Raw genomic sequence first — 137155 nt, 5'->3', positions numbered from 1 at the left:
TCAGTCAGATCTTTGCCTGAAGCTACGCACAAAGATTTCTGGCAACCCCTCGTCAGTGGGAGGACTGCACAACATCCGGCCACACTAAGTAAAGAGGGTCTTTTCCTCTGAGATGAATGTGTGTTAAAAATATCAAGTATTAATCACTGGCAACATTCATTTATAATAATGCTTGTCTCCCTTTCAGCTTCCAAGTCGACACCTGGCATGACTGCTTTGAAACTGACACCCGTTCCATCCTGGGAATTATAAATAGCCCGAGTTAGAATTTTCATTTTGAACTGAATAGACTGACTCCATGTGATGGTTTATGGAATGAAGGGACTACATTGGGCACTAAAGTCCTGGGTGGGTCTATTTGAGGTGGTGTTTAAAATGTTAAAAAAAAAAAAAAGAAAGACAGAAATGGTAGACTGGGAGGGAGGGTCCTAGAGTAGCTCTGACCTGCTTCCTCCCTGTGGGAGGTCAGCCTCCCTCCCACCTGGCCCATTTCATGATGGGCCAGAGGAGGGAGGGGACATAGGCTGTCTCATCCCATCTTGACTAAGTTCACAGTCCAGTTTCTATACTTGCTCTTGGTGACTGATTGGTACAGACACCATTCTCTATTGAAGGGGCACAAAACCCACTTTATATGAACAGAAGGAAAATCCCTCTATCGGCCTACAGAGCACTGTCAGTGCACGAGCTCACTGTGCCCAAGGTTTGCACCATCTCATTCTGGGCCCACAAAAACCCTGCGAGGGAAGTCCCAGTGGGAATGCCATTTCACAGAGGAGGAAACTGAGGTTAAAAATTAGCTGCTTCAAAAAAAAAAAAAAAAATTAGCTGCTTCCCTGAGGTCCTCCAGGTAGCAAGTGGTGGGCAGAGTCAGGATCTGACCAAGAAGAGGGAGTCGCTGGGGTCTCCTTGCTTAATCCCTTTCCATTGTTTTTCAAGCAGCTAAAACCCCAGGCCCCCCTTCCAGGAATTTGGATCCAGCAGCTCTGGGACAGAGCACAGGACTCTGGGAACCTAACAAGCACCCTCAAGTGATGTCCACCACCAAGGAGGGTTGGGCAGCATTGCTGTGGGGTCCACCTCATTACAACCCGGTGAGGTGGCAGAAGTCACTGTCCCCAAGGAGCAGAGGTGCAAACAGACTCTGAGAACCACTGACCCCTCAGGGAGCTGAGTTGAGAATCTGAACCTTTGGTCCCAGTGCCACCAGGAAGGACTGGACAACCAGACAGAAGGGGAGGAGAGGGACAGAGCACCCCGTGGAGAGGAGAAGACAGGTAGGACTTGGGGAAAGCAGCGTCTGGGAAGGAGGGCGGGAGATGCTGGGGGCAGCATATGGCCCCATTTCTGATTGTCCCCAGCTCCCCAGGAGCTCAGGGCATCCCTGGGGCAACCAGTGAAGGCCTTCCTGGCCCACAGACTGCAGTCTCCATGGGTCTCCCCTGGTCCAGGGCTCCTAGGAGGGTGCAGGCTGTCCAGGGGCGTGGTGGCCACAGGAGGCCTTTCCCACGATCAGAGGTGCCCACAGGCCCTAAGGAAAGGAAGGACCAAATACCCCGGGAGCAGACTACTGACAGACCACCACTAAGTGACCTCGCAGCTGCCCGTTGACAGTTAGGGCCCTGGGGCCATCTTGTCCACCGGAGGCTCTTCAGGGAGCCCAGCTGGGGCTCAGTGCCCTGCTGGGGCCAAATCCTCCCAAGAGCGTAGTCTCCCCATCCCCTACCCCCTGAGACGATCCTACCTCTGCCCCTCCCCATGAGGCCTCCCCCAGGCGCCTTCTCAGTGTCCCTCCCTGGAGGCTAGTGAGGCCAGATAAGGCATCCTGACCTGCGCTCTCAGATGTGTGATTCCCCTCGCCTCACCTGGGAGTGAGCTGTGGGCTACCTCTGCCCCTGGGGCTCCTTACGGAGATTCCCGTCCCCAGCAGGCTCCTGGGGCGGGACAACCCCAAGCCAAGGGGCCTGGACCTTATTTTCTGCTGCCCTGATTCCCCAACACCCCCAGCTGACACCGAGCGTCCGTTTGGCAGCTCAGATGCGGGTCTCTTGCAGCTGGGCCCCAGATGGGGGCCTGGGAGCATATGTAGGACACGTGTTCGCCTCCTAGCGGGGGCCTTGGGGCACCAGTGCTGCCACCTCACCTGCAGGTCTTCCTAGCAAACAGGTGGGGCCCCAGCAGTCCGCCTTCAAGTGATGGAAAATTATAGCCTCTTGGGGGTCCCCTCTCTTTGTGGTCCTCTTCCCCCTTTGCCACTTGGGTGACTAAGGTTTTCCCAGGGACAGTCACACCCACTTTGAAATCTAATTCTGGATGGACACAGACCCAGGCCCAGCCTCTACCCTCTTCTCCCTGTCTTCTCTCCTGTCTTGCCCATCCTTGTTTTAATATAAAGGCCACACTCTAGATTGACTGGAGCTTTTCCTAATGGAAAGTAGTCTCTCAGTCCCTTGGGGGGAAAAGTAGCATTTTCATTATATGTTTATTTCCTCCAAAGGTCGGGGTGACAGACAGGGTAGGGCAACGTTTCTCGGGGGGTGGAGGTGCAGGGACCACCTGCATCAGTCACAGCTGGAGGGGGCTTGTTAAAGGCTCCACTGAATCTGGGTCTCTGGAGGTAACCCAGGAACCAGCATTTAACATCATGCTTTGGGCTTCTGTGTACACTGAGGCTTGGGCACTACAGGTCTATGGAGTGAATGACATTTCCTAGTTACTGGGGCCACCAGCCACCGAGATGCCTATCTCAGGGGACACACATGCTTTGGCAGGTTTAATTTGAACACAATCTGGGAAGAGCCAGAATAAAATTCAGAGCCCACTCTCCTTATGCTTTTTCTAGAAAGAAAAAATTGAATAACGCAGTATTAAGATCATAGCCCATATTGAGCAAACATTCCTTTGTACTTGGAAACAGTGACTCATGTGTATAAGCAGGGTATTAAGAAGCTCTTAGATAAGATTTGTGTATCTATGTTCCCAAATGGAGTGTTATTGAGCTTTTCCCACATAAGCCTGTCCTTTTATTTTTTTAATTTTTTTAATATTTATTTATTTATTTTGGCCGCACCAGGTCTTAGTTGCATCACGCGGGATCTTCGTTGTGGCATGCGGAATCATTTTTAGTTGTGGCATGCAAACTCTGAGCTGCGGCATGCAAACTCTGATTTGTGACATGCGTGCGGGATCTAGTTCCCCGACCAGGGTTGAACCTGGGCCCCTTGCACTGGGAGCACAGGGTCTTACCCACTGGACCACAAGGGAAGTCCCAAACCTGTGCTTTTAAACGACATAATAATAATGGAGCGTGATCCGGACAAACCAGGATTTCTTCCTACCGTGTTCAAATGCTGGGGAAGGAAAATGCATCCAAGAGCAGGTTTTTGTTTCTTCCTGGCAGTTTTATGAGTTTACCTCACTGAGGAGATGCCCCAGGTAACACTGCCTTAGTGTGTCAGGCAGAGAGAGATCCCAGTACTGACTGTCTGAGACGTCTTCATAAATAAACAAAAAAATGTATAAAACATTCCCACAATGCTTCCAAGGGCCAGGGCTATCCTAAGCACTTTGCGTGCACTGACATTTAATCCTCACAGCACCCCTAAGAGGTAGGTAGTATTGTTACGTAACCAAACTTGGGTCTCCTTGCCTGCGCTCAGTAAAGCCAGTCTACCGACACCAGTCTACTTCACCAGGTTGTGGTGAAGGAAAGTGCAGTGTTTATTGCAGGGAGTCCGGGCAGTTAAGACTCAAAGGATGCAAACTCCCCAGTGGCTTTCAGGGAAAGGTTTGTAAAGACAGAGTGAGGGAGAGGGTCGTGGGGTGTGTGATCAGCTCATGGACATTCTTCTGATTGGTTGGTGGTGAGGTAAAGGGGGGTCAGCATCATCAGGCTTCCGGTTCCAACCGGTCTGGGGTCTACGTGCTTGTGGGCAGCACACAGTTAACTTCTCCCACCTGCTGGGGGTTTCAGTGTCTGCAGAACTGCTCAGAGAACATGGCTCAGGCTATTATCTCCAGTCCTTGACTTTGTTTAATGGCTAAACTATTATTATTTTGTCTTGCTTGACTGTTTTCCTTTCTGCATTTTCTCACTTCTCTGATTACATTTATTCTCTGGAACTCAGGGAAGGCCTAGGAGGCTAAAGTTTTTGTACAAACAAGAAGCAGGCAGAGGACATGGGGAGATTTGTCCCGGGAAGGCCCCATAGGGTGCTGCTCAGTTACACTATTATTAGTATTGGCATTTTACAGACAGGGAAACTGAGGCAGGGAAGCTTAGTAAATTGCCCACAGTCCCTATCTAATTAGCAGCCTGACCAGGGTTCAACGTCACACAGTCTTGTGCTGTTAACCACTGTGTCACCCCAGTAGCAAGGCAACTCTGCTGCTAATTCCGTGAGATCCGCCAACAGAGCAAAATGCAAAATGACAAGAAAATGTCAAGCTGCCGTTTGACAGAGTTGTTTACTTGGTCCTCGGGACTTAGTTTCGTGACAGAATCTCACAGGCTCCTCTATGCCTTGTCTCTTGTCAGAACTGTGCCCGCGCCTTCGTACTCATCAGCGTTTCTCTCTGCTTAGGCCCTTCCCACTAATCCTTCTCGCTGATCTTCAGCCCCCAGATAGAGGCCCCTCTGTCCTCACTAGGTCGGGAGCTTTTTCCTGCTCAGGATAAGGCAAGGCTCTCTGGGGGCTCTGATCCCTTTTAAGAACCACACCTATGTTTTTCCTCCAAGTTGCACTAATATTTAAATGAAACGAAAGTCCCTATGATCCATGGGCAGCGGAGCCTTCCAAGTAGGGGGCTGAGACAAGAAAGAATCTTCTGGATGGAGGACCTCCTGTGGCCTGGGCCCAGTGGTCCTCCTGAGGCCCACACACTCTTCTCTCAGGCTCATGGCTGGCTGCAGGCTCCCATGGGGCCCTTTCTTTATAAACTTTGAGTGGAAGTCTTCAGTGGCAACTTGCAGAGGTCGAGAGGGGCCTCAGGGGGCCAAGGGGGAAGCCGAGTCTTTGCCCACCTAAAAGTTGTTCTCCGCAGTGACTCTACGGCTTTGAGCTTCTGAGGCTAGGGATGGCCCCCGACCAGGGTTGGAACAAGGAGTGGGTCATATTTCACCCTTATTCCTACCCAGGATCAGCTGTCCGGAGCCTCTGTCCTCTGGCTGTGCAGCTGCTCCAGCCCGGGGCCTCCACCGTTCAACCCTGAGGACACAAACAGGACTCAGACACTGCCCTTCCTTCTCCCGCGGTGGAGGCTGACCTAGACTGGATGCTTTCTAAGAGTGAGTGCCAACTCGCCGTCTGCAGTGTGTCCTTCGTGTTGATGGATGCGGTGGAGGTGGGGGATGCATTTGAGTTGACCTGCAGGATACGTGGAAGTCACCAGACATCAGAGGAAAGCAGAGCATTCCCCACAGAGGGAGCAGCCTGGGCAAAGACACACGTGGCATCCTCCACAAACTGAGACAGTCCTGAGGCCGGGAAGCCTGGTGGGGAGGGTGGGAGAGACAGAGAGAGGGTGACAGGGCTGGACCACAAGGGACTTTTCGCTCCCTGAGTAGACTGGGCTTTCTCCTTTGTTGCTGAGAAGCCATTGGGGGAATTTTTCATGGGGAAAGAACTGGGGAAATGCGCTGCCTAGAAGGATGACTGGTGGACACGCAGGGGTGGAAGTTAAGGGGAACCTGGAGGCAGAGAGAATAGGTGGAAGCAGTTGCCCCAGACCACACCAGGCAGGATGAGGGCTCAGACACAGCAACGGCTGGAAGGAGAAGGGGTAGGGTCGAGAGACCTTTTAGAGGTAATAGAAACAGAATTTGGTGGCCAGTTGACAAGGAGCTCAGGAAGAAGGGACAGTAGGAGACAGAAAAGTCTAGACTTCTCTTGAGCTTCAGACTTGATACTAGGGGGCAGTGGAAGCACTAACCATCATGACCAGCAGAGAAAACGAAGATTTGGGGAGAGAGGCAGCTCTTCCTGTGCCGTGCCCTGGTGCACACAGACAGGCCAGTGGGGCATCCAGTCATCTTCCTCTGACCCCCATCCACCTCCACTTTCCTAATCCTGGAGAAGCCGTGAGAGGAGATGTCTTACAGGAAGATGACAGAGGCTTCCAGGAAAGAAGTTTGTAAGGTGGGACCAGACCCAAAGGGGCAATTAAGCATTTATCATGCGCTCCTTACTGTAGAAGCCCTCTTTACAGAGGTGGAAATGTTGTCCCTCTAAACCTCTGATTGAATCTAACACTTGGAATGTCTGGGGAGTGGTTCCCATCTGCTTTGAGAGGTTTCATCGTTCTGATGCTTCCATCTTTCCCACCTCAGCTCTTCTGTGCCATCCCCACTTTAGCCAATAGATGGCACAAGACTCCACCAGTTGGGAAGGAAGGGTTGCAGCAAATAAGGGGAAGTCAGGCTGTCACTAAAGGGACCCACATCTTGAAGGGCTGCCCATTTACTTCACCTAATTCTAACTCTTAATTCGTCTAGAATATATTCTTATTATGGATATATTATTCTTATAATTTGATTCTTTTTATAACTATGTTTATGAAGAATATATCCTTGAATATAAAGAATTCTCACAAATATACTTTTCTTAGCCTCCCCAGCCTCCCCTGTGTTCTCTCCAGTCTTCAGGAAAAATAACAGGGAACTGGAGCAGAGACCAATTATCCATTCCTTGAAATTCTGATACAGAAAGTGAGAATCGGTCCAGTTAATGTAAAGGGAAGGTTCGGCCCATCCATGGGTCTGCAGATCAGCCAGCTCCCTGTGGGGATGGAGAGGGGTGCCCCTCGTGCCTGCAGCCACCCCGCCCCTCCGCTCCCTGCACTGAAGCCTGCAGCGGTGCCCCACCCAGGCTGGCTCTGCTTGCAGAGGGTGGCAGGACTGGGAAAGGCCTCACACACAGCATGACCTGGCAGCAGCCAGCGGTTCCTGGAGATCCAAAGGACAGGATGGGCAAACTGGATTCCTGGACGTGGAAAGGAACTCTGTAGCCAGTACCTGAGCCTGAAAGTCAGGGGCAAGGAGACTCACGGGCTGGAAGAAGGGGACAAGTCCGCAGAGCAGGAGTCAGTATCTGTCAACAGAGCCAAACTGAAGAACACGCCCTGTGTGGGGCACAGGCCCGGGCTGGGTGGGTCCTGCAGTAAAGCCTGTCCTGAGTACACCCTGGGCAGAGCTGTGACAGGGTCAAGGGCAAATAAGGGAAGCCAGGAGCCCCTAGACCTCAGAAACCAGTTTTCACAGAGGCTTCTGAGAAACACAAGGACACAACATGTTTTCATCTTTTTTTTTTAACATCTTTATTGGAGTATAATTGCTTTACAACGGTGTGTTAGTTTCTGCTTTATAACAAAGTGAATCAGTTATACATATACATATGTTCCCACATCTCTTCCCTCTTACGTCTCCCTCCCTCCCACCATCCCTATCCCATCCCTCTAGGTGGTCCCAAAGCACCGAGCTGATCTCCCTGTGCTATGGGCTGCTTCCCACTAGCTATCTATTTTACGTTTGGTAGTGTATATATGTCCATGCCTCTCTCTCACTTTGTCACAGCTTACCCTTCCCCCTCCTCATATCCTCAAGTCCATTCTCTAGTAGATCTGTGTCTTTATTCCCATCTTGCCCCTAGGTTCTTCATGACCATTTTTTTTTCTTAGATTCCATATATATGTGTTAGCATACGGTATTTGTTTTCCTCTTTCTGACTTACTTCACTCTGTATGACAGACTAGGTCCATCCACCTCACTACAAATAACTCAATTTTGTTTCTTTTTATGGCTGAGTAATATTTCATTGTATATGTGTGCCACATCTTCTTTACCCATTCATCTGTCGATGGACACTTAGGTTGCTTCCATGTCCTGGCTGTTGTAAATAGAGCTGCAATGAACATTTTGGTACATGTCTCTTTTTGAATTATCGTTTTCTCAGAGTATATGCCCAGTAGTGGGATTGCTGGGTCGTATGGTAGTTTTATTTTTAGTTTTTTAAGGAAGCTCCATACTGTTCTCCATAGTGGCTGTATCAATTTACATTCCCACCAACAGTGCAAGAGGGTTCCCTTTTCTCCACACCCTCTCCAGCATTTACTGTTTGTAGATTTTTTGGTGATGGCCATTCTGACCAGTGTGAGATGATATCTCATTGTAGTTTTGATTTGCATTTCTCTAATGATTAATGATGTTGAGCATTCTTTCATATGTTTGTTGGCAATCTGTATATCTTCTTTGGAGAAATGTCTATTTAGGTCTTCTGCCCATTTTTGGATTGGGTTGTTTGTTTTTTTGATATTGAGCTGCATGAGCTGCTTGTAAATTTTGGAGATTAATCCTTTGTCAGTTGCTTTATTTGCAAATATTTTCTCCCATTCTGAGGGCTGTCTTTTCGTCTTGCTTATGGTTTCCTTTGTTGTGCAAAAGCTTTTAAGTTTCATTAGGTCCCATTTGTTTATTTTTGTTTTGATTTCCATTTCTCTAGGAGGTGGGTCAGAAAGGATGTTGCTGTGATTTATGTCATAGAGTGTTCTGCCTATGTTTTCCTCTAAGAGTTTGATAGTGTCTGGCCTTACATTTAGGTCTTTAATCTATTTTGAGTTTATTTTTGTGTATGGTGTTAAGGAGTGTTCCAATTTTATACTTTTACATGTAACTGTCCAGTTTTCCCAGCACCACTTATTGAAGAGGCTGTCTTTTCTCCACTGTATATTCTTGCCTCCTTTATCAAAGATAAGGTGGTCATATGTGCATGGGTTTATCTCTGGGCTTTCTATCCTGTTCCACTGATCTATATTTCTGTTTTTGTGCCAGTACCATACTGTCTTGATTACTGTAGTTTTGTAGTATAGTCTGAAGTCAGGGAGCCTGATTCCTCCAGCTCTGTTTTTCTTTCTGAAGATTGCTTTGGCTATTTGGAGTCTTTTGTGTTTCCATACAAATTGTGAAATTTTTTGTTCTAGTTCTGTGAAAAATGCCAGTGGTAGTTTGATAGGGATTGCATTGAATCTGTAGATTGCTTTGGGTAGTAGAGTCATTTTCACAATGTTGATTCTTCCAATCCAAGAACATGGCATATCTCTCCATCTATTTGTGTCATCTTTAATATTTTTCATCAGTGTCTTATAATTTTCTGCATACAGGTTTTTTGTCTCCTTAGGTAGGTTTATTCCTAGATATTTTATTCGTGTTTTCATCTTATGTTTTGCATTTTCCTAGACTAGGGATTGAGGTGAGAAGGCACCATGGGGATAGTAGCCTGGCACTTAGGAGATATTCCCAGCCCCTGGTTCAGACACAGGCTCAGGGCCTCACCAGCCCATCCTTGATATGGACTTTCTCACCCACACACGGTGAACTGAGTGGCATCAAGTATTTGACACTAAACAAAAGGGACTAAATTTCAGAAAAGGGAGCTGCCACCGTCCTGAGCTCACTAGTGGTCTTCCCACCCAGATGCCAGCTCACGGCCCCCACCTGTATCCAATCCATCTGAACCACATCCTCTCCGCCCAGAGTCCACTGAGCTGCCTTGAACCCTTCATTAAAAGAGACCCTGAATCCACTTTCTCCAAAAAATTGCCCCAGCTGGGTGGAGGAACTCCAGTTGCATCTCTCTCCTACCTGGACACAGCCCAGTCCTGTCCCCTCCCCACGTCCCCACACCAGTGCAGCAGGAACACCATGGCCACTCGCCCCTTTTTCATGCTTTTATTCTGCAACTAGTGGTCAGTGTGCACAGCTTCCAGCATCAGCATGCTGACCTGGGCAAGCCTCGGGCAGGGGCCAGATGTGAGGTGCTGAGTGAGGCTGGTGTTTCAGACGAGATGGAGACCAGTGATATAACGCCCAGACAAACTGCTTTGAACTTCAGGCAGACCTCACTCTCTAGAGAAGATGACTTGTTTAGATGCGGGGCACATGCAGCCTGGCTGTGGTCCTGGATGGTAGTTGCCTCCTGTGTCCGAAATCAGTGATCGGCCTGCCCCACCCCCGCTCCTGACCCCTCCCCAAGCTGACCAGATGCCAGAGGCCTCCTCAAGGTCACAGACCTGCTCTTGACCCTTGGAAGGAGCTGTCGAAGGTAACTCCCTCATTGCCACCTAAAATGTCAACAGCTCGTTTAGACTGAACCACCACCGTCTGCGTTTCATGGGGAGGCGGTGGGACTGGGGGCATCGCTGGGTAACGTAACTTGCGCTACGAGGGGCCTTGGAGGCCCACAGTTCTGGCCCGGGGGGCAGGCCACAGGCTGGCCCCATAGAAGCCGTCTGGAGGGCGACTGACCTCCTGGCTCCCCACGCCTTCCTCGAGCTCACCGACTCAGGCAGAGGAGTACGTGCAGGACGGAGAGAGGCAGGGCAGGCAGACGGAGACATGAGGAAGGAATATGTTCCTGCTACTAGCAGCCCCGCAGGCAGCCTGAGCAGTGCACACAGACTACTCCCAGGACCACAGCCACCAGCCTGGACCCTGCAGGTCACCCTGTGGCGCGTGTCTCGTGGGTGCACCTGTGTGCGCTAGGGAGGAGGGGGGTAGGTAGGCAGTGCGGGGAGTGGGGATGCGACAGCAGTGGGTTGCAGGATTGGGCCACAGGGCAGAAATAAAAGTCCAAGAGAGACCACCCCAGCCTGTGCTCAGGAAGAGGCCCGGTGGGTGTCGGGAGACCAGACAAGCTCCTACAAGTTGACGTTCTTCAAGTCAGTGGAGCAGCGGTACCTGCCATCCCGACCTCTGGAGCACAGCAGGCTGGGCAGGCAGGGGCAGGTGTGGTGCTGGCGTTTTCTGAAGAAAGGGACCTGGGGAGAGAAGAGAAGAGGGTGGCACCTTCACCAAAGGGAGATGGGCCCCAGGGCAGGAGCCTCTGGCCGGCCCAGCCCTGGCCAATGTCTCACTGCCACCACCCCAGCACAACAAAAACAGTTTTACAGAGGAGGAAACTGAGGCACAGAGTGGCTAAGCACACAGCCAACGTGTGGAGGAGCCAGGATTTGAACGCAGGCAATCTGGCTGTGACACACTGTGAACAGCCACAGCCCTAAAACCCCACAGGCCCTCACATTGCCCACCCGGGGCCCCTCGCTGACCCCGCACACGTGATCACTCACAAACTCACACCTACATCCGTAACTGACTATCACTTATAGCTCACCCGTTATACTCTCCATCCCATGTTGGGTGCCGGGGATGCCGCTACACAGGACGTGGTCCCTGCCGGGTGATTCACACCCAGAGGAGGGCGAAACCACTGAGCTTTCCTCAAAGGGGATGAATAGGAGAGGTTCAGAGCATAGGCAGTCAGGCAGCCTGGGCTCCAGTCCTAGGTCTGCCACTTCCCAGCTGTGTGGCAACTGACAAGTTATTTAGCTTCTCTGTGCCTCAATTTATTGTCTGTAAAATGGATTAATAATAGAGGCGACCACCTATGGTTGTAAAGGGGTTTACACTGTAAACCTGAAGAGGTTTAAACTTGCAAAGAGCACTTAATACGAAGGGTGGCACATAGCAAGCACTCCGCATTAGCTTGTATCACCTCTGCTGCCTGCTTTGGGAATATAGATCTGCGGCTGAACCCCCTGACACACCCCAGGACCACGAGGACTGTACTCTGTCCCGTCTGTCTCCCCCCACCTCCTCACTCCCAGGCAGACCCTGCCAGGGAGGACCACAGCGGGAGGATGCCCCTGGGTGCAGGTGTGCTCCCCAGAGGGGCTTGAAGGCGTCCTGGAGCACAGGAAGCCCCGGGAAGGGTGTACAAGCCCACAGTTGCTGCTGCATCCACCTCACGTTCAGAAGCAAAGGCCTTGTGGCCTTTCTGTGCCCTCTCTGCTGGGAGCTCCTGAGGGAGCAAGGCAGGCGCTGGGCACCTGGGGCACAGAAGGGTGAACCTCCTTAAAGTGTGTGCACCAGGGGCCTGGCCAGCCTCACCCTGCCCCTCCCCCACCCCAGGCCCTGGCTGGGAGCCCATTTTACAGTCTTCCCACGTCGTGTTCTTGAGGGAAGGATGCCGTGCAGCAAAGGGCATTCAGGAGCCTCTCAGAGCTGGAATTCATCAGACCAGCAACAAACATCAGACGTGTCGTCTACTCCCCTCGTTGTATGCATGAGGTGACTGATGCCCAGGACCCTTCAGCAAATGAGGAGCTGGGGTCCCAGCCCCCAGGTCTAACAGGCTATGTGATTGGGACCCCACTGCACCCCAGGCCACCCCCAAAGCAAGGAGGCAGTGAGATATTCCTAGGCTGGAGTCAGAACACTGCGGTCCAGTGCCGGCTCTGGCTCGTGGCCTTGTGCCCTGAGCAAGTGTGAGCAGTACCTTGTGGCTGCCGGGGTAGCACTCCTCTCCTTCCCACCCCAGCGGGGTGCACACCCGCAGCCCACGCAGCCACAGGCTGACTGCGCAGCAGGTGCCCGCCCTGCACTGGACGTCCCGCTCGCAGGCCTGCAGGGTGGAAGACAAAGGGGTCGTTAGTGCCCATTAGGCCCAACCCAGAGAAACCAGAGGCAACGCACATCCAAAAGCCCTTGAGAGAGGTGCTGGGAACAGCACCCAGGCCGCGGCCTCCCGGGACACCTAGGGCACTGCTGCCCCCGCGCCTCTCTCGGCAGGGTGCTCGGGGCTCAGCTGGGCAGCAGACCTGGATGGGAGGAGCCCCCAACTCCTTCGAGGCCACTCGGCAGGGAGGCTGTCCTCTTCTGAGGGACTAGAGCTTAGGAGGTGGAGCTTTTCTAGCACAGGAGATGCTCTGTGGATGCTGGTGGGGTTGAATTAATTCAGATCCTCAGGCGGGGGAGGGCCCCAATGGCCTGCACCCCAGGGGGTCAGTGCTGAGTTTCTGTGGATGTGGACTCTCCAGCCCTCACCTGGCAGCACTCAGGGTTGGTGCCTCCCCTGCCCGTGGTGTCCCCCTCGGTCCTCACTAGAAGCCCAGCCTCATCTGAGGGTCCAGCACCCCTTGACAGGTGTTTCCCCTGGGGCTTCTCTGCTGGCCTGCCTGGCCCCCAGAGAGGGATGGACCCCTCTGGGCTGGGCTCCCAGAGCAGGGGCTAAGTGACCTGGAAGGTGCCGTCTGTAAAGCCACCCAAGCCCGCTTTAAACAAAAGCCTGGATCGGGAAAGACAGAACGGAACGGCTCCAGACTCACAGGAGGCCACACTGGAGAAGCACCCAGGCTTTCCACTTCCAGAGAAGCTTTGCGGCTTTTCTGAGCCAAAATTGGGAGCGGGGTTTGGGCTCTTATTTACCAACACAAGGCCATGGAGGGCCCTCTGGCTGCCTGTGGGCAAGGCAGGAACTGTAAGACCCACAATGTGCTCAGCCCCAGGAGGAAGGTGGGAGATGCCGGGGCTGCTCGTCACGCAGAGGAGGTGTAGGCGGCAGTCACCTCGCCACTCCGGTCTCCAGCCTAGTGAGGGTACCTCTCACACACCAGCCGGTCCCTGAAAGCTCAGGGTTAGGGCCGAGTAGACCCCACCTGACTCTTCCACCAGAGAGGTGGGGCATCGCTGTCGCCCTCTGGGAAGAGGGACCCCCCAGGCCTGCATTTGGGATGGTCACAGCCCTGGGAGCAGGGGAGTGCGGGGATGGTAGAACCCAGCCTCTTCCTGAGGGTCAGACTCAGGGCAGCAGCAAGGCCCGGAGCGCAGAGGGAACAGTTCTAACTACCTGTGGTCGGGTCTGTCATGTGTGTCCTCTTACCGCAGCTTCCTCTCCTTCTGTGCTTTGCAAAGTGTCAAACTGGAGCCTTTCCTAGGAAGATATTTCCTCATCTCTCAGACCTGCCTCCCACGCCCCTCTGCTTCCCCATCCCTGGCCAGACTCAGGGTCAACCCGCTGCACCCGTCCCTCTCGGCAGGGTAACCACGGCTTCTATCCTCTGCTCTTACCCTCCTGATCTCCAAGCTACACAATAGGAAGACAGCCTTTGGTGGTTTACATTCATTAGGTACAATTCTGCCCTGACAGTTGTATTTATGCTCTGGGTCTCCAAAGCTTTGGCTTGCCTTTGATACTTGTTCTCCTTTGAAACTCAGTCTTTTTCCTCTAAAAGAGAGAAGAAAGAAATTTCCTTTTCTGTGAACATTAAAATTAATTCAATTCCAGGAATGGTTTGGCCTTTCTCTACATTTCCATTCTCTGTGTAAAAAGTTAGAGGAAGTTGAAACAAAAGTGAATGTCCCTCTTTTCTTTTTTTTCTGGTGGCTTTTATCTGGAAAACTCTCGGGTAAGCCATTACTTTCTGTTTTGGTAAGAATTGTCCCACCACTGTCACACAACATGTGCCCATGTGAGGGTAGGTCCAGGTGAAGCCAAACTTCTGAGAGAGAACCACAGTTGGGGTGTCTCGAATACTATGACATGCCCGCCCGGGTGTGCCCACAGTGGGACCGGATTTCTACTTGTTATCCGACACTTGCTTCTGGGTCACTCAGCCAGGTGTTGGCGTCGCCCTTATTCTTATCAGACCTGGGCACCGAGTGAAAACACATAAACCATAAGGGAAAGAAAGAGTTTCAGGACAGGCTTTCTTTAAGAGTAGAGAAAGCAGAGATTAAACGTACCCAATAGAAGCTAAATAAGGTCACAGCCTTTAAGTCAACTTGCTATGTAAATTACACTTGACGTGTGGTCTAGACCATACATGAAAACCAAAGTTTACACAAAAGATAGATTAGGGGGTGCTAATCCACATTCTAAAAGAAGTCATTATTACACAATAGGAATCTTCTTTTGACCAAAGTTCCAAACTTCAGAATTTGCAATGCTCTCCTAATGCACTGAGAGCAGAATCTGATTTACACACAGTTTCTCAAAAGCAGATGCCCTTTAGCAGAGTGAGGTCTAACTAACGTGAAAATTCTGTGAAATGCCTCTCGGAAGTGCTGTCTGGTGGCTGGCTCCCCACGCCCTTGGTTTGCCTCCTGTTCGGTTCCTGGCTCCCAACCCACGCAGACCCTGACGTCTTCCCAAAACCCAGGGAGTAGAGAATATTGGACGACTTACCCCTGTGATCACGGCACAGTCGGACACAGTCACAAGGAGGAGCATGACTGAGACTCGCGTGGTACCTCTCATGGTCACTTTGGGGTGATGGCAAACACTGCCGGCCCCGCTCAGCCTCAAGCCCGCCAGCTGGGAAGGCCAGGCTCTCCCCAGAGATTTATACCGTCCGATCCAGGCTGCCCGTGGACGCCTGTCTCCTCTATTCTCTTCCTCTTCACACTGTTATTCAGATGATCTCAGAGATGGAGATGAGACCTGAATCCCTAATGACATCAAATCACCACGAAAACCAATAAATGAACCATCGGCGGCAGTGACAGTTGCTCTGACTCTCAGGACGCAGAGATCCAGTCGGCTCCGTGCATCGTACCCCGCAGTACTCTCTGCCTCTGGGACATCCTTCTATTCTGCTTGGGGCGGGGTGGGGAGGGCTTTGGCAATAAATCAAGGGATTTACAGCATCGCCATTTACCCTTCCCTGCGCCAAACCATGCGACAGACGCTCAGGATCATTCCCTCACACGCAAGCCAACAAGAACAATCTGGGCACTTAACTGTCCGCTCAGCACGAGCTGGGGGCTGAGAGGACACAGTGGGAAGGCAGTGTCCATGGTCCCCTAGAAGGTTAAAATTCCAGTGGGGAGACATGAGACAGTGAGAAAACAAGGCCAGGCTTGTGGGGTTGATGTTCCTGAAAAACTCACAAGGAATCGCCCTCTAAGAGGCTCAGGAACCAGAGGGCAGAAGATGAGCCAGGCCACAGGTCCCTGTGGAAAAGCGTGCTTGGGCTGGGCTGCAGCTAAAAGGTACCAGGAGCCACGCGCCCTCCTGTTTTATGCGTTGAGCATGAGAGTGGCCTTATCCAAGGGCGAACAAACACCGTGGATGCAGACACCAGTCCTGGGGAAGGTGACTCTGGGCACGGCCCCGCCTGCTGTGTGGGGAAGCACCTAGCCCAGATCTCCCCATGCCAGCCGACCCAGAGAGCTCCCAGGACCCTTTACCAGACAATCCCCGCTTCTCTCCACAGTGATAAAAGCCATTGGCACCCAAGTTACGTCCCCCAATATGCTAATAGGTGTTATGCACAGAAATACATAAACGTAAGATTTCCACAGGTGAAGCTCTGGGAAACACTGATTACACAGTTCAACTAGCTTTTTTACTGAAGGATTTTTCAGAGCCTTTCATAGGCTAACAAGCATTTGAAAAACCAAGCAGAGAAATGCAACTTGTAGTTATTTCCTAAACAGATTCATCCACCAAACACTTTTTTCTTGGAGTGTCTCAGGGGAATAGGGCTCCCACATAGACACGCTGACAGGTATCTGACAGTGCAAAGAGAGAGGACCCAGCACAGCAGCTCAGATAAGACCCCAGAGACAGACTGGGGCGTTGACTTCTTATTCCAGGGTCATTAGTTTTATGACCCTGAGAATAGCGAGAATCTCTCTAAGCCTCAGTTTTCTCATCTATAACACGGAGTTAAGAGTAGCACTTACATCATGGGGTTTTGTGAGTATTCGTCCATTATTTATTCGTTGACTATATATTTCTTCACAACTACTATATTGAAGGCACCGTTCTTGGTGCTGGAAATAGAGCAGTGAACAAAACAAGGTCCCTGCCCTCATGTGGGGGAGACAGGTAATAGACAAATAAACAAATAGATTTGTAATAACATGGCTAGGTTTGTGGAGTGCTATTAAAAAGGAAGGCAGGCTTTGTTATATAACAGAAACTAACACAACATTATAAAGCAATTATACTCCAATAAAGATGCTAAAAAAAAAGGGGGGGGCTTCCCTGGTGGCGCAGTGGTTGAGAGTCCGCCTGCTGATGCAGGGGACATGGGTTCGTGCCCCGGTCTGGGAAGATCCCACATGCCGTGGAGCGGCTGGGCCCGTGAGCCATGGCCGCTGAGCCTGCGCGTCCGGAGCCTGTGCTCCACAATGTGAGAGGCCTGCGTACCGCAAAAAAAAAAAAAAAAAGGAAGGCAGGGAAGACGACAGAGCGTGACACGGGTGGTGCTTTAGATGGCGTGAGGGTCTCTCCAAAGAGACACTTGAGAAGACTGATGAAGTGAAGAAGTGAGCTGGGCAGAGCCTGAGGGGAAGAAGCGGTGCAAAGGCCCTGTGGCAGGCCCTTCTTGGCCAGTTCCGGGAGCAGTAAGGAGTGTGGTGAACTGGAGAAGGGAGAGGAGGGGATGCTGTTGAAGCAGGAGCCAGGGGTCATGCCATACCAGCCTTGTAGGACATGGTAGGGGCCTGACAACAAGTGTGATGGGTGCCCTTGGAGTGTCTGGAGCAGAGGAGGGGCAGGATGTGATTTACACTTTGAAGGATCTCTCTGGCTGCTTTTGGAGAGTTAAGCGAGATGGTGCTTGTGAATTTCTCAGCACAACGCTTGGCACACAGCAGCATTTTCAACTATTGGCAATTTCTATTGTAAAAAGATGGGCCTGTCTGCCTTCATATGAAATTTTCCTGCAAGGTGAGAATCAAAATGACAAGTGTCTACAGCCCATCCGTACACCGTGGCACTGAGCCAGGCACACGACAGGAGAACCAAGACACCACCACCTGCCAGCAACTTACCGAGGGAGAAGGCAGCATGGTGCCGGGCGCTGGGAGGGGGCACAGAGGCAGCCCTGCACGCTCGGGACGCCCCACACAGACTGCCCGCCTCACACAGGTCGCATCCCAAGACACAACGTTAGATGACAGCGATTCTCAGGCTAGCACCCCCATTCCGCCCTCACCTCCCATTCTCACCCCCTCCCTCGCTCCCCACAACCCCCCCAAACTAATTATCCCACACAATGGCATGAAGAATGGTAACAAGAAATACCACTGCAAACAGGACCAATAACATTGATTGAAAGCACTTTATTTCTCTCGAATACTGTTGCTTGAGGAAAAGCCAGTTTAATTAGAGGAAGGCGAGGGATAGGCAGTGACTTGGTGGAAACCCCAGAGGAGACTCCAGGGAGCTTTGGAGTTTGGGGCCCAATAACTCATGTAAGCAGACTTTCACAGAGAGCTTTCCACAAGTCAGGGCCAGGAGCTCACGGCCGTCAGGTCTAATTTCCCTCTGGAACTGAGAGCTCTCCTGTCCTCTGCCAGGTGGATTTCAACAGTATCCTTGACATGTGTTAGCCAGATGAGGGTTACTTTTTGGCTGACAGGTGGAGTGCAGAAAAGGAGAGTGGGAAGGAGAGAAGGGCCCTGAGCTAAGCCGGCAGGAACCGGAGACCGTAGCAGGAGGTCAGAAGTGAAGACAGTGGTGAAAGCGGGGAAATGGTGACAAGTGTTGACGCTGTACTTGCCTCCCTTGAGGGAGAGGAAAGCTGGGGAGAAGATGTGCTGGGCAAACCTTTCCCACCTCCTTCATGGCCAGAGGGAGTGAGGCGGGTGGGCATTTGTAGGAGAGAGCTGCCTCGTGTCTGGGCCGGGCCCCTGCTTCTCTGCATTAGTGCTGTGGTGCCAGTGTCACCATTTTGCAGGACTGTTTATACAACCGTGTGTGTGTGTGTGTGTGTGTGTGTGTGTGTGTGTGTGTGTGTGTGGTGAGCAAGGGCCGCTCACTCGCTCGGGCATAGGAAAAGCCCATGGCGTGGGAAAGCCCTGGGATGGAGGTGCAGGCCCAGGTAGCCCTGACCTGGCACAGTCCCTGAGGTCGCTCACCCTCCTACATGGGATAAGTTTGGCTCCTAGAGGGTCTGAGGCCCTTTCCAGCTCTACCATGAGGCCATGGCTCTGCAAACTAGAAAGCGAGTACATGTCCAGGGGCCATACTGCTCCTGCCTGAGAGTGACACATGTGATCACTTTATCAGTGGTTCGTTAGTAGTTAATGATTAAATAAGAGCTGACTCTGACTCACTGAAGAAAGAAAGAAGCAATCAGGGACTTCGCTGGTGGTCCAGTGGTTAGGACTCCATGCTTCCACGGCAGGGGGCACGGGTTCCATCCCTGGCTGGGGAACTAGGATCCCGCAAGCCACGCAGTGTGGCCAAAAAAAGAAATAAGCGATCAAACAATGGAAACTGGAGCATCCAGGCCAGAAGTTCTTAACCTGGGGTCACAGCTCCCCAAGCAGTTGATGAACAGAATTCAGAGGATCCATGAACTTGGGTAGAAAAAATAATTGCATCCTATTATCACTAACTGCTAACTGAATTGTAACACTTTCTTCTCTTCTAACCGTAGGCCACACACACAGAAGTATTCATAGTACCTGTGTTCTTGTCACCAAGAGAAATCACAGATCTTTTAATGCCATATGCTATTGTTGCACGTAGCTCAAAATATCTCTGCTCATCACGACATTGAAATCATGGTAGCTGTTAGTCTAGACTGTGTTATTCGATACGTTAATAAAGAAGCACATATATGACCACATCACAAATTTGTTTTTAATATAAATATTTATATATTCAATATAAATATATTTATATATAAATATATATAATATATAATATATATAAATATATATATTTAAATATATTTATATATTCAATGTAATTCTTTCTAATCCTACATATTTTATTTTATACATTTTAAAACACTATTCTAAGTGGGAGTCACGGGCTTCCAAGGTGTCCATAGTACAAAAATACCTAAAAACTCCTGAAGCAGCGTGAGGAGACTTAGAGAAGAGACTAGGTTCAGTGAGGTACAGGGTCATAAGTCCAGGCTAGCCAAACTTAGCTAGGACCTTAGGCTGGACACATTCGGGGGAAAAGTTGTCAAAAAGAAGCAGAAGCAGCTGAAGCGGCCAATTAGAGCAGGCAGAGTGCAGTGCCTGGGGTCACACAGAACAACAGGACTAATGCTGTTAGTGGCTGTTCCCACAAGAAGGGGTCACAAGGTGAACTGGCTCCTGATCCAGACCCAGGTAGATTCCATCCTAGGCCCCTGAGTCTCCCTAACCCACAGACAACTTGTACCCCATCTACCTCATCTTCAGAACTCGCTGGATTTTTAAAACCAAGGACCAGGTTCCCATCAGTCCTTGAATCTTGAGTCCCCACCAAGTTACTTCCATCCCAATTGTCTAACTGAGGTTCCAATGACTGATCACGAGACCTCTTTATTCTACAACTGGAAGACGTAGTTAAATAGAAGACATGATTACAATGTATCAGAGACTATCAAGTACCTAAGAAGAAACACCCCACAACCTGGACCCGTCACCCGTGGTCACCCTGACACTGTCCACGTCACAAGCTCTCGCTCACAGCCGCTGCCCTTGAACTTACCCTTGAACGCGGCCCTGCTCTCTCCTTCAGCTTGCACCTTGTTCCTCTCCTTCCCCACACAGTGAGCTTCTAGGTAGATAGACCACCTTCCTCTCCTCCTTTCCCCTCCTCAGCCCTCTCCAGCCTCACTTCTCTTCCTACCCCACCAGTGAAACCACTTCCTCTAAGCTGCCCTTGTCCTCTAAATGCCAAATACACAGCGGAAATTAACACCATATTGTTAAGTCAACTATACTTCAATAAAATTTTTTAATTAAAAGATAAAAAATAGGGAATTCCCTGGTGGTCCAGTGGTTAAGACTCCATGTTCACTGCCGAGGGCCCAGGTTCAATCCCTGGTTGGGGATCTAAGATCCCACAAGCCATGAGGTGTGGCCAAAATAAATTAATTAATTCAATAAAATATTGTTTTAAAAAAATAAACAGGGACTTCACCAGTGGTCCAGCGGTTAAGACTCTGCACTCCCAATCCAGGGGGTGCGGGTTTGATCCTTGGTCAGGGAACTAAGATCCTGCATACCACACGGCCAAAAAAAAAGAAAAGAAAGAAAAAAACTTAAATTAAAATAATAAAAAGCAAAAAAAAATGCCAAATACAAAGCGCCATTTTCAATCCACATCTGGCTCACTTGCAGGTGTTGACACAGGCACCTACTCTTTCTTTAAATCCTTCTCTTACTTTTCATGACATCGTTTTCTCCAGGTCCCCCCACCCTTCTCAATCTCCTCCAGAGATGCCCTGGGGCTGCACTCCCACTAGCCCCCTGTCCCTCCACCCGCACCCAAGGGAGCTTCACAGCAACCTACGTTCTGATGACCCCCGACTTTTCTCCACCCCGACCACCCCAGCTCCTGCCTGTCTAGCCAGCAGCCCATTGGATGTCACACGCTGATAGCCGGGCACCTCACTTTCACATGCCCCTTCCTCCAGCATCCTTTATCACTCTCACGCCTAAACCCACTCGTATTGCTCAGGGTTCTTAGTTGCAAATAACAGAATCAGTCCGCTGGCTTAAGCAAAAGGGAATTAATAAAGATTAGTAAGTAGTTCACTGAATGGCTTGGGGTCTGGAGAAACAGGATGGAGCTTCACATCCAGGAACAGTGCCCAGAACCACACCACAGAATCGGCTAACAAGGAAAGTGTCTCCCCCGGGGCAGATCGGCTGACATCCAGGCCCCACGCAGAGCCACTTTCTTCCTGCTGCTTCGTTCCTACAGAAGGGAAGGCACACGTGGGCTGGTTACAGGGCGCAGGTCCCACACGTGCCCTTCTGCAAGGACCCTGGGAAGTAATCAACTCATAACTGAACACAGGGAAGGTGTTCAAAGCTCTCGCGCAGCTACAAAGCATGGGTGCCCGCCGCCCCATCCTTCCTGTTGTGTTCCCTTCTCCAATAGTGACACCGCAACACACTCAGTGGCCCAACCTGGGAGTTTCCTAGATTCCTGAATTTCCCTGCTTTCATCAGTCATGTCATCCTGTCACTCAGCCCTCCCCTGGACCTCAGACTCTACCACCATTTCCGTCTTCACCACCAGCATCTCCTAACATCTTCCTGACTGGCCCCCTCCTTCCAGGCTTACCCATCTTCCATACAGCCCAGAGATCTGGTCTTCACTCAAAGTTCTCCAAGGAGTCCTCACCAACCTCAGGATCAAGCCCAAACTCCTCGGGCCGGCAGCCAAGGGTATGAATGGCCCAGCCCTTCTCCCCCTCCAGCTTCATCTCCATCACCCCCACCCTCACACATTCCCCTTTCCAGCAACACAAAACCGCTCACAGCTCCTCCTTGGGCCAATCTGCTTTGTTCCTCCATACCTTCCACATGCTGGTCTCCTTCCTTCTTGTCTGGGTGTATAAGCCCTAGGTTCCCATCCCAGTCCGGCCACTTACTGATGGGTATAAACTTGCAGAAGTTATCACACCTCTCTGAACCTCAGTTTTCTCTTCTGAAAAATGAGAATGATACCCTCCTCCCAGGTGCATTGTGAAAAGTACATGACACAACGGGGCAGAGTGCTTAGACACTATTGCAGGTTGAAAGGTGGCCCCCAAAAGACATGACCCCATCCCACTCCAACCTGTGAATGTGACCTTATTTGGAAAAAGGGTTTTTGCAAATGTAATTAAGTAGAGGATCTTGACATGAGATCATCCTGGGTTACCCAGTGAGTCCTAACTCCAATGGCACGTGTCCTTATTAGAGAGAAAAGAGAAGGCCATGTGAAGATGGAGTTACGCTATCACAAGCCAAGGAATGCTAAGAGCTACCAGCAGCTAGAAGAGGCAAGGGAAGATTCTCCCCCAGAGCCTAGGAGGGCAAATGGCCCTGCCAACACCTTGATTTCAGACTTCTGGCCTCCAGAACTGTGAGAGAATACATTCCTGTTGTTTTAAGCCATCAGGTTTGGGGCAACTTGTTAGGCAGCCGTAGGAAACTAGCACAGACACTCACGCAAAGGCTATCCATCTCTTTCTGTTCCTCATCTCTTCCAGCGGGGGTCCCATCAGGGATGCTCCTGGAATGGGGACCCACACGGCCAGGTTCTGGCCACCCGACAGCACATCAAAACACCCCATTTCCTCTACAAGCAATCGCCACAGAGATGGCCTCTCTGAAGAGCACGTTTGAATAGAGACATTGCTCTGCCCTCACCTTGGGAAGTGAACAGGCTTCTCAGACGGTCCAGAGCAAGTGAACCCAGGGGACCAGAAATAAACAGATAGTCCACCAGCTTCACCGCTCAGGGGTCAGGCAGGATGACTAGTTCTCATTTATCTTGGCTTCTTGAAGACGCCCCAGGAATTTACAGCTTATGTTTGTTTGTTTATTTCTTTTTCTTTTTTTAAAATTTATTTATTTATTTATTTTTGGCTGGGTTGGGTCTTCACTGCTGCAAGCGGGCTTTCTCCAGTTGCAGTGAGCAGGGGCTACTCTTCGTTGCAGTGTGCGGCCCTCTCATTGTGGTGGCTTCTCCTGTTGTGGAGCACGGGCTCCAGGCTCACAGGCTTCAGTAGTTGCTGCATGTGGGCTTCAGTAGTTGTGGCTCGCGGGCTCCAGAGCGCAGGCTCAGTAGTTGTGGCGCACAGGATTCACTGCTCCGCCGCATGTGGGATCTTCCCAGACCAGGGCTCGAACCCATGTCCCCTGCATTGGCAGGTGGATTCCTAACCACTGTGCCACCAGGGAAGCCCCTGTTGGTTTATTTCGTAACCTCTTCTAAGAAAAAGGAACACTTTTTTCCTCATGGAAATCTGAGGGCCCGGTGGCATCTGATTATTTTGACTAAACTCCTCCATCACGATTCCTCAGGGTCTACATAGGAGCTTAAAGTCCCAGGCATTGTAAGGACACTGGTGTCACTGCCCAGAGTTACGATAGGCCCAGGCTGGCCGACGGCGTCCGGGAGAAGCCAGCTATGGGAAGGAGAAGCCTTCGTTCCACTCTCGCCAGCATCCACTGTAGGTACCCCTTGGCATTTTCACTCTCAAGTCTGAGTCCCAAGGCAACTTAGTGTCTCCCTACCTCCTCACTCCACAGAGAAGGAGCTCAGCTCAGAAGGGTTATGGAATCTCCTGAAGCCACATCACAAGACAGCAGCAGAGTCCAAACTCTCCATCCAGCTATGGCAGAGGAAGAAGAGAAGGAGGTGTAGAACGAAGAAGCCTGGTTTTGGATCCTGGCTCTGCCACTTACATTAGCCAGGATTCCCTCACTCCTCCCCTCCCGTGTTTTTGAGACGCCCAAAGGGAGAGGGCGTGCCAACACACTTGCCAACTGTGATGTCTTTCCCGGAAGTGGGACATCGGTCCTCAGCCCAGAGGGAACCCCCATCATTTAGGTCTAAAGTCGAAAATGACAGTAACATGACCATCTTCTCAGGTCTTGGGGTTGGGACTCTTGTTAAAGAAAATCCGTGTTGGTTTGGCAGAAGCCTGGAAAGGAGGCGGCCATGCCCGCCCATCATAAGCCATGCTTGTACCACCTCAGTGCCTGGCCAGCATCAGACCCAGGATGCGGGCTCACTTGGGAACTGCCAGGCTGGCAGATCAGCCAGTAAGGACTGAAGAAGGGACACAGAGGAGATCAATAAGCTCCACTGTCTTCTCCCAGCCCCACCACATTATTCCATCCCATGACCCCTCCCCTGTCCCACTCTGGGTCTCTCCCACCCACCCACAAAGCCAGGTTTATTGCTGTCCAGTCCAGCCCTTTCCCTGCTCCATGGAGGTTCATATTCGAGGGACTCTGGGGCACAAGAGGGACAGGACAGCAAGGGGCCTTGAGCCCAGAGGCTTGCTCCACAGTCTGGACTTAGGGAGAATGTCTGGGGGCCCTTGTCTCTTAGACTGTGTTCCCAAACTGTGGGGATCCGAGTTGAGTTTGAAGGTTAGATGATGGGCAGGACAGTTTCCTACCCCACCTGCCTTACAGTCCTTGGGTCCCACCCAGAAGCGCTGCCTGCTAATCTCCTGACCACCTGTCTCCCCAGACAGCCCATGAGTTGTCCCTTCTCCCACCACCCTCACCCCTTAGCTTCCAGACCCTCTAGCCCTAGGTGGCAGAGTCCCAGAACCTGCGCTGCCTCCCCATCTCACCACAGGCCCATTTGTAGCCAGAGGGGGTATGTGGGCTGTTTTAGGGGAGGTCTTGAAATAGCAACCAAGCAACCAAGTGAGGGAGAGGCGAGGGGGCTTTAGGTGCTTAGCCTGGAAAAGCAGGCAGGAAGGTGACCTCAGTAGCACTCCATTACTGAGCTGTCTACAGTATCACCTGATTTAATGCTTACCACAGTACTGAGGAGGTATCATTACCCACTTCATAGCTGAGAAAATGGAAGCTTGGTAATTATCCAAGTCAAACAGATGGCAAGTCACAGGGCTGGAATCTGACCCCAAGTCTGACTTTAAACGCCTACTCCCGACCGCCATGCTACACGGCCTCTTACGTAGGAGAAAGGCTGCTAGAAGGAAGGTGGCTGAAGCTCGCTCTGCGTTGCTTCAGAGGGCGAAAAGCGGGATGACAGTGTGGAAGTTACTGGGAGAAGGTTTGAGCCCAGGACAAGGAAGACGATTCCAGCAGGTAGAGATATGAGATGCACAGAGGCAGGGAGCCTCTTGTTTCCAGATGTGTTCAGAACAGGAACACGGCTTACTGTCTGGGAGAGAGGCAGAGACAATTCTTGCCTTTGGTAGCTTTTAAGATCCTAAGAGACTGAATATACAAATGGGCAGTGGCCAGACCATATATAAAAAGAGAACTCTGACCCCCAATATCTGAAGCCACCAGCCCAGGAACTCACCCCTTAGCTAGAGTAACTGGCCCAGGAAGCCGGTTAGAAGTCAGGCTTGCAGGAAGCGTGCTTGCTGTCTCTAGCAATAGTCCAAGAAGCCCAACGATAACCTGCATGAACAATCAGCTCCAGATGCCCAGGACTGGATTAATAACGAACAGCTTCCCTAATTTTTGACCAACCAGAGAAAGTCAAATATACTCCCCTAGCCAATCACACAGGATGCCCCCTGTCGGCTCACCTACAGCTTCCCTCAGCCAGCGGTCTCCAAACAGGGCACACCTGAAGCCATCTTTTTCCCACTATAGAGCTTTCCCACTCTTCTGCCTGCCTTTGTGTCCCTGCCAAAACCCAAGGCTGGTGGCTGACTCCCTTGCAATAGTAAGCTCAGAATAAATAGTCTCTGCTTTCCTCCTTTGGTCTTTGTTCATTTCCACAGTCCTTGCGAATGCTAAGGGTCAAATGTCTGAGTGTGTGTATGAGACAGGGAGAGAGATGTGTCTGTGATTTTATGTCTGTGTCCGATGGTGCACAGTCAGTTACATACACAGAAACCTCCTGTTATTCTTGCTTGGTGAGCCCTGCTCCTAGGCCCAGCTCACTGATTTTCTGGACCTTGGACAAGTCCCTCATAGCAGGCTCTGTTGGGGCCTCATGACGGATGTCACATCCCCTGGGCTTGTCTCTGATTTCAGGGTCAGCTGAGATGGAAAGTTCCACACGAGCTCAGATTTACCTGTGCTGACAGGGTCGGTCTCCGGAAGACCACTTCTTCCCATCTGAGACCCCAACATCTTCTCTGCCCTGCAGGAGCTCAGCCTGCAAGTACAGGGAGTTAATTTCTACCCAGTCCCAGGAAGCCTTCAACCAGGAGGATGGGAGCCAGCCGATAAATGCTCCAACCAACCTAGAAGACCCTGGAAGAATCCAGGCTGTATCAGAGAGAACACATTTTTCATTAGCATTCCCTCCTTCCCTGCCTCCTTTCCCCTACTCCTCACTCCTGTTTGCTAGAATCACCTCCCAAATAAACCACCAGCAACCACATGTTTGTCTCAGCCTCTGCTTCTGGGGAAACCCAAGTCAGCTTGCCACTCACCATCTTCAGACTTCATCTACATCCTCCACAAAATAGGAGTTTGCAGACGCTGTGCCTCAGGGACTCTCCTGGGGGAGGGGGAGCTCCCACGGCTAGTGAGGTCCAGCCAAGGGCCCCTACCCTGTCCCGCAGAGCAGCTACCCTCAGCTGTCACATCCTGGGGTTCCATGTCAGTTCACTTTTTCAAAGGACTTGTGCTTTGACTTGTTAAAAGACCACTGGGCAACTGGTCTTGAATATTCCCTTAAAGCCCTAGAGGTAGTTCTAGAAAGGAGAGCCCAGTCCCCCAGGACACCTGCTGAGGTGGAGTCCCCTCATCTGAGTGGCATTACTGAGGCCTCCTCTCCATGGACATGCTCAGAGCCCTCTGCCTGTCTAGCCATGAGGTTACATCAGAAATACTGTATGCTAACACATATATATGGAATCTAAAAAAAAAAAAAAAAAAGGTTCTGAAGAACCTAGGGGCAGGACGGGAATAAAGATGCAGACGTAGAGAATGAACTTGAGGGGGAAGGGTAAGCTGGGACGAAGTGAGAGAGTGACATGGACATATATACACTACCAAATGTAAAATAGCTAGCTAGTGGGAAGCAGCTGCATAGCACAGGGAGATCAGCTTGGTGCTTTGTGTCCACCTAGAGGGGTGGGATAGGGAGGGTGGGAGGGAGATGCAAGAGGGAGGAGATATGGAGATATATGTATACATATAGCTGATTGACTTTGTTATACAGCAGAAACTAACACACCAATGTAAAGCAATTATACTCCAGTAAAGATGTTAAAAAAAAAAAAAAAAAGAAGCATGGGGTTAGTATGTGCCCTTGGCTGGATGTTTCCAACAAATTTCTGAACATTCCTATCTGGGATGGATTTCTTCTTCCCATAAGAGTATCTCCCAGGCACCAGAAATCTCTCTGGTTCATGAACTGGTTGGTTCCCCTATAAATGTCAAAGCCACCCATCTATGAGAGCCTAGCAATGTCTTTGAAGTGGCAGCAGCCATAAACAGGCTCGTGCTGCCTTGCTAACAGCAGGGCAGGGAGGTCTGGGAGACAGTTGGGCGACTTCAGCCTGCTTGCACTCTAATTACTCCCAGCTCAGCAAGAGGATGGCCCAGAGATGGAGGACAAGGAAGGCAATTGCTAACAGTCAGAGGCCCAGAAACAGGGAAACCTGTGGTGGGCCAGACCCCCTTTCCTGGGCAGCTGGAGAGATTTCCTCCCCTTTGTGCAGGTCAGAGCAGGGTCCTCTGGAGAGGAAAGCCCGGCGATCAGTACTCCCAGACAGTTCCCATCTGGTCCAGTCCACACAAGCAAATTCCTAGGTATAGATGGAGCTTGAGCCAAAGGAAACTCAGGGTCAGGAGGAAGGTTGGTAGAGAGCTCCTGAGTGGCTAGAGCCCCTAATCCTGCCCCTGAGTTCTCGGAGGGGGGTCTCCTCTGGTCCTTGGTTTTCCATCCATGGAATGAGGTGGACGTCCCTTTGAAAGTCACAGACTGTTAGCATAGCAGCAGCTCAGAGGTCTTCCTTCACTTTGACAAGAGGCAGGGGACTTGCTGGGCTGGGTTGTAGTGGAACCTACAGTGAGGGCCGGGACTCCTGCCCCAGCCCGGCATGCCTCCGCCTCCCAGCATGGACCCTCCTGAGTCTGACTCTGCCGGCCAGCTTTCTTCTTGCCAGACTCCTGCTCAGCCGGCACTCCCAGGTCACTACCAAAAACTGGTTTCATGGCCCCTCTTGTTAACTCAAGGCATCTGCCCTAGCCTCTCATCACCTAGCCTCTCAGGTAGGTAGGTGACACCCAAACCAAGGGACAGCACTATTACAAACCAACCTCCTTAAAAAGCTATTTTGGGCTTCCATGGTGGCGCAGTGGTTGAGAGTCCACCTGCCGATGCAGGGGACACGGGTTTGTGCCCCAGTCCGGGAGGATCCCACATGCCGCGGAGCGGCTGGGCCCGTGAGCCATGGCCGCTGAGCCTGCGCATCCGGAGCCTGTGCTCTGCAACGGGAGAGGCCACAACAGTGAGAGGCCCGCATACCGCAAAAAAAAAAAAAAAAAAAAAAAAAAAAGAAGCTATTTCTATGTGAAAAATGAATGGTGCTTTTATTTCACAATGTATACAAACATCAAATCATTACATGGTACAGAAACTAATATAATGTTATATGTCAATTATACCTTGAGAAAAAGAAGAAAGAAAGAAAAAAACAAAGACAGAAACAAGAAAGAAAGGAAGAAAGAAAGAAAGAAAGAAAAAAGGAAAATAATCAGTGCTCTAGAGCAGTTTTTCAAACTGTTTTACTATGATTTACCTTAAGAAATAAATTATAGCCCAGCACCCACAAGTATGGATGTATGTTTATATAAAATTGAAAGCTTTCATTCAGTAATACTCATTCTTGTCACATGCAATGCACTCTGATATTTTCTGATACTCTAGTCTGTTTCATCCTTTAATGCTTGTTGCAACTCTTTAGTCAGGGATCAGTAAACTTTTTCTGTAAAGGTCTAGTTAGTAACTCTTTAAGACTTTGAGGACCATATAATCTCTGCTGTAACTACTCAAGGTTTCCATTGTGGTGGGAAAGCTGCCATAGACGACAGGAAAGAAATGGGCCCTGCTGTGCTCCAATAAAACTTTATTTACAAAAATGGGTGGTGGGCTGAATTTGGCCTGTGGGCCATAATGTAACCTGATTTCATGACCACCAATGGGTTAAACCATAGTTTGAAAAACACTGCTCTAGGAGACCATTTCCCACATCTTTCCTCCTAACAGAAACCAAATTTCGTTCAGTGTGTACCTCTTCTCCACGTAGCACAACCCCCAGGGAGCTTACAAACTGTGACTCAGGAAAGTGACGGTTACTCCTCCTCGTACCAGCGCTGGGTATACATAGGTCATATCAGCCCATCACGTCGCTCACCCAGTAACCCCTGTGGCTCCAGGGTGGATGCAGGACTTAAGTTGGCCCAACCAGCCTAAAGAGAAGGACGTAAAGTCTGTGCTTGGAGAGTGTTTTGTTTCTCCCAGATGATACCCAGGAGCATGGTGCCTGTTTCTCCTGTCACTGGGATTGGAGGATTCGGTCTATCAAGGTAACCAGTTATACATATACATATGTTCCCATATCTCTTCCCTCTTGCGTCTCCCTCCCTCCCACCCTCCCTATCCCACCCCTCCAGGTGGTCACAAAGCACCAAGCTGATCTCCCCGTGCTATGCGGCTACTTCCCACTAGCTATCTCTTTTACGTTTGGTAGTGTATATATGTCCATGCCTCTCTCTGGCTTTGTCACAGCTTACCATATTTTAGATTCCACCTATAAGTGGTATCATATGCTATTTGTCTTTCTCTTTCTGACTTACTTTACTTAGTATGATAATCTCTAGGTCCAGCCATGTTGCTGCAAATGGTATTATTTCATTCTTTTTTATGACTGAGTAGTATTCCATTGTATATGCATACCACATCTTCTTTATCCAGGAGAAACAAGCTATTGGGAAATTACTGTCAGCAGGTGCCATGACAGGAAGGGCAGGGAGGATGGAGAGGACTAAGAAAAATGCCAGGCTCACCAAAGCCCTTGACTTGTTTCCACCTCTAACTTGCAGGTTCCTACTAGGGCCAGGAGGAGGGAAAGGAGGAAAAGGATGCTCAGGTCCCAGCCATCTGAGGCAGGGGCTCTCTGGTTTCACTCAGATACTGATGCTTGTGAAGGACATCAGAAAAAAGGCACGATCTCCCCTCACTCCACCCAACAGCCCACCTGGCAAATGCGGGTCTCTAAGGGGATGGGTTCTGGTGTGCGAGCAGCGAGGCTGAGCTCAGCAAGCAGCTCCTCTCTGTTCTTGGTATTTGGGAGGAGAGAGGAGATGAGGTTAATAGCAGTTATCCCTTTCATCAACTACATCCCCACTAAGCAGGAGAAGGAGCCCTGTAATTCCCTATGTCCCCATAATGACCGGCTATCTGCTCTTTCCCTCAGCTTCTACAGGCTGAACTGTAGCGGTTTCCCCTAAAAATGAAATTCCACCACATATAACAAAACATGGGAGGTGGTCGAGGTCTCTCAATGCTAGGCAAGTAGAGTCATGGAATTAAGGTGCCCTATTTCAGAAAGAAAGAAAAATAATTTTTCTGGTTCTGGGAAGGACCCATGTGGGATTTTCAAAGAAAGTAGGAATTTAGAGATAGAGTCGAGTGAGGCCAGCAGCTAGGCAAGACTGCTGGGGGGCAAGTTCCATCTTCCTACCCCGATGGATAGCACCTCCTCAGCACGTTGACGCAGACACACACACACACAAACACACACACACACACACACACACACACACAGAGACTCATCTGAAGTGCTGCCCATCACTAACATTTTCAATTTCAGACCTGACAAGCCAGGCTCCCTGACAGCTGGCCCAGTATCCAATCTTCCTGACGGAGCTTCATCTCTGACTAGAGCCTCAGCAGTTTGTCCAGAAACGTACTTTAAGTGTGGGAGGCAGGAGACCAGAAGGACCAGGAGATGCACAGAAAATAAGAGATGAGATAGGGGGACTCCCAGCCTGGTCTCTCATTCATAACAGTATGTATTGAGCTCCTGCTGTGTTTCAGGCATTATCCCCAATAACCCCATGAAGTAGCTATTCTTGTGGGGAGCAGGGTACAGGGTGGTGGAAGGGGCGTAAGCTTGGGAATCAGCTCTTGGATTCAACTCCTGCTCTGCCATACATCAGGTGGAGAAGCTGGTGAGCAAACAGACGATCCATTCCAGGAAACGGACAGGCTATCATCAAAGCACTAGGTTCAGCGGCGGCCAAAGGAACAGGCCCCTTGGAGGAGGGGGTGCTGGAGCCAGAGGCTGAGTGGAGTTCACTCAACAGACGTGGAGAGAAGAAGCTCCAGCCAGCACAAGTCATGTTTATGAAGGCAGAAAGACAGACAGAGCCCAGTGCATTTGGGGGCAGTGCACAGGGATACGGATTGGAAGTGACGAGCAGCAGGGATGAGACTGGAGCCTGGTCAGGCATGCTGATACAGGTAGATTTCTTCTTGTGGATGACGAAGAACTATTATATTTGAAGGAATCTTCAGGAAGGACGAGATGGATGAGCGGAGTCAAGTGTGGAGATGCTCTGTCAACCAGGAGGCTATGTCAATAGATGGGGTGAGAGTGGAGAAAGCCCAGCCTTAGGTGGCAGAGGTGGGGTGGGACCATGGGACAGACTTGAGAAACTTGTGGGTGTGAGAGTAGGGTGAAGGGGAAGGAAGAGTAGCAGATGATGGACGTTTGGAGAAATGTGTAGGAGTCGATGTAATTCACCAATTCAGGATGTGCAGGAGAAGGAACACGCATCGGTCAGGGTCCCCACAAGAAATGGGGAGGGACTCAAATTAGGACAGTGCAGGGAGAGTTTTCTCGTAAAAGTGTGTGTGGGCTTGGTGTAGGGGAAAGACAAGGGCTAGTGCAGCAACTTGGGGCTGGTAACGGCAGAGGGGAGGAGTTCCAGGCCAGAAGACAAGGGAGAAGACCGTTGCATAGACCAGAAGGAGAGAGCCACGTAGAGGAGTTCTCTTGAGAGGTTCTGCGACCTTCTGGCCAAGGGACTGCCAAACCAGGTGACCTCATCGGGAGCATGCCAGAGGAATAAATGCCTAGTTCCATTTTCTTCCTTTCCTCCAGTGGTGTGAGGGACCTACTAGCCAAAGCCAACTGGAGACCAGCCAGCACGGGAGCCCATGGTTGCCATTCCCCAGGTCAGCCTCCAGGAGGCAAAGCAAGGCAAAGAAGTGGGGGAGTGGACCTGAGGAGCAAAGAGCAGATTCGAGGGGTGCAGCACTCTGCCGTCTCTGCTGCTCGTCACTGTGTGGCCTCGGCCAAGTCACTGAACCTCTCTGATCCTCACAGAGAGGTTGGGCCTGAATACTTAGGAGTCATCGGTGGAAAGGTAGACACCTTGGCATGGCCGCCATTTCCTAGAGAATGTGTAGTAGGGGCAGAGAGACTGGGGACCTGGGGGAGGTTGAGGAAGGAGCCCAGGGAAGGACACTGGGAAGGAGCAACCAGAGAGTGGGCAGCGTCCTCCTCTGGCCTCCTCAGCACTTATCCCTCAACCTCTCTCACTGGATTTTGTTGTCACTGTTTCCACGTGGCTCCAGTCAAAGTGTGAGCACCTTTGTCCCCACCCCCCAGCCCAACTAGGCTGACACCTACTCAGTCCTCGTGGGTTGAGTGACTAAGTCAAAACACTGAAGAATCTGCTTCTGAGAACTGGGGGACTGGTCAGTGGGCTCCAGCAGAAGGTAGAAGACAACCTGGGGTTGGAGTCAGGATCTCAGGCTGAGGAATGACCCCAAGACCTTGCGTCCACTCGATGGACACCTACTAGGGATTGTGAAAAGGAAATCAAAATGGAGTCGGTTTTGGTAAGCGAGCTCTCTAAAACAGAGCCAGGAGGCCTCTGAGGAAGTGTGACTTATGCACGTCCCAGCCTGGGTGGAAGCTGACCTTTTGACCACTTAGTGTCCTGACAAAGTCATCCAGAACTTCTGCCAGAAACTCAAGATGCTTATCAGACCCTTACCCTAAAACAACCTGTGATGGTCTATCCCTGCAGGACAAATATTTCCTTTCTTGTGTCAGAAGGCAGCCTCATGGCTCTTGCCTTTATAAGCCCCTGATCGTTTTTATTTCCCCAGAACACTTTTTCAGTTTTACCCAAATCTTTCTCCCAAACTGCAATTCTTAAGACCCCAAATAAAGTTCTTTGTCCTTTGCAGCCTTGATATTGGTTATTGTGCAATAGGATTACCACGTGACCGGCACTGTGCTCAAGACTAGAGGCTCTGACCTGTGCTCAGAGAGATGGCCACCAGGGTAAGTGTGACAGTTCCCCACAACAGAGCCGTCCACATGGCCTCACTGAGCGCAGACCGTTGTTAGTGGGATGTGGGCCGGGGCCGGGGGGGGCGGGGTGTGGTATCAGGCAGGTTGGAAGGTGAGGGAAGTTGAAAAGTATCCTGGGAATGAGCAGAGCCTGATTTTGGAGGGAGGGGGGAGCATGCGGGGGAATGTGCAGAAATGAACTCAGTTTAGTGTTTAGTTTAAAGTTTTTTTTTAATTTAGTTAAAAATTCAATGCAAGAAGGAGTGAGAGACCAGATTCGGTGGGTAAGCAGGCAGGAGTTCATGAAGGAACTGAATGCCCAAACTTGGACTTTTAATCAAATTCAAGGCAATGGGGACCCCTGAAGGGTTTTGAGAGGAGAAGAACATAGTCAGGTGTGCTCTGAGTGGCCTGCTGCAGAGGGAAGGTTAGCAAGCATCACCCAGATGGTCATTATAACAATACGTACTGTGAAAACCTTCTTTGAGTACAGCTTTTGCACTTGCAGATGCTAGCAAGGTCCCAACCCCCCTGGCTGGGATGCAAAGTCCAGGTCCCTGGTGAGGGCGAAAACACGAGAAAGAAAAAATGAAACAGTTCGTCTTCTCCTACTAGGAACCCATCCACCTGGAAGAGCTAATATAAGCGCAAGACCCAACACAGCCCTCCTGCCCGTTCTGGGCTCTGCCATTAAAAACCCAAAAGGCTGTGGTCTGTGAGTTGCCGTGAGGAAGCAAATGGTTGTTTCCCAGTCCCCGGAAAAGAGTGAGCTCCACAGTCCCTCACACAGGATGAGCCATGGAAACACGTGGAAAGTAAAAACTCAGGGTGGTCCGAACACGGCGATGGTGGAGCATCAGAGCAGACAGCTGCAGGAGCCACCTGCCCGCGCAGCCCGTGAGGACACAGAGGCAGGGCCTCACAGAAAGGAAGCAGGTATCATTTCCAGCCGGTGCTGACTGAACAATACAATAAATGGAAGCTGCTCTATATTGGGTCATAAATCTGAGCTGGCCAATTGCCCACTGAAATAAGTCAGCTGCCTCCTCCTGGAGAGCCCCGGGGGGCCCCTGGCCCAGTTCAGGCCCTGCATTACTCTCTTCTTCTCATGAAAGAATAATCCTTCAATTTCTGAAGCCGCAGAGAGTATGTGGGTGATTGTTTTAGTATTATTCTTCAACCCATGTTGAAATATTTCATTAAATAAAAGCAGTTAAATTAAAAACAAATAATTCTCTTGGCGGCATATTGGGGACCCTCTTCAGCCGAGGGACATCTTCTACTTTCCTCTATTTTTTTTTCTCATGTAAGAGTTACCGACTGGGGCTCCCCTGGTGGCGCAGTGGTTGAGAGTCCGCCTGCCGATGCAGGGGACACGGGTTCGTGTCCCGGTCCGGGAGGATCCCACATGCCGCGGAGCGGCTGGGCCCGTGAGCCATGGCCGCTGAGCCTGCGCGTCCAGAGCCTGTGCTCTGCAATGGGAGAGGCCACAACAGTGAGAGGCCCGCGTACCGCAAAAAATTAATAATAATAATAAGAGTTAGCAAATGAACATAACTTTTCTTGAGAACATCTTGAGATCAGCAGGGTATGGAGTGGCACAGTTGAATCATTTAAAGTAGGGGGTCTTGGGAAGCACAGCCAGCCAGGGGTCACTACCCGACCCGAGGGCATGGGCCAGCTGCAAATCACCAGGGACAGAGCTCTGCCCCTTGCCTACCTTCAGGAAGAAGGAAACCCCAGCCCCGCTTCAAGCTGCCCTGCCTAGAGATGGAAAAAGTCCTAGGGCTGGATGAGGAACAGGCAGGAACAGAGGCTGCCTGTGGCAACGTGAGAAGAGTCATATCAAGTCTTAAATCAGAAAATGGTAAGAGCAGAAAAAGACGCGTGGCTCTCCTTAACCCAACTTCCTCCATCTCCCTCCACCTTTCTGGGTTAGTTTCTGATGTACAGCAAGGTGTATACATATTCTTTTTCATAGCCTTTTCCATTATGGTTTTTACTACAGGATAGTGAATATAGTTCCCTGTGCTATACAGTAGGACCCTGTTGTTTATAGTAGTGTGTATCTCTTAATCCCAAACTCCTAATTTATCCCTCCCCACTCTTTCCCCTTTGATAACTATAAATTTGTTTTCTATGTCTGTGCATCTGTTTCTGTTTTGTAAGTTCATTTGTATCATGTTTTAGATTCCACATATAAGTGATATCATGTGATATTTGTCTTTCTCTTTCTGATTTTCTTCACTTAGCATGATCATCTCTAGGTCCATTCATGTCACCTCAAATGGCATTTTTTCATTCTTTTTTTAATGGCTAATAGTCCATTGTATACATATCTAACATCTTCTTTAGCCATTCATCTGTTGATGGACATTTAGGTTTCTTCCATGTCCTGGCTATTGTAAATAGTGCTGTTATGAACATTGGGGTACATGTACCTTTTTGAATTAGACTTTTCTCCGGATACATACCCAGGAGCGGGATTGCTGTATCATATGGCAAATCTATCTTTAGTTTTTTAAGGAACCTCCATACTCTGCCCTCATTCTTATTGGGAAAAACAAACAGACAAACAAAAAAGGAAATCCTCCCTATGATTATAAACTAATTCAGGAAAGTCAAATGATTTCATTCCATACGCCAATGCTGATTGATTTTAATGGCTGCCTAGAAGAATGTGTTGAGACTGGGTCTGAAGTCATCTCTGGGCTCCGTGGGAGAGAGCGCCAGCACTGACTGGTGGTGTCTGTCATGCGTACAGCATGGGAAACTGTTGGCACACGTGCCATGTATTTTCTAATCACGGGACTCTGTTCAGAAATAATCCATTTATACTGGATTTATCCTTGAAAATATCAATGAGATAACAGCCGAAGGCTCAGGATCAAGGGAGTTTCAACTCCTAATAGGAGGCCCCAGTTATGTTTTTGTCTCTAATCACAGAAATGAATTCTAGCAGTGCATTTAGCCTCCTGGTTCAGGTCAACGAGTTGGAATTACAGTTCTTCCTTTGAGAGCTATAGATTGTTGGTGCTGGGAATGGGGTTATGACTCATCAACGTTTTCCCCAGCTCTAGTGGTTCATGAAATAAACTGCTTAAAACAAACAAACAGGGCTTCCCTGGTGGCGCAGTGGTTGAGAGTCTGCCTGCCAATGCAGGGGATGCGGGTTCGTGCCCCGGTCTGGGAAGATCCCACATGCCGCGGAGGGGCTGGGCCCATGAGCCATGGCCGCTGAGCCTGCGCGTCCGGAGCCTGTGCTCTGCAACGGGAGAGGCCACAACAGTGAGAGGCCCGCGTACCGCAAAAAAAAAAACACCCTTTGGCAAAGAGGTCAGGGCTGAACCTTGGAAAGGCTGCCCAGGAACCTTGCCTCCTGGACTGCCAATCCTTTCTAAGGACGTGGCCCCCCTGGACGGAGGCCAGGCGACACATAAACATGGGCCAAGATGATTCCCGTAGGCTCAAAGGATTCACCACAAAGTGAAATACTCTTCTTTTCCCTCAGTTAGTGGTTCATTTCAGCTGAAAATAAGACCTAGCATGTACAGGTCTCAAGGTCAACAGTTCCTACCATGTCCCTGCAACAGTCCTTTGAGAATTCTTTCCCCGAGACCAACAATTAATTCCCTTTAGGAAACAGGACTGGAGCAGCTGGAAGGGGGTCAGCCATCCTAACAGGGCTGGGCCCCATTCTCTGCTCTTGCTGTTCTGGTTCCAAATCCAGCATGGACAGAGGGGTGTGCACACAGCCTTGGAGCCTCCTTGTGGAAAAGGCGCTCTCTCTCTCTCTCTCTCTCTCTCTCTCATAGGATTTGAACAAGATGACAGGCCCATCCTGCATACAGTTCGATAGATTTACAGACAAAAGGAGTATGTGTCACTTGCAAAGCAAGCCCCTCAGTACCAACAAGCTCAGTCTGCTGGAAAAGGCTCTGTGTCCCCCTGGGGTGAAGCCCAGAGAGGAGGCATATGGCTGGACACAGAAGAAAACAAAGATGGGCAGAACATGCCTTGGATGAGTTAATGAGCCCGGGACTGAAGCTCCTTTATTGATGTGGGGAAATGTTAACATTATATGGCTAAGTGGAAAAAGCTGGAAACAAAAAAGAATCTACAATGTAATCCCCACTTTACACGTGTGTGTGTGTGTGTGTGTGTGTGTGTGTGTGTGTGTGTGAAGGCATGGACACACACAAAGAACAAGACGGAAAAGAGAGGAACTAAAATGTTCACATTTTATCTTGGCAAGGAGGAACTGCTAATGACCCTGGGTTTGGTTTATTTGTCTTGGTGGTTCTTTTGTCTTCATACATTTCTACATTTTCTGTTTTCTATTTGCGCACACGTTCTTTCGGTAATAGAAAATGAAGTAAATGTTACTTTAGAATAATTAGAAAGGAGTGGGAAAGGGAATAATAAAAAAGAACATGAGTATTGGAATTATTTAGAACTAATAATAATCCTCATTCTGTCCCATCTTAGCTGGTGTCCTCCCTGGCCTCTGGGGCTCTCCCTAAAGCACCTACACAGTACATGCTTAGACAGAGAAGGCAGACCTACTGTTTTTATGGTGGTTGGTTATTGTTTTCAGAGCAAGGGTGCTTAGCAGCCAGCAAAAGATGATTGTGGTGCTAGGGAGAGATTTTTGGTTTCCCCTGCTGAGACCGAGGGTCTAGAGTAGACGTGAGGCAGCCTGGTGGTTGCCAGGAAATGGTGCAGCTGGGAGGCGCCCACACTCACCATCCAAACCCTCCGCAGTGCCTCCAACCCAAGCATGGGGAGTACAGACCAGCAGAGACCTTGGGGACCTGGTCAGCAAGATTCCAGCCGCATCCGTGGCCGTGACTAATGCGAGCTAACATTCAAGAGTCTGGGACACAGCCAGCAGACATTTTCTTTGTGAAATACTGTGTAAGTGCTTATGAGTAGGGGGCCAAGCCAGGCTGGGAGGGGGGATAGATGGATTCCCCTGCAAGTTGATGAGACCCACAGCCAAGTAAAGCGGTTGGACCTCCATGGCAGAGGCACGAGGGACACGGGGGATACCAGGATGGGGCTGAGCATGGCTCCAAGGGCTCTGGGGACATCGTGCAATGTGGGAAGGACCATCCACAGTGGCCCAGCAGCTTCTGCCACCAGGAGCAGTCCCAGGTCCATTCTGCCTTGTAAATCTGGCTCCAGAACGCTCAATTCAGCAAGAGCTCCCCAGAGTTCCCAACCGGGCACATAATTTCACCTTCTTAATAAATCACCGGGAGTCCTCCTGTCCTAAGAAAAACAAGAAGAGGAACAGCCAGAATCTGTCAAGAAATTAATTGAAAACAGCAAAATAAGACAATATAATTCCTTTCTCAAGGGCAGCCTTGGAGGTCGGGTACTGTCCCTCTGAGGCCTGCTGACCCAGGGCCCCCCAGCTGCTGGGAGGAGGTACTCCTGCCTCCAGCAAACTGTAGCTCTTCCCTCTCTAGCAAAGCTATAAACAGCACATCTTTGTGCACCTCCCAACCCAGGAGCCAGGGCCACAGACGTCACGTGGCATCAAGAATGGCTCTTCTAAGAAAAGCTAGAAAAAAATGCCTCTGTGTATTATGTGCACCTGAAAAAGGCACTTGTGTGTGTTCATTATATGTTTCATTTATGTGTTTGCATCCTTTCTTGTGTGATGATGACCAAACTAGGATCCGAGCATCTTAGAGCTGGACGGAAACCCTGAGATTAGACAGCACCCCCAGTGCCCAGCATTGCACCCAGGACTCGGGTGCCATGTCCTCATTTGATGGGTGAGACTATGGTCATGGTCACAGACACAGTTAAATGCAGGTCTTCTGCTCCCAAGTGGCTCTATCCCATTGGTCCTTTTTCAGGTCCATTCAGCAAACCAGAGCACACAGTGAGAAGGCAAAGCTGAATAAGACAGAGCCCCTACCCTCGAGGGACTGGTGGGAAAAGCAAGGATGTACAGGACTGTGATGTTAAGAAATAATACTAATAATTCAAAACCTGGAAATATGGCCACAAGAGGACAGTAAGTCCTTCCAATGTCATTTGGTCATTGTTTCGCAAGTCCACCCAAGGATTATTTAATCACCCAGGGGAAGGTATCTTTGTTTAATGGCTATTTACCATTAATTAAGGGCTCAGACTCTGTGAAGTTACATGTTAACTTGTAGACCATGTCCAGTAAAGATATAAATAATGTCTATTCAATAGAAAGCATAACATTAAAGACTGATTTTTTTAACTGCCTTGTAAGACATTAACCAGCTGTTTTGTTTTTAATTGGGATAAAATACACATAACATAAAGTTTTACCATCTTAACCATTTTTAAGTGTACAGCTGTGTCATTAACTATATTCACATTGTGCAACCATCACCGCCATCCATCTCAAGGACTCTTTTCATCCTGCAACACTGACACTCTACACCCATTAAACATAACTCCCCATTCTCCCCTCCCACCAGCACCTGGCAACCAAAGTCTACTTTCGGTCTCTATGAATTTGACTACGCTACATATCTCATATTAGTGGAATCGTGCAGTACTTGTCCATGAGACTGGTTTATTTCACTTAGTATAATGTCCTTAAGTTTCATTCCTATTGTAGCATGTGTCAGAGTTTCTTTCCTTTTTAAGGCTGAATCATATTTCATTGTATATATACACCACATTTTGCTCATCCATTCGTCTGTCCATGGACACTTGGGCTGCTTCCACCTTTTGGCTATTGTGAATAATACTCCTATAAACTTGGGTGTTCAAACATCTGTTGAGACTCTGCTTTCCGTTCTTGTGGATATATATCCAGAAGTGGAACTGATGGATCATATAATAACTCTACGTCTAATTTTTTGTGGAACTACCATACTGTTTTCCACAGTGGCTGTCCTGTTGTACATTCCCACCAACAGTGCACAAAGGTTCCAATTTCTCCGGATCCTTCCCAACACTTGCTACTTTTTGGTTTTTTTATTCTAATGGGTATAAGGTATCTCATTGTGGTTTTGATTTGTACTTCCCCAGTGATTAGTGATGTTGAGTATCTTTTCATGTGCTTATTGGTCATTTGTATATCTTCTTTGGAGAAATGTCTATTCAAGTCCTATGCCCATTTTTTAAACCAGGTTGTTTGGGGTTTTTTGTTGTTGAGTTGCAGGAGTTCTTTTATATATTCTGGATATTAACCCCTTATCTGATACACGATTTGCAAATGTTTTCTCCCATTCCATGGGCTGTCTTTTCACTCTGTTGATAGTTTGCTTCCATGCACAAAAGTTTTTAATTTTGATATAGTCCAACTTATCTATTTTTTTCTTTTGCTTCCTGTGCTTTTGGTGTCATATCCAAGAAATCATTGCCAAATCCAACGTCATGAAGTTTTTCCCTTATGTTTTCTTCTGAGTTTGATAGCTTTAGCTTTTCCATTTAGGTCTTTTGATCTGCTTAGAGTTAACTTTAGTACATGGTATAAGGTAAGAATTCAACTTCATTCTTTTACACATGGGTGTTCCACTTTCCCAGCACCAGTTGTTAAAAAAGACCATCTTTTCCCCATTGAATGGTCTTGGCATGCTTGCCAAAAATCATTTGACCATACATGTGAGGGCAACCAGTTTTGTTCTTAACCTAGATATTGTACTTGAACATTTCCTTTTAAGTGCTTGTAAATACCCATTTCCTCAAAATGCTCTTTGAACCAGCTTTGCCAACTTATTGGTTCCCTCATTCATGAATTACTAAATCTTTGACACCTGCCCATTCCATATTTTATGAGAGCCATGTTTTTAAATGTGTGAACATTATGCTTTGACAGTAACATACAAAGTGCTGTGGGTGTCGGGGTGAAGATCATCTCTAATCGAGGGATTCAAACACCTTTTCACTTTTGAAATCAGCCTTATGATTAACGGGTAGACTTTTGGCAGATAGACATGGTGGTTTGGAGCGAACATTAAAGACCGCGGAAACAGCAGGAAGAGTGTTTTCCTTCCTGTTTGCTTCCTTTCTTGTGTGTCTTAGCCAGCAAAGTCTACTGGCCAACACAGATGTGACACTTTCCATGAGAAAGCCTTAGGGAAAAAAAAGCCTCTTGCCTCTTTCATATGTCATTTCTCTTCAGGACAGGTCCCTGCTACAGCTCCAGGTCCTCTCAAGCCTCCACCTCCACCGCACCCCCTTCCCCTACCTGACAAGAGGCTAGAAAGGGCCTAGGCCTTTCCATCCATACTTTAGATTCATCTCTGATTCTGCCTTAACTAGGGAATTGCATTTCCTGGCTGTCTCCATCCCACCACATGGGGCCTCCATGAAATATCTCCCTGACAGACTCTAAAGGTTACCAGCATCAATCACAGGGATAAACAGCAAACAAGCCCGGGACAGAGCAGCCACCTCTGTCTGATCCAAAGTGGTATTAATTAGAAACCCTAACTTCTGGCCACAGAGGATAAGAACTGCCACCCTCAAGTGACCTTTGCCTTGGCGGAGTGTCCCCAGCCACGGCTGGCGGCAAAGCCCCTCTCTTTGGGGATCTTTACTCTGCAGGGTGCTTCTGTCCCGCTTGAATTTAACGCTGAGACTTGTGTTCCCTGAGGATCTCAGGTGTGCACATTCCTCCTTGGGTTTTTTTTTTTTTGCGTTACGCGGGCCTCTCACTGTTGTGGCCTCTCCCGTTGCGGAGCACAGGCTCCGGACATGCAGGCTCAGCGGCCATGGCTCACGGGCCCAGCTGCTCCGCGGTATGTGGGATCTTCCTGGACCGGGGCACGAACCCGCGTCCCCTGCATCGGCAGGCGGACTCCCAACCACTGCACCACCAGGGAAGCCCCTTCCTTGGGTTTTTGAGATCACATTGTTGTGGCCCCCAGGCCATTCCCACCTGAGCTTCCTAGCCCATGGCCGTGGCATTTCCTCAGGCTCTCGGCGGCCACAGCAGCCTGTATGGTGGCTTGACACTGGATGTCCCAGCTTCTGGCTTGCTGAGAGGCTGTCGCTGACCTCCCCCTCCTCCATGGGAACCCATGCACAGCGGTAACCCAGAGGAGCCTCAGCAGAGCCTGTGCCTTGCGTGCTACTGAGACCCATGGCCTTGGGCCTGCCCACTCCTCTACCGCTCCCAGAGCCTCAGCTGTCCAGACACCCTGAGGCCTCCAGGCATCCCAGCCCCTCAGACTTGGCTCAGTCTCTACCACTGGTAAAGACACCTCCCCGCTGGGGTCAGCAGGGCTCCCTAAGGGGCTGACCAAGGAAGGAGTGAGTGAAGACTCAGTGATCTCGAAGCAGGGCTGCTGGGCTACTTTCCTGGCTGGGTAACCAGTGTGTTCTCTGAGTGGTTGAGGGCAGACTCAGGGTGAGCCAGCCTCCACCCTTTCACCTTTCACTAGCTCAGCAACCTTGGGCAACTCACTCAACCTCTCTGAGCTTCAGTTTCCACATCCGTAAAATGGTGCTCATAATAACACCTCAGAAAGCTGCTCGATAGTAAATATAAAACACTTAGTACAGCACCTGGCAATAATCAATCCTCAACAAATGTTAACTATTTCTTGGGGGTCAGGGGTGGGTTTTGTCCCACTTGTGCAGTTGTGTGTACACAAAGAACACGAAGTCCTAGGGGAAGGACAAGTGGAACAAAGGCCAGAGATCGTGCCACTCATTTCTCCAGGCCTTCTCTTTGCTGACCAATGTTTCTACCAACTCATAGAGAAGGCTGTCCTACTTTCATATTTGCTTGTCCAGAGAGTGATAAACTGTTATCTCCTTAAAGTCATCCAGCCTGCGTTCAGACGGGCCCTTCTCCACCTTGACAGATGGGATTACATTCATCTCCCTTCCCCTTTGGCAACTGGAAAGATCAATGAGACATTAGTCTCCCTGACTCTGACTTTCTCCTGGGGGAAATGCTGACAGCCCAGAATTAATGTGTCAATTGATTTACTCCTGGTGTCTAAAGGAGTAGACAAGACAAGTCCTCCCACTGCTGGGAGGGGAGATGGGGAGAGAGCAGCCTCTGGCCACTTTCTGGGTCCGGCTCACAGGCCTGTGCTGTCTGGACTGGTTGAGGAGACAGTTGCAGAGAGACGGATTCACCTGGGATCTACATCCTGGAGACTGGCCGGCCCTAGCTCTGGAGTCCCAAAGCCGTGGTCACTCTCAAGTTCTACGGCCTTGACAAGCTATAGACCCCTCCAGATCTCAGTTACTTCATCCACAAAATGAGGATGGAGATCCCTGATGGGATGACTGTGGAATTAACAAGAGATAATGTATGTGAAGAGATGTGCTTTGTAAATGTTAATTTTTTATCTTTAAGTACAAGAGTAAATGCAATGTTCTTGAGTGAGAAACCAACCAAGTTTACAGATATTAAAACTGAGGCCTAGAGAGATGAAATCCATTTTTTTTTTTGCGATACGCGGGCCTCTCACTGCTGTGGCCTCTCCCGTTGTGGAGCACAGGCTCCGGACACGCAGGCTCATCAGCCATGGCTCACGGGCCCAGCTGCTCCGCGGCATGTGGGATCTTCCCAGACCGGGGCACGAACCCGTGTCCCCTGAATTAGCAGGCAGACTCTCAACCACTCCGCCACCAGGGAAGCCCTGAAATCCATTTTCAGTCAGGTAAGTTATGAAGACTGTCCACTGCCTTCACTGCTTTTGACACTGTGATTGCGTCCCTGCCCCCACTTTCTACTGGCTCCTTGGGAGCTAGAATAATGGACAGATGAAGGGTTGGAGAGGGTCACTTTCCTGAGATTTTCAAAGGGATTCCCCGCCTAACAGAACATTTGCTGGACACTTTCTGTGTGCTAGATGCTTTCCTAGGGACCATGGAGGGCAAAGACAACACACTCAAGTTCTGATAAGCCCTTGACCTTGAGGGTTTGGTGTTTCTCTTTTCATCCTTCTCTCTCTCACTCACTCGTTCGTGTGTCTTCTCCCTCCCAGAAGCAGCTCTGCCTGCCCCACTGAGTCCTTTCCTTACAATGTGGCCCCAGACTCGGGTCTGGGCCAAACACTCAGGTTGTTGTTGGTAATGATCATTGGTTCAAACAGCTTCTCTTACCCAAAATAAAACTTGGGTTTTGTTTTGTTTTTTCCATGATCTCTAGCTTATTTACTGTATAGAACATAAACTCCTTGAGTGAGGAAGCTCTGCCTGATTTATTACTACTACCCACATAGAATTTGGCAAACTAGGAGTGAGAAATCAATTTTAAAAAATGAAACTACAGTGAGGACACGGCACGAAGCTGGCGGACATACATACTCTGAGATGCATTTCATGGCCCTTATCTCTAGAAGCACAAAGCAAAATGACCAACCTCTCGAATTTCATATTCTTATACTCAAGCAGAAGAAAGGGCAGATAGCTCTCCCCTCCCCTTGCCAGGGCGTGGAACTTTGCCTGGTAAAGTTGCTCTCTGAGGTATGGAAGGAGCTGTGCGTGCCTCACCTAAGAGCTCTCCCTCACGCAAAGAAGGAAGCCCCCTCCCTGTAGGAGACACTTGAAATGCTCTCTTGCTGCCCGGCCCCAGGTGAATACCTTTGCTTTGCTCAGGCACTTGCAGAACAGATATAGAAAGCAGACATTTCCTCTTCAGCCTCCTTTGCAACTAAAGCCAGGGATGTGATCCAGGCTGCATTGCTTAAACTTACCCACACAAGACTTCAATTCAGAGGCTCTGGGAAAATTCCACTTTGCTGGCAAGGGCAGCAGCAGAGGGGGTCTGGCTTCGGGGCGTAGCAAGCATAAGGTTAGGTTCTTGCCACAGTAACGGCCTTGGTGCCGCACGCTGTTGTGGGCTGCCACAAGACCAGTGGCAGGGGTGGCATGGTGGGCTTGGAGCTTTGTCACTGGAAGCTTAGACTGAGCTCTCCAGCCCTCCCAACAACTGGGTAACCGTGAGCTACCAGTGTCATTTTAAAATTTCCTTTCCTACTCTATAAGCCAAAGTCAGCTTCTGTTGCTTGCAACTAAGAGCCCTGAACGACAGTCTAGTTCAACTTTGCCTCAGCTATCATTTCCTGAGGTCCTGGCAACGATAGCAGCTCTCACCTGTTCACTGTCTGCGGTGGCCCCAGAGACTGTGTGAGGGGCTTCACATGCATCGTCTCATGGAGTTCCCACACCACTGCTATGAGGTGGATACTATTCTTATCTTCAGGGAGAATTGAAAAAAATCTGAGACATCAAGGCATTAGAGGACTTGTCCAAGGTCTTACAAGAGGGTAATTCAGTGTTGTAACAATAGGTAAGCTCCCGAAGCTAAATTCAGATTCCAAGAGAGACGGTGGCAGCCGAAAAAAATCTTCTCGCTCCGCTCTTCATGGCAGGGTGTGCAGAACTAGACGGGTCATCTTGTCTTCACAACATTCTCTACTCTGAAGTAAGGACCAGTAACACTTCACTAAGTTCGTAGACGCTGAAATAAAGACACGAAGATATTTCACTGCCCAAGAAGGATTTTTCCAGGACAGTGGCAGCCATGATTGACAAGGGGACACATTATTACCCCACAAGCATGTTTTCTGAAACTCCCCAGGGGCTGAGGGAGTCCATGCTGGGTAGACAGTGAGGGGTAGCCAAAGAAGCTGAAAGCCTGCATTTAACTAAAAGCCTCAGTGTGCAGGTCGGCACTGCAAATACATTTTAATACAGGTAATTCCTTTCCCATTCATTTTCGAGCACTTATTTCATTTACACAATCCCAAGGGCCAATAAATCTTGGCATTAAGGCTGATTTGATGTGTGATGCAGACAGTCTGATTAAGGATAGGGTATTTTATCAGCTCCTCTAAATTTCCTTTTCTCTAGTCTACAATTTTTTATACTGGGCTGATCTTTTTTTTATTCATAAGGGCTTCATTCCCATTTGTCATGGCTGCATCAACCGGGCATCTAATGAAGACTTGGATATGGAAGTCTGCATCTCATCTATCCTCAGCAGCAAAATTAATAAAGCAGCAGGAAAACAGCTTCCTGAACTGAAATGTCCTTGGCCCACCCTGAGTCATCTAAAATATATTTTGCTTGTGTCTTCCAAAATTGGGGCTTAGCTATAAACTTTAGGAGGCAGTGCTCAATTTCAACTTCCATCCACTGATAGCCTGTACCCTACTCCCCTGCCCAACCCATTGCTTGGAGAGGCTTGGACCAGGGTGGCCAGAAGCCTATTTTCCCACTATCCCCTCTGCACACATTTATTGAGCACCTTTTATAGGCCAGGCTCAGGGAGATATAAAACAGGCTCTAGAAGGCCACAGTCAAATGGGTCATGCCACCACTGTTGGCCAATGCAAGAAAAACATCTTAGTTAGCCAAGTGTCAAGGCTGGGAGCAAGCTGGAATGATTATCTGCTCTATCTTTTTGCCTCTGAGAGCGTGAGCCTCCCAACCAGTTTCTCTATAATTAAGGGCTGCCAAACGCCTGTGATCACAGACATTGACTTGTGGACTTTATGGATATATGAGTATATTGGTTTCCCAGGGCTGTCATAACACAGTACCACAGACTGAATGGCCTAAACAACAGAAAGTTATTGCCTCACAGTTGTGGAGTCTAGATGTTCAAAATCAAGGTGTCCTTCTGAGGGCTGCTCCAGGCCTCTCTCTTTGGCTTGGAGATGGCTGTCTTCTCCCTCTGTCTTTTTACATTGTCTTCCCTCTACGAATGTCTGGGTCCAAATTTCTTTTTATAAGGACATCAGTCATAGCGAATTAGGGCCCACTCTTATGACCTCATTTTACCTTGATTACCTCTGTAAAGACCCTGTTTCCAAATAAGGTGACATTCTGAAGTACTGGGGGCTAGGACTTCAACATATGAATTTTGGGGAGACACAATTCAACACGAGTGTCTCTAAAACTGGTTTAACTAAAGCTTTAAGACAACCTGTAGCAACACCATATAGTTAGAACACCACATGGAGGGTTAAGAATTCCATGTTCAAGTTCTAAATTAGCCACTTCCCCTCTCTGAGCCTCAGATTTCTTCTCTAGAGAATAAGAGAGCTGGACTGGGCCTCCAGAACCCTCTCACGTCTCCAGGATTGTGTTGCTGACGACATAAGAGAAGTTGAGGCAGCACAGGGGGCAGGTTAATGGTGAGGCTCCACCACTCACAAGCAGGCTGATCCTGAGCAAGGATTGATCTTCTGAGCCTCTTAAGTGAGGACAGTGACAGTAGCTACTTCAAAAAGGTTCTCAGGACTAATGAGGCCTGTGAAATTCCCGGCACGCAGCTGTCCCTCCATGTGTACGAACTGCTAAGGGTATTACTGCTCTTATTACTATCAGGAGTTAGGCTTTGGATCTAGGACTCAGCTCTCAGGCAGTGTCCACGATCGGAAGACAGGGGGCTGCACCCCAGTGTCCTATCCAGTAGCTCATGTGGAGTGAGAGGCTTTAGCTGGCAGGACTCTTGTGAACCTTGGGACATGCCTTTCCCCATCTCCACCTTCCAAATCCCATCCCATTCCATTTGGCTTTTCACGTTCATGTCATTAGGGTTAGGGCTAGGATTTCAGGTGATTTTTTTTTCTCACTGTTTTATTAATTTTACACACCCTAGAAAAGTATAATAACACATATTTCATCATCTCGTTTAAATGCAGCCCTGCGACCTCACACCCACATGAACACTAGATTGCTTGAGGTCTGTAGTGGTCATTCGGCTCTTATCATCTTTGAACTGTTAGTTGTTTGCTCATGTGTGTCCTCGCCTAGACTGTAGGCAACTTGAGGAGACATATGGGTCTTCTTACTGAGATTTAGCAAACCTTACTGATTGACTCCCACAATGCACCGGCCCTCTTACATGAAAAATCTCATATCATCCTCCCCACAACCTGATGAGGCAGGTAATGGTGTTACCATGTCACAGATGAGCCCCTGAGGCTTGGGGTCACATGTGTAGGCAGTGGCTAAGCCAGGATCCAATTCTACATCGCCTGATTCCGAGGCCACCAGTCTAGCCTAGTGCTGTCCTCTGCAAGCTGTACCAGCTCAGGAGGCTCGTGGGTCCCTGTAACTCACTTAGGATCCTCCAGCCTGAGCAGAGTTTTCCATGGCCTTGGTGCCCCCTGGTGGCATGTGAGGGCTCGTTCCCAGCCCAGCTTCAGGCTCATTCCACTGCAGGCCTGCGACCCCTAAGCACTTGAAAGAGTGACCAAGGGGGCTGGCCCTGGCGCAGCAGGGCCCTCTGCACCCAGGGAAGGGCTAGTGACACTAGAGTGTCACTTTTTAAACAGACCGCCCCCGCCCCGAGGATTCTGCTCCTGATAGGTCAAAGAAGAGCGCTTAGGGTCTCAGGCCAACAGCCCTGAGATGAACTACAAGGTCTGGTTCACACCACCCAGCTTCTCATCTCCCCTTTCCCAGTCAGGACATGTGGGCATGGGCAATCTCTGCAGCACCCTCCTGGGATTTCCATTTTCCAAGAGCTTGTTTATGGAGTGGGGGAGGGAGAAGAGGATAAAGGTGGTTAAAGCTGAGGACTTAAAAGCTTCTTTACATAACACAGTCTTTTTCTCAAAAAACCCATCAAGATTCTTCAGTAAGTATTACTGGAGTCCTATTGTGCTCCACAGCGCTCAGGATGCAGAAATGGAGAAAACAGCCTTTCTGTCTTGGAAAGTAAACATATAAAAAATTACAATGCAATGAGGCAAGTACTCTGATATGGGTGTCCTGGGACTTCTCCTGTCACACCCAAGATGGTTATCAGCACTCAAAACTGAGAATAAAGAATCATCAAATACCTCACAAGCTGAAGTAGAAAACAATTAGGGGTCAGACACCTTGTCCAACTAACCATCACTCCAGCCAACAGCACTTCCCCAGCTTACATAAGCCACCGCTCCTTCTACAGGGACAAAACAGCAAGAAGACACAGAAAGAGGGGGTGGTGTGGAATAGCCTGCCTTCCCACCTCCGGAGCAACAAGGATGCTTGAGCCAGCAGTCATCCTCTTCCTACATGCTCATTTTCCCCTTGGAGGCCTTCCTTAGCACGTAAAAAGTGATCACCAGCTTTTCCGGGAATCCTATAATCACTGATCTGGCTTTGAGATAATCACAGATATCCTAGAGCTGCATTAACCAATGGTAGCCACCCATCACACACATAGCTATTGAGCACTTGAAATGTGGCTAGTCTGAATTGAAACACGCTGTCAGTGTAAAATATACACCGGATTTTGAAGACTTAGTCCGGGGTGGGGCAGGGGAATGCAAAACATCTCTGTATTTTAAAAATTGATTACATCATGAAATGATAATATTTTGGACATAGTATTTGGATAAATAAAATATATTATTAAAATTAATTTCACCTGTTTTACTTTTTTTAGCGTGGCTACCAGGCCATTTAAAATTACAGCTGTGGCTGGCTCACATTCCGTTGCTATTGGACGTCGCTGCCCTGAGGGTTAGAAAGCCAGAGCTGAGATGCCCCAGTCCAGCAAAGCTTACACCACATTGGGACCACAAGGGGGCGCTACTGTGGTGCCGAGCTGCCTGGGGCAGGACTTCAGCAGCAAGCAGGCCGGCTCCTCACATTTTCTGATGCTATCTTTTAAGGGTAGCTTTAAACAGCTTTTTCTAAAATTTAAATGGCCCATATTATGTGACCCCGAGGTTAATATAAATCATTTCTCTAGGGCAGGAGTCTAACACTCCTGAATTACAATATTCAAGACTGGAATTTTAAGGCAGCTGCAAGTTTCTCACCATCACAGCTAGGGAATGAAGAGGGACTGTGAATTCAAGTCGAGAGAAGCCTTGAAGCTGGGCCCCAGAACAGAAGGTGGGCTGTGAGTAAAAGCTGGAGGTAAGAGGGTTGGAGAAAAGGTAGCTCCAGGAGTGATGTTAGGAGGACTTAAGCACAAGGAGTGGGTATTGGCTTATGGGCGATGGGTGACCTCTGGACATACTCCCATTTTCATCAGAATGCTACCAATCTGAGTGTAAATTGTTACCACCTTTCTTCGGGGCAATTTGTAAGTGTATTTTAAAAGCCTTAAAAATGTCAATATCCTTTGACCCAATAATTCCATTCTAGTAACTCATAAGGAAAATTTTAAACTGCACAAATATTTGGCTATAAGGATATTCATCCAGCATTTGTAATAGCCAAAGAACCCAAAATAACAATAAAACTATAAGCAACCTAACTGCACATTGATATGGGTTGGTTAAATCAATTAACAGTTATAATATGGACTATTTTGTAAGTGTTACAGAGGTTGTGTAAATGAATACTTACTGACATGAAAAGACATTTATGCTAAATTCTGTGAAAAGGGTCAGCTACAGAATTGTATGTCCAGTATGTGTGTCAATTTTGCTTAAAAAAGAAACAACAACAACAACATTAAAAGCATACATCTGCAAAGACAATTGGCTGAAAGAATATTCTCCAAGGGATTAATAGTCAACTCTGGACAGAGGCTATGGGTGGGCTTTCTTTCCTTATTTTTTAAAACTGCTTTTATAATTAACTTTTTTAAAGATTATTTATTTATCACAAGTGACACGTTCTTTCCCAAGCCCTCGCCAAAGGGGAAGAACCAACGTTTTCGTTAAAATCCCGACACTTTCCCCATACCTATTAGCATTGTTCCATCTCGTCCTCTAGTCCCTGTGTCCAGTCTTTTCCCCTGTAAGCCTTTCACCGGGGTCCTGTGTCTCTCTTGTCTCTCTCTGCCCCACCGCCTGGATGAGACCCCGTCGGGCCGCCCGGGTTGTTGTAAAACTTCAACAGGGTCTGGCCCGACTTCTTGGAGTCGGTGGAATTGTAATCCAAAGGTCTGTATGGAGGAGACAGAGGGACAGGCCAGGAGGCCGGCTCCGAGGTACGACCGCAGGCCTCCCTCCCACGGCGGCATTCCGCGCCGTCCCCTCGCCTGTTGCACAGGCAGCAGAACCTCCGCCCGGCTCGCGGTGGCGGGCGCGTAAAGATGTCATCCTGGACACAACGCGAAGGCTGCGCCACGAATTTTGTCCCTTTGGAGGCACCGTTCCTGCCCACGGCCCTCTCGCGTCATGTGAACGACCGAGGGGCACCCGAGACCAGCGGCGAAGAAGAAGGCAACTCACGGCGGCATGGAGGCAACTTTAGAGCAGCACTTGGAGGACACGTGAGTAGTATTCTCGTAGGCCTGTCCTGGGGTCGCGGCTGGGGGATTTGAACGGGACAGAGGGCGCAAGCTGCGAGCGCCGGCCGGGCGTCTTGGGGACGCCCTGTCCCGGGGCCTCCGGTGTGGGTGCGAAATGACCCGGAATTAAATCCCGCACACTCCCTCCTGAGCGGGTCTCCGCGGCCCGAGCCCAAACCCGACTCTCGTGCTGAAATTGTCCGGACAGGGTCGTTCTTCGGGAGTTTTAGGAACCGGGTTCGTTTGGGAGAAGGAAGTACCACTTGTGCAGAGCCCTGCCTTATAAACGTAAACACACACAGCGTATTATTTCCTTCCGGGTGTAACCAGTTACTTGCTGAAAGGCATCCGTTAAATTTTTCGAATGAGTAATATCTACGGAAAATCCAAAGTTGGAAAAATAGAAGGCGTACAGGGAAACACCTCCCTCGCATCAGTGCCCCTCAGCTTCCCACTACCCCTCCAGGAGGCAGCCCGTGTTATGTCAACAGTTGTTTCAAGTGAGTTAGTATGTTAACATATGCATTTTTAATGAAGGCAACAAAATCCCAACTATTGCAATGTTTGTGGCCCTCCAGAGCTCAACAGTACCTGGGCACGGTCTTTATTCTCATGAGAGAGAAACTGGTTTAACTATTTAATTCAGTTAATTGTAATTTAATTTTTCCTGGGACAGGGGTGGGCGATAGTGAAAAAAGATTAACACTGACTTCAAGTACTACAACAATGCCTGGTACAGAGAAAGCATATTTGTGTTATAATTATTTAAATTCATTTTCCCACATCATTTGCTTTCTTCTTCCTGCGTTCCTGGAATTAGAATGAAGAATCCATCCATTGTTGGAGTCCTGTGCACAGATTCACAAGGACTCAATTTGGGCTGTAAGTATCTCACATCAACCCTTTGGTGGATTGCACAGCATTTGATGTTGACTGGGAGCCTAGTGTGCTATTATTCTCTAGTTTTTATTTCCTGTTACCCTGCCACTTTCTGGGGACTTTTGCAAGCGTAGAGATCATCCCCAAATAACAAAATTAGGAAATTGAAACTTCTCTATAAAGGTAGAAATGTTCCTTGCAGTTCTAGCACTACAGAGTCATTTCTACTAGAGTAGTATTTTAATCATTTTAAATTGGGTCTAGAAAGGACTTCAGATAATGACAGCAGTTACCATTTATTGAATTTCTGCCATATGGTGGGACTGTGAAGCTTTGTATACATTATCTCTAATTTTCACAATAACCCTGCTAGATGGGTGGTGTTACTTTTTAGTCCAACTTCACTTAAGAGTGAGTAGGTAGTAAAAATGGGGGCTGTAGGGTTGGACACACCTAGCTTCAACCCCTTGCTCTTCCATTTACTAGTGGTGTCAGCTTGGACCAAAAAGAACCTTTCTGAGCCTCAGTTTCTTTACTGAGCTGTTGCTTAATAAGAATTATTATTATGGAATTGCATTTATTGAGCTCTTACTATGTGCCAGGCACCGTTCTAAGTGCTTTGTGTATACTAAGTCATTTAATCCTCATGACTACCCTGTTAGGCAGATAAAGAAATGGAGGCACAGAGGTTCACTAACTTGCCTAAGGCCATACAGCTAGTAAGTAGTTGAGGTAGGATTTGAGTCTGGCTCAGAAGCCTCTTAATCAGAATACTATAAAATTATATATGTAAAGCACTCAGCACAGAACCCAGACATAATGCTCAATAAATGGTAACAATTACTGATGAGAAAATAAATCCAGAAAGGTAACAATGGAAGCCTTCAGCTAAGTAATGTCAGAACTAGTAAACCCAGGACACCTTGCTCCTTACTCCTCTGTACTGCAGGACTTTTTAAAGCTCTGAATTTTTGCTGGGAGGGTAATTGAAGGAAGTAGTCTGTAACTCAGGTTTTACACACAAATCAGTTTAGTTGGAAGAAAAAAGGCAGATTTTTTTTTGAGGCACTTGCCAGGCTCACAAAGGAAAGGCTGAAATTCAAGTGCAGAAATGTAAAACTAAATGTACTCCTTCAAGAAAACTTCACCCAAAAGACTGCACTGTGTGTCCAGTTAATGTTCTATGTAACAACAGTAAATCCATCAACTCTGCCATACTGGCATGTCTATTACCTGAGTTAGTTTCAGGCAGATGGGCTTGTGTTGCCTTTATATACAGAAAGATATTGTAAACTTAGTAATTACGTTTTGTACCTGACATCCAAGATTTAGTTATTATCTACAGGCTAAAACAAACATTAGTAAAAAGCCAATTCTGTTGCTATTTGAAAAACCAGTTTATTCTAGTGGAAATAATTGCTCACAGAATATTTATACATGCCGTTAAGGTGATCTTACAGCCAAACTCCTGAGTAAAGATCTTTATATCCTTTGAGGTTGATCTCAGTAAAAGGAAATCAGATTTTCCATGAGGAATTAATTAGTTTCAACAAGTCTCTTGCCCTTACTGGTTTTTGTCAGTCTCACCTATGAATTTCTTCGTTTCAGTTTGCTTTCAGATTGACTTGAATTACAGCTTCCTTATATGCTTGAGAAAGTGTTTAGAGATGGTGATGGGAATGACTTGGAAAATTGAGTGTTACGGCCTTTTACTGACTTAAAAGCTGTTATTGGCTTTCTCACTGATGGAACCACTGAGTATCAGGGCAGAATCATTTTATGTCAGTACCTAACCTAAGAGACCATGAGCTGAACCTTCTTTTTGTGAATAATTCAATTCAGTTCTACTATACGTCTATACTCATTTTTGGACAGTCAGGCAACCTGATATCATCTCTGTCTTCCAGGCCGCGGAACCCTGTCAGATGAGCATGCTGGGGTGATATCTGTTTTAGCCCAGCAAGCAGCTAAGCTAACCTCAGACCCCACTGATATTCCTGTGGTGTGTCTAGAATCAGATAATGGGTGAGTAGATGGCAGCAGATCCCTTCCTTTCCTTTTAATTCAGAAAAATCAATCCCTGGGAAACTTGACTGGGGCTTGCCCTGTGTTCATCAGTGATTTCTCAAAGTACGTGGAGGAAGGTTCTACCCTTTGGACCACAGGAGCAGATGGATTGATCTCTAAAGCTAATGTGCTTTCACACCACAAAGACATTTAAATGAAGAGTAAGAGGAGTCATGAACTATCAATAAAAGAAGCAATAAATAACACAGAGGAAGACTAAACAAAGAACAGAAACAATGTCTGTAGTAATAGAAATACCAAAGACATTCCAAGTGAGGGTCCTCAGAATAATAGTAAATGAAAAAAGCAGAACCATGCACAGGGACTTCCCTGGTGGTCCAGTGGTTAAGAATCCGCCTTCCAATGCAGGGGATGCGGGTTCGATCCCTGGTCAGGAAACTAAGATCCCACATGCCGCGGAGCAACTAAGCCTGCACACTGCAACTACTGAGCCCACGTGCCACAACCAGAGAGCCCGTGTGCCGCAATGAAGAACCTTCGTGCTGCCATGAAAGATCCCTCTGTGCTGCAACTAAGACCTGACACAGCCAAAAATAAATAAAAATTTTAAATAAATAAATAAACTATGCACATTATGATCACAGTTCTGTAAAGTGAGAAAAAATGTATATATGGTATACATGCATATTAAAAAAGGAAAATATTAATAGTGGTTGTCTTTGAGTGATAGGATTATAGAATTAATTTCGTTTTTATATTTTATACTTTTCTGTATTTCCCAAATGTTTTATTGTATTTAGATATTGCTTTCATACATAGAAAAGTAAGTATTATTTTTTTAGTTGTGTCCTAAACCAAACAGCATCTTTAATCTTACGTCGACTCCCACTTGGAACACTTTACTGAATATCTTCCACTTTGCCTTTCAGGAACATTATGATCCAGAAACACGATGGCATCACAGTGGCAGTGCACAAAATGGCCTCTTGACATCTTGTATCAGTTCTCCAGCAGCTTGTCATGGGGACTCAATCGTACCTTATGTTAATTATCTTATAGAGCTATTAGAGTTCCAGTAATTAGGCCATTCATGTAATGTGCATTAGGCACTTTTCTATTAATTTTAGAGTAAGCTGCTTTTTGACACTCTGACTTATCAAAATTGACTTATCAAAATACTAGTTAAGGGAAGTATGTTTTGAAGCAAGTTTAGGTCACTTTGTATACAGAATTTTGTTATGTTTAATAAAACTGGTTGGAGGAAAGCTTGGATCTTTTCTGAATTCTTTAAACTCTTATCAAATGTTTATTTTTTCAATTATCAAATTGTAATCTTTCTTAAAAAGGTAACTGCTCCAAACCATTCTGTTTCGGAAGCTCCTGAAATACATAGATTCTCACAGAAACATCCATGGATATATAAAACAAGTCAAGCATACGCCTACCCCATAATAAAAACATAATAATAGATATCATAAGTACTTACTATATGCCAGGAACACATTCAGTTCTCGTTAACAACCCTATATGGGTTCTCAATAGCAAAGAGGTGGAAGCAACTCAAATGTCTGTTGATGGGTGAATGAATAAACAAAATGTATATACATACCATGGAATATTATTCAGTGTTAAAAAAGGAAAGAGATTTTGACACATGCTATAGCATGGAGGACTCTATGCTAAGTAAAATAAGCCAGTCACAAAAAGACAAATCCTGTATGATTCCACCTATATGAGGTACCTAGAGCAGTCAAATTCATAGACATAGTAGAATGGTGGTTGCTAGGGTGAGGGGAAAAAATGGGGAGCTACTGTTTAATGGGTACAGAGTTTCAGTTTTACAAGATGAAAAGAGTTCTAGAGATGGATGGTGGTGATGGTGGCAACAATAATATCAATGTATTTAATACCTCTAAACTGTACACTTAAAAATGGTTAACATAAAAAAATGGTTAAGATTGTAGATTTTATGTATTTTACCACAATAAAAGTTTTAATTAAAAAACATGAACTAATAAAAACACCACCTGAACTAATAAAAAATTCAGCAGAATTACAAGATGAAGATCAACTTACAAAAAGTGAAAAAGCTTCTATACCTCAAAATAGAAAATAAGAAAACATTTGCAATAGCGACAAAAACAATAATGCATTTAGGAATTAATAAAGGATGAAAAAAACCTGTATGGAGAAAAAGTTTAAACTCTTAAGGATTAAAAATTGAGCAGAACTAAATAAATACAAAATATTGAATACAATGTAACAAAAGGATATCAAATCTGCAAAGAATTTTTCCTGAATTCAATGTGTTGTAATAAAGATGGCAGTAGGAATTTTTTTTGTAAACTTGACAAACTCTTCTAATATTACAGGGAAGCATAAAAGTTTCATACATAGTTGTCAAAAACAACCCTATATGGTAGGTACTCTAATTTGACCCATTTTGCATTTGTGTAACTAAGGCTAAGGAATTAGCAGAGTCACCATTTGGACCCAAGCCTCCAAGTCAGAGCCTTACTTTTAACAGCCAGACTACTACAGAAGTAGGTATGTTTGGCCAGAAGAAAATCTACCAGTTTGAAAGTATAGGACATTATCTTCTCTTCAGACTTTATCATTCGCAACAGAATGGTGCATAAGAAGATACAAAAGACTTCATTTTGTTGAATTTGAATGCAGCTCGTATTGCTGTCTAGCAATTTAATATTTGACAGTATACAAAGAATATATATCATTTATTCAAAAATATCAAGGAACTACAAATATATAAAGTGCTAGTTTAAGCACAGTGATCTCATAATTTAAGGAATGGTGGGAACCCTCCCCAAATCTTAACTCATTTCTTCACAAAGAGTGAGGACAGGGAAAATAAAATCTCGGTAGTGCTCGTATTATACTCTAAGTCCCTAAGTGCCAAAAAGTTTCATGGACTGTATTTATCAGTGGGGTGAGGGTAATAGTGGTGACAGGAAAATCATGCTGCATCCTTGCTGAATAACTTTAGGGCCAAGAGTTAGAAAGTCAGAGGTTGAGGGAATTATTTTAGTTAAAAATCGTATAAGCTTTATTAAGTCGATTGGGTACAGATGTCAAAATTTAACTAATATCCCAATGGTGGCTTAAGAACTCTTTGCTCTTGATATAAAGCCCCACATGATTAATAAGAACCGTTTTTAATGAACTAAGTACCAACAGCAGGTCTGTTAATGTGCAGTTACTGTATATACACAGTCCTCACAACAAACTTGTAAATAATATTAGCCACATTTTACAGGTTTGGAAACAGATTCAGAGAGGGTAACTTGCCCAGAGTGTGCAGGCTTAAATAATGGCAAAGTTGAGATTCTAACAAAGTCTGCATTTCCCACTATACCTCAAAGCTTTCTGTATGAAAGACATGTTTCAAAGGGTTCAACTCTGACAGCATCTTTGCAGCTTTCCTAGCCTCTGGGAATGACTCATTGTTCTGCCACATTTCAAATCTGACCCAGCCCTCAGCATCAGAGCTCTCTAGCAATACAAAGCTAGCCTCACGTCATCCTGTGATCAGAATCATAGATAGCCCTGCTTTAAAAGAGCAACAAGTACCTACCAAAAACAAAGTCTTACAGATGTTTACTAAAAAATGTTTTCTAGATTACGTTAGTAACTACATATAACTCTCTGAAAAACACTCACCTTCCCTCTTTTGGGTTTTGTCTTCTGCTGAAGGTTTGTTTGATCCTTACCACCAGGCCCACGTAATTGCATCATCTTTTCCATTGTTAACTTAGAGGCCATCTTCCCAAACCACTAAGCTGTGCTTCTGCTAGCGCTTGAATCAAAAATATTATAGAGTTGGTTTTAAGAGCCTGAGAAGCCCCTTACCTTTTAAGAAACATGCATAATAAATATGTGCAGATTTTCCAGATAAAACCAGAAAAACACACATCAGCCTAAAATACACTCTGGTTTAAAACCTGGAACGTTGGTGCTGGGAAGATGAAAGGCAATTTCCTGTTGACTTTTTTTCTTTTTTGATGTGGAGGGTGGAGCAGAGGAAGGAAATGGGATAAGAAAACTGAATTGTCCCAGTAATGTTCTAGGAGACTCAGCCTTAACCATTTCCAAAATGCAATAGAAAAAAAAGTTTCATTAAAATTAAATATAAGTATACACCTTTCATGGGAGGTGTTTGGAGTTAAGGTAACATGTATAGAAAAGTAATTAAAAGAGGGCTTGGAACTCCAAGGTACTAACCAGAATCTTCAGTCATTACACAGAAGGTACACAAATGTGCTGCAGATTGCCATTTATAGGCCAGGAAATGTATCGCCCAACTCTGGGGCCTCACTCCCTGCCTTGAGCATAATGTTAAAAGATAAACTGAGGCATATTAAAAATGATAAGAGCTTATCTGAGCAAAAATCGATGTGAAGCTGGTGCTGACAAACCAGAGGAGGTTAGGAGCGCTCTTCCATTCGGGAGATCAGGAAGAAGCTTTTGCAGAGAAAATGCAGAAGCAAAGCAAGGAAATTATTGATTGGCTACAGCTTAAAGCCTAGTTGGCTGTATGTGGCTGGTTGTCCTTAGGTTTTCATTTCATAACCTTGAGGCATTGACAGGCTTAGGTTTTGGTTTGCTTATGTAGGCCACACAGCACTAGAGCCACCTTAGTCTAATGGCCTCCTGTTGCCTCAGCCAAGTGGCTTGTTAATTTCTTGCATTTGCTACACTACCAGAGGTGTTGATCCAGCTACAGCATGAGGTATTTGCTATGGCACAGACTCTTCCTTGTTTAGCCAACAAGTAATCTAAAGCAATTCTACTATCTCAAATTATCTTACCAAGAAAACCTAGGGACTTCTGTTCTGTAGGTATGGCCTTAGCAAGATCCAGCGATAGTTGCCAGAGAAGCATTGTCTTACCGTGCATTAACAGAGAGAAAAAAGCAAGTAGTGAAAAGGCAAAACGAATAAAGCTTTCAAATAGGAAATAAAGATCTTGATCCGTGATCTCGGGAGAGCTGTCCATCTCAAGATGCTATCTGCTTCTGGAGAGGAACCTCCATAAGCCAATTTTAATTTTAGGTCTCCAGTTGTACAGTTCCAAGAGTCTGGAGGAGCCCTTTTTAACTGGGAGATACGGACCCAAGGTTTAAGGCCCTGAAGTTTGACTGCTGACTTGGTACGGTCCCTTCTAAGGAGGTTCAAGGGTAGTCTTTGTTCTTAGTGATTTCAAATCAGAAGGGTAGGAGAAAACTGGAAATCTTAGTTTGGAGAGTAGCCAGATATTTGAGAAAACTAGAACAATTCAGGATCCAGTCCGGTTTACAGGTATATAACAAAAGCTCAAAGACAGTGAATAGGACTAGAATCTGATATCCACAAGATCGTATTATAATTTTCTACTACAACATAATTTTTTTTATAATCACCCCCATTTCTATCAAAGATAATCACAGTAAGGCTAATTTGTTTGCAGAATAAGTCTAGTCTCATAAAACTTGGACTGGTTATTTACAGAGGTGCAGTAGGAAGAGTAATTGACCATATAGGCTCTTTTTAAATCTGTTTTGCTAGGACTTTTCATAAGGAATCTTAGATTGAACTTTTAAAGGCTCTCCAGATTAAGCAGTCAAGTCAAGGATTTGTCATTTCAGACTTCATCTGGAATACCTATAGATTTGGGTGAATTCCTCTCTTCTCAAGGTCCCTAAGATATCCTGAGGTTCTCGGGCCTGCCAGGAAGTGACCTTCCTTACTCACCTGGTAAGGTTTCTTGGAACCCTATAAACAAGATGCCAGGCCAGTTTTTCTTAGGAGCTTTATTGCCTCCATAAAGTCAGCCTTAGTTCCTTAAAACTGTCCGGTCATATCTGATTTTATGCATATTCTCAAATATGACATTCTAGTCAAAGCCTTGGTAATATAACCAAGGCTTCCAATTGTGTCCTGTTATAAGAACATATTCTTATTGGGCTTATATAAATCACTATATTGCCATGAAAATAAGACTACACAACAAATTTCCAAATTCTGGAGGGATCAGGTAGGGAAAAAAACGTTTCACTTTTGTTTACAAAGGTATAATTTACCAAACTGCCTTAAGACAGAAAGGTTTCCTTAAATTTGGAAAACAAAACATTAAGGAATCAGCAGTGTTTCAAAGAAAAAGTTGTAAAAAACATTATAATCATCCTCATCAGTTCATTTAATCATATGTTATTAATTCTTGTTCAGGATGAACCCAGTTTTTTCATTAGCTCTGAAAATTCTTACCCAGTTCACTTTTATGCTCTTAAACTTATCAGAAATCTGTATTCTAGATCTTTCCATGAATCTCTAAAGACAAAGAAGCATTTCTGTGAAAGCATCAGAGTAAAACAATAACTCTCTGCAAATGACAAAAAGACTTTTAATAAAGTCTTTCCATACCTTTCCTTACCCCCTAGACACATTCTACTTTCCTTCCTACTTTTCACACAGTTGTTTCCTTTCACCCCTATATTTTAGTAGTTTTAAATTACATATAACGATTAGAATTCGTAACCCTTAGAATCCTTACTTCCTAGTGAAAACTAAGAAGCAAGCAACTGTGGACTGTTACACTAGCATTCTGTGGATTGGCACATTTATAAATACATTTCATAATTTCCAGAAGTATATTCTCCCTCACAGTAAATTTTTCCATATGGCATAAAACACATTTACCAATAAACCCAAATATCTTTAGTTCCTCTGTAATAAGAAGCCAAAGTAGATAAAATGCCAAAAGTAGATAAATTTGTGTTCAGTAATTAATGTTTCAGTATTTTATCTTACTTGGAAATGATCTAGTCAATGAATATCCATAATTTAACTCAGTAGAACTTTCACCTAGTTTCCAAATCGCCCCCCACATACTTTTGTTTTTGTCCTTCTAATAAGAATCACCTCCCTGAAGTCCACATTTCAAAGAAATGGCTCTAAATACTCGAGATGCAGAACGCTTACATCTCAAAGCTCAAAGGCACAGAAAAAGGATGTAAGTTCCACCAAGAAGAACTCTTTTATTCCCTAAATCCAGATGTTTTATAATATCTGTAAGCCTTCTGAGCTGAATAGAGGAGGTTTTGAGATTGGTAAAAAGGACAGACTTTTCATTGTTTCTAGAGCTGCATTTCTGTTCCTGTCAAAACTCGATTTGTAAGACAAGTAGTTGTTCTTTATTCCTCAAAGAACTGGGTTGCCACCTGAGGCCCAGTGAACCCACCCATCCAACTATATTATCTTCAATTTGCTTCTTTATGTCAGGGAGATTTCCAACTAAGATGAAAATTAAAAGATTCCTATGTTCCAGATTTGGAGCTGTGCATCTTTTGAATGTTTTAGTAAATTCTTCCACAGTGGCCTCAGAATGTTTTTCTTTCCCTCTGGGTACATAATTTCATTTCAGTTTCGTGGAGAAGCCCTTAAAAACAGTTCCTATCAGGCTCTGAATATCAGCTTCCAAAGTAACCAAGTTTTTTTTTTTTTTTTTTTTTTTGCATTTTGGCCGCGCTACGCAGCAAGCGGGATGGCATGTGGGATGGTTCCCCGACCAGGGATTGAGCCCCGGCCTCCACAGTGAAAGCACCAAATCCTAACCACTAGGCCATCAAGGAACTCCCCAGAGTGGCCAACTTCTAACCAGAAAGATCACTAAGAAAGTCCTTTTAAATATTTTATTAACACGTTTTAGGTGGGACAAACAGTAACTATTCCTGGCAATACTAAACAAACTTTTCTTTTACTTTTAAACCAAAGGTATCCCTATCAAATGACTCAAAAACAAAACCATAGTTTAACCATGGATGCAAGAGGCATCCCCAAAGAAAGTACAAAAGGTATTACTCCCCCAGCCCCAAGATCCAGAGCCATTCCCAAAGATAATCAAAGAAAGACAGACTTAGGGCTTCCCTGGTGGCGCAGTGGTTGAGAGTCCGCCTGCCAATGCAGGGGACACGGGTTCGTGCCCGGTCCGGGAAGATCCCACATGCCATGGAGCGGCTAGGCCCATGAGCCATGGCCACTGGGCCTGCGCATCCGGAGCCTGTGCTCCGCGACGGGAGAGGCCACAGCAGTGAGAGGCCCGTGTACCGCAAAAAAAAAAAAAAAAAAAAAAAAAAGAAAGAAAGACAATTCCCCTGGTGGCTGGTGACCCACATTTCTGTCCAGCCATATTTTGGGGGTCCCCAATGTGACAGCTGAGCTGCCTGCACACATAAGAACTGCCAACCTGTGTGCCCTGATGGGCAGAAAGCCAAGCCAAGTTCTCAGGACATAACAAGATAAATGAGAAAGCTATAGCTGTCCCTGGGAGTAAAAAGTCCAAGAACCAGTGGGGACTTAAATGAAAGTTCACAAGCCACCATTCAAAGATCTAATTCTTTTATTTTTTATAATAAATTTTATTTATTTATTTTTGGCTTCATTGGGTCTTCATTGCTACACGCGGGCTTTCTCTAGTTGCGGTGAGTGGGGACTACTCTTCATTGCGGTGCGCGGGCTTCTCATTGTGGTGGCTTCTCTTGTTGCGGAGCATGGGTTCTAGGCACATGGGCTCAGTAGCTGTGGCTCGAGGGCTCTAGAGCACAGGCTCAGTAGTTGTGGCACACGGGCTTGGTTGCGCCGCGGTATGTGGGATCTTCCTGGACCAGGGATCGAACCCATGTCCCCTGCATTGGCAGGCGGATTCTTAACCACTATGCCACCAGGGAAGCCCCCAAAGATCTAATTCTTACAAACATTTTTCTCCTGCCAATCTGAATCTAGAATGGAAGGAACACTGTGAAATTGTACCTTCCTCTCTCAACCAGGCACCACAGGTGGAGGTCCAGGAGAACTGCCTTTGGTAAGAATTCTCACCCTTTATGGGCTTCTGCCAGCTTTCCCGGGATCCCATCAGCAGGCTCTAAAGCAAGTGGAGTGTCCCAGCAGGTGTCATCCTGGTCACCAGAAACTGTAGAGGAGGAAGAATAATTTTCCCTCCACCCTTATTGTAAGGGTTGGCTGGGGTCCCTTTTTCTCTAGGGCACCTCATAAGTGGATAAACTGTGGCTACTGTAGTACAAGGTTGTCTTTGGTAAGGATAGCCTACTTGTTCACCCTTAAAACAAAATTTCATTCACCTGAGACCTCACACAGGACCAGCCCAGTTTAAGTCCAACCCAGTCTGACCCCGGACCCAGGCTGACTCCAGCCAGTTTCTGGACCCAGTCTGGAAGAAGAAAGGCGCAACTAAAGTCTGACAGTTCATACTGCAAAAGCTTGTGGAGCTGGGGTGGGAGAGGGACTTACCCACACCTCCAGAGGCAGCTAGAAACCAGCAAGCCAAGGGGCTCAGCAGATACCTATCTCTGGCTGCTCGGGGTCTCCTTCCTTTGTTCCCTCTTCTGACACCAGAACTGTTAAAAGCCAAACTGAGGTATATTAAAAATTTTAAGAGTTTATTTGAACAAAACTGGATTCAAACCGGGCAGTGTCAAACTGGAAGATGTTAGGAGCGCTCCACCAACGGGAGCTCAGGGAGAGGCTTTTATAGAGAGGGCAGAAGCGAAGCAAGGACGTCATTAATGGGCCACAGCTTAATTCCTGACTGGCTGTTTGTGACTGGTCATCCTTAGGTTTCCATTTCATAACCCTGTTTTGATTTTGGTTTGCTAACATAGGCCAACTTGGCATTAGAGCCACCTTAGTGCGACGGCCTCCAGGTTTAATCAGCAACAGTTACCCAAAGGATTTTCTACTTGGTTTACTCTGATGCTTGCTTTTGGGTGGAGGGAGGGCCTAGGATGATGTCAAATTACAGTCTTTCCTCCTCCCCTCAGGAAGTAAAGTCCACTGGCAGGAGTGCCTAAATTGGCTCTAACCCTGGGCTCTCACAATGCTTGCTTGTTTTCACAGGGCAGAAGAATGAAACGCCTTAGAAAAAGAGCAACATTCTGGAAAATTGTATAGTTTCTTTTTCTTCCCAGATTGTCTCAAGTCTGTGGAGGATTCCCTTGCTACACACCACATCAAAGGTAGGATGAAAATGGGACTGTGTGTTGGGGTTGGTCCTCTATAGTGTTTTGAACAACCGGCATCTCTCCCTGCGCGGCCTGCTCACCAGACAGACGGCCATACCACACGCCGTGCCGGCAGATTCTCCTTCCCAGGAAGAAAGAGCCTGCCTGCCTACCTGCCGGTGGCAAATAAAGAATACCGCCCTCTCTCTCAGAGTATCTACATTTTCTCTTTGCTTTTCCTCTCTCTATATATTTATTTTACTGAACCACTTTTGAGAAGGTAGCAGACTCTATGACACTTCACTCCTGAGCTTCTTAGCACACTCCTCCTAAGAACAAGCACATTCTTCGGCAGAACCACGAGACCACCATCACCCCTAAGAGATCTAACCTGGTCTGCTATACAGTCCTCATTCCAATTTCCCCAACGCAGCTCCTGAAGTCCTTTCCAACTTTTTTCTGGCCTGGGATCCATTCGAGGAACATGTTGTTGTCATGTCTATTTAGTCCATTAGAATATTTTCATTTTAGCAAGTGCTGTGAAAGGGAATTTCCAAACCTGAAGTTCCCCATCCCTTTTTTATTTCTCTAAAGTCAAGAGCTTACCCAGAGGATGGTGCACAGTTTGCCCTAGGATTTGGTTTGCAGACCTGAGGGGAGAATAGTGCAAGGAATGGCCACTCCACAATCAGTGAGGTCAGGCTTTGCGATCAACTCCTTTGCTATTCCTGCCTGAAGTGAACTGAGTGGTCATCTTTCAGAGGCCGTTCAAACTGGTGGAAGAGAGATTTATGTGGTGGCTTTGATGTCCCTCACATCACAGCCTTTTGTTATCTTTTTCTCATTTCTCCCATGGAATTTCTCCCATTTCTGCCTGGATCATGATTATGGAATAAACGAGGATAAGGGGACAGTCTAGTCGGGCAGACTTTATATGTAACTAAGGACATACTCCAAGAGAACTGTCAGCTCCCTGTGGACTTCCAGGGGAAGCCAGGCAGCAGACCTCCACAAAAATCCCCCAAATGGTACAAAGCCCTGCTTGTATTTTTGAGGTTGAGATCAGAGAGTCTATAAACTCCAGAGAGTCTGTAAACTTTAGAAATGAGGAGAAATCATCTAGTTTCAGAGGTGGGCTGAAAAAAAATTACAGTACAAGTGGTTTTATACCACAGAGGAAATAAAAGTTAAGATCATTTTGTCAACTGAGTCAACTCTGTCTTGGATTCGTCACAGGAATCTTCTGCATTTAAAACAAACGAAGCATCATGCTGAAGAGGGAGGGGAAGGTCCGACCCTACACGAAAACCCTGGATGGAGGTTGGGGATGGATGGTTGTGTTTCATTTCTTCCTGGTAAGAATTTACTTTCCCCTTTGCTACTGCCTGAAAGAAGGCTCCCTGAGAAAGGCTCAGAGCAGACTAAGATCACTTATGAAATCCTTGACATTTGAATGGAAAGGGGGTTAGAGCAAGGCCAGGAACTGCCAATGAACCCAAGAGAAAGTTGAAAATGTCCTCCTTGAGTGAAAGCAGAAGCATTCCATCCTGTCTCCCACCCCTCCTTAAACCTACAGAGTGCTCCAGTTACCATCAGCAGCTCTGCCCTCGCTGCATGGCAATTAGGATTTGGGGACAATCGTACATTTAACCATCCCATAAGTAGCACTGGAAACCACTAAAAAGTGCTTTTGCAGGAGTGGGTGGGGAGGGGGTTCCCCAGCTCAGCCCAGCATAGACGTAACCCTGCTGGAAGCATCCTCCGTCTCTCCTAGGGGGCAGGGACTTTTCTTCTGTTCTGCCTGCTGTCTACTTCCCAACCCATCCCCGCCAACCATAACTTATGCTAGAGTTAGGCCCAATGTATATTTCTGACATGTCTGGAAAGGGAGAGGATGATGTGGATTCTGAAACTGGAGCCTGATTTTTCTCCTTCATCCATAAGCAGCTGGACTCCGCACTCTGTTTTTTAATTAACTTCTTTCCTTCCTCCTCCCAGAAGCTCTTGGGGTCGTTATGTGAGGCAGTGGTGATGTGACTCAGCATGCTTATTCTGATGGGACTGGTGAATCCCATCACAGCTATATCCCAAACCACCCTGAGAATGGCACCAGCTCCCCAATTCCTCATAAGTGTTCCCAAGTAAGTTAACTTTGAGATGTATTCACAAAGACACCCTTCCCTCCTGATCCTCCTCCCCAGCCCAGCCCTACAGTAAGAAGCTCCCAGGGAAGGGAGTGCAGGTCCTGGTGACTACTAACTACCCTGAAGCCCACAATGTGGAAATACCACACCTCCTCCCTTATGACAGAGAAGGGGAAAGGAGGGCAAGAAGTCCTCAGCCAGGATATACATAATACAAAACTCCGAACCACAGGACTATTTGTTAAACATTAGCTTCATTACCAAAGAATGTGGAATCTTTTTTTTCCTCCCAGAAGTGTTACTAAAAAGGAAACTAAGGACACCCTAGGTCTGAGAGCCTTCCTGTGACTGGGCCACCTCCCCACATCACAGGCTTTGCAGACCTGGCATTGTTGGTGAGGATCTCTAATTCTCCCACCTTTCTCCCCAATAACTCCTTTTCCTGTATTATCCTCTGAGGATAGGAAGTTATTTGATCAATTTAGTTGCTGGTAAGAAAAGCTGTCTAACAACCAGATTAATAAACAATGTCCCACTTTTTTGGGTGTGATGCTACTTATAAAAGCACACACACAAAAAAAACATTTTGGGTCCTCAAAATGTTAACAGTTAACTCAGGCCAATCACCCACAGTGGTAATGTGGGTACTTAAGATGACAATGCTTTTGTGTCTGCGTAAGTTACAAGTCTACTTTTCTATAATAGATGAGCTCCTGAAAAGATGAGTGAAAAACCCAATAACAACATGTTCTTCAGGAGCTCTCTACTTTTTTTAAAAAAAATGACTCATATTCTAACTTACCATACTTTATAACTACATATTTGCATGATTGTTTTCTGTATTCAGCCTGTGTCCCAGGACTGAATGTTCCATGAGCACAGGGGCCAAGTCTGTTTGCTCACCACTGTAAGCCCTAGTAAATAGCCTGGAACACAGTAGGCACTCAATATATACCTGTTGACAGATGGGAGGATGGATGGATGGATGACGGGGTAAGCCCATGTACAGTGTCTAATGTGGACTCTGGAACAGGACTGAAACCCATCAACCTTGGTCCAAAACACGAGATGAAATAGTATAATATAGATTTATCTAGTCTGCTTAGTTAACTAAGGGAATATCTGGACCTTGGGGAAAAGATTTTTAATAGCTCTGAGTCAAAACAGAAACAAAGTTGGAAGGTTACAAGTTAAGGGAGGGAGGCAGGGTGGCTAAAAAGGCTATGTCCTTGGCCTTCTTGATATACACAGTGGTAGGCACAGACCCAGTTATTAGAGACAAGTCATATCCACTTACAGCTGCTATGCCCAGACACCAGGGAAAGACCAGAGAGGAAAGGTACTAAATTGGGGGGACCAGTAGCTAGCCAAACTCAGATGGCTAAGAACATAGAGGCCAGCATCGTGTAGATGCCAGCACAGAACCCATGTCCACAGAAAAAGAGGAAGGGTAATTTTACAGAATGATGCCTCATTGTCACATTCCCTGCTCATGAGAGGAGGCAATCACCGCCCTGTATTTTAAACTGAAAGAAACAAGTCTGGGTCATTTAAGGTTCATGTATATTCTCTAGCCTCATTTCCTGATAGGGGTGTGTTTAAGGCACGTTATGATTACAAAGTGCTTGATAAAATGCTTTTTCCATTTTTGAATATATAGCCCTGGTGTCCATAGCATTGTTCACTCTAAATAAGGAAAGTCTTGTAGCTTCTATCAAATCAGAATGGGAAAAAGTACATTAAGGGACTTCCTCCTTACCACCCCATCTTTTGCAACCTTGGAGCACCACCACTGATTCCTAGTCCCTTATTCCAAACAAGAAATAATACTTGTCTGAAGTAAGAGTCTAGCAGAGAGGTTGGAGGGGAAGGCCTTGGTTATTTTATTCAGTAGGTAGAGGCTGAGGGAAGGAGGTTCCTAAGTGGAGGTAGGTCTCTGATTTGGGTGAGTGGGTGGATGGTACTAATCAAGAGAAATGAAAAGGAAGAGTAGGCATGGGATAAGAGAAAGATGAGTTTAGTTTTGGATAAGTTAACCTGAGTTAGAAAGATATGGTAGACATTAATATGAGTCTCGAGCTCTTGGGAGAGCAGAATGGTTACACAAGATAACAAAAACATAGTTAATAGTTTGAGTATTGAGTGCTAAGTATTACTTTACCAGAATTTTCTCAGTCTTCACAGTACTATGAGCTAGGTGACATTTACTTTTCCTCTACTTTATAAAAGAGGAAGCTTAACTTCCGTAGTTTGCCCAAGGTCACACCCCTAATAGGAAGCAGAGCCAGGATTCTGGCCGAGGCAGGCTGACTGCAGATGGAACACAGTATTCACAACTACACCATGAGTTCAAGGGTGGTAATTAAAACCTTGAGACTGAATGGTTGTCTATGGGGCAGGTATAAAGTGAGATGACTGCAGAACCACAGGGGGAAATATTCACCAGGTGAACAGAGAAAGAATCAGCGAAAAGGAACCCAGGATCTGTGGTCCTTCCACAATGCATAGCCAGCTTGACAGCAGAGAAAGTGGCCTTGAAACACCAAGGCCACTGAAAAAAAGGAAAGGAAAGGGGCCACTAAGAAGCCCCTGGAGACAAGAGTGAGTACATGTGGCTCCTGGGCTTTGACTGACTGCAGAGCCTGGCTAGGCCTCCCTTCTAGTTCCCCTCAGACCCTTGCTCCTCACTGCCCCCCTTCTAATCAGAATTCCAAGAAACAACTGCTGGTACTCCACTGAAAGAAAACCTGACCTCAAAAGAGGAGCTCCGCCTAGTGGAAGGAATGAGGGTGGTGCGGGCAAAAGGGTTAGATGGGACAGAAAAAAAGGGTGGGGGCACATGACCCAACCGTAAGGTGACCATACATCCTCATTACCCTTGCTGTCCAGGCATCAATTAACAGCACTACTTTTCACTCTCAAAGAGCTTCAACTGGGTGATAAATTATTATGGTTGCCGTATTTATATACCAGGTGAGGGAGGGTACTCAGCTCAAAAGCAGAGTTAAAGCAAAGCTAACCTAAGGACTGACAGAACAATTCTTTTGGATCAACACACATCTCTCACAAAGGTAACTGGAATTAGCTGTTTTTAACAGATGCTACTGTAACAGGATGGTATAGTGGTTGGTCTGGAGTCAGTCTATCTGGGTTCAAGTCTTAGCTCCAGCATCCCCAACTTGAGCAACTTTTAAGCTAAATCTCAATTTTCTGAATTTCTAATACAATATTGACACACCTATTCCATGCCTTTGTAATGAGAATTAAATGAGATGCCTTCATGTAAAGTGATTAGACACTCTAAGTGGACAACCCGCCCCTAAAATTTAAAATGTTACAAAGAGGAACTGGCAAACAAATTGGTAAAATACAGGTTACACAGAGAATCAGAGCCTCCAGCAGTTCCAACCTCCCCTGCAATGGCTTACTCACCACCTGACTTGGACTCTTTGGTCTGCTTTGATTTAGGTAAATGTATTCGTGATGGGGATGACCAAGACTTTTGCAATTTTCTTTGTGGTTTTTCAAGAAGAGTTTGAAGGCACCTCAGAGCAAACTGGTTGGATTGGATCCATCATGTCATCGCTTCGTTTTTCTGCAGGTATAAAGCCATCAATAAGCTTGCTGTCCAAGGAAAAGGACCACCAAAGGGCAATTCCAAGAAGACTCACCTGTCAGTCAATCAAGACTGAAGATTTGCTAAAACTCAGGTTCATTTATCAACATGTAAAGCTGAGAAAAGGACTTGCAGTGTTTAGCCTCCGCTTGACTTGGAAAAACTAGACAAATTAGTGCTTAAACAAAGAAAGGTGAAGAATCCAACTATTTAATTCCATGATTCAATTTTCATGCCTTGTTTCTTTCAACAGTGTCTTAATATAGGTCCAGTGAGCCAGTCTCTCAACTGGAATGTCGACCATAAAGCTCTGACCATAAAGCTCTAAAAGACAGAACCAATTCCTCTTCCTTTAGTTCTAGTTGGAGCTAGAACATGGTGTAGATAAATAATTGAACTTTGTTCTAGTCATAGGTCACTAGAGGCAACCTTTTTTTGCAGAGGTTTCATAATGCATTTTCAGCAAGCTTCCTTTCCAAACCTGCTTATTTACAATTTTCTCTTTAAAACAAACAAAAATCAACAAAACTTCTTCCTAAAAGCAAAATAGTGTGGGGCTGGGAATATTAAGAAACTCAATACAGACACCTTTTTGAAGGATACACAAATGTAGAGTCCTCTTATTTCCCTTCAGTTGCCCATTTAAACTGCACACCAGAAGACAAGGGATGCCAGAGCACATTTAACTAGCATTTGTTTCTTTTCCCAAGGTCCCCTAGTTGCTGTTACTTGTGACATAATTGGAGAGAAAACTGCCTCCATTCTTGGGGCTTTCCTTGTTACTGGTGGATATCTGATCAGCAGCTGGGCTACAAGCATTCCCTTTCTTTGTGTGACTATGGGATTTTTACCTGGTGAGTCCATTGTAAAAGTTAAGACTTAAAGAAAAAAATGGAACCAGGAACCTTCCCTTTTACTCTCCATGAGTTCAAAAGACCTACTTATATTATCTCAGGCCCAGGAGAATATCTTGTCCAGTACCAAGCCACTTAATGTGAAAGTGATTCCAAGCTATTATGTTTTTCTTTTAGGTTTGGGTTCTGCTTTCTTGTACCAAGTCGCTGCTGTGGTCACTACCAAATACTTCAAAAAACGATTAGCTCTTTCTACAGCTATTGCCCGTTCAGGGATGGGACTGACATTTCTGTTAGCGCCTTTTACAAAAGTCCTGATAGATCTATATGACTGGACAGGTGAGTCATTCTAAGTTTCTGAACCATCAACTCTGTAAGATTTAATGTTGAGCCCTCTCTATGATGACTACAGAGGAAGTGAGCATGATTCTAAAGTAAAGTATTCTTCCTTGGAGAATATATGGCAAAAGAGACTCTGAACTACTTGCAGGCTTTGCCCGCCATGCAGGCAACTCAGAGTTCACCATAGAGTTCAAGTCTGAGGGGATGGAGGGCAATCTATGCGGCTGGGGAAACACACCTTTGCAGGGAAAGCGGTACTCCTGCGGAAACAAGGATCCTCTACTCAAAGCATTCTCTTCAAATTTTCTCTTTAAGAAAAAAATCTGCATTTAAAAAAGTCTCCTCCATCAGATTCACTAAAATAGACGGAAAAAAACTGAGTGAAAAGAGGATTATGTTCCTTAATACTTAATCTTTTATATACTGTCAACTATAAATTTTCACGAATAAAAACCATTCACTCCACAATTTTCTTCATACCTGAGATAAAACATTTGGATTAAAATAACCTCAAAGTATTGGGGAAAAAAATCTATGTATATGTACATATATGTGAATATATAAGCCTATTCCTATCTACAGAGCAGTTTTGTTGAACTTTTCCTTTCCTGATTAAAAAAACCACCAGTAGTCTCATGGTAAACAAGACCAGCTGACAAATCCGTAAGACAGGATAGCAGAACCTACAGTTAATTCTATCTCTAGAAGCAACACACCCAAGTCACAGCTTTGGTCAGGACATGCTGAAGTCAAGCAACTACTAAGCTTCAAAGGCAACACTGGCATGTCTTCTTTCTAGGACATTTAAAACATCACGGGATGACAGGCTATCTCCTCTTCTAAGGCAGTTTCCAAATGATTCCCGTTACCTAATTCTGTATTTTCTGTACCTAAATCTACACCCTCCCTTCAGGATATTTAAAACACACTGTAATTTTCTAACATTTGAAATGACTTCCCCCCACCCCAAACCATTTTTTTCCTTTAGCACAAATAACTCTCCTTCCATGCCCCCTAGTGGCACAGCTTTCCCCTTTTCTATCTGCAAGGACTCCCTGTTTTCACAAGGATACAGCAGTGTGTACGGCTAACAGTTAAGTTAATGGATTTAAATGCTTTCAGCTAAATACAAGGACAAAGCAGTGTTTTCAGGAATTACTGCACTATGACTGAATATTTAGTGGTGGGGCCTCTTCTGAGCCTAAGCATACAGAGTATTGTGAAATGAGAGAGGTAATTTTTAGCTTAACTTCTCAATGTCTCTCTCCTGTTTAGGTGCCCTTATATTATTTGGAGCAATCACATTGCATCTGGTGCCTTCTAGTATGCTCTTGAGACCCACCCATATCAAAAGCGAGAGCAATTCCGATATTAAAGATAAAAGTAGCAGTTTTTCTGCAAGTGGTCCAGAGGCAGCATGTGGGACAGAAACATCATGCCGCAATGAGATACAAGAGTCTGCCATCAGGGACAATACTATGCAGGATGGACAACCTGGTATAAGTTTAACAGTCTCACAAAATCAAAATGAAGAGTTCAACAATGAACCTAACAGGAACAGACTCTTCCAAAAAACTAATGAAGAAAGTTATGGGAATAAGACTATTTTGTGGAGCTGCAAACAAAAACTCTTTGATTTTTCTCTTCTTAAGAATCCTTTTTTCTACATATTTACGTGGTCTTTTCTCCTCAGTCAGTTGGCATATTTCATCCCTACCTTTCACCTGGTAGCCAGAGCCAAAACACTGGGGATTAATATCATGGACGCCTCCTACCTCGTTTCTGTAGCTGGTAAGAAAGTCTACTTCAACCTCACCCTCAAAAGGAGAAATGAACTTAATTTCACAAAAATTTATTAAATTTAATTTTTAAAAAGCTTAAGAATAATATTTTTTTTTTAAAAAAGAGTTGTGGGAAGGCCAGAAAAGCAAGTTTTTTGAGGCTGGTGGGAGCAGCAGGACTTTCCCTCCAACCTGTCACTGCATCTTGCACACAGGCTCTTCCCTACCAGACAGCGGACCCCAAAGCAAGTCTTATTTTCATATGTCAGTATCTAAGTATTTGTTGGATACCGAACTTTAGAAAGCTGGTTCTCAGTGACAACAGCCATTTTAGCAAGCAAAAACAATCCTAGGTAGGCTGTACAGTTCAGTGGTTGAAAGGATTGGTTCTGGAGCTAGACTTTCCAGGTTCAAGTTTTTGCAGTGTATGACAGTGTGACCTTGGGCAAGATACTTGCCTTCTCTGTGTCTCAATTTCCTTGTAATACATGAATAATAGCATCTACTCTCAGAAGGTTATTAGGATTAAGCAAGTAATGCATGTAGAGTTCAGAATAGTACATGAACTACTGTAAGCATTCAATAATGTTCTAGTAGTATTCGTAGCTAAGAATTTTCCCCCCTTTAACTCAAAGTAAGAGGATAAGATAAATAAGCATACTAAGGCTAGTCATTAATGGGTAGGCTGACATTTAGAATGAAAAAAAAATCATTTTAGTTGAGTACTTATAAAAATGTATGGAAACAGAATGCTTGATCTAGAAGATATGGATTCTTTCAACTGACAAAATAGGGAGTCTAAAAAAATGAAAATGAATGAAATGGAACTGGTTTGCTCTATCTGGAAATTCTCAGTAGCTCAACATTAACTTTTCTCTTGCTAATTTCTGGAAAAGCCTATTTACCAAGCCCTTGCAAAACTGACTGCACCCCATTTCCAACTGCTTCAGTCAAATAAAACTTGTGTACCCAAGAAAAAGATACATAGCTAAACTGACTTTTTTTCCACTAAAGTGTCTGGTAGTATCAATTTAGATCAGATTAGGGCTTTACAGCAGGACCAAAGAACATAATAAAGTTTCAATATGTATCCTAGAAATAACTGTAAAAATATAGAGATGGCAGTATGAATTTTTAATTCCTTTTTGTGGAGCAATTTATGTTTGAACCACAGGAGAATTTTAAGTATAAAACAACTGCAGCTCATGCTCCTCTTGGTGAAAATCTCTTTCAGTATTTAACTGCTATATTAACATATAATAGGATAAAGGATAAGAATGTTCTGTTATCATAAAACTAAGTGAAAAATGTTATTCTTAAATTTTATTCAAGTTACACCATAGTTCCAGTGTTCAAGAGATGATGTCCCATTTCCAGACTTTCTACATATTTTCAAGTTAAACATAATAGCCTTCGGAGAAGGACTTAATTACCAAAACCTCATACAATTATAAGTCTCAACATCTGTTTTTTTTCTTCACCATAAGACTTTATTATTTATACTCCAGTCGTCCACCATATGACTTCCCCAGGACACTAACCTGTGGGTTTACTAATCTTCAAGAAATCTCACTTCCTCACCACTTCAAGGGAGGCCTACTGAGCCCAGCGTTCTCTATAACCTGGTATTCCCAGTTTGGTGGTATGAGTTTCCCAAACACAGTGAGAAAAAATACCTGGTGAGTCCTCTACCCAACTCTGAAGGAGTCTTTCTGGTATTTTATTGATGTGTCTGGAATAGGTAAGTAAATGACAGAATCTATTGATAGACAAATGGAACCGTTTTTTTTTTCTCTTATGTCCCAGCCTCAGGATGAAGTCATATTACTTAGGAAAAGATGCCTTATGCATTTACAGTTTTCAAAGGGGCTAGGAAAATGGAATTAGGATTTCATAAGACCTTTTCAATATTGTTCCAGGTATCATTGAGACAGTCAGTCAGATTATCTCCGGATGGGTTGCTGATCAAAACTGGATCAAGAAGTATCATTACCACAAGTCTTACCTCATCCTCTGCGGCATCACTAACCTGCTTGCTCCTTTTGCCACCACATTTCCACTACTTATGACCTATACCATCTTCTTTGCCATTTTCTCCGGTGGTTACCTGGCATTGATACTTCCTGTACTGGTGAGTAGACGTACTCATTAATGTTCTTACACCATTTAGTAAAAGTGTTAACAATCACCTCCCCAAAAGAGAAAACATATTTTGTATTAATTTTATAATTAAAAACATACTCAGAAACCTTGTAGCTATATCTTATCCAGCTATTCATCTCACCTTGGGGGGGTGGGGCCGGGGGGGGTGAGAGGACTATCCCCCCGTGGGACGTGGGACAGGAAAGAAGAGCAAAATAGGGATCAGAAGGATTCCATTTTGCTTATCAGTCTCCCAGGTTAGACTTCTGTTCACTTCTTTACTTCAGGTCCAGACATTTCTTTGGTTCTAAGACACATCTTGGAAGAGTTCCTTAAAAGAAAAAAGGGCTTCCTGACCAGCACTGGCTTCTCTTTTGTAGAGAGTTCTCTATACTTTAATAAGGACATTGTGTTTTTAACTCCTCTCCATCTTTACCCCAAATTGACATAAAGTCCTAGACCTGAACGGAACTGAGTTATACAAATACTTCTGGGTTTTTCTTGGAACCCCATGGGTTCTTAGAACTAGGTACCCAGTGTGCTGCAACAGAATCCCCCGGAATCTTCTGACCTGATATCAATATTAGCATAAGTGCTGCAGGATCTTATATGAGGCTTAAGCAAAAATCAAACTTTCTAAAGCTGAAATCAACTCCTGTGATATCTGATTTCTTATAAACCAATGGTTGGTATTCAGCCATAGGTGGATTCAATAATACCACTGTCAGCTCCAACTGTAAATACCATTTCCTAACAGAGAAGAGCAGTGAGGTTCAGGGGAAAAAAGTATCCCTGAACCAATTAAAAGATTTTTAAAAAGAAACAAAAACCAACGTTCCTTACTAATAAAATGAAAACAGTGTCTGCCTACTGAAATTACTATTCCTTATCTGCCTCGGCTCTTTCATAATATCAGGGTAAAATGCCATCCAAATCACCTCAGAAGTCAACTGTTCACAGTTTCAGATGACATACACAGTATTTGCCCCTCTGTAGGCAAAGGTCTCCACAGAATTTCACCCTCAATATGGCTAACATTGGATTCTAATCCCTGCAGGTTGATCTGTCTGGGAATTCTATGGTACACAGGTTCTTGGGGCTTGCCAGTTTCTTTGCTGGGATGGCTGTCCTTTCTGGACCACCTTTAGCAGGTAACAGCTTACCCACATTCTGAGTAAACTTGAAAAGCAATGAAACAAAATGCTGATCCATGATTAATGGTAACACGTAATGACGTTATCAGGTTAAAAGAAACTGATGATTATCTCTGCTGTTCCTATACCAACGCTCACAACTCCATCACTAATCCAGGAGAATCTCAGGGTTAATTCAACAGATGTGCACTAGGCAGATTCTTACATTCTCTTGGGAGTCTTAGAGCAGGGATTGTGTGTATATCTACTTCTCTGGGGAGACAATCCAGAGTTTTATCAGATGCCCAAAGACCTATGATGGTTAAAAACAAAAACAAACAAAAGCTGTCTTGGATTAAGGCCAGAATCTGTGGAGAGGATATGTGGGGCCACTGGAGAACATTAAATACAAGTAGAGTAAAACTTGGGGGAGTTCTGTTTTTAAGTCAACTTTAAGACTGAAGCATTGTTTTACATTCACTTTTTACCTATTGGGACATTTTGTGCTTGCTGAACATTTAATCTAAGACTATTAAAAGACTGCCTACTCACACAAATTTCTTTAGGAAACAGACTTAAGCTTTAGTATCTTACACTATAGGTTCTCAATATAGTTGAATTACAAATTAGTACAGCATTTCCAATCATCCACAAAAAGGAATTCAGCCTAAAACTTACTTCTGCTTCCCTCAGTCCTGAAGACAGAAAAAGGGTCTGATCTTGTCCCACTATCATTTTTTTAAACTAAGTTTTATAATGACATTAGATTTACACCTCTATGAACTTAAGACTTAAAGGCAAATATCAAAAGTATAAAAACTTAATAAAAGAAATTATTACTGAAGGTAAAACAATGTACCACTATCTGAGTTTCAATTTAGGTATACCTATCTAAAGGAAAAAATTACACAAATACACAACTAAGTCCTTATTTGCATTTATGAACACACCTCTTCCCATGAGCTCTAACTCAGCCAATACTTCGTAACTGGAAAACAGGCTAGAATTTTATAGCGCAGAATTGTTATACAGGGAGTGGTAAAAGACCAAGCACCAGAGGTGGCTAGCAGAGCTACTCTATGGCTAGTATCCAGGTCAGTGAAATACAGAGTTCAAATACAGTTTGCTGATGAATTTTTTTCAATTTTGACCCTTCTTCACTGGCTGTCCTAATGAGGCCTTGGAACTTTTCAAGCCTATTAGGCCAAAAGTGTAGGGAAGTAACAAATACCAGGGCACAGAATATCTTATTCAAATGATGAAGGCAAATAACAAAACTACAACATGTTTAGAGATAAATGTTTTTGTATACATTTAAAAATATTTAAAGAGTTCAATGTATGAGAAGACAAAGCAAGTTTTGTGAGGAGTATTACTTAAAAGGAAAAAGCTATAGATGTATGTGTGGGTCTTGAAACCAATTTGTTGGTCATGATCTTTAAAATTTTTTTTTTTTAATAAAAAAGGACCACGAGCAGATTAGAAATCAGAGTGCATCACTTTATTGTGAAACTTATTTCACACGCACACACACCTATGTAACAGAAAACATATGTGATGTAAAACACATTTCTTACTATTAGTGAGTCAAAAAAAAAAAAGTTACAAGCCTTTTATTACCCAATATCCATGATACCCTAGCACTGTATGTGAGGATAAAGACAGAGCTCATGGTAGAATTTTTACCTGCTAACTCTGAAAATGTTATTTAGGCAATCATAAATTTTTTAAGTTCTACAAAAAAGTCAAAGGAAGTGATAAGGCTATTGCTGAAAGCTTAAGTACAGGTTTTTAGTCTGGGAGTTGCTCAGAGTATCTTAAACAAGATTATGATAATAATATATAATTCAGTTAAGTTTCCTGCTCTGTACCACGGTTTCTCATTGACTACAATGTAGTGCTAGGCTTCTTGCTGAAGGAAGACTTCGGGAGAGCCCTTGCTGTAGGTCCTTGCTCTGTGAAGTGACAAGAGGGTTTTACAAAGGCCATTAGATTTGTTCCTAACTTCTGACTCCAGCAGCAACTACTAAAGAACATCAGAAATACTGAGCTACAGATCCACTCAACCCTCAACTGGTACAGGCAAGTTACGTTACTGTCTTTAGCTTTAACTAAATCAAAAGGCTTACTGGTTATAAAATATTAAATTCTAAACCAAACTTAGATCTTCCGAACTGTATGAGATCCTCATTTTTTACTTACCTAGACTTGTTATTACCAAATTACAAAAGGTGAAATTCCTATAAAAGATTACAGGCATTTAAAATAAGGAATCTAGCAAACAGTAAAATGTTTCACAATAATCCTCAGTCAAAAGACTAGTTAAAAATGGTACATGAATAATAATTTTCTCCTTCCTGTATGGAAATAAAGAAGAAAAACAAGTTAGTTCTATACAGCATATTTTAAAAATTCAAGGAAAGGGGAATATAAAGCATAGGAAACCCAAGGAATCATATAACCGAGATTTTTTAAAGTTACTTTTTTCTTTAAAAAAACGTAAATAGAGCATATGGGCAAGAAAATTATTTATACATCTTTTGTAATGGTGATTATGATAAGAAATACAGTGGCAACAAAATTCTCCATCAGATCTTGGTTAAAATTGACAGGCATTGAAATAAATAATAGTTTAAAAATTATCCCCCGCCATTCCCCACAAGTGACCACCCTGCCCGCTCCACCCCACAGCTCTCCCTATTCCTGCCAATACTCAGCAACAAATTCAATTTTAGTTAATAATATGGCCTGCTTCAGACTGGACCAGTTTCAGGGTTTTTCTAGTTTCCTGACCTAGGTGGTCAGTAGACCCAAGGGTAGACCAAATGTCACTGTTCATCCAAACCCAAATGCTGTTTTTTGCTGGTAGATGGCATCCAGAACTATACACTGACACCAAGATGGAAGCCTTGGAAGGTTGTGGAAAAATAAAAAGTATTAATATTTTTAAAACTTAATATACATTTCTAATAGACCCCTGTTAACAAAAGTACACCTGCAGAAAGCAATCTAAATACAAAAATAGTGCCTTCGGCAAAAAAAACAAGTATACAGTCGTATTCTCCCATGTACAAGACAGCTATAAGTTACTTATGTTAAATTCCTAGTCCTGTACCTGAGGTATTTGACATATGAGCTCAAAATGCTAAGGGCTGTTCAGTTTCATTTAAAAATAAAACCACTTGGGCTTCCCTGGTGGCACAGTGGTTGAGAGTCCGCCTGCCAATGCAGGGGACACGGGTTCGTGCCCCGGTCCGGGAAGATCCCACATGCCACGGAGCGGCTGGGCCCGTGAGCCACGGCCGCTGAGCCTGCGCGTCTGGAGCCTGTGCTCCGCAACGGGAGGGGCCACAACAGTGAGAGGCCCACGTACCGCAAACAAACAAACAAATAAATAAACAAATAAAAATAAAACCACCAACAGCCCATATCAGCTGCCTATAAAACAAAACCACCGAATGTAGTTCCTCTCTCTTCCACATACACCCCCCTTTCCCAACTGATGAGTGCATATATTATGCTAATATTTATTTTAATATAAAAAATTTAAATCACAAATCTCTGAAAACTCCCTTAAAATGCCATAAATAATTTTGTTTTTGTTTTCACCACCAAAAATTTATTTTCCATCCATACAGGTGATTTCCCTTATCCATTTAGCCCTCCCTCCTGCCCCTTCCCCTCTGATAACAACTACCCTATTCTCTGTATCTACATGTCTGTTTGGTTTGGTTTGTTCATTTATTTTGTTTTTGTTTGGTTCACAAATAATTATTTGATTGTAACTCAGTATTCATTCAATAATTATTAAGCAACTTATTAGCACAGAACTCTACTAGCTGCCACATGGACAAAGAGAAGACAAAATTATTTGTTCAATGTTCTTTCATACCTTATTGGATCATGGTATAGCATTCACTCTGTCAGCCACATACACTGCTTAACATTAGGACTTAGTCTAAAATGTCTAAAACTGAGAATTGTTAGAACCTGCATTCTTCTTCCACTTCATTAATTGAAAATTCGGTTGAGCCACTGTAACCCATGTCTCCATTTTCTTACCTTTAAATGAAGGCACCCTAAGCTTTGGTATAATAAAAATGACCTTAAAATATAGTAAAGCTTCACTCAATCAAGCAGATATTTCACAAAAATAATTTTTTTCAATAAATTCAAGGAGAGTTGTTTCTAATGCCAAATAATTATAAGTTGATTGTACTCCAGAATAAGCTAAAGGTAACTAGTTCCTAAAGAAGAAGTACATCTCTCTCTTGCTATTATTATTTTTTTTTTTTTTATTTTTTTTTTTCGGTACGCGGGCCTCTCACTGTTGTGGCCTCTCCCGTTGCGGAGCACAGGCTCTGGACGCGCAGGCTCAGCGGCCATGGCTCACAGGCCCAGCCGCTCTGCGGCATGTAGGATCTTCCCAGACCGGGGCATGAACCCACGTCCCCTGCATCGGCAGGCAGACTCTCAACCACTGCGCCACCAGGGAAGCCCTCTTGCTATTATTATTCAACCTCACAATTCATCAGAAACACCATGGGGCAAAACTGGTAATTTTGCATTAACTTTTTCCGAGTTTTTTTCTTTTTTATAAATTTATTTATGTAGTTTTATTTATTTTTGGCTGAGTGGGGTCTTCATTGCTGCACATGGGCTTTCTCTAGTTGCAGCAAGCAGGGGCTACTCTTAGTTGCAGTGCGTGGGTTTCTCATTCTCTTATTGCGGAGCATGGGCTCTGGGCACGCGGGCTTCAGTAGTTGTGGCATGCGGGCACAGTAGTTGCGGCGCATGGGCTTAGTTGCTCCGCGGCATGAGGGATCTTCCAGGACCAGGGCTCGAACCCGTGTCCCCTGCATTGGCAGGCGGATTCTTAACCACTGCGCCACCAGGGAAGTCCTGCATTAACTCTTTATCTGCGTTTTTACAAGAAAAGACAATGGCTAAAATGGAAATTCATCCATCTAAGCTTGTCTCTCTGTCCCATGAACACAGACAAGTTCATCTCCTCATGAAATGACAGGTCATTTCCTATCTCTATTACATCCTCATTTCAGATACAATGTTAAACAGATATTCCACCCAGTCCTCACTCCACCTTTTATCAACCATGCCCTCTAGAGTTTTATCAGTCATCTTGGCCTATCAGTTGAGAATTTCTCTACGGCCTGAAATTTTATTTGGAAAACAAACACACAAGCAACTCAACCTTTTGGTCTGCTATAAATCCATTTTGGAGATTGGGGATACGGGGAACAAGTAAGAAGGCAGAACAAAGTTCTCTGTCCTTTAAATCCTGAGAAATATATTATACCCTGAAGAGGCAAAAGGAAACAATGTAAATCATTTCTTTATCCAGTGGTTATTTTCCCCATAAGCAACAAAACCTACAGAATTTTACTTTGATACAGCATTCCTAGGATTAATGAATCCCTACAAAAGCATCAAAAATAAATTCCAAATAGCTCTCTATTGTGGTTTAAAAAGGAGAAGGGGGAGGTAGTCCTTTCCTTGCAAGGCCAAGGAATCAAGTTTCAAAATCCTAACACAGACCACAATCCTCTTAATAAAACTTACAACACAGAGCCAATACTTACAGCACTACCAGTAAATCTTATGGCAAATTTCTATCATGAGGCCTTTAGAGAGCTCCTGTCTTAAAAGGCACTGAGGTTTATATTTGCTAAACCATGTTTCCCAAGATTTTTCCCTTCATGGTACATACAGGAAATATTTGTACAGCACACCCTAAGTAAAATGACAAGGCTGCTAACAGCCAGTGGGCAGCTCCAGTGACCCCAAGAATGTGAGAAGTTCATTGTCTCTGCACACCTTGGAAGTCTGCCACTATTCTACAGCCTAACAGCTAGAAGCTCTGGTTCAACACCGGCCAGTCACTTACAGAATCCTCAACAACTAATTTGAACTACCATCAAGGAACTTTGGAATTAACGGCCTTCTAGGGGTATTTCAAATCTTAACAAGATGACCAATAATAAACTTACAGTAGTAATCCTATTGAAAAGGATTCATAAATCAGCTAAAAATCAACTTCTGAGATATCAGATATGAATACTTTTTAGACAAGATGTTAAACTCATTTTTAAACGTGTATGGCTTAACCCATAAAATGATATAGAGTATCGTTTTTAAAATGTTGACATTTAAAAAAATGAATTTAGATTCTATATTAAACATCAAACTTAAAAGATTATTCCAATCCCTTTTTTGTTGACTGTAAGAAAACTGGTTTGCAAAACTGTTTAAGGAAGCTGAGGCCTATCTTCTTAGTTGTTTTAAATTATCACAGGAAACATTATTAGATATTCCTACCCAGAACAAGGGTTACAGCTATAAAGAAGTAATTTGGGCAACAACTTTATTGTATGTAAGAATCAACTGGGTGCCACCTAGGAGGAAGTACACTTAGGAAGCCAATAAATTTGCACAATTAACATGCATCTTAAGTGAATCTGATGCAGGTAGTCTGGAGACACCAAGGAAATGCTTAGAGGGGACTTCAGCTTAGGAAGTCTGCACCAGTAGGCAGCGTACTCCTCAGAATGCTGGCTACATACAGTATTCCTTAGCATGGAGTGGAGGCTCAGATCCATTGCACGCTTTCCTGGACTGTGGCTAGTATTCTCTGCCACTCACAATGCTTTTGCTATGACCACAAAGAAACCCAGTCTTTTGAATGTCAACTTATGCGTGTATTTCCATTTGAAAATGATTAGAATGCAGTGGTTTCTGAACTACCAACAATAACCCTGAAACTGTTTAGGGTTGAAAGTGCATTTGTATACATCTATTTCGTGCTATTATAAAAAAAAGTACAAAGACCTAATAAAATCAGATCAAATATACAGTCTTCTTTTTTTTTTTTGGCTGCACCACGTGGCGTGTAGGATCTTAGCTCCCTGACCAGGGATCGAACCCGCGTTCCGTGCAGTGGAAGTGAGGAGTCCTAACCACAGGACTGCCAGCCAATTCCCTATACAGTCTTATTTTACTTTCAATGGTGGGGAAAGGCTAATTATTCCAACCAAACAGAGATGTTTGGTTAAAGCAGCAAAGCTATGAATTTAACTTACCTAGTAGCCACTTAAATTTAAGCTTGATTATGAAGCTAATATTTTCATAGGACAATTAATTAATAATAGTACACTATAGTCCTGCATCTTACATTTCACCTCATATTTGCTATTATAAATAACATCTTAAAACTAAATACTCAACTGCACATTATTATCGTATGGAATGGCAATTAGATCTTAGAGACAGAATTTTAAAATATACTAATCTCTCAATAATCAAGCATGAATGGGAGAAACAGATTTAAAACAAATTATTTCATTAAACTTTGCATTGGTTATTCCCTGGCAGTCCAGTGGTTAGGACTCAGCGCTCTCACTGCCAGGGGCCCAGGTACAATCCCTGGTTGGGGAACTAAGATTCTGCAAGCTGTGCGACACGACATACATACATACATACATACATACATGCATACATAAATAAATAAATAAAAACTTTGCATGGAAATACATGGAAACAGTTCTAAAGCATGCTAAGTAATTCCCTGCCCTGGTAAGAAAATACACTAAATAAATATATCTTAATCTTTCACATTTCAGAAACAACATTCTGACTTTAAATGTATGTGAAATGAAAGGCTTATAAGCAGTTTTCTCTTAAACTGTTTTAGTCCCTCCAGGATTTATAAAACAACTCAGTTTCACTATTTTTAGCTTTACCCTCCTGACCTTTCAGCAGCACTATCTACCTCCCTCTCCAAGAATTTGTAGTCTTTTCCTAGAGTGTTACTTCAAATACCCCTGTCTTACAATTCACAGGTTATATATAAACTGGTAAATTGCTATACTAAGGGACGAAGGCAAGAATGACAAAGGATAAGAGGGGGTGCTGCTGCTTTCCACAGTTCCTCCTTCATAGAAATTTCTAGAAAAACTGACAGATTGGTCAACCGTTTCTTAGATATCTAAAGGTCAATCAACATAATACAAAGACTTGTCCCAGTCGGTTTCACTATTTTGCTTAACTCCAAGAAACATTTAATTGAGGTCACTGATCAAACAGTAAAAGCAAGTTAAAGTTAGCTGAATTTAAATAAAACATTCCATTCATTCATTACATTAAGAAAAGGAAACAAAAAGCTAATGAAGCAAACAAACAAAAATTGAAAGTCTCTATCACAGCCAAGTGAGAGAATAAAAAGGAGAGGAGATAGAGACACACAATCAGACCAAAAAAAAAAAAAAAAAGGGTATACTCTACACATCCAGTGAGAAATCATGTTCCAAGACATAAGTGAAAATCAAAAGATACAATGTAAGCTCCATGCAGACAGATATTTTCATCCATTTTTGTCCATGGGTTTATCCCTAGTAACCAGAACTGTGCTGGCATAGAGTACCAAAATTTTTTGAATAAATGATGAGAATAACATCCTTGACTTAAGGTTTTTCAAGATTTTAAATATAAAAACTTATAAAAGTCATATTGTAAGTTTGCATCTACAAACATAATATGCATACAATAATCTAGAAAAGACTGTGACTCCCCGAGAGGTCCTGAGCCCTTTTTAGGGAGCCTGAGGTCAAAACTATTTTCATAATAATATTGAGACATTATTTGCCTTTTTCACAGGGTTGACTTTTGCAATAACGTATAAACATTGGTGCCTTGCACAAATATTCTTTGCCACCACAAACTCACACTTTTTTTTAAAAAAAGCGTTTCACCTAAGAAGTTCTAGTATGTGCCATTAGCCAAATGATTTTGAGGACCCTCCCAATTCTTGCTTTTAAAAGAGCACTTTGAGATTTCAGGGGGAATTATCGTCATTGTTTAACCCACTTGGCCAAGTAAGTCAGTTCCTTTTCATTTGTTCTCATAACCTCCTGAACCATCCATCCCCTCACAGCCTTTATCGCAGGTGTAATTTATGCGGTTAATACCAAATCCCCACTAAACTATATGGTCTATGAGGGCAGGGACCATGTCTGTTTTGGCTCATTATCATATCCTCAACACCCAGCACGTTGCTGGGAACACAGTAAGAATTCAAATGTCTGTTCAGTGAAGGAAAAAAAGATAATAATCAGTTCTCACTTTTTTCTTTGGAAAATAGTAATTCACAATACTTTTCTTCATAAGAATAGTGGTCTTCTAATAAAATTCATTGTAAAATGAAATGGTACGTGTTCCTAATTTTCTCCAACTTCCATTACAAGACTGGAGATGGGCTCTGGGTTCACGATTACTTTTAACCCAACGTTTAAACCCCTAACTCAGATGGAATTGATTTAACTTCATCAATAGAAAATAAGACAGGTAAGCAGCTTGACTAACTTTCTAATGGGTCACAATACAGACTAGTAAGTACAGGAGGCTCCTTCCTTCAAGGAACGGTTCATGGCTGGGAACTACTAATGGAAAGGTTTGCATCACTAACAGAAATCCTTCCTTCCGTATAGGCTGGTTATATGATTATACCCAGACATACACCGGCTCCTTCTACCTCTCGGGCATATGCTATCTCCTCTCTTCAGTTTCCCTTTTCTTTGTACCATTGGCTGAGAGATGGAAAAACAGTCTGACCAGAAAGAGAGAGGACTGCAATCAAGTGAGAGCTTAACAAAACAAAGTCTAAACTAAAAGTCACTGGAAACAAAAGCATGGAAGAAAAGTACCCGCATTTGTAAACTAAGAAGGTGAACCACATAATTTTTTAAGGTTCCTTTTTGCTTTAGCACTCTGAAGAATGTCTAACTGGTGGTAAGAAAAGAGTAATAGCAACTTAAATTAAACTCTGTTAGTATTTAATCAAATAGGCTAAAATTTTAATCAGTTGAAGCAGTTACTTTAGATATTAAATGAAAATCAGAATGTACTGTAATAATAAATTAACCAAACTCTCAGCTGTGCCATGGTAATTCAGTCGCAAAAATATGTAAAGACAGAAAACCATTTTCCTTCATACAGAGCAGTATTAAACAGTCATTGAACTCTGGAATGTGAATGAACATTGAAACATTGTTTAGTGACTGGAAGAGTATACACCCCCCAAATAGTTTATCTTTGCTTCTTAACTAGAGGTAATCTTTGTTTTCTTTCATTATTTTGTTTCTTAAATTTTCTATAATAAACATGTATTGCTATGTAATAAAAAAATAAATAAGAACTGCTAAAAAAAGAAAAAACCCCACAAACAACAAACCTTTATTGCAAGATCATTTGAATAGTATTCCTACTCATCCAAACAATGTTACTTTTTCACTATATCTAATTATCTGGAATGTTCAAGCTAAATATCTAGACATATCTTCAGAACAAGTTTTATATGAAAGTTGAATAGGTGGCTCTTAACGGGAGATAAACCAAAAGATGTTTCTTAAATATGGAATAATTATGTTAACTAATTAATGTCACTTAGACTAAGCAACTACATGTGGATAGAGAGCTCTTCATTATCTGGGTGATTTTAAAAGGAAAAAAAGACCACCCTAGAGTTCTCTGCAATACCAACCTCCTCTAGAATCTCCTTCAGAATGGTCCTCAAGACTATTATTACTATTATTATTCCATCTTTCCATTCCTCTCTGCTTTGAAATATCTATTAATTCCCTATAGAGAAAAATCCTAAACTGAAAGCCTGGTTTTAGCTCCAAAATGCCACACCCTCTCACTCTCTACGTGTGCCTTTGTACAAGCTGTGCCACCAGTTACAATCCCAATGGCTTGCCATTCTCCACCAGGCACGGTCTCACTTATCCTTCACAATCTGACTCACCAAAAGCCTCTGGAAAACCTCCCCCAGCATTGTCATTCTCTCCTCTGTAATCTCATCTAACTTTTTTTTTAATTAATTAATTAATTTTTGGCTGCATTGGGTCTTCATTTCTGTGCGTGGGCTTTCTCTAGCTGTGGCAAGTGGGGGCCACTCTTCATAGCGGTGTGCGGGCCTCTCACTATCGAGGCCTCTCTTGGTGCGGAGCACAAGCTCCAGACGCGCAGGCTCAGTAGTTGTGGCTCACGGGACTAGTTGCTCCACGGCCTGTGGGATCCTCCCAGACCAGGGCTCGAACCCGTGTCTCCTGCATTAGCAGGCAGATTCTCAACCACTGCGCCACCAGGGAAGCCCTAACTTTTTTTTTTTATCTTTACTGGAGTATAATTGCTTTACAATGGTGTGTTAGTTTCTGCTCTATAACAAAGTGAATCAGTTATACATATACATGTTCCCATATCTCTTCCCTCTTGCGTCTCCCTCCCTCCCACCCTCCCTATCCCACCCCTCCAGGCTGTCACAAAGCACCAAGCTGATCTCCCTGTGCTATGCGGCTGCTTCCCACTAGCTATCTCTTTTACGTTTGGTAGTGTATATATGTCCATGCCTCTCTCTCGCTTTGTCGCAGCTTACCCTTTCCCCATCTAACTTTTAACAGAGCACTATATATGAGCTGACATGTCGATCTTTTCCATCAGTCTGCAAGATCAACAAGATGGATCTATTTCCCAAGGGCCAGCACCAATTCTGGAACCAAATTAATCTGGGTTCAAATCTGGGTTATCTTAAAAAATGCAGTCGGTCCTATTTAAAATGTATAGGTTTTACACTTAAATGTAAATGTCTAACATTCTTTTTACATTTCAGATGTAAGACAATATGAATAGAGCAGAAACAGTACCGCCTCACACAAACAGCAAAAATAATAATAAATCCAAGCTCTGCTACCTATTACTATGTAACCTCGTGAAAGTTAGCCTCTCTGAGTCCCAATTTCCTCCTCTGTAAAATGAGGATTCCACCAAGCTACCTCACAGCTATACTATGAGGATTAAATGAAAACATACTTGTACCAAGCAAAATACCCTTCATACACAGTAGCTGATAATTTCCTTTCTTCTTCTTTCTACATCAAAGCACAAGATTAAGAAAATCAATGATTTACTAGGAACCACTCTATCCGTCCCCCCTTCCCTCTTGAGCAATAACTGTTCTCAAAAGACATTAACTACCTAGGGCAACTAGATTCTTTCCTCCTATGAAAGCAAACTATACATTTTAAGCAGAACCAACTACAGGGAGTTCCCTGGTGGCCTAGTGCTTAGCATTCAGGGCTTTCACTGCCATGGGCGGGATTCAATCCCTGGTTGGGGAACTGAGATCCTGCAAGCCGCGCGGCCAAAAAAAAAATAAAATAAAATAACCCACAAAACAGTAAAAGTAGAACCAACTAAAGAACTCCAAGTTGAATTCTGATTTACATAGGCTTTATGACTCTTACACAACAGGGCAGTTCTTCATCCTACTCCATGCTAACAGCCCCTCTAAACCTGGGCGGTATGGATCAAGAAAGACTGACTCCCTAGACTACAGGAAGCTAAAGACTGCATAACTAATGTATTCACTATATTAACAATTAACTTTAAATGTTCCTATTCATTTACTCCTGCCCTTGAACAATATTATAAGATGTTAACACATTTCTAAGTAACCAAAATCTACAAATACTATCTCGGACAGATACAGGGTTTCAAGAAAAGCAAGAGTACACTGATTTTCTATCTCCTTCCCCCTCAAGATATCCCATGGGACAAAGAGGAAACAAAGAGGCTTAGCATGTGTCTGGAGAAGTAGGCTGGTGAAGAACTTTATTTCAACATCTAATACATACTAGTCACTGAGGCAGACACATTTTATATTTAATCTTAATTTAATATTCACAAACTTTGGAAGAAAATACTATGATGACTATTTTACAAATGAATAAACTTAAGGTCAAAGTAATTAAACACCCAGTAAATAGAGGAGTCATAACTCAAACTCAAACTGACAAAAAACCCTACACTTTCCCCTTCAGACAACCCTGGCTGCTTAGCAGTGTCACAAGATTACGAAGCTAATTTAATTGTAAGCAGTTATCTTATAATAAATTTGTTCTAACTCAAATAGGCATAAACTTTTAATATCTAGATTGAAATGAAAATGAGGATGCAAAATACCTAAGAACCAAAACAAACAAATTAAAGCCACAAAACACATCTGCTACAATGCAATAATAATGTAGTTGTTAAAGATAATGAACTTTTTTAGGTCTTCCAATATTCACCAACCCTGACCAAAGAAGGTAATGCCTAAGTATGTGCCACTTATAATTCCTCAATACTAAAATATTAGTTGAAATGTTTATAAAGTATATAAAGTATTATCTATAAATATACATATTTAGTAGAGCATAACTTGAACATAAAAGTTCAATAATACTTCCTTCACAGTTACTTGCTGAGATATTTAAAACTATTAAGATACCATTTCTTGCTGTTCTTACTCTAAGAAAATGTCATACCACCACTGTAAAAGGAATTTTCTATATACGTTGTTCAGGAAATACTATTTCTGATACTAAAACTCTACCCACACAGAGCAACTAAGCCCGTGTGCCCCAACTACTGAGCCTGCTCTCTAGAGCCCGTGAGCCACAACTACTGAGCCCGTGCACCACAACTACTGAAGCCTGCACGCCTAGAGCCAGTGCTCCGCAACAACAGAAGCCACCGCAATGAGAAGCCCACGCACAATGAAGAGTAGCCCCGGCTTGCGGCAACTAGAGAAAGCCTGTGCACAGCAATGAAGACCCAATACAGCCAAAAATAAATAAAATAAATAAATTTATAAATAAATAAATAAATAAAACTCCACCTTATAGTACTTTTAAGTTTTTAAAGTTCTTTCCCACCTATTACCTCATCAGCATCATGCCAATCCTATGAGGAAGATGGATAGGTATTAATATTCCTGTCTTACACCTAAGGACAAAAGCAAATTAAGACCAAGTTATTTGCCTAAAGTTACAAAGCTAGTCCTAATGGAGCCAATTCTGAAAACTAATTAACAACGCTGATTAGATCACAGCCCCTGGCTTTTCTTCTTTAATGATTTTCTAAAAGTATAATAAAAGCAACAATTACTTAAATGGACTGAAATAATTTGTGATATTTTTCAAATAATCTAGGCATATTAACATATGTGATGCTATGTTTGTTTGCAAAAAATTAGCTCCTTAGCACATAAACTTGCCTAATTGTAAAACTGGCTTTTTCCATGAGAAAAAAAAAAGCACACTGTGTATTAATATTTGATTTTAGATCTAATTTTTAAAAATCCAAACCTAGTTCCTCTGAGGACCTCATTATAAAACCAAAGCCCAATACTTATTAAAAGCCTTGAGGGTTTCTCTTAAAACAGAATCAACTTGTATACGGCTTTAAGACATATATACATAAATATTTGCCTCATTTGGCTACTCATTCACCACAAATATCTACCTAAATGTCTCACATTTATCACCCATGGTCTTAACATGGGGACACAAATGAAAAACGACAAAAGTCCTTGTAATCACCTTTAAATCGGTCAGTTTAAAATTCATGTTTTAGGGCTTCCCTGATGGCCCAGTGGTTGAGAGTCCGCCTGCCGATGCAGGGGACACGGGTACGTGCCCCGGTCCGGGAGGATCCCACGTGCCGCGGAGCGGCTGGGCCCGTGAGCCACAGCCGCTGAGCCTGAGTGTCCAGAGCCTGTGCTCCGCAACGGGAGAGGCCACAACAGTGAGAGCTCCGCGTACCGCAAAAAATAAATAAATAAATAAATAAAATAAAATTCATGTTTTATTTCTATGAGAGGGAAGCTGGCATTACCTAGGATCACTGAGACAAATAAGACTATCATTTCTTTAAAAAGAAGAACTTACTCTCTGGTACATTCCAACAGAAGCTAACATAACGTAAAAATCTACTTCTATCCAAAACGATGATCAGTAACAACCTAGTGACATTGTTTCAGGCATGCAGAGAATAAGACAGGGTGACCAACTGTCTGGCTTGCCTGGAAATCAGTGAGTTCCTGCGACCTATGACTCTCTGTTTTAAAAGCAGGACAAGCTGGCCACCCTTACTAAGGAGTAAAGACACATCTGGATGTCTGGATACTTGACAGCAGGCAGCTAGAGACTAAAGTTTTTTCTGTCCACATTTACCAACAGTCACAAATTCAATTTATTTTTACATCATTCAAGCTCCAGTGAACACATAGAAACAAAGAGGATACACAGTAGTACTTAAGGCAGGGAGGCATACAGTTTTAATGAAAATCCACTTTCAGGCATTAACTGACCAAGGACTTGTGAAGTGAAATTTTAAAAACTGAATTAACTTTCCCTATTGAAAAATTTCCAACTTTCGCTTTTACACTATTTTTACAAAACTAACAATTTGGGCCAAAATAAAGCCAAGATGTCCCACTCTTTGGTTGGTGTCAACCAACTTCAACATTCTCTTAGTAAGGAAAAGAGAAATCTATCCCTTAAGAGCAGTATTTCATGAGCAAGGAAATGATAGATAAGTTTTAAAGAACAAGAGCTAATATTACCTTCCTTCAATATCCCAACTAGTCAAAGTTTAGTATAAATTAATTTACAAACACCAACCTGTAGATCAGAGGAGTTTATCACACTTGATTAAACCATTTCAAGGCTAAATGCCCCAGCTGTGCAGCATAGTCCTCTGAAGCCATAGTAATAAGATAACTCACCAACTGCCAGGTGTCTTAGGTTCTACGATTAATGGGTGTCTGCCTGGATGAGAACACATGTATGTGCCCAACAGACGACCTCGTCCTGCTTGGCTAAGAGAGGAGAGAAGCTAAAAAACTAGTCAGTTGTACAGTACTTGTTTTATAATGGAAAGAATCAGACTTTGCCCCAGAGAAGAGACTTACAATTCATGCAGACTTTTTAAATGTCCTCTGTACATATTTTATATCACTTACCAGAAAACGACAATAAAGATCTAAGAGGATAAAAACCAATTTTATCACCCCGAAATGAGATATAAGTGAAAGTGAAAATTATCATATTGAGTTCACTGCTTCAAGAAATGTGAAGTCAGAGTCACGAGAAAAATAAATCCATATTTAAACCCTCCTATTACATTTAATGACTTGATGTCAGTTTCCACTCAAGTAAAAATCAGTAGTTCATATTTGCGTTCTAGTACACTAATGTATATATCCTTATGTGAAAACTGATACCATGCCACAGTTAATACGGGTTTATAAATATGGAGTTTAAAAGAAACTTACCCATTCCCTTTGTGCAGCTCTGACTTCCAACCCAGTTTCTATAGAAACAGAAGGACAAGTGCCAGTGCCAGAAGTCTGCCAATTAGAACTCATCTTTTAGTTGCTGAATAATAAAGCCATATCCCAAAGTCGGCTATAGGTTTTTGATTGTCAGTAGTTCCTAAAAAGAAACCCAGGAGGAAAAAAAGACATTTTAACCAATTACTATACTTAGAAATGTTCCCTCCTTTAAACTTGGCTATTAAAAAAAAATAGAGGAGGTAGATCCAATACCATGTGTTAAATTTTTTTTTTAAATTAGGGCTTCAGATATCTCTAAACTTAAGGAGCAGCAAATAGAAGAAAAGGCGTCTCTGAAGGTTCAAAATAACTTTAAACCATTAATATTAAAGAAAAAAACACTCATGTATCACAGAAATAAAGTATTTTCAACCACCAAACCTTAAAGTTCAGATGAATTCATCCTTTTCGTGGAATGAATTTCCAGTAAGATTAATAACACTGCAGAGGGTAAACTTCACAAATGAAATTTGTCAGGAGAAATAAATGATACAGGTTAAGTCTCCACTAAAAAATAAAAAAGCACCTCTCATGTCTCAGGAGAAATCTATAAATCATAAAACCACCCTAGCAAAGTTTTCTAGAGACGCTGACATTGCTGTGCTTAATGAAAAATCCCTCTAAAACACATGCCAATTTAAAAATTAAAAAATGGTGGGATGAGAATAATCTGGCTGCGATTTTTTATTTGATATCAACATGGTTGCTTGGTTAATGTATTTTAGAATTTTTTATCATAAAAACTTATGCATTAAAAATAGCATTTCTGTATCTAAATTGATATCATGCAATTTACAGTATTTTCTGAACATTCACATTGGTCCATTCCCTTCAATATATACAAATCTTAATACTTATTATTTGTCACTGTGAACTTTAACATAATTAGATTCTTGTTGCTATGTGAGGAAAATCAGTTTATTAATGAAGTTATTATCATACAATTAAAAACAAAAGCAATTAGGAACCACTCCTCAGTCCTGTCCATATCCATCCCCTCCATAGAAAGCTCTGAACCTACCTCTACCAAATTTTCTAAATTATGGGGTACCTATCAGTACAGTGTCTCAAATATCCTCATCTGTATCTATAAAAAAATAACATATTCTATCTCACAATGAAAAGAGTGGGCTAGAACAGAATAGGAGGGAGAGAAAAAAATAAAAGTGTAACAAAATAAGCAAGAACCAACCAACTAGGATAGACAACAATAACCCCTCCCCTATCTTGGTGGCAGAGACCCTCTGGTAATTCTCTGGTCACCAGAAGCTCACTACCTATGAACTCTTGTTCTTACTTTTCTTATTGAAATATTTTTTTTAAATCTTTAAAGTAAATGTCATTGACTAATGCACAAATCTGAGAATCTTATGCATGAGGGATAAGATTCTACTCACCCATTTTTATTACAAAGAACATTTATATATCTGCATCTTAATAAGTACTTCTCAAACCTTCCAGTACAGAGGAATCACCTAGGGATCTGAGTCCATTCAGTGGGTCTGTGTGAGGCCTTGCAATTCTACATTTCTTAACAAGCTTCTAAGTGATGCTATTACAACTGGTCTGAGGGCCACGCTTTCAACAGCAGAAATTCTAGAAGACTAAACAATATACATACTCTACTGAACCCAAATTATACTCTGAAAGTTTTTCGCTTTGATGTTCCAACAGTTTTTAAGAGGCTGATTGTGCGTGTGTTGGTCTGTATGTTTAAGATTTGTCTCTAGGGCAGCGGTTCTCAACCCTGGCTACATACTGGAATCACATGGGCACTTAAAACAACAGTGGGGCCTTGGCAGAGCCCCACTGTACCTAGATCAATTTAAATAATCTACGAGAGACTCCCAGCTATTGGTACTGAAAAGTTCCTCGGGTGATTTTAATGCATAGCCAGGTTTGAGACCTCTGCTACAAAATGCAGAAAAATTCTAAAGAGTGTATTTATTGAAGTGTTTCTCTATAAAAGAATATACACAAACGATATGCTTATCTTGGGAGCAAGGTAAAACTACTGACAGTCAATTTCTATATGCTAAAATACAATTTTATCAAACAACACTTTTCTCAATATGCCTTAAAAATATGTAATAAAAATATATATGTATATGGTGCCTCAAAGTGTTAATTTTACCTGTAATAATATTTCTACCCTGAACATAGATGCAATAACAAGCTTATGCATGACAGCTTTTTATTAAGCCCCTTGCTTGGGTAAAAGGAAAATCTGCTGGTTACGTGAGAAAGGTCAGATACTAATTCACTACTTTAAAACTGTATACACACATGTAACTGGCTTGCATAGGATGACAGCCATTCCACAAAAACCCTCTAAATTGATTTTTAGTATTGAAGTTTGGTTTGACACCACTAGAAAAATTACAAGTTATGAAATACAGAAAACATGGTCAGTGTGTTATAGCAAAAACTATATGTGACTATAGTGTAAACTGTCATGACAGTTTGCTGAAAGCAGAAAGAATAAAAAATGACATGTTGAGAAAATGAGGATGTACAAGGAGGAAGAACTCAGGGTAGTCAACAATTATGAGCCTGAAGAAGAAATAAAATCTCTATTACAGTATTTAAATAAAAGAACACTGCTTATCTCTGAGCAAGAACATATTCACCGTCTTGCAGAGAATTTGAAATGTTCATTTATCTTTGATGTGTAAATGGTTGAAAGATTTCCTGTTTTGAATTACTCATACTGTTTGTCTTCAATTTCTGTAGCTAATTAATTAATTCTTCAAATATCTGGGTACCTATTATATACGAGGCAGTATTCTAGATCTTGGGAATAATTGAAAGAAATCTGAAAGACATTTATTTGTTACTTCCCTGAGACACGTAGTCAAATCTTGATCAAATCACTTCATCCCCCTGCTTAAAACCTCCAATGGCTTTCCATTGCATTCAGCTTTAGAATACAATCTAAACCCTTTGTTCTTGGCAACAAGGCCCTAACTTAGTTTACTACCTACCTCCCTTCTTTCATCAGAATATGAGCTCCATGAGACATAAGGAGCTGTTTTCCTCACCAATATACTCCCAAGACCTAGAATACTCCCTGATACATAACAGGTACCTAAATATTTGAAGAATTAAATAATTAGCTACACCAATCAAAGACAAACCAAGTATTGATAATTCAAAATGGGAAATCTTTCAACCATTTACAAGTCAAAGATACACTCAACTTTACCTATAATTCCATTGTATCTCAATCCTATTAGTAACCTAGTTAGGAGGTAGTAGAGAAAAGTGATGGTTCACTGATGGAAAACAACTTACGTTGTGTACACACACACATACTCACTCAATCCTACAATTGCTTTCAATTTCAAGATAGACTACAATCACATTATTTTTTAGATTAACTGAAAACTCAAGGATACTTCAATCAGTTTCTGGCTATGTACCCCTCAGCCAAGTCATAAAACTTTTCTGGTACCCCTTTAGCATTTCATAAACTCAACAGCAATGCTTCTTCACAGACAGTTATAAGGTAAAATTAAATACTAAGCTAGATTGAATTCCTGGGAGATATAATTACATGATTATAAAACAATTACTTAAGTGACAATTTTAAGTAATAAATTCCACGGCATTTGCAGTTTCATTCTGCTTGTCTCTTCAATAGCTCTGAATTTACCTTCTGGAAGCTCCTCTCAGCTTCAGAATCTGAACACTATTCTGGCTCTCCTACCTGAGCCTCTTTTCTAGCACCATCTTCCCTTCCCATGCCTTAAATATGACATTACCCCAAGTTCATAACTTCAACACTCTACTCTCTGTGGGTTAGTGTTGCTCAACCCATGGCCACTGACCACAGACTACATCAGAATTACCCGGAGGGCTTGCAAAAGAACAAAGACTCCTGGGCCATGTTGGCCCTAACAAAGCCCAGAATTTCTGGGGTTGGAGCCAAGGGCCTGTATGTTTCCCAAGAACCTCAAATGCTGATACACTATAGTATGAAATACACTATCCAGACATTTTCTCCAGTTTGCAGCTTTAATTCCATCCCAGCCGCTGGAAAAAAAGTGAGGTATGACAGTACAGTGACCAAGAGCCCTAGCTAGAACAAAAGCCTGGTTAGAACCCTGGCTCTATCACTTACTAGCTGTCAGATTATGGTCTGTGGTGAAAAGTGGATGAGACAATGTTTGTCGAGGACTTGGCAGAATGCTATTTAATAAGTGACTGCTATTAGTATTGTTGCTTTACATCAGCACCCCTCAACTGATTATCCATCCTCACTCCCCACCTGCCTAAAACTGGCTTGCCTTTCAGGACTCCCTATTTTGTTGACCCAACTACATTACCAGTTTTCTAGGCTCAGCCTGCATCTTTTCCATGTATCAACTTCTATTATTATTCATGCTTCTTGGCCTGACATCTCAATCCCAACCTCCCTCCACCATTCTATATCCTTCTCTAACTAACAAATTATTTTGTAAAGCCTTTCTTGACCATCCCAGCTTAAAGTTCATATACTCAATCATATACCCATATGGCCAGTAAAAATTCAATTAATCAAATTTGACCTGTGACATCTCTCATAGTTGTCTTAAACTATGAACTTTTTTCCCCTGATATTTAACTATTTACCTGTTTATATCTAGTTTCTCCAATTAGAGTACAAGTTGCTGACAGGGGTAGACACTATTTGATACTTTGTTCTACATACTCAGCATCTTAGTTCTTAACATACAGCCAGCATTTAATTTATACAGGAACCCTACCTGAATGCTTAATATCACAGCATTTGGGTACAGAAGCATGCTAAGTAATTTTACCTCAAAATCAAAATCTCTTTTTGGTTGCTTCTTAGCAACAATCTTGTCTGAGGTTTGAAGGAATTTTGTTACTCAATAAACTCCTCTGCTTAGAACGTATAACTAGGTTATAATCCAAGTTTTTAAGTAAAAATCCTATTTTAACCAGGAAAGCTTAAAAAGAGCAAACTTGAATGGGAAATGGTGGTGATGGTCAGATAAGCCATAATCATATATCCTATTGCAAAGAAGAAAAATAGATGCTGTACAAGCCATAAGCACTAAATTTATTGCCTCAGATAAACAGCTTGTAAATAATAATGTGCCTTAAGCTACTGAAGTGGCAATTTATAAAATCTAGGTTGTTTTACTAAACTCAGGGTAATCCCCATTTTCAATTTTAATACAACCAGACTTTTCAAAATGAGCACAAGTCAACTCAGGGGTGTTCTTGGAACTATTTCCTTTATAGGAGAACCCTAAATTTAGATCATACAAAAGACACTGGAAAAACCACACATATAATTCCAAAGGGCACTTTCCAATTTATAAAACCAGAACTCTAGATCTAATACTCAACCCAATTAATATTTTTTCTTCATGGTACAGCTGGAAATAAAATGATTTCATGAGTAGTTTCAAAAAACTGTGTATCCTTCCATTTTGCATGACATGGTTTCAGATACAAATAAACAAATGCACTGTCTGCAACATTTTTTCTTCTTCTTGAAAGATGAAGCCTGAGATCTTAGAAAGATACCAAACATGGAGAAATATGTAGAGTGTAACAAAATCTTCCTCAAATTGCCAGTGATTTTAAATATTTTTTTACTAATTGTAAAAACTACTTAACGGGCTTTCAGTAGTCAGAGAAAGAAAACACACTGGAAATTAACATTTCCAACAGGAATAAACTGTTTAAAGAAATGTACATGAGAGATCATTTACCAACTCATGTTTTAAAAACTGTTGAAATGACATACTGAGAACCTAAAAACCATCGCACTTCACTTTTCCCCTCTGGAAAGAGATGAAAGATAAAAATCTCATGAAAAAGAAAAATTCTCTTCAAAATATTTGATCCCATTTAAAATAAGGCAAGGAAACCTAAGTTGTATTATACATTCAAGAAGTTGTGCTTGTATTAAGCGGCCAAAGCCTCACACTTGATTAATGTTGGAGGGAGGGGCTGGAAGGGCTCAGAAGGCTGGCAGGGCTAAATGGACAATGAAAATGGTTAAGCGCTAGATCTTCCTCAACACTGCCCATTCACCTCCTAAAGTTCGTTGTAGCTACCTAATTTTATAATTAAATAAATCTCCCTGTGGAAAAAGAACAAAATTAACTATTTTGGCTAAGTTATCTGTCATTCCCAGTCTGATAATACACTTTTTTGCTATACATACTAAAATATTCTTAACTTGGAGGTTTAGAAATCAGTGTTTGTAATAAGCAACATTTTTACACCAGCTGAATTCTTCCAGCACCATTAAATCACCACTAAGGGTGAAGGCTATGGCTAAAAGAAAACGTCAATTTTTTGTAGATCCAAATCCATAACTAGGATTTTAATACTTTGGCTCTCACATTAAAATAATTTTTTCAAACGTTAAAACAAATTTTAAAACTTAAAACTCAAAATATCAAGTAGAACAAAAGTTCTGGCCTGCAACTTTGTTAATACAACACTTTGGTGAGGGGAGGAAGCTAGTAACAGCAGCAGAGTACCTAAAGACTTCCAATCAGAGAAACATACCCCAAAACATTAAAAGCCCTCACCCTAATAATTATAATGCATTTTGACCTCTAAAAACCCTCTTACCTGTTTACAAGAGTTTATACAGCTGTTTGCCACTGGAACACCACCTTGCAGAGTATAAGCGTGGCATCCTTTGTTGATAATCACCTGTTGCCTAAGTAATCATCATCCCGCATGGAGACAGACAGCACTAGGCCTCTTCCATCCGAGGTTAAAATTCAAAACAAGCCCAACAAGCCTGCATTTCAAGGTGGTCTTCGTCTGCAACTAGTTAAGTTTAAAACTGGCAAACAACAATGGTGTCTGAAGCCAATGGTGCAGCACTGCTGGCTTCCTCTTGAACTCCAGCGTTGTCACTGTGCACCGAAGTCTCCTGCTGCAAACAGGGGAGTTGTTCTCCTGTACTGGAAACAGCTTCCAAAGCTCAGGAGCCCCTGTACAGGATAATGCAGGAACTAAAGGCAAACACTTTTTCCTCCTTAAGGATGCCTCCATTTTTTCCTCACAATCTGTACTACCAACCGAAGTGACTGGGCCTGAGTGTGCGTTCGTACCTATGAAACCGTCACGGTGCATGCACATCCAAGGCATGTGGAACCACAGGTCAAATAAGGCACAGATACCAAGTAACGGTTCTAATTACAAACGCTAGCTCTCAGGAACTCTTCATCCATTCAGAACTAAACCCATCACTGCATAACTCTGGTAAGAAGCCCCTGAAGATGGAGGAGCTCCTCAAATGTGTCAGGAAAGGCTTTATTAACATCATCATTAACATTTAAAAAGCAAGCGGAGCATTTCTCCTTCTTTTGGCAATTTGGTGCAAATGTTAAGAGCAAGATAAAGCAATTTCAAACTTTTCTTCAAATTAAAAATGAAACTAAGGCCAAACGTGATGGGTGAACAAAATAAATCAAAACTTAAATTTCAGCAACTCCGGCTCTTCAAACCAGCAAAGCCCCCGACTCGTGCACTGTGGTGAGGCTTACGGTGCTTGCCCCGGCTTCTTGCGTGCCAGCAAACAGCACCATTTCCTCATCAAGTTGAGGACTGAGAAGCAAACGATCCCCTTCACTGCAAACAAAGGGGGTCACAGTAACACTAGTGATCCTTCAGAATTGACACACTGTGATAGTCAAAATGATGGTCTCCCTGCTTCTTGCTCAAGACATACAAGATCTGAGCAGCAGCAAGTACCCCCTCAGCTGCAAACAAAGGGGTCAAAGGTTTGCCGTCAATTCACTTCCAGGCAGAAAAACATTTTCCTCAAAAGAAACAATTTATTTAGAATAAAACAAAAGCAGCTCAACTGTGAGCGCACGTTTGAGTGACAGCTACTTTTAAGCTGTGTGAGCCATAAAAAGGGTTTTTCTTTTCCAGAAATCTTGTGTACACAGCACAAAGCAAGGTCATTTTTTTTCCACTTAAAACACCGGCATTGGCATCACAATAGCAGATACACAACTTTAAGCTGCCATTTTAGTAAAATGCACAAATACTAAACAGATTAGCTTTCTTCCATCAAGAGGCCCATGTAAACTCCACATAAGCCACAACTTCTCTTCAAAAAGGTCCATTAGAGCTTTGAATTCCGTATCTTCATCCGTTGTTCACCAGTTTTGCTTGCGGGGGGGGGAGGGGAAAAAGGTTATTCAGTACAAACGTTTACAATATTAAAAATATATATATTTCCCCTATGCCATTATAGCTAAACATAACATTAACAAGACCTTCCTGGATAGTCCACCTTGACTTCAAAAAGCACCAATAATACCCACTGGCACAAACCTTGAAATGAATTTACTGTATGAATAGACAACAAGTAAAACAATAGGGTGGATTTTTTTTTAAAGACTGCAATTAAGTGAGGATTATAGGACTGAAAATATCCTTGGTACTCATGTAACTGAGTAAAACATATCAGAAAAAAGCAAGTTTACAATCAATTTATAATCAATATATTCTAAATATAACTTAAAAAATGAAACTATAAAAAGGTGGAGTTTAGTCAAACTTTTACCCCCTCTATTTTCATTCTGTAATTTATATGGAGCAATACAGACATACTCCATTACTGTACAAAGGGGTCAAGATACAAAGCCTTTTAAAAATCCACCTTCATCTGTGTTACCAAAGACAGCAGCTGTTATTTTCTTTTAAGAAAACCCTCATACAAACAATCGCTAAACAGCCAAAGAACACTGTAGGACTTTTACTTTCCAACTCTGTTTACATCATACATGTAAAACTCTTCATTAAGCTAGACAGTTCACCGTGGTTACCTGAAATCATTTTCTCCCTTTAGGCACATCACTAAAACCAGAATGTTAAGAGGGTCAGCTCCATTTCTCTTCTTGTTCTCATACCTAACTCCTATCTCCAAACCAAACACTGTGGCAGAGACAGAAAAAAAATGTCCAGAAATTCTCTCCAAAAATTTTTTCACAAAAAAGGTCATTAAGGCCCTCTTCTCAACAAGATTTCCTAGTTCTATTACCACAGTTTTTGGTGAGTGGGTCCTATAGGGAACCAAACTGCAGTTCAAGCTGTATCTGCAAATGAGCAATTTCACTGTCTGAAGAAAGTGGATTTAAAATCAAAAAGACAAAAAACAACACAAAAATTGTCAGTGAAAACCTGCTCATAAAATAGTTTTTAAATAAACCTAAACAAGTGTTTGACTCAGAAAGCAACACCCAACTTACTTTTACTATTGTACCTCAAATGATCTGAGTTAAGAAGGTCCAGAGTATATATATTACCTTCAAAATGTGACAAGAGCTTATACCAGCCAGAGGATGGACATTTTAAGATATAATCCTTAAAGGGAAAACTCTATCTACTCTCAGGTGAGAGTCAAAATATACATCTTAAACCAGGAATTTAAATTTTTTGCATGGAAAACTCTTTATAGGGATACCAGTTATAACCAACAAAATAATATAAAAAAATTGGCTAGGAGCTGAATGATTAATTTTTCATAAACTTTGAAGTTGTGATTAAAAATCTAAATTAGCTTGATGGTTTATTTTTTTTACCAGTAATACTTAATAAGTCATTTAATGATATCCTGAAGAAATTCTTTCCATTCATTTGAACTGAGTTCCAAAAAAATCAATTAAACAAATACATTTTTTTTAAGTAAAAGAAACAATTGGTTGTCACAAAGAACATCCAATGTTGAGATTATGAAATTCTGGCTAATGAGAATTAGAACCAGATAGTTTTAGACATTTGTTTTCATTACACTCTGAAGTTTTAAGTAGTTTACCAATATTATGAACCTGCACAACAGAACGAGCAACACAAATTAAGAGATTCATCTGAATGATGGCACTCTGCAGGTACACACTAAACTAAACATAGTTATAATACATACACTTAGAAATGGTATCAAGCCATTGTTTCAAAAACATTGAAGCACAAACTGCCCAGATCTAACAAAAGCCACAATGTCAGATTAAGGTTCAAACAAACATGGAGCAAAACCCACAGTACTCTGCTCTTCGGTAAGCTGTCACATCAACTTAAAAAAAAAAACAAAAACCACACACACTTTGGATTAGAGTAAAATTAGATGTCATGGACTTCACTCCCTAAAAGAGTAAAATTATTTGTCCAGCCATCTTATCAAAAGATATTCAAAAGTTAATGGTTAGTGAGATTATTTAAACTGGAAAAAATGTATCTAGCCACAAATTGTACTTTGACCCCACTTATGCACAGACTGCACACTTGCATAAGTTTCTGAACAGGTGTCTACTCCACATTAGCATGTCAAGCAAAGCCTTTTAAAAGCAAAAAGGACCAAAAGTCTTAATTGTAGGATTTCAGGTATTTTCCCTACAGGCACACCAAGGACCTTTGTGCTCAGAGCCTAGTATCTTCCTTCTCTCAAAATGGCTAGTTTTTCCAGTTTAAAAACAAAAAATACAAAAACTTCCAAACTTAAAAAGAAAATTTACAAATGCATAGTGAAAACCAAAAAGGATGACACAGAGTGATGAGGCTTTCATGCTGACATGCATTAGACACCTGTCATAACGGACAATTAAAAATTACATGACGTTTCCCTGGGTTATTATTGGTGCTATTTCAAAACTATCAGCTTTGATAACAGAAAGAAAACAGTTGGGTTCTGCCAGGCTTTCAAGAAGTCACTTACACAGACTAGAAACACGACCATGATCCAAAGGTCCTCAAGTTTCTAATCATAATTAAATATCAAAGGCCTTAGCTAAAGTCCTCAACATTTAAATCACAGGGGAAAATATACCTACAAATGACCTGAGAAACTAGGGGTGGGGGTGATGGGGGTAGATGAAAAATAAAGACAAACAAGGAAAACACCCATTACTGTTAAGCAGCAAAAACCCTTGTTAAGAACCAGAAGTTGATATAATCTTCAGTTTTGGAAAAAAACTGTCAGGATGGGCTAAATTATTTTGTATTCATTCCAGGTGTCTGAGAAAATAAACCACTAAAAAAGAGTTTTCCTAAACTGACATTTCAATTTTCTGTGGTTGGACACCAGTGAAAATATAAACACAAAATTTCAAAGATATTCAAAGTATTTTCAATAATGTAATGTCATTGCTAGCGTTTAAATATGAAAATAAAAATACAAGCAAAATTTGGAGAGTATGTCAAAGGCATTTCACGATGACATATGGCTGATTAATGCCCACTGAAACAAAAGATGACTTATGAGCCTGCAGACAACTCTTCTTTCTATTATTGAAATCAGAAATTTGAATGGATACAAAAATAAAAACTCATCTCTGATGAAAAACACAAGTTTTGAAATATGCACAATTAAATTAGAACTGTACCTGCTACATCTCTCTGAAAAAGTCAGTGAAACCACCACCACACACCAACAACTGACCAAAGAATTCTGATTTTAAAAGCACCTACTCACTTCCTGCATACTAGTGTAAGCATAAGACATATGTGGTTTGTAACATACTCCTCAATTTTTACTGAACAGTTACTGCTACAAACCAAAAGTGCATATACAGGATACAGAACTCAAGAGCCAATGATAAAAATGTGTATGTTAAAGCAAACTCTCTGGGAATAAACCACGTATTTTAAGAGAAATACTCAAATACCTGAATAAAATAATCACAATGCTATATGATTTACCAGCTTATACTAATGAGATTCCTGATCAAATTTCAGCCACACAAACATTTCTGGTACAGGAATTATTTACCTACATACCAATCAAGCCATTTTCAGGTGTATATTATCATCTTTATATAGTCAGTGGGCTCTTTGTTTTCCAAATTGACTTTTCAAATTTCTGGTTTTGTAACTTGGAGGATTTTTTTAAGCTTAAGCTTAAAAAAGAAAAAACTGCAGAAAAAGAGGAAAAAAGTTACTCATAAGAGTGGGAACTCCTAATTAAAGTAAATCCATTTGCCTGCTACCTTTAGGGCATCCCTTTCACTTAAAATAATAGCTAAACTCTCCTGACTTCTATTTTAAAGAGGTTTATAAAAATATAAAAAAGAAGAAAGCTACAACTAAACAACTAATTAAAAAGAAAATTTCATCCAATGCTGTATCCCATCACACATCACAAAACAGGAACCATGTCAAAGTACTAAATACAAGTTACATATGGACTTTAAGACGCACCACGGACAATGATCATGACCAGGTAATCTTCTTCAGATTTGGCCAGTGCCTTGGCAGGGGAATCCAGGAACTTCTGGGAGAACTCACAGGGTGGGAAGGCATGAAGGACTCCGGTGTTTTCCTTGTCTTTGTTGCCCCCCACAGGGAGGCTGATCACCCCGGCGGCCTGCTTTTGCTTTAAATAGGACACGAGGTTCCTAAGTGGCCTCTGAGTAGAGGTGGCAGTGTCTGAGGTGGCCGAAGAAGAGGAGGACCTGCTATCAGAACTTCCAGGCACAGCCAGAAGAATAGCATAACCATTGGGCCCTGCCACTTTGATGCGTCGAGTTACTTCATCCAACTTGGGCTGGTCCAAACGAAGACGCTGAGTGATTTTTAGCTGGGCCACTTTGCCTCCAGTTGAGCCCTCCACAAGAAGACTACTAGCCACCTGGAGGTCACCCTGCAACAGATGCATGTTGGAAGGAAAGTTGCTGTTCTTCAACAGAAGCATGCCCTGCCAGGCCAAACAGAGTTTGGGAGAGGCTGCTGCTGCAGGGGCTGTCCCACCATCCTGTTTCTGGGAAGGGGACTTCAGCTTCGATGAAGCAGTGCTGGTGCTGGGTGCACTCCCATCAGACCGGTCTTCTTTTTTCAGAGGGCTTTTTCCCTCAGTGGAAGCAGCTGTCCGGTGCTTCCTATCCCGTTCAGCTGATGCAGAGTTTTTACGGTCTCGCTTGTCACCCTGGCTCTTCTCCAAACTACCTCGCCGGTCTCTGATTGGAGAGGGCCTTTCCAAGAGAAGACGGGAAGATCGATCATTGTCACTGTTGTAGCGATCCCGGCTACTGCTCAATTCTGGACTGCGGTCAGGAGAAGGTGCACAATGACGTTTTCGTGGACGGTCACTCTCCGGGGACCTATCCAGATGCCGTCCCCCGCTCTCCTCAGGCAGCCTTCGCTTCCTAGGTTGGTCTCTGCTGCTGGGCAGATCTCGATCACCTCTGTCCCGGTCCAAGGACCAGCCATCCCGCCTGCGATCCAAGCTATCCAGTGGCTCATAAGCAGGCACAGCAGTAGCTGCAGTCCGAGTGCTGCGTTCACGAACTGGGGGCGGCGGTGGCACCCAGTCGGAGTCAGGATAAAGGTCCCTATCACGATCTCTGTATAGTAACGGTGGTGTCCTGTCCCGAGCACCCCTCAAAGGGTCAGGTGCCCGGTGTCCAAAAGCATCTGTCACCAGTTCATAATGAGTTAAGGGCAGAGGCTGCAGATATTGCTGCTGGTAACGATGTTCTGTGTCTGCAAAGTCTACTCTAAGGCGACGATCTGGGCCACCAAGTGGGAAGCCCCGCATATGGGTCCAGGCAGCATGAGCTGCATCCAGGCTTTCGTACTGGATATACGCCCAACTATCACCTTTGCGGTAGTCAATGGTGCGTATGGTGCCAAATCGGTCAAACTCCCGTGCCAGGGCAGCAAGAGGCACCCAAGGACCCAGGCCACCTACCCAGAGGCGGGTGGTGGGTGTAGCTTTGCCATAACCAATTTTTATAGGATTCCGAATTATAATTTTGCCAGACATTGCTAGTTTGGCCCGGTGAGACATGTCTAGGTTCTCAAATTTGAGAAAACCATAGGTACTGGTCTGGCCCCGAGAAGGCCTCTTGATATCTACTTCTGTGATGACTCCGAAACGATCAAAAGCCCTTCTTAGATCACTCTCTGTCACAGTGATGTCTAGGTTGCCCAAGAAAAGCGTCCGGTTAGCGCGCTGATCATCCTCGGGTGAGATCTCATCCACTTCTCTGAAAGGAGCAGCACCTGCTCCAGCTCCCACCCTTGGCTCCAGACTGTAGGCTGGGCGTACTCTCTCATAGAACGAGTAGTCTCGCTCCCTCTCCAGGTCTCGGGGCAATGGTGGCGGAGGTGGAGGGGGCAGGCGGCCAAGAGCCAACTGCTGCAACCGGTAGTCTCTGTATCCCAAGGCTGCGCCACCAGGGGAAAGTGATCTCTGGCCTCCACCACCTCCTCCAGGGGGGTGCCGGTGACCACCTACAGAGGACCCGACAACACTGGCTGACGGAGGATAAGAATCTTTGTCTAAAGGGGAGCGGCTGCGGCGCCGGCTCACATACACAGCTTCTATCTTCAGGGGCCGGTCATAGAGCACTAGACGGCCTCTGGCATGCTTGGCCGCCCGCGCGTCCTCTGGCCGCCGGAAGTTCACAAAGGCTACTCGCTCATCCCCGCTGCCAGAACCCGAGAGATGACTGATTTTGACACTTACATCACCGAAGCGTTTGAACTCGTGAAACAGTCCGTCCTCCACCGCTTCGTCACTCAGCTGAGACCCCAACTCGCTTATCTTCAATGTCTTGTATTCCCCGCCGTCCCCGCCGCCAGGAGCTGAAGAGGCGGCCCCAGAGGAACGTGACTCCCCGCCTCCACCCCGGGAGCTGCTGCGCGACTCGCCCCCGCCCGAGGAATTTTTGGTGCTTGGGGAGCTGTAACTATGCAAGCGGCTACTGGAGCTGCCCCCACCGGTGTCGTACTCGCGGCTACCACCTCGGCTGCTAGACTTGTCCAGATGAAGGCTGCGCCGCGACCCGCCGCCGCCGTCGGTCTTTCCACTGCTGCTCCCATTGCTGCCACCAGAGCCCCCTAACTTCTTGCTCCGCTCCCCGCGGGGAGTCGAGTCCTCACCACCACGGGAGCGTTTCGGCTTGACTGGGGAGCGCTCTTTTCCCTTCATTGTAGCGGGTCGTCGGAGGTCTTCTCCGCGAAACTGACTAACCCGCCGCCCCGCGCTCGTTTCACACAGCGGAACCGCACGCCGCCATCTTGGACTCCGCCGCGGCAGAGGTTCCCGCCCCGCAGTCTTCATTGGTCAATTAGCTCCTCTCTTCTACAGTCTCATTGGGAAAACTATTTGTCTGTCTTTACATCTCCCCGCGCTCCGGGAAGGCGCCCGCCCGACCACTGTTATTGGGTTCCCAACGCCCTAGTCAGAGTACCTCATTGGTTCTAGTCGTTGTCCGTCTTAACGGTTCCTCGCGCCAGACTGTAGCTCCGCCCCCCGCACTCTATGGTCACCTGACCCGAAGTCTGGAGGCGTTGATTGGACAAAAAGTCTGCCCTGTAACGGTACTTCTTGCGCGGTGAAAGCGGTGATCCCACCTCCTCATCCCTTTCATTGGTTTACGACCCCGTCCTTTAGCCTACTATTTGGGAAGTCGGGCCATATGTTCTAGCATTTTTTTCTGAGAGGCCGGGTCACTGCGATCTCGCGAGAGAGGCAGAGTGTGAGACAGAGAGAGAGAGAGAAAAAGAGAGGGGGAGGGTTCCCTCCTTCTACCCCCTTCTTCCAACTCCTCCGGCGGCTGAAAGAAGTTTAAATCTGATTGGACGTTGACGAGGAAATTGATAGGCCGAAATAACTGTCCATCACTCGCTTAAAGGGGTAGGCCCCTACACTGAGGAGGCTGCCTGAAGGTGAAAGAGTAGAATACGCGCTTGCTCTGCGACGTCAGTTAGACGTCGCGAGACGGTGACCATAAACCAGATCCGCCTCCCCACGCTTTCTGCGTTCTCCTCTCCAACATTTGTTCGGTCCCGCTGCGTACTTGGTTGTGCTTTGGTCCTCGGGCCTCAGAACTTCTGGGCTTCCTACTTCCTACCTGTGTGGGACAAGGGTCTGGGCAGGCTCTCCGGCTGTCGGGACCCACGCACCCTTCAGGAAGCCGTCGCGGGGCGCCCACCGGACACCATCCTAGCCCCTCTGGCCTCTGCGGGAACAGCCTGAAAAAGCCCCACTCCCCCATGCGCCAGAAAGCGCTCAGGGGCCCGCGGGGCAGGTGGGCGGGGCCGGGAGTTCACAGTTCACAAAGCGCCGGCTCACACTAACGTCAGGGGCGGGGCGGAGGCAGTTTTGGGCTCTTGGGGACCCGCAGCCAGGACGCAGCGGAGCTGGGGCGCAGCCCTGGCTCGGGAGCCGGCCTTCCTCTGCGTGTTCCGTTTTCGCCTGAGTGCCCCCGGGCAACCCAGGAGAGTCACTGATGCTTCCAGTTTCGCCGCCCGCGGGCGGGGTGGGGACTGTCAGGCCAGGGCGGAGGGGTCAGGGCTTCCTGTTTTGTGTTGCAAATTTACGTGGATTTGGGGTTTTGTAGTTCCGTAATAGAGCTGCGTTTGTTTTTCATATGTAGTATCCCTCCCTGTTGAATAATCGAGTGCAATTTACGCTCCATGCAGATGTGTCGCGTTTTTTTCTGTGGCTTCTTGTACGTCACCCCACCCCGGGTTAGTCTATACTAGAGCCCAGTAGAACAGCCACCTTTCTGTCTGTAAACCCATCTCTTTTAGTTCTTTCAATCGTTAACCGCTTTAAAACCCAACTTTCTTTCCACAGATCTTCATCGTGTCAGACGATAAAGCACTTGCGCGAGGTGCCGGAGACCAAGATGATAACAGGTACAGCCTCTGTCCGGCTGCCCACCGTCTGGTGAAGGGAGGTAGTGCTGAGTTCATCACAGGGGTTAGGTTTCTGCAGTCCTCCCCGATATCCTCCGGGCAGAGGTTAAGAGGATTCTTGTATTGATCCTCTCAACCACACCTCTCAAGATCCTATCTGTAAGGAGAGAATATGAGATGTTTTTTAAAGGCATTTTTCAAGGTAACAGGGTCCCCCAAACTGAAACCTAAACTTGAAACTTTTAAGATTAGGGACTGCAACCTGTTTACCCCAGCCTTAGCCATCCTTCTTTTTATTAAGTAATCTTGAGGAAGGTGAAGATATGAGCCTTTTGTCTCTTGATTACATCAAAAAACTTGAAAGAAGCCCAGTATGTAAAAGCATATCTATGATATTGTATTGTGTAGACATAGTCATTGTATTAAAACCAGGTAATGAAATAACTTCATGAGACATAGTACGATGTGTATGATATGCTACCATTTGTGGTTTTAAAAAATGATATACCTGTATATGTGTTTGTACATTTTTTAATATATATTCATAGAAACTTAATTGAGAATACTTAGAAGTTGTTACTGAGATCATGCTAAGGAGGGGCTAGGTGGAAAAAGACAAGTTTTCATTCTATACCTTTATGCATTATTAAAAGAAAACTTTTGTTTACCATGTGCATGCTATTGCTGTTTCATTGTTTTCAAAATAGCGATTATTTTTAGCTTTCCTTAAAAAACTTTTTATGGAAAAACTAAAAAATATACAAAAGTAGAATGCTATAAAGAATTCTCTTGTGCCCAACACCCAATTTCAACAGTTTTCAAATCATGTCAATCTTGTTTCATCTACACTGTCCTCTTGCTCTTCCCCCTCTTCATTATTTTATCTGCCCCTGACATGGAATCAGCCATTTCTCCTAGGGGTTCTGGTTCCTTTTAGTGGGAAATGATACTTACAGATAGAAATCTGGATGCTAGGGAATTTAAAAAAACACATTATTCAAAAGAAAAAACTTTGCATAGTTAGGGGGTTTCAGTTTTCATCTGTTTCAAGGTTATAGTAACACAACACAAAGTTGAAGTTAAGCCATTATCTGATTACTTTAATCAGTGTTATAGCCAATCCAAATAAATCAGGTTCCATCCAAGGTGACTATTTTTGGCCTAAATTGACCTGCTTAGATGACTCACTGATCAAAAAAAAAAAAAAAAGGACCAAATAAGTATAGTTTCCCAAATCTCATCATAGGGACTGAGGGAGCACAAGAATTGAGGGAGAGAAGTCAGAGAGCAATACCAGTATGTGTGGCAGTGCCTGAGGCTCTGCTAGGCTTAGTGGCTTGACATTTGAAATACTAGGGAACTTGATGGAAGATACTGCCCACATGTGGCTGCAGTAGGAAGGTTTATCTAAGGGGTGGGGAGCTGACAGCCTGTCTGGTATCAAGAGGACTGGTAAGTTTAATGGGTAGACGGAAAAGGACTGGATTCCATTATCAATAACAGAGCCAAAATATAGCCTGTGGGTGTGTGTGTGTGTGTGTGTGTGTGTGTGTGTGTGTGTGTGTGTGTGTGTCGGTAGGACAGAACTGAATAATGACATGATATGTTGATCCAAGATGTACTTAAAATAAGTAATTTATTTTGTTTTCATTTTCTCTGTGTTTTTTAAAGTATGAAGTGGCTTAGTGAGGTTATATCAGCCTATGTTCACACATGCACTTTAGAGAGAGCTGAGAGAGGATAAAAGTGACCCATGGTTTAGAGGGCCAAGACTTTAAACATTTTTTCTTGTGTTGGTGAGCGAGTTGTTGAGGTCCAGTCCAGGCTTTCATCTGGTCTCCTTGTGATCTATGGCCAGATTTGTGAGGATAACTGACTGTGAGAAGGATCTTTCAGCGGTCATGAAAACAGAGTTAAGCTACCAAGCTATCATAGCAGCATGTTGATCTCTCCTTTTAGTGCCTTGTCGAAAACGAAGAAATAGTGTTGAGGAAAAGCTGCCATTGCCCATTGTGGTGTCAGTGTTGGCCACTTGGAGCTGTACAACTCAAAGGCCCTAGAGGACGCACCCAGCAGGAGATTGGCCACAACTAGCTGTCTAAATGCAGTGCTTTCTCCATCTCCTTTAAAATCAGTTTTAGATTAAAAAGGAAAGCAAAATAAAAGTTATGTGCATGGAAGAAAGCTGTGCAATTAAAAGGTATCAATATGTTTTCAATCAAATGTGTTCTTTCCACCCTCTTCCTTCCTAGGTTTTACTGTTTGTGTATCCTCAGTACATACAGAGACAGTTATGACTGCAATATGAAATTTATCTTGGGAGCCGAGAGCCCTTTGATTTCCCTGACAGATACAAAAAGGCCTGAAGCTGGGAATTTTAAAAAAAAATTTTCCCACTCACAGTAGTGGATTAAAATTTTCCGCTTCATTTTCTTTCATAAAGTGAGTGGTTTCCTAACAGTAAGGTTTGTTTTGTTTGCTCTGCAGAAAAAGTGTGTATTTTACCCATAGACATATATGAAATCCCTAAAATAGCGAACAATCATTTGGGACACAGTTTGCATTATAAAGTCACTTATTTGTGGTTTGTAGAATTTTTAAAAACAGCTTTATTAAGATATAATTTACGTACCATAAAATTCACCCATTTAAAGCATACAGTTCAGTGGTGTTTAGTATACTTAAAAAGCTGTGCATGTGGTTCATCCTTTAACATTGTTACAGAAAGCCTCTGTTATAATTTCTCCTACTTGACTAAGCCCTAATACAATTATCTCTTTCATTTATTTAGACATAGGGCAGTGTCTAAGAGCATGAACTCTGGAAACAGCCAGCCTGGATTAAATCCTAGCTCTGCTGTGGGTCTCAAGAGTTACTGTTAATCTCTCTGGGCCTTTATTTTCTCATCTGTAAAATGGGAATAATCATAGACCCTCTTTACTGGGAAGATTAAATGGGTTAAAACACACTGTTGACCCTCAGTATCCACAGGTTCTGCATCCTTGGATCCAACCAACCGTGGGTCACCTGACTGTATTAAGAGCTTAGAAGATGTCTAGTGGTGGTGCAGTGTATAAGACTCCACGCTCCCAAAGCAGGGGCCCAGGTTTGATCCCTAGTCAGGGAACTAGATCCCACACGCGTGCAGCAGCTAAGGAGCCTGCCTGCCACAAGTAAGACTCAGTGCAACCAAATAAATAAAGAAATATTTTTAAAAAATTATTACTCTAAAAAAAAAAAAAGAACAGTGCCCAGTACACAGTAAGCATGTATTGCTATTGCTAGTATCTTTTCTCTCTGAACTTGAGTACACAGAATTGGATTAATCATAATCCTTAGTTCATGACACATAATCATCAATGGTCCGTCCATGGGCCTTTAAACTTTTCATTTACTTATCAAGAACATAGTGAATACCCATGAACCTATCATTCAATGCAAGAAAAAGACAGTTACCAATAATTTACACCTACATAAATGTTTCTTCCTTACCCACTGCCTACCCTCATAGATGGCTACTATCCTGAATCTGGTATTTAGAAATCCCTTGTTTTGTTTTAAGAACTTAAAAAATTTTTAATGGAATTTAAAGTTTTTTAAAGAAATTTTAAAATCCCTGTCATGAGGTTTGGGGAAAAAATATATATATATGAATTCTTTAAAATTCCTTAATATATATGTATGTGTGTATGCATGGGCGCTCATGCACATGCACACACATCACCTTAAAAATATGTTATTTTCGTTTTGCTTATTTTGTAACTTTATACGAATTTGTATTTGTAGTCTTCCTGAGACTTGCATTTTTCATTCATAATGTTACTATGACTCTTCCATATTATCAGAAAACTTTCAAGGAATGGATCATTTCCTTCTATTTTGATGCCCTGCAATTCTTACGCTACCACACAATCTAATATGGCTTTTCAAATTCCAGTCATCAAATAACCATTCCAGTCACCCAAAAGGGCAGATGATGGGAGGAACAACAGCATGTCCTCCTCCTCTTAAGACACTACCTGGAAGTAACACAATAAGATTCTATCTCACTCGCCAGAAGGTAGACCTCTGGCCACACTTAGCAAGGAAAGCCGGGAAGTATATTCTGTATCTACTTTAGCCCAGCTAAAAATCAGGGGTCTTATTTCTAAGGAAAAGGGGGAGAACAGGCATTGGGGTCACCAACGGTCTCTTCCACAACTACCTACTGGGTAAATTACATGACACAATGCATGGAAAGCTCAAGGTACTTAGCAAGGTTCAATTAAAACTGTCATTTCATGATTTCACTTACATTATCCAATTTGATCTTCATAGCAATCATATGAGTTAGGGAAAATATGATTATCTTAATTGCAGATTGGGAAACTGGTTCAAGAGGCTAAATACAGTTGTTGCTGGTGGTGGTACTTTTTGTTTGTTTTGTTTTAAAGAAAGTCCAAGGGAAAGGAGCAGTAGTAGCCCAATTCTGGAGTCCTGGCTTCTCTCGACAAAATCTACCTCCCACAAAGTCCTGTAATTCTATGTTCTGTGGCTTTCTGAATCTGGCACATAAGTCTGCAAGGTGGGGGACAGAACTTAAGTCCACTAACTAAGTCCCACTGCGGGACGCTTTCCACTGTACCCCATATGAACCAGGTTCTTGAAAATGACATGCATCGTTCTCCAGCAGCAGCCTCACCTTCCCACAGGTTGAAATCTGAACAAGTACATCGGATTACATAATTCACGAATAGATAATAAAAATAGAAGCCAGACTTTACTGAGCGCATACTACATACTAGGCATTCTGCAAAAACTTTCCTTGCATTGGCTTGCTTCACCCTCACAACAACCCAAGGAGATAGGCAGGCTTATAATCCCTCCCTTTTTTTTATCGGGTAAGGAAACAGGCTTAGAGATCCAATATATTTTACAAATATTTAAGAAGAATACAATGTGTAGGTTTGGTTTTTTTCCCAGTCTGTGAAAGCATTTGATTTGAAGTCATCCCTACATATTAGGGGTGACACTAGAGGCTGATTGCCTCCCCAATATCCATTCTCCCCTTCTATGTTGTGAACAGATACAATACTTTGACAGGGAAAATTGTAACAAAAAATTTTACAACAAATGACATAGACAATTCCTTAGCTCACTAACATAGTGGGAAAATATATAGTAACTGTGTTAGTATCTGCCTACTTTAAGAATGGTGTTTTAACCTCAGCAGTTTATAGCAACTGGAAGAGAGTATTTCATTTGATTGTAGTCAATTTAGAGGCAAAAATTAGCTGACTTGCAAAGGAGATGGGAACTCACAGACTCTCAATTATTGGACAAAACTTCTAAAGTCAGAGGCAATCAAAGCTTTATTTGCTGCTCCTTATTGGGTATTAGGCAAAATCCTCTTGCTGTTCCCATGTCGGGTGGAGATTCCAATTTAAGGAGTTCTGGATGGTGTGTTGTATGTAGTCTTCCTGTATCTTTCATGTCGAATTCCATCCACTTATAAACACTGGTGAGGTTATAAAGTTAATAGAATATGACAAAAAGTTGTAGATTCTATATTTTCTGGTGTGTTTAGTACCTAAAATTTCTCACACAAATGCAATTAAGTTCTGAGATCTCACAAGCTATCTCTGTGAGCCCACTATTAGCAAGAAGAAACCAGCTTTGGGGAAACCCAGCCCCTCAACACAACTGTAAATAACCTAGTAGAAGAAATGGATTTCTGCAAATATTTGCACATGTTTGTGCATGACCATAGACAGTATTTCCATGACATTTTAAAAATTATGAGCTCCTTTAACTAATCAATCAATTAATCAATCTTTTTAAAAGCATGTTCTATGTGCCCAGCATAGTGAAAATACAGGGAGAAATTGTATGACATGATCCCTACCCAGAATTTCCTTGGATGAGGATAAAAATCAGGTACACTTAGGGCTTCCCTGGTGGCGCAGTGGTTGAGAGTCCGCCTGCCGATCCAGGGGACACGGGTTTGTGCCCCGGTCCGGGAGGATCCCACATGCCGCGGAGCGGCTAGGCCCGTGAGCCACGACCGCTGAGCCTGCGCGTCCGGAGCCTGTGCTCCGCAATGGGAGAGGCCACAACAGTGAGAGGCCCGCGTACCGCCAAAAAAAAAAAAAAATCAGGTACACTTAAAATTAGTCACTGAATTATTAAAATATAAAAAATTTAAAGTTAAGTATAAAAGTTTAGTTATAAGAGAACTCAGTGTGGGCTGGAGTAGTCAGGGGAATTATACGTGTTCACTGTAAAATTCCAGACGACGTAGAATGCACAGGGTAGAATCGTATGTTCCAAGCAAAGTTTCATAAGGGTGTGACCCTAAATTTCCTTACTGTGAACATGTCACTTAAACTCTGTAAATTGAAGCTATTGTGAGGAAATGAGAGAGTATGTAAAATATGAGAATGAGAGCAATTATTATGGGTGAGTTATGAGATAGTGTTTAAGCTCTAAAGACCCCAGAGGCTTGGGGACAGGATGAGACAGCTTATGGCTACTGTAATTGGGGATAGAATGAATGGACACCTGTTTGAGGTGTTTTCAAATATGTAGAAGAAATTCTTTTTTTTTTTTTTTTTTAGAAGAAATTCTTGCATACAGTTGAGGGTGAAGAAGATCTCTGTGACACCTCCCAGCTTTGAAATTCCCAGATGCCTGGAAACAAACCTATAGTCCCATAGGGTAAAAGCAGACCCCAAAGAACATGGTTACAGTCAGGGGCTCTCTTTGGATCCTAATGACAGATGCTCCAGAGAGCATCTCTAATCTGAGGACAAAAGCTTCTATACAGTGATTTGCTTGAATGAATTGAGGTAAGAGCAGACCACCCCTTTCTACACCCCCAATCCCTCAGGTGCAGAGAGAAGATTTCTGGTGAAGTGGATGGTACCTGTGTATTATTACAAACCCAGCTCTGTGTGGGTTCAGCTGCTTTGTAGAAGAGGGACTTGATCTAGACCAATGAGGATGAATTCTTGTCATCATCTCTTCCACCACCATCACCAAATAGCCATCATCCTAGACCACTTCAATAGCCTTTTAAACAGTCCACCTAGATCCACCCTGGCCCGCCTCCAATCAGTTGTCCACTCAGCAGCTTGAATGATCTTTCCAAAACACAAATCGATGGTTTCCATTGCTCCTCAAATAAAGACTAGAATTCCTAACATGGCCTATAATGTCCTATATGGTTTGGCCCTTTATACCATTCTAGCCTCATCTTGCTCCCCATCCCCCATTGGCCTTCTTTGTGTCCCACACACTCACGGAACTCCCTCCCATCCCAGAGCATATGCTCTTCTCCACTCTCATCACCGGGTGAACTCCTATTCATACTTCAGGGATCATTTCCAGGTTACCTCCTCAGAGCAGCCTTCCCTGACCAGACTGAAGTCCCCTATTACAGGCTCTCACTTGCCATGTAGTGTGGCTCTCCTTCATTGCACGGTCACAATTGCAATTTTACTGTTGTAAATATTCGATTTACAATTTAGTGCGTTTGATTTATGTCTTTTTCTCCCCCCAGTTCTTCATAAGGACAGTCCTGTGTGTCTGGTTACTTACCATATTATCCACAGTTCTCAGCACACCGTCAGGCACATAACTGACACAAACAATTTTTGTTGAGTGAATGAACATACATAATCTATATCAGTGTTTCCCAGTATCCCATAAAATGGTCCCAAGAAGAAAAAAATGAGTTTAGAAAACACTTTATACTGTATTATCCAAGCCTCCGACCCTGCCCCCATGCATCTTTGCATATAAAAGACTGGCAAAGAAAGAAAAAAAAAAGGACTCTCTCAAATCCTGCAGTAAAGAAGCCTTCATTTTAATATGACCCAGAATGTAAACCAGGGTTCCCTAGGATGTACTCTGGGCAATGTTTCCACTCAAGGGAGACATCCTAGCTGCCCGAGCTAGTGCTGTTTTTGGTACAGCAAATGGTAAGAAGAGTTTAAGTGTTTCCTAAGAGGAATTTCCCAGGAGTTAAACTGCCCTGGGAATCCCGGCAAGTCTAGGATTTAGGATTTGAAAAATGGAGCCACAAGTACACATGAGCTCTACTAATAGAATCTGCCCCATTAGCTGAAGAATGGACCCTACTCAGCACAGCTTGTAGCATAATAAATACGTGCTCAAAGAATGAATGGAGAGAGAAATTATGTGGTAATAACCCCTCAGCTAGTGGTCCCATTTTTTCTTAAGAAAGATAACTGTATGGTTAAGCTTAAAATTCAAGTGTGAGTGAAAGATTTTTAAGCTTTGATGGTTAATGTATGGGCATTTTAACTGGCTACTTAGTGAAGACTGTGGCATAATAAACTTCAGGGTTCACAGGAGCTCACCCAGTTACAGGATGTAAAGAGGTACCACTAACACTCGGAAGCTAAGTAAACACTGATCTTCACTTGTTGGTTTTGTGATAAACATTTTGTCAATTGCTATTTTTTTCCTAGGATTTAACATTAACTTCCTTTTTGTCAAATCCAATGTTTCCTTTTTCCCCTCAGTGTTCACCCTTCTTGATCTTTTGGGATCTTTTTGACTGCGTTCAAGAAACCTTTCTTCTTGAAATTCTTCCTGACCTTGTTTCTGTGACCCGTACTTTCAGTTCTATAGCATTTCAACCAATATTTATTGATCATCTCTAATGTGCCAGACACTGGGCTATCATCATTCATTTATGAACTCATTCATCAACATTCATTGAGTTCTTACTAGGTATCGGGCACTGTGCCAGTGACTGAGATACAAATATGAGCAAGATAACAACCCCTGACCTGAGAAGCTGCACAGTCTAGGGAAGGCGACAACTAACACATCATGGCAGGACGAGGCTAGGATACAAGTACAGACTCAGGGGCTATGGTCCTCAGAGAAAGAATCAATTGCTTCTCTCTGGAAGGGAGGGATACGTTGCATAGCACAGTGCCTGGCACATGCTAAATCTTCAATAAATATATGTCAAAGGAACAAAAACCCTTCCAGGAAGAGAGACTAGCATGATTAGGGGATCTTCAGGGAGCCCTACTGGCTAAAGTAGTGGTTTTAGCTCAGTGGGACAGAATATCAGATTCTCCAGGGGCATGGAAGGGGTGGTGATGGGGATGTTTATCTGAAAGAGATACTTTTTCCTACTGTTACTATTTAATTTATAAATTTTATGCACATGCATATTTAAAAGCACATTATGTAAATTATTAATTTACAATTTCATTTTATATATTTTTATATTGAGAATACAATTATTATTTTCATAATACAAATTACAGAAATTAAAGCTCAAACTATGAAAGCTGGTAGATAAATAAAGAATATAGAGGTTCTGCAGCAAAGCCATTGTCCTCTTGAGGGTAGTGGTGAGATGTTTAACAGAAGTGGGAGCAGACTATTGGGTTGTAAAGGACTGTATCCTGTAGGCTAGGGTTTGTCAACCGATGTCAGAATCAAAATCACGTGGGGAATCAATTCCCAGACTCCAACTGTATTAGTCAGTGTTCTCCAGAGAAACAGAACTAGTAGGATATAGATAAAGATAGATGATATAGGGCTTCCCTGGTGGCGCAGTGGTTGAGAGTCCGCCTGCCGATACAGGGGACACGGGTTCGTGCCCCGGTCCGGGAAGATCCCACATGCCACGGAGCGGCTAGGCCCGTGAGCCATGGCCGCTGAGCCTGCGCATCCAGAGCCTGTGCTCCGCAACGGGAGAGGCCACAACAGTGAGAGGCCCATGTACTGCAAAAAAAAAAAAAAAAAGATAGATGATATAGATACAGATTAAGACACAGATACAGATACAGATAGATACAGCTATGTCCCAAGACCTGCAGTCGGCAAGCTGGAGACCCAGAAAAGCTGACAGTATAAATTCCAGTCAGAGTCCAAATGCCTGAGAACCAGGAAAGCCAATGGTGTCAGTTCCAGTCCAAAAGCCAACAGGCTCAAGACCCATGAAGAGAGAAGTTTTCAGTTTGAGTCTGAAGGCAGGAAAAGACCATAATCCCAGTTCAATCAGGCAGTAGGAGGAGTTGCCTTTTACACAACCGTTTTGTTTTATTTAGATCTTTCATTCGATAAGGCCAGCCCACATTGGGGGGCAATCGGCTTTATTCAGTCTTCCAATTCAAATGTTAATCTCATCCAGAAACACCCTCACAGACACATCCCGAATACATTTGACCAAATGTCTGGGCACCCCACAGTCATTACAGTTGACCACCGTACCACTTTATAGTACATACTGAAATTTGAGGACCTTTGCAGGCCATTTGGAACTGTGGAAGGTTTTCAAGAAGGGAAGCGATTTGATAAGATTACTTGGGAACCACTTAAGAAAGAACCCTGGCAGTTCCGTGGAAGGTGAGTGGTGGTAGGGTAGGGAAGGTGAGGCAGGATGCAGTGTCATGGAACAGATTAGAGGACGGGAGCTTATTATGCAGAACACAATGATGAGGTCCTACTCTCTCCTATGCTAATGACCCGTGTTCCGATTACTATTGCTGTGTAACAAATTACCCCAGTGCTTAGCAGCTAAAAACAATCATGGATCAGGAATTTGAGAAGGGCTCCATTGGGTGGTTCAAACTTCAGGTCTCCCATGTTGTTGCAGTCAGATGTTGGCTGGGGCTTTAGTCATTCCATCTGGGCTGGATATCCAAGATGAGTCATTCACTTGGTTGGCAGTTGACATTGGTTGTAATCTGCTACACACGGCCTCTCTGGCAGAGTAGTCTGAGGGTAGTCAGACTTCTTACGTGGCATCTGGCTTCCATTCCAAGATAACCAGGCAGAAACTGCATGGCCTTTTCTTATTTATTTATTTATTTAATACAGCAGGTTCTTATTAGTTATCTATTTTATACATATTAGTGTATATATGTCAATCCCAATCTCCCAATTCATCCCACCACCACCACCCCCAACCCCACTTTCCCCCCTTGGTGTCCATACGTTTGTTCTCTACATCTGTGTCTCTATTTCTGCCTTGCAAACTGGTTCATCTTTACCAGTTTTCTAGATTCCACATATAAGCGTTAATCTACGATATTTGTTTTTCTCTTTCTGACTTATGTCACTCTGTATGACAGTCTCTAGGTCCACCCACATCTCTACAAATGACCCAGTTTCATTCCTTTTTATGGCTGAGTAATATTCCATTGTATATATGTACCACATCTTCTTTATCCATTCATCTGTCAATGGGCATTTGGGAAACTTCCATGACCTGGCTATTGTAAACAGTGCTGCAATGGACATTGGGGTGCATGTGTCTTTTTGAATTATGGTTTTCTCTGGGTATATGCCCAGGTGTGGGATTGCTGGGTCATATGGTAATTTTATATTTAGTTTTTTTGCATGGCCTTTTCTGACCTAGGCCCAAAAGTCACACAGCAGAACTTCCACTGTGCTCTATTAATCAAAGCTTTCACAAGCCTGCCCAGGTTCAAGGGCAAGGAAATTAGACTCCACTTCTCAATGGGGCCAGTAGCCAGGTCACAATGTAGAAGAGCATGTGCAATGGGAGATATTGTCATGACCATCTTTGAAAGATATAGACTGACATAGCTCCCAAATCAAGCTTTCCAATCCTGACCTCTTATCCACTCTCCTGTTTTAGATACACAATTGCCCACAAGATATCTCACTGGGAAGTCTCATTGTCACCTCAAACTCAAGTCTAAAACAGAATTTAGGACAACAGTCCTCCATCCTGTAATCTTATTATTTTGGTAATGTGATAACTTAAAAAAACAACATAGACTAACCCTTTTATCTCTGACCTTTCTTTCTCTGAAAAATAACCTGCTACCAAATCCTGTCTTTTCTTCCTTCTTCATATGGATTTCTTGGATTCTCTTCATTGCCTGCATTCCCTTTGGTCCAGCTGGCCCCGAGCTGGTCTTCTCACCTCCACCCTCTCCCTTGCTCTTACCCATTTTACATGCTCTAGCCTGGTTAGTCTTTACCAAAGCCCACATCCGACTTTCCTGCTCAACATTCTGGAGTGGTCCCTAATGGAAATCCATTTACCTAACTTTCTGATAGTGGGTTCCCTGGAAAAAGTTCAGCATGCAGGGTGTTTCTTAAGTAGTGACTTTGAGATTGACGCCTGTGGAAGGAAAGGGAAAGAGCTAGGATTGGGAGGAAGGAAAAGTGGACCTGCAATCAGACCCAACGCCAGCCTCAGCTGACCCCATGGGGGGCTCTGGAGTTAGAAGGTCTCACTAATTTGTGGCCTTCAGAGTTGTCCCAAGATGAGCTGAGATGCCTGGGCCTTTGTATTTCTGCATTGTTTAGTCATCAGACCACTGTGGAAAGGATCGTGACCTTGGGGGTATACAGCTCTCTGTAGTTGAGGAAAGCCCTGAAATGGCTGACAGCGGCAGGTGTCTGCTCACAGCATTCCCAGGAGCGGGGACAACAGAGTCCTCCACATTCTCCACATTCACTGGTACCCTTGTCTCTTCAATCACACCACCCAAGGCTCACCTTCTCCTTAGTGCTCCCAGGCTCACCTTCAAGTCCTTCTTTCTTTTAACCTTCAGCAAACTCCATTCCATGTCACTCTCTCCATTTTGGCTTACACTCTAATTATTTCCTGTACGTTATTTTGCCTCACTCCACCCAAGCTAGGTTATGCACTCTTTGGGGGAGGAATGGAGGCATGCCTTTTCCCCAGGACATCAGCACAGAGATAAGTCCCCACATACTTACAGCTGGACCTCAAGAGATGCTTGGCGATTGGTTAACCAGAGCCTCTGGTTACTGTAGAGATTGCTCAGAGAGTACCATTTCCAATATCCATTACCAAAGCAGAATGAATGGTTTAGGAAACCACCACTTCCTTGTCCCTCTGGAGAAGAAGAAAGCTAAAACCCTTGCCAGCTGTGCAGAGCTTGCTGTGCTGGGTCTGGGGCGGGAACAGGCGCTGGGCACAAGCCCAGTCTGACTTGAGCCACAGCCTGAGGTTACTCCCCGTCCCTTTGTTCCCCCCCCATAAAGCAGAGCCAGGGATCCTTTGGTCTCACAGGGTGCTGTGTACATTTAACTAATTAGTGGCCATAAAGTGTTACCCAAATGCCAAGTGTAATTATGGTAAGCAATTATTTTTGCCTGGAGAGGCAGCATTCTAGCCATTGTCGAGGGAGGGAGATAAATGTTGGTGCATTCTCTGGAAGCCCATGGGAACAAGAGCTGTCTTCCTGCCCTCAGAGCATCAGAAACCCAGATATAGCTTTCTTACACCCAGGGCACACCTGGGCAGGAATCCCCCAGAGGAGCATCTTTCTGTTTGCAGAGTCATTACTGCTTTGGGCAGAGGGAAAGGCATCCCCAAAGTGTACCTCCAGAAGCCACCACTCAGGCACCTTTGTGTGTGCTTGGGCTCTGAAGGCCACTCACAGCAACCCCTCCTCCCTTGGACCCCAGAAAGGTTGTGGGCAAAATTCACTTGGGATTTTCCTACCACCCCACAGTGTCTGAAATTTAACAATAGCCTCCACAGTCATAACAATAAATTAAAAATAAAGCACTTTGGAGCTCCCTAAATGGAAGTTTTCACGTGGTTTTTATATTTAGAGTTTTGTTTCCTGCTCTGAGTAGATTTTATAAATAACCAGGGAATGCTGGAGAGAATTTCCATATTGACTTTCCTTCTTTTTTCACATAAGAAACTCCAAGCAAGTTTATATCTTGTGACCTTTCTCTCTGAAAGTCTATAGAACTAGATAATGTAAATAGAAAGGTAAATAGGAAAGGAAGAAGAGACAAAGGTATGGAGACAACTTAGGCAATGTGTTTATTTAAAAATAAATTCAATTCTGTCTTATGTCTTGAGATAAATGCAGATTCATCCCAATATCCTAACCTTGCTAGTAAGTCTTAGGCTAATACTAGTTCACACTGGTTGAACATTTGTCATGTATCCAGCAAGATTCTAAAGCGTTTCTTAGGTGTTATCTCATTTACTCCTCACATTAACCCTGTAAGTAGATGCTATTATTGATCTGTTTTATAGAGTGGAAACTGAGGCCAATAGAAATGAAGTAACTTATCCCATGTCAGTCTGACACCAAAGCCAGGGCTCCTAACAAGATCACTCTGCTACTGAAAGCTGGAGCACACCATAAATGTGTATGAATTGTCATTTTCTAAAGGAGAACCAGGGCACTATAATATAAGGTCCTGGGATCATGAAGATACTCTTATGCCAGCTCACTGGACACCAGAGAAGCAGTTTTCACCCTCTTTACCCACGCAGGGACTATGCAGTCTAAGAAGCCTTCTTGTGTCTAGAACTCTGAGCCTCTTCCAAGAGGTGGGAAGTAAGTATTGAATCTCTTTTCTCTGAGTGAAATTTGAGTCCATGTCCATTATTTATACTCACTCAGAAATAATCTTAGAAAAAGATGTTCTTGCATATGAAAAGCTTTCATTTACACACGTACAGACAAAAGTTTTCCTGCCATGTGCCCTTTCCCCCACCAGTCTAGGACACTGCCTATGCCCATCATGTACTCTCAGAGTATCCTGGACTTTTCCTTCAGAACACTCATCATGGTGTGGGATTATATGCTGCCACAACCACCTGTCCAGTGTCTCTGCCTCACCAGACTGTAAACTCCATGGGGCAGTGGTTGAGTCTGTGTAGCCTCCCCAGGGCCTGGTGCAATGCCTGGCATGAAACAAGCCCTCGGATACTGCTGGGGGAGCAAGGGATGCTATCCGTGTCACCGTTTGGTTCTGAGAAAATGCTGCCACAAACTGAAAGAGAAACCTGCTTCTCTAAAACCTTTAAAGACCCAGTTCAATTTTCAGACAAAATAAAGAATTTTTCAATACACAATTTCAATTATTTCTGAAATGAGTGGCTTTCCCTTGTGCTGAGAATACTGGTTCTGGAGTCAAAGGATCTGGTTCTCATTCTCTGATCACTACTCACTGCATGATGATGGTCAAATATTTTAATCTCTCAGTGTGTCCATTTCCTCCTAGGTAAAGTGGGGCTAAACCAGTGTCAAAGCAATGATGTAAAAATTAAAAGAGTTAACAAGCAAGTGTTCAGAATTGGGCCCAGTGCATGGGAATCCATAAACGTTGGCTCTTATTATCAGTGTAGCTAGCAGCCTAGAGCTCATACAGCTCTACAGCAGGTTTGGATCATGCCTAAGAATTCACAGGATATGAAGCCAAATTGAGGCCAGGTGTAAAGGCATCTGGACTCAATATCCCTGCTGTCAAGACTCCCTAAGAGGCCAAAGGGAACCTCTCCCAACCCCAGCCTCCCAAGTGTCATTTATTTTATTGCAGTTGTCCTGTGGTCTCAGGAAGCGGGGAATTCCTGGTCTTCCCAGGCCTTTGGCGAGACTCCTGCCTGCTCTACTGCTCTACTGCCCGTTTGGGTTAGATGCCTCGGGAAGATCCTCTTAATTCAGAGAACTCGTGACTCCGTGGAAAGGTCAGTTCCTGCTGAAAGTCATTCACATCCTCCATCCTTCTCCCCACCCCACCCCCTGCCCATTCTCCCTGTGCCTCCACAGGATGCCCCCTGCTTTGACCCACCCTCCAGGCTTTGCCCCAGTCAGCTCAAATGGCCAGAGTTTCCAATTTAATAATAAACATGCACTGCTCTAAGCACTTTACAAAATGTTAACTTACAACCCACAGAAACCCAACAGGGTGGGTGCTAGTGTTACTGTCATTTTACAGATGATGAAACCGAGGGGAAGAGAGGTTGACTGACTTGCCCAAGGTCACTCAGCTGGAAAGTGCAGAGCCTGGGTTTGAACCAGCCTCTGGGCTCCCGACTACCACACTGCCTCTGAAGGAAGGTCTCCCCACCCTGCCCCCAGAGGATGATTCTCGAACTTTCTCCTCAGTATCACCCGTCAGGTAAAAGAGAGGCAAGGACAGAAACAAAGATGTGAGCACAAACCCAGGCAAGTGTGGAGCGGTGTGGGATGCGGTTCGAAGGGCCAACTCTACAGCTGAACTGTATGGGCTAGAATACTGGACTTTTTCTTACTAACCCTGGTAAGTAAAATGGGAACAATAATAATAGTACACAACTTATGTGGTTGTTTTGAACATTAACACACATTAAGCACTTAGAACAGTGCCTGGCAAATAGTAAGTGCTCAATACTTTTTTTCTGCCTTTTTTGATCTTTTCACATTCTCCAGAGGCAGAAGCCACAACAAACACTTTTGTGGGAAGAATGTTAGACTTGGAATCAGAAGATCAGATATGAGTGCCAGCTATCATCCACTTACTGTGTGATCATGTACAAGATTTTTTCCTCTCTGAGTCCTCACTTTTATCATCCCTAAAATGGGTGTGAAAATAATTTCACTCAACTGAGATAGCATGTAAAAGAGCTTTGTAAGTTGTAAAAGAGCTCTTTGTAAAAGAGCTTTGTAAATTCTAAATCTAAAACACTGTGAAATAGTGATTAAAGAATTATCCCACTTGTTATTTAGGGCTTCTCCTAGGAGTAAGCAGATAGGTGCCTTTCAGGAGGTCTTCAGACTAAAAGACTAGAATTCCACCATTGGAGAGTCACTGTCTGTGTCTCCCAGGCTTTTTGGTTTTCAAGACTCCCCCTTTTAAGGAAGCCTCAGGAAGTGAAGAGCCCAGCATGTTTGGGGCGAGAAAGGAGAAGTCTGAGGGATGTGACTGCCACCTTCAAGGAGCTGAAAGGCTGTCACAGAGTGGGCAGGTCAGACTTCTGAGTGACTCGCCCAAGAGGCAAGAACTGAGTCTCTGAGTGGAAGTAACAGGGGTCATGTTTAGTGTCTAGAAGAAAGGAAGACAATTCTTTTGATTATAGCTCTCAGAAAATGGGGAAGGCTACTCTGATAGCGAGTGTGCTGTCATTGTAGGCATTGAAGCAGAGAACTGGGACCACTCAAAGGGGAGGTGGTAGAGGAGATTGTAAGAGGTAGGAGGGGGGAAACCAGTTGACCTGAGCCTGGGACATTCTAGTTCTTCCGAGGAATGCAGCAGGCCAGGGAGGGAGGGAACAGGAGGGGCAGGCAGGAAGGGAGAAAAGGACAGCCAAGGGGGTAGTTAGCAGCTAGCAGGAGCCCAGGCTCAGCTACAGTGAGTTCACTGTTTTGTCAAGGGCAGTCCCTGTTTATTCGGCCAATTTGGACCCCAGAGCCTAGAACTCCTCACTCAGTTAATTCAGCAAACATTTGCAGGCCTGAGAGTCAATGCACCGAGGCCCCAAGTGGGATCGCAGACATTTGAGAGCCTCCTGCACAGTGACCGACAGGGGGCAGGAGAGACACACAGATGTCAAACTGCGCAGCCCGCCAGCTGAGCTTCCCCGCTGGGGAAACTGGGTCACTCGGTCCAAGCGGCAAACATTCCGAGGGGGATGGGCACCTTGGGTCTCCCAGGGCCGTAGGAGGGCCGTAGGAGCCCTCAGCCCCCTGTACTAGCAGACATAACCCCCCGCTTGCAGAAGGATGGATGAGATTGGTAATCTGGGACGGCTGGGACTGGGGGAAGGCTAGAGGGAACTAGTCCCAGCAAAACATGTCATGCAACTGGACACATCCCAGGACGTGTATTAGAGAAGAAGGCCTGCCAGGGCAGGGCTGGGTGCGGCGGTTTGCTTCAGAGAGAACCTGTGACCTCACTAAGGAGTTTGAGGCTCTAGGGTCTGGTTGAAATCTCCATTGGGGTGGGGGAAGGGCTCACTGGCTGACCACGAGTCAGCGGATGCTAAAACTGGTCACTCAGTGGATAGGTGGCAGGTTTGGAGTCAGATTTGCTTTTGTGTCCTGGTTTTGCCACCTGTACCTTATAAGACCTTGTATGAGTCATTTTCAGCCTTCAGTTTCCTTTTCTCCAGAATTTCTGGTGGTGCTGTTATAAAGATGAAGTAGGGGAATGACGGGAGCCAGAGGACTGCCCTCGTCACCTCTTCCAACCTGGTGGGCACATCTGGGCACAGCAGTGGAAGAGAGGCCTTTTGCACCTGGCAGTGAGGAGGGGATGCCCACTGTACTGTTACTCTGGGCACTGTGAACTCATCCTGCAGAGACACTGCCCTGGAAGGTGGGGAGAGGCCCTCCCCATACCCCTCTCCATCCCACGGCACCCCGCTGCAGAGAGGTGCAAGGACCTGGGGAAAACAGGTCTCTCCACCCTCAAACCGTGGTCCCGTGAGGTCTTTGAGGGCTGAGAAATCAGGCAGGTGGAACACACATGGAATGAGAGGGGACCTGGAGGATGGAATGGGAAAGAAGTCACTCCCAAAACTCTAGTTCCTCCCATGGATCCTATAATGGTTAGAAGGGCCCCTTGGACCCGAAGTCAAAGACCCACGTATATATTCTTCCAGACTGTGTGTTTTCTCCACTCATCCAAGCCCTTGAAGCCGGGAATGTGCTGCCCCCTCCTCTCCGGGAGAGGGATGGTGGGCACTGATGCTTCTGTATGAGGGCTCAGCACAGTACTCCATGCTTGTTAGCTGTTAATAAGTAAGGAATCTTGGAGAACTAATTTGAGCCCCCAGTTTTACTGACTAAAAACAAACAAACCAAAAACACATAAAAACTGAGGCTCAGAGAACAGTGGGACTAGAGAAAGGAAAGTTCCTGCCCTTTTCAGTTGCCTCTAGAATCTTCATGACTATTTGGAGAAAGTGACTGGACCCCTACAGTGAGCTGCCCAAACTGAGGAGCCTGGCCTCTGGGGCTCCAAGGAGCAGCCAGTGCATCTGAGGTTGAGGGTGATGGGGCAGCATAATGTGATAAAGCCAGCTGCCTGAGTTGGAACCCAGCACTAGCTGTGAGACCTTGGGCAAGATACTTCCTATCTGGGAGCCTCTGCTTCCTCATCCATCAAAGGGAGACAATAACAGTTTTTTTCCTTATAGATACTATTCTTTCCAGTACCTCTTAGTCTGAAATTGGAAACAACAAACTAAATAGACTTCTTTTTCCCTGAAAAAGCCAAATAGCAGAGGACCCAAAAGGAAAGGGGTGGAGCCAGGCTTTGGACTCTTCTAGTCCAGGCACTGGGACCTTTGGGGAGGAAATAGCCCAGGGCTGGGGAACAGGGCTGTGGCCCAGCACACTTCTGCCCCTACATTGCAGTGTGACCCTATTCTGGTTGCCGTGCCTCTTCGGCCTGCTTTGAACAACAGAAGGGTTGAACTTGGTGGCCCCTAAGTTCCGTGCAGCCCTGAGCCCCTGAGATTCCCAGCCGCACAGCTGGACCCTCATCCTCTGGGATGCAGCCCAGGCCTCAAGCAGCCTCAGCAGCTAAAGAAGCAGCGCTTTGCTGGGCTCTGGCCCGCTGCCCAGAGGAGGTCACTCAGCCCCGGGGAAGCCCTTGGTTTGCTGGTTTGGATGCTGAGAAGGGCCAGGCAACAGGAACTTCAGCCTATTGGCCTCTGGTTCCAGCCAAAGCTTTTCAGGGATGGATGCAGAGCAACAGGACTGGCAGAAGCCGTGAAAAAAGCAGCCTGGAGCTCACATTCTGTGGCCTTGCTTTGAAATCCATAACCTCAGCCACATGGGAAGTGATGAAGGCCTGAAAGGAAACAATGGCCAGTGGGCCACAGGGGAAGTTTCCTGTTTGAAAAGGCCTGGGTAAGGGATGGATTCCATGTGCGGGGACAAGTCTTAGTAGGTGGAGGCTCTGTAAAGGCCAACAAGCAGGGACCAAAGCAGGTACCCCAACACTGACTCAGTCAGTCAAGAAGCAGGGATTTAGTGTGTTCTCTGTGTGTGGCACTGGGTGGCAGCTGTGGGGATGTCATCAAAGGGGTCACATGGGGCTGGCTTGGAGGACTTTATGATCCATGAATAATGTATGTGGTATAGACCACACACAAATGATGGGGGGGAAGGGGGTGGGGAGGGGAAGAACTCAATCCCAGGGGGCTCCAAGGACTCCCAGGTGGTGGCCCAGAGCTGGCTGCTCTCCTCTATCGGGCAGGTGGTAGGTCGGTTTTCCTCCCTTGGACAGTGAATCATCCGAATACCCGCTCGCTCATTTCAACAACTACAAACACCAAATCGCCCTGACTCTGTGAATTGTGCCCCATGCGTTGACTGACTGGCTCTAGTGACTGCTCTCTGGAGTCACTGGAGGCTGGGTGAGTATGATCATCCTTGTCTGCAGACAAGCAAACTGAGGACCAGTCAGAAGTATCTCACCCAGGCTACCCAGCTTGAGGCCTGGAACTGGGATTTGAATCCATGTCCGACTATCTTCGAATCCTGTATTCATTCCAATAAGATGCCGACTCCCACTGTCTTCCCATTGCCTTGTAGCAAGGATAGACAACACCCCCAGGGCAGATTTTGTCAGAAATGTAGACATTTCCGAGGAAAATCAGCTGCTTTGCTTGCCTCTCCCCACTGTAAGCAGGAAGACAGCTCAGTGTTTGTAGGGCCACCAGGAGAATGCCTAGTGGCCTTCTCCTTCCACAGATACTTCAGCTTGGGACCCAATGTCCTCCAAGGTCCCCCGGGATCTTGATGCCTCCGCTTCCACTCAGCAACTCCAGGAGTTCTTGGTGACTCATGCAAAAGAAAAAGCAAGGTCCTTGCAGAGCCAGGCAGAGCCCACTGGAGTCCTCGTGAAGGTCTCTCCAATGACCTTGAGCAAATTTCAGAACCCTCTGAGCCTGGGCCCCCTCATCTGTTAAGACAGTGACAACCAACCAGGCCAAACAAAATGTACAGCTTGGTTCTGAGAACTGAATGAGTTAACCTGTGTGAAGCCACCTGACTCTAAGAAGATATTCAATAAATACTATTTGTCATGAGATAGAATTGGGGGATTTTGTGGCAAAAAGAAAGATTATGGGAATTATAATCATTGAACACTTAAAACATTCCAGTTACTATGCTCAATCCTTTACTTGAACAATTAAGCCTCCCAACACTCCTACAAGGCAGGTAGTATCTCCTCACTTTGCAGGTAAAGAAACTGAGGCTCCAAGAAGTTAGGTTACTTACCCAAGATCCAAATCAAGAATTTGACCCAGAACCCAGGAGTTTAACATCTAAGATGCTCTGCAACAATTCCCACTTTCCTGCCATGACTGGAGGATCCTTCCCTGAAATACGCTCTCATCTATCTTTAGATTTTTGTTTAGATAAGCAAGACCTTTCTGAAGGGGCTTCACATCCCTCATGACAATAGTTACTCCTTCTCCTACACGCTCAGGACACTGTGGTTATTTTTATCCACTGCACTTTCCAAGTATTACATATATTTACACATCTGTCTCTGGCCCTAAGTGGATCCTCTTGGAGGGCATGGACAAAATCTTATTTTATTTCTTTGTTTCCTCTCCAAGCAACCATTACCCATAGCACTGTGCACGCCCAGCTTTTGCTAAATGTTTGTTGACTTGAGGTGTGTGTTAGGCAGAGCTGACCAGAGAGTGCGACAGACCTTGGTCCGAATCCCTATTCCCACTGACTGCGTGACTAGGCGAGTGACTCAGTCCCGCTGGGCCTCCCTCAGTCTCCTCACCTCTAAAACAGGATAATAGCACCTACCATCATGAGGTGTTGTGAGGATGAAATGAAAAAATGCAGGTGTTGCATTTACATAGTGCCTGGGCACATGTTACACAGTCAGTAAATGTGTGTGATAACACCTGAGGGGTAGAGACTGGACAAGGTGGATGCTAGTGACAAGGAAAGAAAGAAGTAGCCCTGGGAAACATGCAGAAATAGGGATGCTGCTGAAGACCAGACTTGCTTCCTTTTTAGAGCATGGTGGAATAGAGAGAGATAAACAGGTTGGAGATAATTTAGGGAAAGTTCAGTAAAATGTAGAAGGGCCAACAAAATGTGTTTAAGACTGCCGTGACAAGAGGGGAAAAGGAATTGGTTAGAAGTGAGAGAAGCCTGAAGCAGTGTCCCAGAGACTCTGTCCAGGATGAAAGAAGGGGCCTGGAGAAGAGAGAGATATGCCTATTCTACCAAAATAAGGAAAACGCTGGAGGGGACTGGGGGGTGGGGCGGACATGCAGCTGGGAGGACATTACAAACTAAGGTGGCTGTGGAAGGAGCAGCTTCTGTTGGATCCAAAAGGAGGATCTGAAAGCCAAAAGGAATGAATAATCCAGGCATTGGGCTCAAGGCGGGAGGCAGCTGTCCATTTATGGCTTGATGAACACTTGACTAAGCCCTTTCAGTTAGTTTAAGAAACTCCTTCTAATGCAGTTTGGACTGAGATGTCTTTAGCTGGAGCACACGCCTCGCCAAAGATCCCACCCAGGAGGGAGCAGAGAGCAGTGGAAGCGGGGGGACCCCAGACCCATGGCACAGTCTGTGGAGACTGCCGCCCGCTCTCAGCCCTGGGGTGGGGCAGCTGAAAGTTGCCAGGTGGTACGAGGAAGGCCTTCTACTGGCAGTGCGCTGGGCCTCTTTGTCAAATCAAACAGGGTCCTTCTCTGAGCTTCAAACCTAATCTCTGCAATTTAAATCAAAATTTGCGGACACAGAGGCTTCTACCTGCAGGAGGTGGGGGGAGGGAGAAAGTTAGGGGCCTCTTTCTGTAGTTTAGAGACAGGGGGCTGCTCTGAACTGAAGTCCTTGCTCCCTCCTCTGACCATCACTCAGCTCTTTTTTCTACAGTGAGAGAGGAAGGAGCTTGCCAAGTGGCAAGAGCCAAGTCATTAAGCAGCCTGCAGGGGCAGAAATGGCCTTTCTGGCCTCAGGACTGGAGCGAGATTGTCCAAAGCAATTTATAGGCTCACTTGAAAGGTGACATGGACAGGGAAGTGGCTGGGGAAGAAAAATTCCTTCATTCACAGAGCGTGGAGGCAGACCTGCCCTGCCTGTTAACCAGAAATAGTACTGGGAGCTGGGAGCCTGGAGGAACACCTCCAGCCAGATGTGAAGAGACCCTGTGGACAGATGTGTGCATGTGTGAATGACCCTCTCGCTCTAATGCAGGCCCAGGTTGCGGGGGGCTGGTGGGTGGTGGTGGTTATGCTCTACTCAGTTATTCAAGGACCCAGGTGGCCCTGGCTTTACCATGTTCAACACAAGGCTGCCCTGTGTCCCAACATCCAGCTGATGGGGAGAGAACACAGAGATCATACCTAGGTCATGGTACCTGAAGTGGCACGCACCACCTCACATGCCATTGGCCAGAACTCATTCCCAAGGATGTGCTAAACTGCAAGGGAGGATGGAAAGTGAAGCTTAGCTGTATGCCCAGGAAGGAGGTGAAATGGATTTGGTGATCCGTCAGCAATCTTTGCCACATGCCCCCAGTAACCCAGGAAATTTGGTGATAGAGGGTTGGACAGAGGTGCCTGAGAAATAAACAGATTGCTGAGACCTGTAGGGCTTGGGACAATATCCCACCTTGGGGTAGCCTTAATAGGTGACCCATCCTTAGCCTTAGGAGCAGGGGGTCCTGTGGGGAAGACACTTGGAGGGGGGGGTCAGGTAAGATCCAACTTGGAGTGCTAGAAGAACTGTGGCAGCTCGTGGCCTGGGGCAGAGGTGCTCTGGAGGCCTCTGGGGAATGCTCTGAGGAGAGGACGAGGGCCTGGTCACTGAGGGCGAGGTCTGGGTTCCCATGAGGCAGGTACAGGGAGCCTTAGGTCCAGCCCAGGTCACCAGGGTAGAAGAGAAGGCAGGGGTCAGGGACACACACTCCACACTGCAGTACTTGTGTGTAATTCTCCTGTGCCCCATCTTCATGGAAGAAGAGCCGGGGGGGCCAGGGCCTAGCCAGACGAGGCCACCTAGGGGTGAGCAGACAAGAGATGTATCACTGCTCAGGACGCTGGGGTGAGGATGGGAAAGCAGGGCGCCTGGCATCTGAGGAGGAGGGTCCCAGAGTAAGGAGAAAGGGCTCTACAGGAGAACAGGGACACGGAGCCAAAGAACCCTCTTCTGTACAGGGTATAAGGTGTGGCTTTTCATTTTTATGCTGACATTGTTACTTCTGGGTGTCCCGAGCTATCCAACAGAACTTTCTGCCATGATGGAAGTGTTCTCTATCTGGCTGTCTCACATGGTAACCACTAGCTGCATGTGGTTACAGAGCACTTGAAGTGTGGCTAGCATGACTGAGGAACTACATTTTGAATCATATTCAATTTTAATTAATTTAAATGAAAATAGACACAGGCGGCTAGCAGCTACTGAGTTGGACAGCACAGGCATAGTTTCAGCCCAAGGGAAGTAGGGTGTGGGCTGTCATTACTTCGTCTGAGTCTCCTCATGCTCTGCCTGTCACTGCTCCTGGGCCCTCGGCTCTGTCCCAGCTTTGGCTTAAGCTGAGCCCTGGGTGGACAGAGAGGGTCTATGTCTACCCTCAGGTTTGGGCAGATTAGAGCCTCTGAAATCTTCATTTGCTTTCATCCCTGTGGGTCTGGGAAGAGAGGTCAGTCAGAGTGCTGGGCAGCTGGGAAGCATTACTGAATCTTTGTGGTCCTAGTGCTGGAGATGGAGAAGGGGCTTGGACCCTGACTTCTCTGTCCTCGGTTTCAAGGTGTTGGGCTTCAGTCCCGGCTCCTTCGTTGATAGGAGGGTCAGAGACATTGAGGCCCGACTGATGCATCCGCAAGAGGCTCAGGGGCGGCTCACAGCTCGCGGATGGGAAATGTAATTGCATCTGCCACTCATCTGCTCCGTGCCCAGACTGTCTAATTGGTAAATGCTTTGATGCCCACTATTCACCCGCCACCCCCGCGCACTCCTCCAACCATCCCCCCAACTGCATTTTGAATCATCAGCACTTTGTTCCTTTCTAGCACATCCCCTCCCCTGGTTCCCAGACCAGCTGAACTAGCTCTGCTTCCAAGCCTATTGTCACTGTCTGCCATCCTGTCATCACTTCAAACATTATCAACAGACATGACTGTCTGTCTGTGTCCCAGAGGGACCCCCAGGTCCAGGGCTGCCTTGCCAGTGCTCTGGGCAACACCCGAGTCCCCGGAGTCTGCTCTACAGTCTAGACCATCCCCCGCCCTCCTCTTGGCTCGAGCGCAAAGCTGGAGGGGCGGGACCTCCACCGATTCTTGTCCCTCCCCTCAGCAGCTCTTTCTCTTCTCTTCTTTCTCTTTATTCTCCTCCCTCTGGAGGAGCTGGTTTTCAACTTCTCTACAGGATACAAGGTGGGCTGGTCCCCAAAACAGTATTTGAAGTTGGTGAGAGGGAGATAATGGGAGAGAGGTGGAGCCCCGTGTGGCTGCAGGGCCCTGGAATCCAGGTGGGTCTGGTCTGCTTCCTGCCCCCTTACACAGGGTCATCTTTGAATCAATACCAAACTTTTCTTCCAACCTTGAAGGCTGCCCCAGTCTCCACAGGCCTGAACTGAAGTTATCCTCAAGTCCTGGTTCAAGCCCTACCTGAGTCCCTGACTCTGGTCTCACTAGGCCTCCCAGGCCTTCTTAGAATGGGCACCAGAAAGCTCTTTCTAAAGGGCAAACGTAAGGTATCCTGCTCTGTGTAACATCTTCCAGTGGACCCTCAGTGACTCCCCAGTAAGGGCTGGACTCCTTAGCAGGACTTAGGTGTGTCACAACGTCTTCCTCTTCTCCAGCCCCATATTCTCACGAGGCCAGGCTGCTCACCTTCATTTTCCCCTCTAGCTCACATATGACGTGTGATGGTCCTGTGAAAGGCCTGTTCCTCTGGGTATAGCCAAGATTGTTCACAGTTCACCGTGGGCTAGCTCTAAGCCCACTCATTTCTCTTCTACTCAGGAAATGCGCTCACTCTCCATCACCATTCAGATCTACTCAGGCACGCCACCTCTGTAACGTATTCCTTGTCTCCTAACGCTGGACAGGCGGCAGTAGTCCTAGGTTCTGTCAAAAGCACCCGCGTGAGGTTGTGTAGTTTTAATTTCCTTATCTCTCCTGCACCTACCCCTAGCACCCAGCACCCAGGTGGGCTCCTTCATATCAGCTAGCAGAATGGAATGAAGCCCACCCTGACCATCAGCCTGGAGGCTTTCTCCCTGCCTGAAGCCGGATTGCAGGTCCTGGCTCAGAATGGACAGAGAGGATGAACGCAGGACCTATGGTTGGTATCATTCATCAAGTGCCCTTCAAGCATCGACTGGTACTGAAAGCTGTTGTTTTCCAGGTGTGGCCTCGATCCCAGCCTTCTCCTTTCTGAAGGATGGAGACCCAGGTGGGGCCAGTGCAGTTTCTTTCACAGAGCAGATGCTCCATAAACATTCATTGGATGATTAACTCCCAGTGTTCAGCTCTCAGGATGATGCTGAGCTCAGATTAAGTTCTGTTGTTGTCGTTCTCTTCTTTGTTTTCTGGTCTACAGGGAAGTGCAAACGATAGTCTTGGGGAGGACCAAGGTAAGCCACTTCTTCCCACCCACTGTCCCCTTTACGGTTCTAGAGTCAGAGATTTCTGAGCTGGGCCCAGCAAGCTCTCCCCCGTCTCTGGACTGCTCTCTTGGGACCAGCTTCCCACAGCCTCCCCCGTCCCCAGGAGGAGCCAAGACATCTTATTCATGGATGCTCCTTCTGTGCAGGGCTTTGGTGGTGGCTGCTCTTCCACCACTCTGCCACTCGCTCCGCCGGGGCCCTGCCAAGTTTCCTCCTCCACACCTGATGGCGTACCTGGCCGGGTTCTCAGCCTCACTTGGGATTGCTTTCTTTGGTTCCAAGCTGGGTTGCCTTTCCTCTTCTTCTCTGAAGGAGCACCCATGGTGCCCGGACCTTTACCAGTTTGCCACCCAATTCCTTTTCTCTCCTGACCTCGTCCCCGTGTGCATCTCTTAGAGCATGGCCAGGGCCCTTCTTACTTTGTCTTTACTTATTTATTTTTCCGGAAGATTTTTCTAAATTTGTTTTTTAATTGAGGTCATATTGGTTTATAACATTATGTAAGTTTCATACGTACAACCTTGTATTTCTACTTCTGTATACACTTCAGTGTATCCCCACCAAATATTTAGTTTCCATTCGTCACGTGCAGTTGATCCCCTTTAGCCATTTTGCCCTCCCTGCTGTCCCTTACCCTCCAATCACCGCTATGCTGTTCTCTGTATCTACCTGTTTGGTTTGATTTGGTTTGTTCATTTATTTTGTTTCTTTGTTTGCTTGTCTGTTTTTATTCCACATGTGAGTGAAATCGTATATGGTATTTGTCTTGCTACATGTGACCCACTTCACCTAGTACCAATACCCCCAACGTCCATTCATGCCGCTGCAAAGGGCAAGACCCCCTCCTCTTTATGACTGAGTAGTACTCTATTGTGTGTGTGTGTGTGTGTGTGTGTGTGTGTGTAGATATAGATATGATATAGATATACACCACCTCTTCTTAATCCATTCATTGGAATATTTTTTCACTTACTCGGTCTTTAGCACCAGACTGCACTCATCCTCCTTGAGCCTCAGTGGTGTGTGTCACCTCCCTCTATCGTGCTGTGGATTCCTTGAGAGTGGGCTCTGGGACTACGTACAGCTCTGCAGCCTCCCATGCTCTCCACGTGCTCCCTCAGGACCTTGCCCATGGTGAGCCTTAATGCCTTTTTATTGATTACTCAGAGATGGAGGCTCGTGAAGGGGTTTTTGAAACTTGGGATCTCTTCCATTAAGACAATGGTACTTGGGATCTCTTCCATGAGGACAACGTTTCCCA

At 44.6% G+C, this 137155-nt stretch overlaps 4 protein-coding genes and 1 long non-coding RNA gene across 8 annotated transcripts; 3 read left to right on the top strand and 2 right to left on the bottom strand.

The window, feature by feature from the left end:
* Window positions 1-10689: 10689 nt before the first annotated feature.
* PROK1 (prokineticin 1) lies at window positions 10690-15086 on the bottom strand (the record flags this gene model as incomplete). Its single annotated transcript, XM_079940076.1, has 3 exons — window positions 10690-10809; window positions 12327-12452; window positions 15015-15086. The coding sequence occupies 3 exons, from the start codon at window positions 15084-15086 to the stop codon at window positions 10690-10692; spliced, it is 318 nt and encodes a 105-aa protein (XP_079796202.1).
* A 35948-nt stretch (window positions 15087-51034) lies between these two features.
* On the top strand, window positions 51035-55930 carry LAMTOR5 (late endosomal/lysosomal adaptor, MAPK and MTOR activator 5). The gene is made up of 4 exons (XM_079904471.1): window positions 51035-51709; window positions 52548-52609; window positions 54514-54631; window positions 55564-55930. The coding sequence occupies exons 1-4, from the start codon at window positions 51675-51677 to the stop codon at window positions 55622-55624; spliced, it is 276 nt and encodes a 91-aa protein (XP_079760597.1). The 5' UTR covers window positions 51035-51674; the 3' UTR covers window positions 55625-55930.
* An 8075-nt stretch (window positions 55931-64005) lies between these two features.
* SLC16A4 (solute carrier family 16 member 4) lies at window positions 64006-87826 on the top strand. The gene is made up of 8 exons (XM_079904458.1): window positions 64006-64658; window positions 65880-65998; window positions 70256-70388; window positions 71435-71596; window positions 72875-73390; window positions 75300-75511; window positions 76580-76673; window positions 86156-87826. Exons 2-8 carry the CDS (start codon window positions 65912-65914, stop codon window positions 86314-86316), a joined length of 1365 nt encoding a protein of 454 aa, XP_079760584.1. The 5' UTR covers window positions 64006-64658; window positions 65880-65911; the 3' UTR covers window positions 86317-87826.
* Window positions 87827-89960: 2134 nt separating this feature from the next.
* RBM15 (RNA binding motif protein 15) lies at window positions 89961-107935 on the bottom strand (the record flags this gene model as incomplete). Of its 4 annotated transcripts, none has more annotated exons than XR_013824223.1 (3): window positions 89961-92983; window positions 99487-101045; window positions 104650-107935. XR_013824223.1 is itself a non-coding variant. In XM_079899658.1 (2 exons), 2 exons carry the CDS (start codon window positions 107933-107935, stop codon window positions 101023-101025), a joined length of 2889 nt encoding a protein of 962 aa, XP_079755784.1. In that variant the 3' UTR covers window positions 93330-101022. The 4 variants fall into 4 exon arrangements, 1 of the variants encoding a protein (XP_079755784.1); XR_013824224.1 differs by having other exon boundaries at window positions 105070-107935; XR_013824225.1 differs by having other exon boundaries at window positions 105157-107885.
* A 640-nt stretch (window positions 107936-108575) lies between these two features.
* On the top strand, window positions 108576-110185 carry LOC307188959. The gene is made up of 2 exons (XR_013829085.1): window positions 108576-108905; window positions 109457-110185. It is a non-coding gene; the product is annotated as an uncharacterized lncRNA (long non-coding RNA).
* Window positions 110186-137155: the final 26970 nt, after the last annotated feature.

This window comes from Stenella coeruleoalba, assembly GCF_951394435.1.
Source record: "Stenella coeruleoalba genome assembly, chromosome: 1".
Lineage (NCBI taxonomy): Eukaryota > Metazoa > Chordata > Mammalia > Artiodactyla > Delphinidae > Stenella > Stenella coeruleoalba.
This window is presented reverse-complemented; position numbering and strand designations above follow the sequence as displayed.

What these genes read in the sequence shown, in the direction of transcription:
- LAMTOR5 (XM_079904471.1), top strand. Translation starts at nt 51,675, where the DNA reads ATGGAGGCAACTTTAGAGCAGCACTTGGAGGACAC. An exon ending in GAGCAGCACTTGGAGGACAC is followed by an intron (nt 51,710 to 52,547) that starts GTGAGTAGTATT and finishes TCCTGGAATTAG; the next exon opens with AATGAAGAATCCATCCATTG. An exon ending in TGTCTAGAATCAGATAATGG is followed by an intron (nt 54,632 to 55,563) that starts GTGAGTAGATGG and finishes TTTGCCTTTCAG; the next exon opens with GAACATTATGATCCAGAAAC.
- SLC16A4 (XM_079904458.1), top strand. Translation starts at nt 65,912, where the DNA reads ATGCTGAAGAGGGAGGGGAAGGTCCGACCCTACACGAAAACCCTGGAT. An exon ending in ATCGCTTCGTTTTTCTGCAG is followed by an intron (nt 70,389 to 71,434) that starts GTATAAAGCCAT and finishes TTTTTCTTTTAG; the next exon opens with GTTTGGGTTCTGCTTTCTTG. An exon ending in TTCTGGACCACCTTTAGCAG is followed by an intron (nt 76,674 to 86,155) that starts GTAACAGCTTAC and finishes CCTTCCGTATAG; the next exon opens with GCTGGTTATATGATTATACC.